The 144179-nt window shown below is 33.7% G+C and overlaps 1 protein-coding gene and 1 pseudogene across 1 annotated transcript in view; both read right to left on the bottom strand.

Annotated features, from left to right (window-relative positions):
- Nucleotides 1–33050: 33050 nt before the first annotated feature.
- On the bottom strand, nucleotides 33051–139635 carry LOC139868138 (shaggy-related protein kinase gamma-like; annotated as a pseudogene).
- Nucleotides 139636–141651: 2016 nt separating this feature from the next.
- Nucleotides 141652–144179, bottom strand: part of LOC139867706 (protein ENHANCER OF LHP1 1) — a 5905-nt gene continuing 3377 nt past the window's right edge. The window contains exons 3-11 of the mRNA XM_071856070.1: nucleotides 144178–144179; nucleotides 143982–144092; nucleotides 143634–143873; nucleotides 143470–143525; nucleotides 143282–143384; nucleotides 143080–143199; nucleotides 142816–142942; nucleotides 142408–142538; nucleotides 141652–142127 (exon numbers count right to left, since the gene is read on the bottom strand). The exon at nucleotides 144178–144179 is cut by the window's right edge and continues 172 nt beyond it. Of these exons, the coding sequence (XP_071712171.1) occupies nucleotides 141669–142127; nucleotides 142408–142538; nucleotides 142816–142942; nucleotides 143080–143199; nucleotides 143282–143384; nucleotides 143470–143525; nucleotides 143634–143873; nucleotides 143982–144092; nucleotides 144178–144179 (1349 nt within the window). The 3' untranslated portion in view covers nucleotides 141652–141668. The remainder of the gene's footprint in view (nucleotides 142128–142407; nucleotides 142539–142815; nucleotides 142943–143079; nucleotides 143200–143281; nucleotides 143385–143469; nucleotides 143526–143633; nucleotides 143874–143981; nucleotides 144093–144177) is intronic.

The raw sequence follows: 144179 nt of genomic DNA, 5'->3' as shown, positions 1-144179 counted from the left end.
TTTAGAATTAACTAAACTATGTTCTAGTGATTACAAGTTTAAACCTTCGAATAAGATAGCTTTATATGTATGAATCGAATGATGTTATGAACATCATTACTACCTTAAGTTCCTTGGATAAACCTACTGGAAAAGAGAAAAATGGATCTAGCTTCAACGGATCCTTGGATGGCTCGAAGTTCTTGAAGCAGAATCATGACACGAAAACAAGTTCAAGTAAGATCATCACTTGAAATAAGATTGTTATAGTTATAGAAATTGAACCAAAGTTTGAATATGATTATTAACTTATATTAGAATGATAACCTACTATAAGAAACAAAGATTTCTTTAGGTTGGATGATCACCTTACAAGATTGGAAGTGAGCTAGCAAACTTGAAAGTATTCTTGATTTTATGTAACTAGAACTTGTAGAATTTATGAAGAACACTTAGAACTTGAATATAAAACTTGAGAGAGATCAATTAGATGAAGAAAATTGAAGAAGGAAAGTGTTTGTAGGTGTTTTTGGTCGTTGGTGTATGGATTAGATATAAAGGATATGTAATTTTGTTTTCATGTAAATAAGTCATGAATGATTACTCATATTTTTGTAATTTTATGAGATATTTCATGCTAGTTGCCAAATGATGGTTCCCACATGTGTTAGGTGACTCACATGGGCTTCTAAGAGCTGATCATTAGAGTATATATACCAATAGTACATACATCTAAAAGCTGTGTATTGTACGAGTACGAATACGGGTGCATACGAGTAGAATTGTTGATGAAACTGAACGAGGATGTAATTGTAAGCATTTTTGTTAAGTAGAAGTATTTTGATAAGTGTATTGAAGTCTTTCAAAAGTGTATAAATACATATTAAAACACTACATGTATATACATTTTAACTGAGTCGTTAAGTCATCGTTAGTCGTTACATGTAAGTGTTGTTTTGAAACCTTTAGGTTAACGATCTTGTTAAATGTTGTTAACCCAATGTTTATAATATCAAATGAGATTTTAAATTATTATATTATCATGATATTATCATGTATGAATATCTCTTAATATGATATATATACATTAAATGTCTTTACAACGATAATCGTTACATATATGTCTCATTTAAAAATCATTAAGTTAGTAGTCTTGTTTTTACATATGTAGTTCATTGTTAATATACTTAATGATATGTTTACTTATCATAGTATCATGTTAACTATATATATATCCATATATATGTCATCATATAGTTTTTACAAGTTTTAACGTTCGTGAATCACCGGTCAACTTGGGTGGTCAATTGTCTATATGAAACATATTTCAATTAATCAAGTCTTAACAAGTTTGATAGCTTAACATGTTGGAAACATTTAATCATGTAAATATCAATCTCAATTAATATATATAAACATGGAAAAGTTCGGGTCACTACAGTACCTACCCGTTAAATAAATTTCGTCCCGAAATTTTAAGCTGTTGAAGGTGTTGACGAATCTTCTGGAAATAGATGCGGGTATTTCTTCTTCATCTGATCTTCACGCTCCCAGGTGAACTCGGGTCCTCAACGAGCATTCCATCGAACCTTAACAATTGGTATCTTGTTTTGCTTAAGTCTTTTAACCTCACGATCCAGTATTTCGACGGGTTCTTCGATGAATTGAAGTTTTTCGTTGATTTGGATTTCATCTAACGGAATAGTGAGATCTTCTTTAGCAAAACATTTCTTCAAATTCGAGACGTGGAAAGTGTTATGTACAGCCGCGAGTTGTTGAGGTAACTCAAGTCCGTAAGCTACTGGTCCGACACGATCAATAATCTTGAATGGTCCAATATACCTTGGATTTAATTTCCCTCGTTTACCAAATCGAACAACGCCTTTCCAAGGTGCAACTTTAAGCATGACCATCTCTCCAATTTCAAATTCTATATATTTTCTTTTAATGTCAGCGTAGCTCTTTTGTCGACTTTGGGCGGTTTTCAACCGTTGTTGAATTTGGATGATCTTCTCGGTAGTTTCTTGTATAATCTCCGGACCCGTAATCTGTCTATCCCCCACTTCACTCCAACAAATCGGAGACCTGCACTTTCTACCATAAAGTGCTTCAAACGGCGCCATCTCAATGCTTGAATGGTAGCTGTTGTTGTAGGAAAATTCTGCTAACGGTAGATGTCGATCCCAACTGTTTCCGAAATCAATAACACATGCTCGTAGCATGTCTTCAAGCATTTGTATCATCCTTTCGCTCTGCCCATCAGTTTGTGGATGATAGGCAGTACTCATGTCTAGACGAGTTCCTAATGCTTGCTGTAATGTCTACCAGAATCTTGAAATAAATCTACCATCCCTATCAGAGATAATAGAGATTGGTATTCCATGTCTGGAGACGACTTCCTTCAAATACAGTCCTGCTAACTTCTCCATCTTGTCATCTTCTCTTATTGGCAAGAAGTGTGCTGATTTGGTGAGACGATCAACTATTACCCAAATAGTATCAAAACCACTTGCAGTCCTTGGCAATTTAGTGATGAAATCCATGGTAATGTTTTCCCATTTCTATTCCGGGATTTTGGGTTGTTGAAGTAGACCTGATGGTTTCTGATGCTCAGCTTTGACCTTAGAACACGTCAAACATTCTCCTACGTATTTAGCAACATCGGCTTTCATACCCGGCCACCAAAAATGTTTCTTGAGATCCTTGTACATCTTCCCCGTTCCCGGATGTATTGAGTATCTGGTTTTATGAGCTTCTCTAAGTACCATTTCTCTCATATCTCCAAATTTTGGTACCCAAATCCTTTCAGCCCTATACCGGGTTCCGTCTTCCCGAATATTAAGATGCTTCTCCGATCCTTTGGGTATTTCATCCTTTAAATTTCCCTCTTTTAAAACTCCTTGTTGCGCCTCCTTTATTTGAGTAGTAAGGTTATTATGAATCATTATATTCATAGATTTTACTCGAATGGGTTCTCTGTCCTTCCTGCTCAAGGCATCAGCTACCATATTTGCCTTCCCCGGGTGGTAACGAATCTCAAAGTCGTAATCATTCAATAATTCAATCCACCTACGCTGCCTCATATTCAGTTGTTTCTGATTAAATATGTGTTGAAGACTTTTGTGGTCGGTATATATAATACTTTTGACCCCATATAAGTAGTGCCTCCAAGTCTTTAATGCAAAAACAACCGCGCCTAATTCCAAATCATGCGTCGTATAATTTTGTTCGTGAATCTTCAATTGTCTAGACGCATAAGCAATCACCTTCATTTGTTGCATTAATACACAACCGAGACCTTGCTTTGATGCGTCACAATAAATCACAAAATCATCATTCCCTTCAGGCAATGACAATATAGGTGCCGTAGTTAGCTTTTTCTTCAATAACTGAAACGCTTTCTCTTGTTCATCATTCCATTCAAATTTCTTCCCTTTATGCGTTAATGCAGTCAAGGGTTTTTCTATTCTGGAAAAGTCTTGGATGAACCTTCTGTAGTAACCAGCTAGTCCTAAAAACTGGCGTATGTGTTTCGGAGTTTTCGGGGTTTCCCACTTTTCAACAGTTTCTATCTTTGCCGGATCCACCTTAATACCTTCTTTGTTCACTATGTGACCGAGGAATTGAACTTCTTCCAACCAAAATGCACACTTTGAAAACTTAGCGTACAATTCTTCCTTCCTCAATACTTCTAACACCTTTCTCAAATGTTCACCGTGTTCTTGGTCATTCTTTGAGTAAATAAGTATGTCATCAATGAAAACAATGACAAACTTGTCAAGGTATGGTCCACACACTCGATTCATAAGGTCCATGAACACAGCTGGTGCATTAGTTAAACCAAACGGCATGACCATAAACTCGTAATGACCGTAACGTGTTCTGAAAGCAGTCTTTGGAATATCATCTTCTTTCACCCTCATTTGATGATACCCGGAACGTAAGTCAATCTTTGAATAAACAGACGAGCCTTGCAGTTGATCAAATAAGTCGTCGATTCTCGGTAGTGGGTAGCGGTTCTTGATGGTAAGTTTGTTCAACTCTCGGTAGTCGATACACAACCTGAATGTACCATCTTTCTTCTTGACAAACAAAACAGGAGCTCCCCACAGTGATGTGCTTGGTCGAATGAAACCACGCTCTAAAATTTCTTGTAATTGGCTTTGCAGTTCTTTCATCTCGCTGGGTGCGAGTCTGTAAGGAGCACGAGCTATTGGTGCAGCTCCTGGTACAAGATCTATTTGAAATTCAACGGATCGATGTGGGGGTAATCCCGGTAATTCTTTCGGAAATACATCGGGAAATTCTTTTGCAATGGGAACATCATTGATGCTCTTTTCTTCAGTTTGTACTTTCTCGACGTGTGCTAGAACAGCATAGCAACCTTTTCTTATTAGTTTTTGTGCCTTCAAATTACTAATAAGATGTAGCTTCGTGTTGCCCTTTTCTCCGTACACCATTAAGGGTTTTCCTTTTTCTCGTATAATGCGAATTGCATTTTTGTAACAAACGATCTCTGCTTTCACTTCTTTCAACCAGTCCATACCGATTATCACATCAAAACTCCCTAACTCTACTGGTATCAAATCAATCTTAAATGTTTCGCTAACCAGTTTAATTTCTCGATTCCGACATATATTATCTGCTGAAATTAATTTACCATTTGCTAATTCGAGTAAAAATTTACTATCCAAAGGCGTCAATGGACAACTTAATTTAGCACAAAAATCTCTACTCATATAGCTTCTATCCGCACCCGAATCAAATAAAACGTAAGCAGATTTATTGTCAATAAGAAACGTACCCGTAACAAGCTCCGGGTCTTCCTGTGCCTCTGCAGCATTAATATTGAAAACTCTTCCGCGGCCTTGTCCATTCGTGTTCTCCTGGTTCGGGCAATTTCTAATAATGTGGCCCGGTTTTTCACATTTATAACAAACTACATTGGCATAACTTGCTCCTACACTACTTGCTCCGCCATTACTCATTCCGACACCATTTGTTCCTTTCGTTCTGTTAACACCTGGTCCGTAGACCTCACACTTTGCCGCGCTATGACCATTTCTTTTACACTTGTTGCAAAATTTGGTGCAGAACCCCGAGTGATACTTTTCACACCTTTGGCATAGCTGCTTCTGATTGTTGTTATTGTTGCGGTTATTATTGTTGTTGGGATGATTGTTGTAGTAGTAGTTGTTGTTGTTGTTGTTGTTGTTGGGCCGTTTGTTGTAGTTGCGATTGATGTTGCGATTGTTGGGATAATTGTTGCGATTATTGTTGTAATTGCTGTTGTTGTTGTATTGGTGATTCTTATCACCGTTTTCCTCCCACTTTCTTTTGACTTGCTTCACATTGGCCTCTTCAGCAGTCTGTTCTTTAATTCTTTCCTCAATCTGGTTCACTAGTTTGTGAGCCATTCTACATGCATGTTGTATGGAGGCGGGCTCGTGTGAACTTATATCTTCTTGGATTCTTTCCGGTAATCCTTTCACAAACGCGTCGATCTTCTCTTCCTCATCTTCGAATGCTCCCGGACACAATAGGCACAATTCTGTGAATTGTCTTTCATACGTGGTAATATCAAATCCTTGGGTTCGTAACCCTCTAAGTTCTGTCTTGAGCTTATTGACCTCGGTTCGGGGACGGTATTTCTCGTTCATCAAGTGCTTGAATGCTGACCACGGTAGTGTGTACGCATCGTCTTGTCCCACTTCCTCTAGATAGGTATTCCACCATGTTAACGCAGAACCTGTGAAGGTATGCGTAGCGTACTTTACTTTGTCCTCTTCAGTACACTTACTTATGGCAAACACCGATTCGACCTTCTCGGTCCACCGTTTCAATCCGATGGGTCCTTCGGTTCCATCAAATTCCAAAGGTTTGCAGGCAGTGAATTCTTTGTAGGTGCATCCTACACGATTTCCTGTACTGCTAGATCCAAGGTTATTGTTGGTATGTAGCGCAGCCTGTACTGCGGCTATGTTTGAAGCTAGAAAAGTACGGAATTCCTCTTCATTCATATTCATGGTGTGTCGAGTAGTCGGTGCCATTTCCTTCAAAATAGTCAAATGGAGCAAGTTAATCATACAGAATATTAAGAGTAGTTAATAGTATTTCGTAGCATAATATGAACTCATTTATAAAAGCTTTTTCTTCATATTAGCATTTTATAAGTTTAAATTCGGGTAGTACCTACCCGTTAAGTTCATACTTAGTAGCTAATATACAATTCAACTACTACAATTCTATATGAAAAACTGATTATAATAATATTTCGCGTTCAAACTTTTATACAATATTTTACAAACTTACAATACCGCTTATTTTACATACAGCATGAAATATAGCACACAATAAATTTGATACAAGATGGTTGTGAAGATAATTCTAGCTAGTACACAAGTCGTTCAGCAAAGGCAATAAAGACACGTAATTCATACGTCCAGAAACAAGTCATTCATTCTGGTTTTACTAGGATTACTTCCCATCCTTGGTCTTGTGGAACATAACCATTATGGCCGTTGATAAGACATCGTGTTGTAACGTCGTCAAAGGGACGAGGGTTACGTAATGTCCAACAGTCCCGTAACAATCTAAAAACCTCATTTCTTACCCCAATTACCGACTCCGTCACTTGTGGGAACATTTTGTTTAATAGTTGTAGCCCGATGTTCTTGTTCTCACTTTGGTGAGAAGCGAACATTACTAATCCGTAAGCATAACATGCTTCTTTATGTTGCATGTTAGCCGCTTTTTCTAAATCACGAAGTCCAATATTCGGATATATTGAGTCAAAATAATTTCTTAACCAATTGCATAAAATAGCATTTGGGTTTCCCGCAATATATGCGTCAAAGTAAACACATCGTAACTTATGGATTTCCCAATGTGATATCCCCCATCTTTCGAACGAAAGCCTTTTATAAACCAAGGCATTCTTGGAATGTTCTTCGAATGTCTTACAAACTGATCTCGCCTTAAATAGTTGTGTCGAGGAATTCTGGCCGACTCTAGACAAGATTTCATCAATCATGTCTCCGGGTAGGTCTCTAAAAATATTGGGTTGTCTATCCATTTTGTGTTTTTATACTGTAAAATAGACAAGAGTTAGATTCATAAAAAAAAATACTTATTAATACAAGCAATTTTTACATATATCATAAAGCATAAGCACACTATATTACATATATTACACCACACGAATACAACTACCTTATTCTGACTCGCTCGTTTCTTCTTGTTCGGTTTTGGTTCGTTTTGCCAAGTTTCTAGGGATATATGATGTTCCCCTAATACGAGCCGTCGTTGTCCACATTGGTTTAGAAAAACCTGGTGGTTTAGAGGTTCCCGGGTCATTGTTACAACTTAAGGACTTCGGGGGTTGACGATACATATAAAGTTCATCGGGGTTGGAATTAGATTTCTCTATTTTTATGCCCTTTCCCTTATTATTTTCTTTTGCCTTTCTAAATTCAGTTGGGGTAATTTCTATAACATCATCGGAATTCTCGTCGGAATCCGATTCATCGGAGAATTGGTAATCCTCCCAATATTTTGCTTCCTTGGCGAAAACACCATTGACCATAATTAACCTTGGTCGGTTGGTTGAGGATTTTCTTTTACTTAACCGTTTTATTATTTCCCCCACCGGTTCTATTTCTTCATCCGGTTCCGATTCTTCTTCCGGTTCCGATTCTTCTTCCGGTTCCGACTCTTCTTCCGGTTCCTCTTCGGGAACTTGTGAATCAGTCCACGAATCATTCCAATTTACATTTGACTCTTCATTATTATTAGGTGAGTTAATGGGACTTGTTCTAGAGGTAGACATCTATCACATAATATCAAACGCGTTAAGAGATTAATATATCACATAATATTCACATGTTAAAAATATATAATTTCCAACAAAATTTGTTAAGCAATCATTTTTCAAGTAAACACGGTCGAAGTCCAGACTCACTAAGGCATCCTAACAAACTCGATAAGATACACTAATGCAAAATTCTGGTTCTCAAAGACCAACGCTCGGATACCAACTGAAATGTCCCGTTCTTATTGATTAAAAACGTTCCATATTAATTGATTTCGTTGCGAGGTTTTGACCTCTATATGAGACGTTTTTCAAAGACTGCATTCATTTTAAAACAAACCATAACCTTTATTTCATCAATAAAGGTTTAAAAAGCTTTACGTAGATTATCAAATAATGATAATCTAAAATATCCTGTTTACACACGACCATTACCTAATGGTTTACAATACAAATATGTTACAACAAAATAAGTTTCTTGAATGCAGTTTTTACACAATATCATACAAGCATGGACTCCAAATCTCTTCCTTATTTAAGTATGCGACAGCGGAAGCTCTTAATAATCACCTGAGAATAAACATGCTTAAAACGTCAACAAAAATGTTGGTGAGTTATAGGTTTAACCTATATATATCAAATCATAATAATAGACCACAAGATTTCATATTTCAATACACATCCCATACATAGAGATAAAAATCATTCATATGGTGAACACCTGGTAACCGACATTAACAAGATGCATATATAAGAATATCCCCATCATTCCGGGACACCCTTCGGATATGATATAAATTTCGAAGTACTAAAGCATCCGGTACTTTGGATGGGGTTTGTTAGGCCCAATAGATCTATCTTTAGGATTCGCGTCAATTAGGGTGTCTGTTCCCTAATTCTTAGATTACCAGACTTAATAAAAAGGGGCATATTCGATTTCGATAATTCAACCATAGAATGTAGTTTCACGTACTTGTGTCTATTTTGTAAATCATTTATAAAACCTGCATGTATTCTCATCCCAAAAATATTAGATTTTAAAAGTGGGACTATAACTCACTTTCACAGATTTTTACTTCTTCGAGAAGTAAGACTTGGCCACTGTTGATTCACGAACCTATAACAATATATACATGTATATTAAAGTATGTTCAAAATATATTTACAACACTTTTAATATATTTTGATGTTTTAAGTTTATTAAGTCAGCTGTCCTCGTTAGTAACCTACAACTAGTTGTCCACAGTTAGATGTACAGAAATAAATCGATAAATATTATCTTGAATCAATCCATGACCCAGTGTATACGTATCTCAGTATTGATCACAACTCAAACTATATATATTTTGGAATCAACCTCAACCCTGTATAGCTAACTCCAACATTCACATATAGAGTGTCTATGGTTGTTCCGAAATATATATAGATGTGTCGACATGATAGGTCGAAACATTGTATACATGTCTATGGTATCTCAAGATTACATAATATACAATACAAGTTGATTAAGTTATGTTTGGAATAGATTTGTTACCAATTTTCACGTAGCTAAAATGAGAAAAATTATCCAATCTTGTTTTACCCATAACTTCTTCATTTTAAATCCGTTTTGAGTGAATAAAATTGCTATGGTTTCATATTGAACTCTATTTTATGAATCTAAATAGAAAAAGTATAGGTTTATAGTCGGAAAAATAAGTTACAAGTCGTTTTTGTAAAGGTAGTCATTTCAGTCGAAAGAACGACGTCTAGATGACCATTTTAGAAAACATACTTCCACTTTGAGTTTAACCATAATTTTTGGATATAGTTTCATGTTCATAATAAAAATCATTTTCTCAGAATAACAACTTTTAAATCAAAGTTTATCATAGTTTTTAATTAACTAACCCAAAACAGCCCGCGGTGTTACTACGACGGCGTAAATCCGGTTTTACGGTGTTTTTCGTGTTTCCAGGTTTTAAATCATTAAGTTAGCATATCATATAGATATAGAACATGTGTTTAGTTGATTTTAAAAGTCAAGTTAGAAGGATTAACTTTTGTTTGCGAACAAGTTTAGAATTAACTAAACTATGTTCTAGTGATTACAAGTTTAAACCTTCGAATAAGATAGCTTTATATGTATGAATCGAATGATGTTATGAACATCATTACTACCTTAAGTTCCTTGGATGAACCTACTGGAAAAGAGAAAAATGGATCTAGCTTCAATGGATCCTTGGATGGCTCAAAGTTCTTGAAGCAAAATCATGACACGAAAACAAGTTCAAGTAAGATCATCACTTGAAATAAGATTGTTATAGTTATAGAAATTGAACCAAAGTTTGAATATGATTATTACCTTATATTAGAATGATAACCTACTGTAAGAAACAAAGATTTCTTGAGGTTGGATGATCACCTTACAAGATTGGAAGTGAGCTAGCAAACTTGAAAGTATTCTTGATTTTATGTAACTAGAACTTGTAGAATTTATGAAGAACACTTAGAACTTGAAGATAGAACTTGAGAGAGATCAATTAGATGAAGAAAATTGAAGAATGAAAGTGTTTGTAGGTGTTTTTGGTCGTTGGTGTATGGATTAGATATAAAGGATATGTAATTTTGTTTTCATGTAAATAAGTCATGAATGATTACTCATATTTTTGTAATTTTATGAGATATTTCATGCTAGTTGCCAAATGATGGTTCCCACATGTGTTAGGTGACTCACATGGGCTTCTAAGAGCTGATCATTAGAGTATATATACCAATAGTACATACATCTAAAAGCTGTGTATTGTACGAGTACGAATACGGGTGCATACGAGTAGAATTGTTGATGAAACTGAACGAGGATGTAATTGTAAGCATTTTTGTTAAGTAGAAGTATTTTGATAAGTGTATTGAAGTCTTTAAAAAGTGTATAAATACATATTAAAATACTACATGTATATACATTTTAACTGAGTCGTTAAGTCATCGTTAGTCGTTACATGTAAGTGTTGTTTTGAAACCTTTAGGTTAACGATCTTGTTAAATGTTGTTAACCCAATGTTTATAATATCAAATGAGATTTTAAATTATTATATTATCATGTATGAATATCTCTTAATATGATATATATACATTAAATGTCTTTACAACGATAATCGTTACATATATGTCTCATTTAAAAATCATTAAGTTAGTAGTCTTGTTTTTACATATGTAGTTCATTGTTAATATACTTAATGATATGTTTACTTATCATAGTATCATGTTAACTATATATATATCCATATATATGTCATCATATAGTTTTTACAAGTTTTAACGTTCGTGAATCACCGGTCAACTTGGGTGGTCAATTGTCTATATGAAACATATTTTAATTAATCAAGTCTTAACAAGTTTGATAGCTTAACATGTTGGAAACATTTAATCATGTAAATATCAATCTCAATTAATATATATAAACATGAAAAAGTTCGGGTCACTACACCTATCATATTATACACATCGTCAAACGCAAACTCAAGTCGGTCTACCAAACCCTTTCACCATTCTAAGCCATTTTGACCCAATGGTGCAATTTCAACCCATTTGCACCCTTAACCCTAAATTGGGTCAACACACACCAAAACCCTAATCATTCGTCAAGATGGGTTTAAAACACATTTAGGTCACAAGGCTAACTCGTTTTCATAATTGCTAGGCCACTTAGGTCATTAAAGACTCATTTGACCCATTTCAAGGTCAACACACCCATTTGGGTCATCCATACCCAATAACACCCATTTACATATTATTAAAGTGTTCTAGCACTAACTAACTAAATTTAAGACTCGAAAGTCCAATTAACACATTCAAACCCTAGGTTAGTCATCAATGAGCCTTCATAACCCATATTCACCCAAAATCCCCAAAATACTAACAAAATGGGTCTTTGGTTCATCACTAGCCCAAACCCTAACCCTTAAAGCAATTAAAGTAAGAAATTGGGTTTTATAACTTACCAACACAATCACCACGTAGCTATCGACTAGATGAACTACTTTATAACTTGCACCAAGACCCGATTCAACCTCTTTCACCCTTCAATGGAGCTTTCTCTCTCAAGGATTGCACTCTCTCTCTAGTGTTTAATTGGAGAAGATGAGGTTGTTGTGGGAGTAGTAAATGAGCTCCCCAAAACTGATCTAGGATATTAAATTCGGCCCCAAAGTGAAATTACACAATTGCCCTCAAAATATCTCATTAAAACAGCAAAAACCCGGAAAGGGAGCGCGCCGCGCACTAAGCTCAGATTGCTCTCTGACTTCTGTTTAACTGCACAATCATTCCCACACTTTATGTACTCTATATACTCTGCTGTACAATGAAGATTAGGGTCTTACAACTCTCCCCCACTTGAATCAGAGCGCGTCATCGCGATCCAAGCCGCATGACAAGAGGGAAGATAAACCAACACGAATTCTTCGGGCTCCCAAGTAAACTCGGAACCCTTACTACGACGCCATTGAACTTTAAAAGTCCTAACCTCCTTATTTCTCAATTTCTTAACCTTTTCATCAAGTATAGCAACCGGCTCCTCAACATACTCTAACTTATTATTTAGCTCAATCTCGTCTAACGACACCCACGAAGAATCATCCACAAGACACTTACGGAGATGAAAAACATGAAATGTATTATGGATCCCCGCAAGTTCTTCGGGTAATTCCAAACGATAAGCAACTTCGCCAACACGAGCTAAAACTTTGAATGGCCCAATAAACCGAGGAGCTAACTTTCCCCGTTTTCGAAATCGAATAATACCTTTCCATGGCGAAACCTTAAGCATCACCATGTCACCTTCTTGAAATTCGATCGTTCGTCTACGTTTATCGGCATACGACTTTTGTCTATCTTGAGCCTTCTTCAAGTGATCCCGAATAATATCAATCTTGTTGTTCGTCTCCAAAACCAAATCAGTACTCCCAATTTCCTTTTGTCCCACTTCACCCCAACAAATTGGGGTTCGACACCTACGCCCATAAAGCATCTCATATGGCGGCATCCCGATACTAGTATGATAACTATTATTGTACGAGAATTCCACCAAAGGCAAATGCTCATCCCAACTACCACCAAAGTCAATGATGCACGCCCGTAACATATCTTCCAAAGTTTGATTCGTACGTTCGGTTTGACCGTCCGTTTGAGGATGATACGCCGTGCTCAACTTCAATTGCGTACCCATATCTTCATGAAACTTTTCCCAAAACCGAGATGTAAAACGGGTATCTCGATCCGGAATAATAGATATAGGAACCCCATGTCGCGAGACCACTTCCTTGATAAACAACTTAGCCAAGGTCTCCGACGATATCGCTTCTTTAATGGGAAGAAACAAAGCGCTCTTTGTCAATCGGTCAACTATAACCCAAATCGAATCGAATTGGGTTCTCGCCGTTTTAGGTAACTTTGTAATGTAATCCATGGTAATGTGCTCCCATTTCCATTTCGGGATTTCTAACGGTTGCAATTTACCATACGGCTTTTGGTGTTCGGCTTTTACTTGCAAACACGTGACGCATTGCTCAACATACTTCACAACATCACGCTTCATGCCCGGCCACCAATAATCTTTCTTTAAGTCAAGATACATTTTCGTCGCGCCCGGATGAATGGAATATTTTGACTTATGTGCTTCATCAAGTAGCACTCGTCGGTAATCACCCATCTTAGGCACCCACACCCTTCCTTGGAAAGACAACAACCCACGCGGACCCATAGTAATAAACTCCGATTGGCCCACGATTCGCTCCGTATGCTTGTTGTGAACATAAGCCTCTATTTGAATCTCACCAAGTTTTTCAAGAAAATCGTTGGTAATAATCAAACGTAACGATCCAACTCGTATCGCCGGATGTTGACTCTTTCGACTCAACGTATCCGCGACCACATTCATCTTACCCGGATGATAAAGTATTTCACAATCGTAGTCTTTCACCACATCCATCCACCTACGTCGGAGATAATTCAAATCTCGTTGATTAAAGAGATGTTTCAAACTCTTATGATCTGAATAAATCGCACACTTGACACCATACAAGTAATGGCGCCAAATTTTCAACGCATGCACAACCGTCGCCAACTCAAGATCATGAGTCGGATACCTCGTTTCATGTTCCTTTAATTGTCGAGAGGCATAAGCGATGACTTTACCTCTTTGCATTAGAACACACCCGAGACCATTTAAGGAAGCATCACAATAAACCACCATGTCTTCAACACCTTCCGGTAACACTAACACCGGAGCTTGACACAACTTCTCTTTTAACAATTGAAAAGCAATCTCTTGCTCGTTCTCCCAATTAAACCTAGCATTCTTTCTCATCAACTTCGTCAATGGAGAAGCAATCTTAGAAAAGTCTTGGATAAACCGACGATAATAACCGGCCAATCCGAGAAAACTTCGGATTTCCGTAGGCGTAGTCGGTCGTCCCCAACTCTTCACCGTCTCGATCTTCCCCGGATCTACTTGAATACCGTTTTCATTCACAATATGACCAAGGAATTGAACTTCCCTTAGCCAAAATTCACATTTGGAGAACTTTGCATACAACTTCTCCTTTCGTAGCGTCTTCAATACTTCACGCAAATGACGTTCATGCTCGTTCATACTTTTCGAGTAGACTAGTATGTCGTCAATGAACACTATTACCGACTTGTCCAGCATAGGTTGGCACACTCGGTTCATAAGATCCATGAATGCTGCCGGTGCATTCGTAAGACCAAAGGGCATAACTAGAAACTCATAATGCCCGTAACGCGTTCGAAAAGCCGTTTTCTCTATGTCTTCCTCACGGACCCGCATTTGGTGATAGCCGGACCGTAGGTCGATCTTAGAGAAATACGTTGCACCTTGAAGTTAATCAAATAAATCGTCAATCCTAGGTAATGGATAACGATTCTTGATCGTCACTTTATTCAACTCACGGTAATCAATGCACATACGCATACTACCATCTTTCTTCTTCACAAATAACACCGGAGCGCCCCATGGCGAAGCACTCGGTCGAATAAAACCCTTCTCGAGCAACTCTTGGGTTTGATTTAATAACTCATGTATTTCCGTTGGTGCTAAACGATAAGGATTTTTAGCAGTGGGATTAGCTCCCGGAACCAACTCAATACGAAACTCAACTTGTCTTTCCGCCGGAACACCCGGTAATTCGTCCGGAAAAACGTCTTCGAATTCACTAACAACCGGAATTTCACGAATAGGTGGTGGCTCATTGCGTGTATCAACAACATGAGCAAGGAAAGCCATGCCACCGGTAACAACAAAACGACGTGCCCGTGCAAAAGTGCATATCGGCACCGGTCTCCTTCGCTTATCACCATGAATAATTAACTCTCCCCCACTTAGGGTCTTCACACGAATAAACTTATCATGGCATGCAATATCGGCTCTATAACTATCGAGCCAATCCATACCAACGACAATATCAAAGTCGCCCAAGGTCATTGGAATAAGATCAATTTTAAAGGTTTCGGCACCAAAAACAACATCACAATTTTCACACACATCAACCACTAGCACCGTCTTACCGTCCGCTATTTCGACTTCTATCGGACGACTTAACTTAGCTAACGGTCTATTAAGTTTAGGCACAAATTTAGGAGACACAAACGACAAATTTGCACCGCTATCGAAAAGAATCCTTGCCGGATTAGAATTAACCATGTAAGTACCTGAGACAACTTCGTGCGATTGTTTGGCTTCATCATTGGTCATCAAATAGTTGCGACCCCTAGCCGTACCCGCCGCCTTCTCTAACCGCTTCACATTATCATTTCGCAAATCGGGACACTCCGGCTTCTTATGCCCCTCTTTGCCGCAATTAAAACAAGTGATTTTGTTTCCGAAACGTGGTTTCGGACACTCACGAGCCATATGACCCGGTTGCCCACAATTGTAGCACGTATAAGAAAACCCGCCGGTAGTGCCCTTCTTTGCACTATTGACACTTTCGGCCCCCCTCTTGCTCTTGCTCTTCTTGCTTGAGGCGTTAGAGTAACTAAAACCTTCAAATTTTCTTTTGGAAAACATGAAATCACTCTTTCTTGGAACCTCCGGCTCAAAACCCCGAGCCAACTCGAACAATTCATCAAAAGACTTAGCCATACCTCGACTAATCTTCCCCTTGTACTCGTCATTCAAAGTACGGTAGAAATCCTTCATGAGCTTATGATCATCACCAACATATTCCGGGCAAAAACGAGTCTTTGCCAAGAATGTAGACTTAAGAGTAACTAAGTCCATTGAACCTTGTTGCAAATGGTGCAACTCGTCCCGGATTCTATCGAGATCGGAAGAAGTTCGGTATTCCTTGAAAAATTCTTTCTTGAACTCCTCCCATGTCAAGCCCATACATTGTTCTTCACCATACAAGTTGATTTTATCATCCCACCACAACTTAGCTTCTTCGCGTAACATGCTAGAACCATACCTCGTCTTCTTTTCGGGAGGACATTCCGCGGTACGGAAAGCTCCCTCAATATCGGAGATCCAACATGTACTTTTTAAAGGATCCCGCACCCCATTAAACATCGGGGGTTGAGCATCCTTGAAGTTCTTGTAGTGGAAGTCCCGCCTTCCTTCACCTCCTTCACCGCGAGGGTAGATATTCCTAGCGTCAAGGGCCTCTTCGATAGTGGCCTTCATTCGTTCATTAATTAGATCGGTTATTTGCTCATCAACCGAATCTTGAAAGACCTTTCGAACGTCCGCAAGAAAATCCGCTTTTAACTTCTTAAAGACGGCCTCAACCTTGGCCGAAAACTCGGCGTCCTCGCTTGTACTTCCATTATCATGTTCGGGACCGTTTCTCGTCTTCATTCTATAAAACGAATTAGGTTAAACCACAAAACGGAAGGACAGATTACATATATACATACATATACGCCACACTACTCCATCTCGCTCAACAATCGTCGTACATTACTTGTTTGACACGATTTGCACTCGTAGTGATGGTAGCTAGTCATTACTACGCGAGCACGTCGCGTTAACTCGCTAGTACAACGTCCATCTCGCTTGATGATTGCTAAACACAATACAACAAATAGCGCATGATTAGTTCACATAAACCTATGCACTAACCATCCCGATCCGACCCAAAGTCCTACAAGTCCCGCATAAACGCGCACACAAAAAGTCTAAGTCTAGGCGCCTATCTCAAGTCACCTAAATCCCTTAGACCATGCTCTGATACCACTTGTAACAACCCAACCCGTTAACCAACCAAAAACGCGAAATAAGAAAAAATTTAAAACTGATCTGGAGGGTGCGCGGCGCGCACCACTGCCTATGCGCGGCGCGCACAAGGCCTGAGACAGTTCTGACCAAAATGTCCATTTTTCACGAAAAGATCTTCGACTTCCCGACACTTTTAGACCGAACGCTTTTCACAACAAACTTATATATGTAAAACTAACACGAATCAAACATAAAAACGATGTTTTACAAGCGGGGCCCACACGACCCAAAATACAAGTTTAATACAAGTTTAGAGTTTCGACCCCCAAAAAGTTTAAGTTCCAAACTACACAAAGAGCATGACGTTTGGGATTAAACTACCCAACTACCGGTCAAACTCCAAGAGCTACTAGAGCCAAAAGCGTCCCCTAGTATCAAGCGGGATCTCTAGTCCAAAACGATGCCCTTACCCTTGTCTAAAACCGAACCTATAAAATGGTAAACAATGAGAGGGTAAGCAAAGCTTAGTGAATGCAATAATTATACGAATACATATATAATTATACCTACTTGCTTACACTTACACAAACCGCAAACTTGCTAGCAACACAATTAGCTTATCGTCACATTAACAAGCTATAATCTCCAATACCACAAGCTAGCAACAACCGCATAATAATATAACTCGAAATGATATAATATGCTTACAACACAAGTAACCATGGTCGACCAATAGTACAAGGGAACGGCGCTCGAGAAAACTCCATCGGGGTTCATAACATCCATTAGGGCACTTAACACCTCGCACCACTAACCCCTAGGGTGGCACCTTAACACCTCGGCACATCACCCCGAGTGGCATCTTAACACCTCGATGCAACACTCATTATTTTACGGAGTGGTGTCTTAACACCTCGACACTACACTCCTAGGTGGCATCTTAACACCTCGATGCTACACCCGAGTGGCATCTTAACACCTCGATGCTACACTCTTCACGTGAAACGTGGTGTCTTAACACCTCGACACTACACCTTTCATGCTACAACAAATAGATACATTATATACATACGCATATAATTATTCCACTCACCTCAAAGTCTTGTGAAAAGATACCCGAGCTTTCAAGACCTCAAAGTAACGTACCTATCATATTATACACATCATCAAACGCAAACTCAAGTCGGTCTACCAAACACTTTCACCATTCTAAGCCATTTTGACCTAATGGTGCAATTTCAACCCATTTGCACCCTTAACCCTACAGTTGGGTCAACACACACCAAAACCCTAATCATTCGTCAAGATGGGTTTAAAACACATTTAGGTCACAAGGCTAACTCGTTTTCATAATTGCTAGGCCACTTAGGTCATTAAAGACTCATTTGACCCATTTCAAGGTCAACACACCCATTTGGGTCATCCATACCTAATAACACCCATTTACATATTATTAAAGTGTTCTAGCACTAACTAACTAAATTTAAGACTCAAAAGTCCAATTAACACATTCAAACCCTAGGTTAGTCATCAATGAGCCTTCATAACCCATATTCACCCAAAATCCCCAAAATACTAACAAAATGGGTCTTTGGTTCATCACTAGCCCAAACCCTAACCCTTAAAGCAATTAAAGTAAGAAATTGGGTTTTATAACTTACCAACACAATCTCCACGTAGCTATCAACTAGATGAACGACTTTATAACTTGCACCAAGACCCGATTCAACCTCTTTCACCCTTCAATGGAGCTTTCTCTCTCAAGGATTGCACTCTCTCTCTAGTGTTTAATTGGAGAAGATGAGGTTGTTGTGGGAGTAGTAAATGAGCTCCCCAAAACTGATCTAGGATATTAAATTCGGCCCCAAAGTAAAATTACACAATTGCCCTCAAAATATCTCATTAAAACAGCAAAAACCCGGCTACAGTAAGGAGTGCGCGGCGCGCTCCCTTTGGTGTGCGCGGCGCGCACTAAGCTCAGATTGCTCTCTGACTTCTGTTTAACTGCACAATCATTCCCACACTTTATGTACTCTATATACTCTGCTATACAATGAAGATTAGGGTCTTACATAAATACAAGGAATCGATTTTCTGTAATTGTTGATAAAAATTGAAAAGGGTGTGGAATTGTTTAAAGTTAGTGAAGAAGGTAATGAAACAGACTGCAACAGATACTAGATAATTATATAGGGTTCTCATTAAAAATAAGGAAAGCAAGATTGGTAGGAGGGTTAAGTGTGTCTGTGATAAACGAGGGGTCGCGGGTTCAATTCCCGGCCATGGCGTCATATTTTTTTTATTAGAACAGAATCCGATTTGGGCCCTTCACTTGGGCTTGTTAACTATCTTGGACTTAAAATATGTATTGGACTTCCAATTTGATTAAGGTATTATTCTTGCTAGATTATTATCATTAAAATTATTATTATTATTATTATTATTATTATTATTATTATTATTATTATTATTATTATTATTATTATTATTATTATTATTATTATTATTACTACTACTACTAAAAGAACCATTAATTTTAAAATTATCAATTCTATTAAAAGTATCATTTTTATTAAAATTATTAGCATTATCAAAAGTAACATTAAAATTATTATTATTATTATTATTATTATTATTATTATTATTATTATTATTATTATTATTATTATTATTATTATTACTAAAATCTACATTATTTTATTATGATTATTAATTTTACAAACAAAAGATATTTATATATATTTACTACATATATATAATAATATTACATACTATATTTATATATAAAATATATTATCTATAATATTAACCAAGTTACATATAGTATAAAAACATATTTCAACATGTTATAGATAATACTATAAACACATATATAAATATAAGTATTAATAATATAACTAATATATTATAATGAAAGATATATATGAGATACATAATTTATAACACTAATAATTTTATATAAATTTGTTCGATTACAATTATATATATTAATATATATAAATGATATAGGTTCGTGAATCCAAGGCCAACTTTATAATTGATCAATGGTGTTATGTGTATTTTTACTACAAAATACACTATGGTGAGTATATAGTCCCTTTTAAACTCTAAATATTTTGGGATGAGAATACATGCATTTTATGATTTACGTTATGGACACAAGTGATCAAAAATAAATTCTATGTTGAGTTGTACCATGGCATATTTCTTTATACTTGGTAGCTAATATTTACATGAGAAATGTAAACGCGAATCCTGTTGATAGATCTATCGGGCCTGACAACCCCAACCGGGCTGGACGACCAGTTTTCAACGGTTGTACAGCACTTCATTTATGTATACTACACTTGGTACGGTGTAGTGATTATTTAAGAATATGCTGCGATGATTTAAATGTTAAGTATGGTTACCAAGTGCTCAACTATTTTTACATACACTTGCGAGTGTATTATGTTTTAATATATGAAATCTTGTGGTCCATAGTTATAACGCTGCTAGCATCAAACCTATATCTCACCAACTTTATGTTGATGTTTTAAAGCATGTTATTCTCAGGTACGAATTAAGTCTTCCGCTGTGCATTTGCTCATGTTAAGGACACTATTTGGAGTTGATCGTCGTAATGGAACCAAATGTTGATGACTTCATCCAGGAGGATTAGGACGGGTTGTTAAAGTTGGTATCAGAGTGGTGGTCTTAACGAACCAGGTCTGCATTAGTGTGTCTAACTGATAAGTTATTAGGATACATTAGTGAGTCTGGACTTTGACCGTGTCTACATGTCAAAAGTTTTGCTTATCATATCTAATCGGAAATCATCTACTTATCATCCTTAGGGAATTGCCTGCTTATCATTCTTAAGTCTAGACAAGTCTTACTGCATTTAGTGCATCGATAGTGTATAGACAAAATTCATATCTTAGCGTACCTGTTATTATTACTTTTGGCTGACATCTTTTCAAAGATTCTCCGTAATTTATGGGATTTTGGTATTATATATACATATGTAAATTATGTAGTGAAGAATACCAAATCTAACTCCTATAATCTATTCCATACCAAAAATTCATTTCCCCGACTATACAAGATGGATTTCGCATCTAGTTCAAATTCCTCCGACTCCGACAGCTACGCCGATATGGATTTCCATTCGAGCTCCGAAGGCAGCGTCACCGGAATGGATCAACTAATCTCCCATCATCTATTCTGGATGAATTGGGGATGGGTTCGTAATATACTAAATTTTTGGAGACAAGAAGAGGGTGATCCCTTCCATCGACCGAATTTCCCTCTTGGCGATGAACCTGAAGCACTTACCGGCAAACCTATTCGAGAAATCATTTTCTCTCTCATTTCTAGAGTATCTCGTCACGATTATATACTATCCCATATTTCAGATCTTGTTCAGTCGCTCACTCCAACCACCAATCATCCCGGTGTACTAGCAGAAGTTAATGAACTTCGCGCTCGCGTGACGGCTTTGGAGAATATGGTGCGAAGGTTACAAACACCAGCAGCAGCACCAGCAGCATAATCCGTACCACCATCATCAACGCCGACAGTACCCGAGGAATATTTAGATTTCACATTAATAAGTTACACTATACATTCCTCAAATCTGATTCAACAGTCATTTACTATCCTACTTACAACCACCGATATACGTATCCGTTCATCACAAAATAACCATTTCCATTCAAATTACATATTTGGATTTTGATCTATCAAAATTCAACAAGTGGCATAACGAAGAAAACATTGGACAAATAAAATTTGTTAGAAACAAACGGATTAACTAATTGAAATATTGTTAAGATTCCACGCTAACTGTTCCTAGCTAACTGTTCACAGCTAACTGTTAATTCCGTATTACATTTTATTTGTCGAAATTTTATTTCTGTTATTTACTTTTACGCACTTTAAATCGGGACACATGTACACAATACGTCGGATTAATTCTGAGACAATACGTTGTACACGGGTCATGATATATATTTATTTATTTTACGCACTTTAAATAACGGGACACGTATACAAGGTTTCGACTTATCATATCGACCCATCTATATATATTTTGGAACAACCATAGACACTCTATATGTGAATGTGGGAGTTGGCTATACAGGGTTGGAGTTGATTCCAAAATATATATATGGTTTGAGTTGTGATCAATACTGAGACCGGTACACGGGTCACGATACGTATAAATTAATTCGAATATTATATATTTAATTTATATATGAAATTATTGGACCATTGGACAATCGGACTATTGGACTGCTAACTTTGGACAATTAAAATGAATTAAAATGTTGATTATAACATATGAAACTAAACAATTCTTCAAGTTTGCCACTTGATTTCATCCTAAACCTCATTTGTACCTCGACAGTTACAATCCGCGTTCAAATCTTTTCATGATTCTTGAAAACATCTCAATCGAGAGGATGAACCAGCCGCATTTTCTCTACAGAAGAAAGGATTGATGCATATAGTTATGCATCTGAAAAACCCTCAAAAACTGAGTAAACGTTTAACACATAGCTGTGTTAATTACTTTAGTGTTATTATTACCCAAAATAATTGTGCAATCCCTTTCCAAATTAGCTAATTTTGTCACAGCTTCAGCAAATCAACTCCGACTTTTCATCCAAAACAACCTCATTATAATTTTGATATATATGCGTGCTATTTTATTGTTACCGGAGAACCTTTTATATTCCACCATATTACCATCAGCGTTTAATCATCTAAAAACACATTTCTCCTGAAACCATCTCGGTTTGATAACCGATGACCCAGATTCGTTAACTTTGAAAATGCTAACGAAGCAGCATGTTGTGAATGATCTTAATGGCCAAGAGTTTGATGAGAAAGAATGGAGTGATGGAAACATTCAGTAGAAAATGAATTATGTGAAACTAGGAAAGAAGCCGTGGACAAATCACAAAGAATAAGTTTGACTTCAAAGGAACCAAATGATTCAGTGCCTGCTGAAACCGTTAGTAAGAACCCTACTCATTATTCTAAATCTTTCCAGATGATATTTTTCATCATCATCTTATCTTAGATATTATAAGATTTTTTCATATCTTCCGTTATACATATTCTCCATATTTCTGGAGATATTTTCACAACTATTCTTATCTGAGATCATGTATCTCTCCGTAATATCTGCGTCACAATATAAAAGAAACCGTGTTAGTTTCTAAATTCTGAAACCTTCAAATAGGAATGTTTTGAAGTAGTGTTGGGAACTGATGTATGAATTAGTATAATATAATGACACTTGATCAACGTCATTATATTACAGTAAGTCATGTTGAGTTTCTAATGGGATGTGATGATTCACAGTACCATCATCATGTGCCATGTTACACGACTCTTATATTCTACCTAACCTCCAAACATATCGAGAACATATCTTCCTGATAGTTCTATCTTTTCTCCTGAATTCTGGTAATTTGACAAATCAAAATCGTGCCATTACCATTTCTTTCTAAGAGCAATAGCTATATTCATTTCAAATTTCATACCTACGAATTCCGGATCATTGCTCGTTTGACTCGAGGACGGGAAGAAGAAACAAAGGGACAAAGCCCCGAAATAGAAATTGGGGTAAAAATCGCAGCTAATAGGAGAGAGCATTAACTGTGGATGACAATGATTATGGAAGACAAAAGTAGGGACATCGAAGTATAAAGGAAGATATAAAACCCAACAACCACCCAGAATTTACAAACCGTGTATATCGATGTAGATAGCAATATAGAGACACGGGAGAACTAGAAACACTATAAACACAAAGAGTATAATAGAAGTGAATAGATTCCTCTGGCGGTAGATGAAAAAGAAGAATGACAGATGTGAAAATTAATAATATATCAAGGATTAGAATGGGATGGAGCATATTGGCGAATGTCTTAAAGTAGGAATTAAGAAGAAAGAGTAGAAGATGTGAGTTGTGGAAAATAAGGAAACGAAGGAGGTGGATTTATAGTGAAATATCCTACAGAGCAATCGAAACAGATTATCGCATATAATCAAAGAAGATCCTGATTTTCCAAATCACCGAAGAACCAAATCTTATTACGTAAGATTTTCTTTAAATCCCAGAAATCAATAGTAACTACGTCATCGGTTAAAACAAGTATATTTTTACTCATCTCACTCTTTTGCGATAGCCTCATTTATGTTTTTCGTGTAATCGAATCGTTTTATCTACATTACTCAATGATGATAAAACTCCATTATCACCTCGTACTCATCATGAAAACATTCTTATTATTATCCATGACGACCTCTATCAAATTTCGAGGACGAAATTTATTTAACGGGTAGGTACTGTAATAACCCGGAAATTTCTGACCAAATTTAAACTGTAATCTTTATATATTTCCGACACGATAAGCAAAATTTGTAATGTTGAGTCTCGAAACTTTAGAACTATTTACATGGATACAATTAACCTTTGACTATGCTCAACGATTCACGAACCTCTAATTGTAAACGGAAATATATGTATAAATAATCATACATGTAAATAATTATAAATAATAAATTAATTATATTAATAAACTATTATGGGATTTAAGATAACTTAATATAACTAAAACTTGTTACTTTGAATATTTATAGTATATTGAACGTAAGTGATTTTGAACATGATATGTCAACGTTAACATTGCATTAAATGTATAATGTTATACTTTAGGTTTATTTGCTTCAATAGATATATATATAAAGTTTGAAATCTATACTTAATATATGTATACTAATATATAAAACTTTAATACCCAATATAAACTATTATAGAATGTGTTATATGATATTATATAATTACTAAAATACAATACATGTTGTTATATTGTTAGTATTACTTTTAAAATAAATATTAAAGTCAATATTAATATTAATGAATATTATTATTTTTAATTAAAATTATTATTACTTTTATTATTATTCATATTAAAATTAGTTTTATTTTGATTATTTTGATTATTAGTATTATTCTTTTTTCTTTTGCTATTTATTAATAAAATTATCCATATAAATTATTATTATAATTATTAGTTAATAATATTATTTAAAAAAAAAAGAAAAAAAATGTACCAGCTGTTACCTGTCCCAATCTTTCATATATTTATTTCACTTTGTTTGTATATCTTATAGTCGATTCATTTTGACACTAAATTCTCAATACGAACAAAATCGATCACCTCAACATACTGTATCGATTAATCAACTACCCTCTTTATATACAGCAATCCACACCCACAATTAAGGAATAAAAACAGAAAACAGACAGAAAAATATCATATGCTCAACCCTCTGTATTGTTCATTTTTTTTATATTCGAATTCAAAAGAAATTACAAAATCTAAAGATGCTATTGTATTATGAATACTCTGTTGAATCTCTCTGCAAAAATTGAGCTCTCAATTCATCTTAACGAATCCCAATTTTAGAAGTCAAACTTTAAATCAAAAAGTCAAAGTATTTGTTCATATCAAAATTTGTTTTAATTTCAAGATTTTTTTATAAATTGATGATTCAGAAAGATTCTAGGAATGTATTGAAATCTATTTCATGTTTTGTGTTTGGTCTAAAACGATCTTGAAACCAAACTTTAATTTTTTTTCTTCTTTCATTACCGACGGCAGAGGTGTAGAACTTTGCATATATTTATTTTCGTAAAAACCAATTGTTCACTAGTAATTGTTCCTATGTTAGCTATTAAATACAAGGAATCGATTTTCTGTAATTGTTGATAAAAATTGAAAAGGGTGTGGAATTGTTTAAAGTTAGTGAAGAAGGTAATGAAACAGACTGCAACAGATACTAGATAATTATATAAGGTTCTCATTAAAAATAAGGAAAGCAAGATTGGTAGGAGGGTTAAGTGTGTCTGTGATAAACGAGGGGTCGCGGGTTCAATTCCCGGCCATGGCGTCATATTTTTTTATTACAACAGAATCCGATTTGGGCCCTTCACTTGGGCTTGTTAACTATCTTGGACTTAAAATATGTATTGGACTTCCAATTTGATTAAGGTATTATTCTTGCTAGATTATTATCATTAAAATTATTATTATTATTATTATTATTATTATTATTATTATTATTATTATTATTATTATTATTATTATTATTATTATTATTATTATTATTATTATTATTATTATTATTATTATTATTATTACTAAAAGAACCATTAATTTTAAAATTATCAATTTTATTAAAAGTATCATTTTTATTAAAATTATTAGCATTATCAAAAGTAACATTAAAATTATTATTATTATTATTATTATTATTATTATTACTAAAATCTACATTATTTTAATATGATTATTAATTTTACAAACAAAAGATATTTATATATATTTACTACATATATATAATAATATTACATACTATATTTATATATAAAATATATTATCTATAATATTAACCAAGTTACATATAGTATAAAAACATATTTCAACATGTTATAGATAATACTATAAACACATATATAAATATAAGTATTAATAATATAACTAATATATTATAATGAAAGATATATATGAGACACATAATTTATAACACTAATAATTTTATATAAATTTGTTCGATTACAATTATATATATTAATATATATAAATGATATAGGTTCGTGGATCCAAGGCCAACTTTATAATTGATCAATGGTGTTATGTGTATTTATACTACAAAATGCACTATGGTGAGTATATAGTCCCTTTTAAACTCTAAATATTTTGGGATGAGAATACATGCATTTTATGATTTACGTTATAGACACAAGTGATCAAAAATAAATTCTATGTTGAGTTGTACCATGGCATATTTCTTTATACTTGGTGGCTAATATTTACATGAGAAATGTAAACGCGAATCATGTTGATAGATCTATCGGGCCTGACAACCCCAACCGGGCTGGACGACCAGTTTTCAACGGTTGCACAGTACTTCGTTTCTGTATACTACACTTGGTACGGTGTAGTGATTATTTAAGAATATGCTGCGATGATTTAAATGTTAAGTATGGTTACCAAGTGCTCAACTACTTTTACATACACTTGCGAGTGTATTATGTTTAAATATATGAAATCTTGTGGTCCATAGTTATAACGCTGCTAGCATCAAACCTATATCTCACCAACTTTATGTTGACGTTTTAAAGCATGTTATTCTCAGGTACGAATTAAGTCTTCCGTTGTGCATTTGCTCATGTTAAGGACATTATTTGGAGTCGATCGTCGTAATGGAACCAAATGTTGATGACTTCGTCCAGGAGGATTAGGACGGGTTGTTAAATTTTTATACATTTACTTGTTACCGTAATTGACTTTACATGTCCCGACTTGTCTTTGTGACACCCGTACTTTACACGAATAATATTTTGAATATTATTTACGTTCATGATTAATTAGTATTAATTATTTTTAATTAACTAATGCAAGTAGTTAATTACTTGGGCTTTGTTTATTTATTTGTTACATACTTACACATGGACTTTTGTTAATGGTTATGGACTTGGAAGCCCACCCTACTTCTCTTAATGGACTAGTTGTGAGCCCATTTTATTACTAGTAACTTATTAATGATAAACTTAGATTAATTAAGTTAATGATGAGACAAATACTACAAGCATGCAAGAACTCTTTCCCATACACTTAACTTTATTACCATTCTAAGCTTACACCTTTCTCCCATGTTTGAAAGTGAGCACTTGACCTTCCTCTTTGGTCCCTTGAAACCGTCGGCCTCATTTGATGGGAGGGAGAGTTCAAATTTTTTTTTTTTTTTGTTACTTATTCACTTGTCTTCATTTCATTTCACACACACACACACACACACACACACAAAATACTTACACCTTTCTCTCCACTTTTCTCTCCTTTCTTGTAAGTAATATGTTCTAGTTTTCTTCTTCTTTTTCCTTTAACAAAACCGCCACCATCATCATCAATTTACTTGTTCTTTGTTTGTTGTTACTTACTTGTTGTTTGTTGTTGTTTATTACTAGTTGTTAAGAATCAAACTTTCTAGTTTATTCTTCATATTATCTTGTTTATACAAGAACAAACAAGAACCAAGGAGGATTAAGTTTATAGTTTGATTCCTCCATAAAACTTGTTAAAAAGAAAAGTTGATGAGCTTTATAATCATACTTGTGTTCATGTTTTGTAAACTTAAGGTTTACTTTCTTAAAGATCCAAGCCTTGGCTTGAATATTCCTAAGTATGAACAACCATGAACTTATTACTTGTAGATTTAGTTTATCTCTTCATTTAATGTATTTTAAATTCGTGATTATTGTTATTGGTCAAGTATTACTAGTTAATCTTGATCTCATTTTTCTTGGAACAAAAGTTTAAACTTTGTAAGTTCAAGAACATGGAAGTTTAACTTTCTAGTTATAACTTCATACACTTATGTTGGATCTAAGTTTTTATAGCTGATGGTCTTCTAATTTTATTGTAAATAAGAGCTTATAAGCTTACATACATTTTACAAGATGAAAATCTAAGTTTCATAACTTATGGTTTCATTAAAGTGAAGATCCAAGTTCTATAACTTAGGATCTAACTTAAGAACACTAGATTTAGACTTTCTAGTCTAGGATCTTTAAGATATAGCTAAGATCTAATTTCTACAACTTAAGATCTTGTATATTTAGTTTACTTCCAAGTTTATAGCTTAATATTACTATAAGAACTCATGTATGTGTCGGATCTAAGATCTTGATGTAACTTTGGTTCATCAACCTTCATACAACTCTTAAGTGAGTTGTGCTACATATCTTAGACTTACATTAGTGTTATGATGGTCAAAACTTGGTTAAGATGATGTAAACACATCAACGAGTTGTACACTTGAAGCTATAAGCATCAAGGATGAGAACCGTGATAAGCATCAAGCACCAAGAACCCACTGGAGCACCTTACCTACTGTTTTCCGGGTCTGATCATTAACCTGGGCTACTGAAAAAGTTTATTTACAGCTAGTTCGATTCGAGTAAATGATTTTCCGTTTAGACCTCGTCTTAATCCGAGTTACGGTTTAGGATTTATGGCCATCCGAAAGTCACTACACCCTTTTAACGTTGTGCTGAAATTTCAGACCTACTCGCACTTAAACCGTCACCACGGTCAAACGAAGACGATTTTGGTTCTGGAAATTAGTCACCCTCTAGGGGACTCATATACGGAGCCATGGCCACTGGTCTCACCTCATTTCAGTTTTTATAGAGGTCGTGGCGACTGAACGAAGTCAGCCTTTATTTCAAACTCTATTCTCGATTAAAACTTACTTTACACTTTTTGATTAATGATGAATGATGATGATACTTAAGACCTAATTTACATACTTTTAAACCTTTGGGAACGATTTACTGACTTTAGTAACTTTTAACTTAGGTTGAGGACCCTTTGGACAAACTACTTGCTTACTATTCTCGCGTATCGACTTTTGCTACTTTCCACTGTGAGTTATAGCATCCCTTTTTACTTTAACTATTTTGGAACCGAGAATACTTGCGCATTTTATGTTTTACATACTAGGCACGAGTACTTAAACTTTATATATGTGTGGGTTATACAACGGCATAAACTTTCCCCTTAGCTCGGTAACGTTTAGTCATCGGTCTTTGAACCGGTGAACGCGAATCTTAGATATCGATCCATAGGGTTTGACATCCCCACTCGTGCTAGTAGCGCTAGCATTTAACGGGTGTTTAATACTTCGTAAACTTACGCACTCGCCAAGTGTACTTTTAGGGGGTGTTATTTACATTAAGTTAGTTACCAAGTGCCCACGGTTATACATATACTTTTCATACTGTTTTGAAATACTGAAATCTCGTGGCCTACCTTACATTACTGTTATACTTAAACTATAGCTCACCAACCTTTGTGTTGACGTTTTTAAGCATGTTTTTCTCAGGTGCTTAAGGTTTGATTGCTTCCGCTGTAGTTGCCATGCTTTGTAGACTCCCGCTGCGCTTATTAGAGATGTCTTCGCATAAAATATTTATTTTGCATTCAAACTTTGTTACTTTTGAAACGATGTATTTGTAACGACCTATGGGTCACGTACTATTATTATTGCCTTCTATTCATAGAAGCACACTATCGGTTGTAAAACTTTTAATGTCGGTTAAGACGTCACTCCGTTTTATGAATGCAAACTTAATTTAAAACAACATATAGTGTTTGACCTTGTAATGATCCTGTTGTTGATGATCCGTACACGTTGATTTTGTACGGGGCATCACACTAAATCTAAACCCAAAACTCTAAACCTAAACTTTAAACCCTACACCCTAATTCTAAACCCTAAATCCTAACATAAACTCTAAAAACGCTAAACCCTAAGCCCTAAAATATAAACCCTAAGCCGTAGACTCCAAACTCTAAACCTAAGCCTTAAACCTAAAACCCTAAATCTAAACCCAAAACCCTACACCCTAGAATCTAAACCCTAAACCCTAAATCTAAACCTAAAACCCTAAACATGAACTCTAAACCCTAAACCCTAAATCAAAACCCTAAACCCTAACCTAAACTCTAAATCTAAGCCCAAAACCCTAAACTTAAACTATAAACCCTACAACCTAAATCTAAACCCTAAACCCTAAACTTAAACTATAAACCCTACAACCTAAATCTAAACCCTAAACCTTCTAAACTCTAAACCCTAACCCTAAACCCTAAGCCCTAAAATATAAACCTTAAACCTTAGAATCTAAACCCTACACCCTACAATAACCCTAAATTTAAACCCAAAATCCTACACCCTAGAATCTAAACCTTAAACCTAAACTCCAAATCCTAAAATCTAAACCCTAAACTCTAACCTAAACCCTAAATCTAAACTCAAAACTCTAAATCTTACACCCTAAATCTAAACCCTAACCTAAACCCTAAAAACTCTAAACCCTAAGCATAAGCCCTAAAATATAAATCTTAGAATCTAAACCTTAAACCCTAAACCCTAAACCCTAAACCTAAAACCTAAACCCTAAATCTAAACTCAAAACCCTAAACCCTAGAAATACAAATAAACCCATGGTTTCAAATAATTAATAAATAATGAAAAGCTAATTGTATAATGTGACTTACATTATGTATAAGGGATGATGTTACCAAGCACGCCTCCATAATCAGTTGCCGCGGGGAGCGGGGTTGCCATGTTCGGTTTTCATGTCTCTTATGAATTCCCGTTTATATATAAAGATTTTATATATTAAATTTGTATTATTTCAAGTTATAGGGACAGATTTACTCAATAATGATCGTAAACAATTATTGTTACTTTTCTTCAATTTGTGATAAAATAAATCGTAACTTACTTTTAAGCCAATTAATATCATTGTTCACTTCTATTACACCTATAATATAACTCAACCTTTTTAACATGAAAACTATTATCCAATTATAATCCCCAACTCATTTTACTATTATAATTTAATGTACGTTCAAAATTGCCCATATGAACTAAACAAGATTAATGAGTACGCGCTACGCGACTATAATTTAATGATGTTTATTCTTAATCTTACTAATAACATATATGGCAAATGGCAAATATGAATACAAAATTTCATACTCTCGGTTTTATATTAGCAGTAACAAAACTATAAACGTGATAATGATGTTACATTACATGGATGCCATTTTAAGTTTACATCCATAAACACTATATTTATTTATCTAGAAACAACATGAAAACATAAACTCCATAATGTAAGCAATAATCACCAATCATTCAATAAATCTCAAATATAAACACGTTTTCATCATATATAAGTAACAAACAAAATATGTTATAAATTTAAAATCATTACCCTTCCATATGCATTAACATCAAGTACATTAGCAAGTAATTTTTACGCGTACAGTTAGTACATTATGTACCAAAAAGGACTTAAAATAGTATTGTTTACATAATATCCTTAGATTCCATGGCATAAGTGGTTCAGCAATATTAAGGGCATTCAGTAGTAGAGTAGGGGTGTTCATCGGTTCAGTTTTCGGTTTATTCGGTTCGGTTTTTTCGGTTTTGAAATTCTAAAAATTAAAACCAAAAACCAAACCGAAATCAAATTCAAATATCAAAACCAAAACCAAAACCGAACCGAAAACCAAATTTGAATTCGGTTCGGTTTCGGTTAAAACCAAATTAACTTCTACATCGATTTTTTTTATACTTTTTTCTCACGATATAAATAAACATTATATTATTAGCTTTGTAAGTATCGTACTAAAATAATATATATAATCGAACATATATACAAATTTTAGAAAATAAAATAAGCTTATATAATATCATAATACAATACATTTTATATCAAAAAATAAACAAAACCAATACCAATAACAAAACTAAAACTTTCTTTGTTTTAGTCACGGTGTATACTTTCTAATAATAAACTGTTGTAAAGCATTGTATATAAATTTGATTGATTCAACTTGCACACACACATAAATTGAACTGAATAGCAAATCGACTTGAAATGATTACAGTTTCAAAAATGTGGAGTTAAAAGAAAAATTATGAAATTAAAGATAAAAATAGGATTTCAATCCAAGTAAACCGAATTTGATTTGAAGAGTTAAAATATCTATTCAAAATCGTTTGTAGTACATGTATACAATAATATAAATAACTTAAAATATTTATTTAATATTATATAAATTGAATTCGGCTTTATATTCGGTTTTCGGTTAACCAAATTAAAAATTTTCAAAACCGAAAACCGAACCGAAAAACCGAATTAAAATTCGGTTTCTGTTTTTCTCGATCCGAAAACCATTTTTCAAATTCGGTTTGATTTTTTTCGATTTGGTTTCGATTCGATATTCGGTTTAAATGGTTTCAAACCAAATGGTGCACACCCCTACAGTCGAGAACTCTAAGATGAGCCACTTTAACCAGTGCCGTTTCATACACTTCCAATTAAGCAATTCTTGCTACACATAATAGAACAAAAACAAAGAAACTGCAATATGATTTGAAAGTCTAGGAATTTCCGTTAAACTAAAGAAACTGCAAAAACAAATAGAAAAACTCAAACCACAACTGAAAGGGACTGAAATGCATATCAACCTTTTTACTGCCAATTTGAAATTAGAAACAAACATAACTATTTAAAGAATATAACAAATACACTAAAAGGAGTTAGTTAAAAGGATTTAGTTAGAGAACACAAAATAGTTATTTCCCTACCTGTCCAAGAAGCAATTCTGCCAAAACACATCCACCAGACCATATATCAATAGCAGTGATGTATTCAGTGGCTCCAAATATTAGTTCAGGTGCACGATAGTATCCTGAACAAATGTACGAAATGTTTGCTCTCCTTTCACCTATAAAAAAAATATGAGGCCTTAAAGTAAGACAACGCACCATAATAAAAACATATAAACAGCAGACTATTAAATATAGGTTATCACTTACCAAAACTTTCGCACTTCCAAAGTCACATAGATTGACCTGATGTGGTATGTGGGTTTACCTGAACGTCAAACAAATACTCATCAACACCAATTTAACTGTAAAATGATTGGTCCTTAATCAATCACAGATCAATATAACTATATAATAAGTTGGCAATGATAAAAAAATGTGACCTCACATATGATGCATTTGACTTTTACATATTTGGCCAACCTGCTCTTTAGAAACATCAATCAATATATCGAAAATGCAAAAACACGTAAAGAAGCCAACCAGTAATTTTTGAGGCTTGATATATCTGTGACACACTCCAATACTACCATGAATGTAGGCTAAGGCTCTAAAAATCTGCAGCATAACCAACCATCGTGAAATTCTCTCTAAAATAAAGTGACAATAAAAGATAAAGGAATCTTACAGGAATATATTCTACCTGGTAACTGTAAAGTTTTACATAAATCATAGGCATCCTTTGATTCATCTTGCTGTAGTGTTTAATAAACGATGAACAGTCTCGGGAACATACACTAACACAAGGTTGAGATACAGTTCGTCCTTTTCTGTTGTTGAAAAGAAACAATGCTTCAAGGCAACTGTAGTGACCCGAACTTTTCCATGTTTATATATATTAAATGAAATTGTTATTTACATGATTAAGTGTTTCCAACATGTTAACTAATCAAACTTGTTAAGACTTGATTAATTTAAATAGGTTTCATATAGACAATTGACCACCCAAGTTGACTGGGGATTCACGAACGTTAAAACTTGTAAAGACTATATGATGACATATATATGATTATATATATAGTTAACATGATATTATGATAAGTAAGTATCTTATTAGGTATTTTAACAATGAGTTATATACATAAAATTGAGTTTATTGAATTAAAAAACTCGAAACGATATATATATAACGATTATCGTTATAACAACGTCTTACTAAATACATATGAATCATATTAAGATATTGATACACTATGTTTAATCATGATAAATGATAAGTAAACATGTCATTAAGTGTATTAACAATGAAGTACATATGTAAAAACAAGACTACTAACTTAATGATTTCGAAACGAGACATATATGTAACGATTATCGTTGTAACAACATTTAACTGTATATATATCATACTAAGATATGTTAATATATCATAATATCATGATAATGTAATAATTTAACATCTCTATAGATATAATAAACAATGGGTTAACAACATTTAACAATATCGTTAACCTAAAGGTTTCAAAACAACATTTACATGTAACGACTAACGATGACTTAACGACTCAGTTAAAATGTATATACATGTAGTGTTTTAATATGTATTCATACACTTTTGAAAGACTTCAAGACACTTATCAAAATACTTCTACTTAACAAAAATGCTTACAATTGCATCCTCGTTCAGTTTCATCAACAATTCTACTCGTATGCACCCGTATTCGTACTCGTACAATACACAGCTTTTAGATGTATGTACTATTGGTATATACACTCCAATGATCAGCTCTTAGCAGCCCATGTGAGTCACCTAACACATGTGGGAACCATCATTTGGCAACTAGCATGAAATATCTCATAAAATTACAAAAATATTAGTAATCAATCATGACTTATTTACATGTAAACAAAATTACACATCCTTTATATCTAATCCATATACCAACGACCAAAAACACCTACAAACACTTTCATTCTTCAATTTTCTTCATCAATTAATCTCTCTCAAGTTCTATCTTCAAGTTCTAAGTGTTCTTCATAAATTCTATAAGTTCTAGTTTCATAAAATCAAGAATACTTCCAAGTTTGCTAGCTTACTTCCAATCATGTAAAGTGATCATCCAACCTCAAGAAATCTTTCTTATTTACAGTAAGATATCTTTCTAATACAAGGTAATACTCATATTCAAACTTTGATTCAATTTCTATAACTATAACAATCTTATTTAGAGTGGAAATCTTACTTGAACTTGTTTTCATGTCATGATTCTGCTTCAAGAACTTTCAAGCCATCCAAGGATCCTTTGAAGCTAGATCTATTTTCTCATTTCCAGTAGGTTTATCCACAAAACCCGAGGTAGTAATGATGTTCATAACATCATTCGATTCATATATATAAAACTACCTTATTCGAAGGTTTAAACTTGAAATTACTAGAACATAGTTTAGTTAATTTTAAACTTGTTCGCAAACAAAGGTTAATCCTTCTAACTTGACATTTAAAATCAAATAGACACATGTTCTATATCTATATGATATGCTAACTTAATGATTTAAAACCCGAAAACACGAAAAACACCGTAAAACTGGATATACGCCGTCGTAGTAACACCGCGGGCTGTTTTGGGTTAGTTAATTAAAAACTATGATAAACTTTGATTTAAAAGTTGTTCTTCTGGGAAAATGATTTTTCTTATGAACATGAAACTATATCCAAAAATCATGATTAAACTCAAAGTGGAAGTATGTTTTCCAAAATGGTCATCTAGACGTCGTTATTTCGACTGAAATGACTACCTTTACAAAAACGACTTGTAACCTGTATTTCCGATTATAAACTTATACTTTTTCTGTATAGATTCATAGTTAAATATGAAACCATAGCAATTGGATTCACTCAAAACGGATTTAAAACGAAGAAGTTATGGGTAAAACAAGATTGGATATTTTTACTTATTGTAGCTACGTGAAAATTGGTAACAAATCTATATTAATCATATCCTAGCTAACTTATATTGTATAATACATATATTCTAATATATTATGTAATCTTGGAATACCATAGACACGTATGCAAATGTTTTGACATATCATATCGACCCATCTATATATATTATTTGGAACAACCAAAGACACTCTATATGCAGTAATGTTGGAGTTAGCTATACAGGGTTGAGGTTGATTCCAAAAATATATATACTTTGAGTTGGGATCTAGCCTGAGATGTGTATACACTGGGTCGTGGATTGGGTCAAGATAATATATATCAATTTATTTTTGTACATCTAGCTATGGACAACTAGTTGTAGGTTACTAACGAGGACATCTGACTTAATAAACTTAAAACATTAAAACGTATTAGAAATGTTGTAAATATATTTTGAACATACTTTGATATATATATATACATATTTGTTATAGGTTCGTGAATCGACCAGTGGCCAAGTCTTACTTCCCGACGAAGTAAAAATCTGTGAAAGTGAGTTATAGTCTCACTTTTAAAATCTAATATTTCTGGGATGAGAATACATGCAACTTTATAAATGTTTTACAAAATAGACACAAGTACATGAAACTACTTTCTATGGTTGAACAATCGAAGCTGAATATGCCCCTTTTACTTGGTAACCTAAGAATTAGTAAACCAGTCTACTAATTGACGCGAATCCTAAAGATAGATCTATTGGGCCCAACAAACCCCATCCGTTGTAGCGGATGCTTTAGTACTTCGAGTTTTTATATCATGTCCGATGGATGTCTCGGAATGATGGGGATATTCTTATATGCATCTTGTTAATGTCGGTTACCAGGTGTTCATTGTATGAATGATTTTTATCTCTATGTATGGGATGTATTGAAATATGAAATCTTGTGGTCTATTATTATGATTTGATAGTATATAGGTTAAACCTATAACTCACCAACATTTTTGTTGACGTTTTAAGCATGTTTATTCTCGGGTGATTATTAAGAGCTTCCGCTGTTGCATTCTAAAATAAGGACAAAATTTGGAGTCCATGCTTGTATGATATTATGTAAAACTGCATTCAAGAAACTTATTTTTGATGTAATATATTCATATTGTAAACCATTATGTAATGGTCGTGTGTAAACGGTATATTTTAGATTATCATTATTTGATAATCTACGTAATGCTTTTTAAACCTTTATCGATAAAATAAAGGTTATGGTTGTTTTAAAAATGAATGCAGTCTTTGAAAAACGTCTCATATAGAGGTCAAAACCTCGCGACGAAATCAATTAATATGGAACGTTTATAATCAATATGAACGGGACATTTCAGTTGGTATCCGAGCGTTGGTCTTAGAGAACCAGAAATTTGCATTAGTGTGTCTTATCGAGTTTGTTAGGATACATTAGTGAGTCTGGACTTCGACCGTGTTTTATTTAAAAATGATTGCTTAACACTTTTGTTGAAAACTATATATTATTAACATGTAAATATTATGTGATATATTAACCTCTTAATGTGTTTGATATTGTGTAATAGATGTCTACCACTAGTACAAATCCCATCGATTCACCTAATAATAATGAAGAGTCGAATATATTTTGGGAAGATTCACAAATTCCCGAAGAGGAACCGGAAGAAGAGGAACCGGAAGAGGAGGAACCAGAAGAAGAAGAGGTTCCGGAGGAAGAAATATTGATACCTATAGTAAATCGATTAAATAAAAGAAAATCCTCAACCAACGAACCAAAGTTAATAATGGTCAATGGTGTTTCCGCCGAGGAAGCAAAATATTGGGAAGATTATCAATTTTTCGATGAATCGGATCCCGATGAGGATTCCGATTGAAATGTCCCGTTCTTATTGATTAAAAACGTTCCATATTAATTGATTTCGTTGCGAGGTTTTGACCTCTATATGAGACGTTTTTCAAAGACTGCATTCATTTTTAAACAAACCATAACCTTTATTTCATCAATAAAGGTTTAAAAAGCTTTACGTAGATTATCAAATAATGATAATCTAAAATATCCTGTTTACACACGACCATTACATAATGGTTTACAATACAAATATGTTACAACAAAATAAGTTTCTTGAATGCAGTTTTTACACAATATCATACAAGCATGGACTCCAAATCTTGTCCTTATTTAAGTATGCGACAGCGGAAGCTCTTAATAATCACCTGAGAATAAACATGCTTAAAACGTCAACAAAAATGTTGGTGAGTTATAGGTTTAACCTATATATATCAAATCGTAACAATAGACCACAAGACTTCATATTTCAATACACATCCCATACATAGAGATAAAAATCATTCATATGGTGAACATCTGGTAACCGACAATAACAAGATGCATATATAAGAATATCCCCATCATTCCGGGACACCCTTCGGATATGATATAAATTTCGAAGTACTAAAGCATCCGGTACTTTGGATGGGGTTTGTTAGGCCCAATAGATCTATCTTTAGGATTCGCGTCAATTAGGGTGTCTGTTCCCTAATTCTTAGATTACCAGACTTAATAAAAAGGGGCATATTCGATTTCGATAATTCAACCATAGAATGTAGTTTCACGTACTTGTGTCTATTTTGTAAATCATTTATAAAACCTGCATGTATTCTCATCCCAAAAATATTAGATTTTAAAAGTGGGACTATAACTCACTTTCACAGATTTTTACTTCGTCGGGAAGTAAGACTTGGCCACTGGTTGATTCACGAACCTATAACAATATATACATATATATCAAAGTATGTTCAAAATATATTTACAACACTTTTAATATATTTTGATGTTTTAAGTTTATTAAGTCAGCTGTCCTCGTTAGTAACCTACAACTAGTTGTCCACAGTTAGATGTACAGAAATAAATCGATAAATATTATCTTGAATCAATCCACGACCCAGTGTATACGTATCTCAGTATTGATCACAACTCAAACTATATATATTTTGGAATCAACCTCAACCCTGTATAGCTAACTCCAACATTCACATATAGAGTGTCTATGGTTGTTCCGAAATATATATAGATGTGTCGACATGATAGGTCGAAACATTGTATACGTGTCTATGGTATCTCAAGATTACATAATATACAATACAAGTTGATTAAGTTATGGTTGGAATAGATTTGTTACCAATTTTCACGTAGCTAAAATGAGAAAAATTATCCAATCTTGTTTTACCCATAACTTCTTCATTTTAAATCCGTTTTGAGTGAATCAAATTGCTATGGTTTCATATTGAACTCTATTTTATGAATCTAAACAGAAAAAGTATAGGTTTATAGTCGGAAAAATAAGTTACAAGTCGTTTTTGTAAAGGTAGTCATTTCAGTCGAAAGAACGACGTCTAGATGACCATTTTAGAAAACATACTTCCACTTTGAGTTTAACCATAATTTTTGGATATAGTTTCATGTTCATAATAAAAATCATTTTCTCAGAATAACAACTTTTAAATCAAAGTTTATCATAGTTTTTAATTAACTAACCCAAAACAGCCCGCGGTGTTACTACGACGGCGTAAATCCGGTTTTACGGTGTTTTTCGTGTTTCCAGGTTTTAAATCATTAAGTTAGCATATCATATAGATATAGAACATGTGTTTAGTTGATTTTAAAAGTCAAGTTAGAAGGATTAACTTTTGTTTGCGAACAAGTTTAGAATTAACTAAACTATGTTCTAGTGATTACAAGTTTAAACCTTCGAATAAGATAGCTTTATATGTATGAATCGAATGATGTTATGAACATCATTACTACCTTAAGTTCCTTGGATGAACCTACTGGAAAAGAGAAAAATGGATCTAGCTTCAATGGATCCTTGGATGGCTCAAAGTTCTTGAAGCAAAATCATGACACGAAAACAAGTTCAAGTAAGATCATCACTTGAAATAAGATTGTTATAGTTATAGAAATTGAACCAAAGTTTGAATATGATTATTACCTTGTATTAGAATGATAACCTACTGTAAGAAACAAAGATTTCTTGAGGTTGGATGATCACCTTACAAGATTGGAAGTGAGCTAGCAAACTTGAAAGTATTCTTGATTTTATGAAACTAGAACTTTTAGAATTTATGAAGAACACTTAGAACTTGAAGATAGAACTTGAGAGAGTTCAATTAGATGAAGAAAATTGAAGAATGAAAGTGTTTGTAGGTGTTTTTGGTCGTTGGTGTATGGATTAGATATAAAGGATATGTAATTTTGTTTTCATGTAAATAAGTCATGAATGATTACTCATATTTTTGTAATCTTATGAGATATTTCATGCTAGTTGCCAAATGATGGTTCCCACATGTGTTAGGTGACTCACATGGGCTGCTAAGAGCTGATCATTGGAGTGTATATACCAATAGTACATACATCTAAAAGCTGTGTATTGTACGAGTACGAATACGGGTGCATACGAGTAGAATTGTTGATGAAACTGAATGAGGATGTAATTGTAAGCATTTTTGTTAAGTAGAAGTATTTTGATAAGTGTCTTGAAGTCTTTCAAAAGTGTATGAATACATATTAAAACACTACATGTATATACATTTTAACTGAGTCGTTAAGTCATCGTTAGTCGTTACATGTAAATGTTGTTTTGAAACCTTTAGGTTAACGATCTTGTTAAATGTTGTTAACCCAATGTTTATAATATCAAAAGAGATTTTAAATTATTATATTATCATGATATTATGATGTACGAATATCTCTTAATATGATATATATACATTAAATGTCGTTACAACGATAATCGTTACATATATGTCTCGTTTCAAAATCATTAAGTTAGTAGTCTTGTTTTTACATATGTAGTTCATTGTTAATATACTTAATGATATGTTTACATATCATAATATCATGTTAACTATATATATAACCATATATATGTCATCATATAGTTTTTACAAGTTTTAACGTTCGTGAATCACCGGTCAACTTGGGTGGTCAATTGTCTATATGAAACCTATTTCAATTAATCAAGTCTTAACAAGTTTGATTGCTTAACATGTTGGAAACATTTAATCATGTAAATATCAATCTCAATTAATATATATAAACATGGAAAAGTTCGGGTCACTACAGTACCTACCCGTTAAATAAATTTCGTCCCGAAATTTTAAGCTGTTGAAGGTGTTGACGAATCTTCTGGAAATAGATGCGGGTATTTCTTCTTCATCTGATCTTCACGCTCCCAGGTGAACTCGGGTCCTCTACGAGCATTCCATCGAACCTTAACAATTGGTATCTTGTTTTGCTTAAGTCTTTTAACCTCACGATCCATTATTTCGACGGGTTCTTCGATGAATTGAAGTTTTTCGTTGATTTGGATTTCATCTAACGGAATAGTGAGATCTTCTTTAGCAAAACATTTCTTCAAATTCGAGACGTGGAAAGTGTTATGTACAGCCGCGAGTTGTTGAGGTAACTCAAGTCGGTAAGCTACTGGTCCGACACGATCAATAATCTTGAATGGTCCAATATACCTTGGATTTAATTTCCCTCGTTTACCAAATCGAACAACGCCTTTCCAAGGTGCAACTTTAAGCATGACCATCTCTCCAATTTCAAATTCTATATCTTTTCTTTTAATGTCAGCGTAGCTCTTTTGTCGACTTTGGGCGGTTTTCAACCGTTGTTGAATTTGGATGATCTTCTCGGTAGTTTCTTGTATAATCTCCGGACCCGTAATCTGTCTATCCCCCACTTCACTCCAACAAATCGGAGACCTGCACTTTCTACCATAAAGTGCTTCAAACGGCGCCATCTCAATGCTTGAATGGTAGCTGTTGTTGTAGGAAAATTCTGCTAACGGTAGATGTCGATCCCAACTGTTTCCGAAATCAATAACACATGCTCGTAGCATGTCTTCAAGCGTTTGTATCGTCCTTTCGCTCTGCCCATCAGTTTGTGGATGATAGGCAGTACTCATGTCTAGACGAGTTCCTAATGCTTGCTGTAATGTCTGCCAGAATCTTGAAATAAATCTGCCATCCCTATCAGAGATAATAGAGATTGGTATTCCATGTCTGGAGATGACTTCCTTCAAATACAGTCGTGCTAACTTCTCCATCTTGTCATCTTCTCTTATTGGCAGGAAGTGTGCTGATTTGGTGAGACGATCAACTATTACCCAAATAGTATCAAAACCACTTGCAGTCCTTGGCAATTTAGTGATGAAATCCATGGTAATGTTTTCCCATTTCCATTCTGGGATTTCGGGTTGTTGAAGTAGACCTGATGGTTTCTGATGCTCAGCTTTGACTTTAGAACACGTCAAACATTCTCCTACGTATTTAGCAACATCGGCTTTCATACCCGGCCACCAAAAATGTTTCTTGAGATCCTTGTACATCTTCCCCGTTCCAGGATGTATTGAGTATCTGGTTTTATGAGCTTCTCTAAGTACCATTTCTCTCATATCTCCAAATTTTGGTACCCAAATCCTTTCAGCCCTATACCGGGTTCCGTCTTCTCGAATATTAAGATGCTTCTCCGATCCTTTGGGTATTTCATCCTTTAAATTTCCCTCTTTTAAAACTCCTTGTTGCGCCTCCTTTATTTGAGTAGTAATGTTATTATGAATCATTATATTCATAGATTTTACTCGAATGGGTTCTCTGTCCTTCCTGCTCAAGGCATCGGCTACCACATTTGCCTTCCCCGGGTGGTAACGAATCTCAAAGTCGTAATCATTCAATAATTCAATCCACCTACGCTGCCTCATATTCAGTTGTTTCTGATTAAATATGTGTTGAAGACTTTTGTGGTCGGTATATATAATACTTTTGACCCCATATAAGTAATGCCTCCAAGTCTTTAATGCAAAAACAACCGCGCCTAATTCCAAATCATGCGTCGTATAATTTTGTTCGTGAATCTTCAATTGTCTAGACGCATAAGCAATCACCTTCGTTCGTTGCATTAATACACAACCGAGACCTTGCTTTGATGCATCACAATAAATCACAAAATCATCATTCCCTTCAGGCAATGACAATATAGGTGCCGTAGTTAGCTTTTTCTTCAATAACTGAAACGCTTTCTCTTGTTCATCATTCCATTCAAATTTCTTCCCTTTATGCGTTAATGCAGTCAAGGGTTTTGCTATTCTGGAAAAGTCTTGGATGAACCTTCTGTAGTAACCAGCTAGTCCTAAAAACTGGCGTATGTGTTTCGGAGTTTTCGGGGTTTCCCACCTTTCAACAGTTTCTATCTTTGCCGGATCCACCTTAATACCTTCTTTGTTCACTATGTGACCGAGGAATTGAACTTCTTCCAACCAAAATGCACACTTTGAAAACTTAGCGTACAATTCTTCCTTCCTCAATACTTCTAACACCTTTCTCAAATGTTCACCGTGTTCTTGGTCATTCTTTGAGTAAATAAGTATGTCATCAATGAAAACAATGACAAACTTGTCAAGGTATGGTCCACACACTCGGTTCATAAGGTCCATGAACACAGCTGGTGCATTAGTTAAACCAAACGGCATGACCATAAACTCGTAATGACCGTAACGTGTTCTGAAAGCAGTCTTTGGAATATCATCTTCTTTCACCCGCATTTGATGATACCCGGAACGTAAGTCAATCTTTGAATAAACAGACGAGCCTTGTAGTTGATCAAATAAGTCGTCGATTCTCGGTAGTGGGTAGCGGTTCTTGATGGTAAGTTTGTTCAACTCTCGGTAGTCGATACACAACCTGAATGTACCATCTTTCTTCTTGACAAACAAAACAGGAGCTCCCCACGGTGATGTGCTTGGTCGAATGAAACCACGCTCTAAAAGTTCTTGTAATTGGCTTTGCAGTTCTTTCATCTCGCTGGGTGCGAGTCTGTAAGGAGCACGAGCTATTGGTGCAGCTCCTGGTACAAGATCTATTTGAAATTCAACGGATCGATGTGGGGGTAATCCCGGTAATTCTTTCGGAAATACATCGGGAAATTCTTTTGCAATGGGAACATCATTGATGCTCTTTTCTTCAGTTTGTACTTTCTCGACGTGTGCTAGAACAGCATAGCAACCTTTTCTTATTAGTTTTTGTGCCTTCAAATTACTAATAAGATGTAGCTTCGTGTTGCCCTTTTCTCCGTACACCATTAAGGGTTTTCCTTTTTCTCGTATAATGCGAATTGCATTTTTGTAACAAACGATCTCCGCTTTCACTTCTTTCAACCAGTCCATACCGATTATCACATCAAAACTCCCTAACTCTACTGGTATCAAATCAATCTTAAATGTTTCGCTAACCAGTTTAATTTCTCGATTCCGACATATATTATCTGCTGAAATTAATTTACCATTTGCTAATTCGAGTAAAAATTTACTATCCAAAGGCGTCAATGGACAACTTAATTTAGCACAAAAATCTCTACTCATATAGCTTCTATCCGCACCCGAATCAAATAAAACGTAAGCAGATTTATTGTCAATAAGAAACGTACCCGTAACAAGCTCCGGGTCTTCCTGTGCCTCTACCGCATTAATATTGAAAACTCTTCCACGGCCTTGTCCATTCGTGTTCTCCTGGTTCGGGCAATTTCTAATAATGTGGCCTGGTTTTCCACATTTATAACAAACTACATTGGCATAACTTGCTCCGACACTACTTGCTCCGCCATTACTCGTTCCGACACCATTTGTTCCTTTCGTTCTATTAACCCCTGGTCCGTAGACCTCACACTTCGCCGCGCTATGACCATTTCTTTTACACTTGTTGCAAAATTTGGTGCAGAACCCCGAGTGATTCTTTTCACACCTTTGACATAGTTGCTTCTGATTGTTGTTGTTGTTGCGGTTATTATTGTTGTTGGGATGATTGTTGTAGTTGCTGTTGTTGTTGTTGTTGTTGTTGGGCCGTTTGTTGTAGTTGCGATTGATGTTGCGATTGTTGGGATAATTGTTGCGATTATTGTTGTAATTGCTGTTGTTGTTGTATTGGTGATTCTTATCACCGTTTTCCTCCCACTTTCTTTTGACTTGCTTCACATTGGCCTCTTCAGCAGTCTGTTCTTTAATTCTTTCTTCAATCTGGTTCACTAGTTTGTGAGCCATTCTACATGCCTGTTGTATGGAGGCGGGCTCGTGTGAACTTATATCTTCTTGGATTCTTTCCGGTAATCCTTTCACAAACGCGTCGATCTTCTCTTCCTCATCTTCGAATGCTCCCGGACACAATAGGCACAATTCTGTGAATCGTCTTTCGTACGTGGTAATATCAAATCCTTGGGTTCGTAACCCTCTAAGTTCTGTCTTGAGCTTATTGACCTCGGTTCTGGGACGGTACTTCTCGTTCATCAAGTGCTTGAATGCTGACCACGGTAGTGCGTACGCATCATCTTGTCCCACTTGCTCTAGATAGGTATTCCACCATGTTAACGCAGAACCTGTGAAGGTATGCGTAGCGTACTTCACTTTGTCCTCTTCAGTACACTTACTTATGGCAAACACCGATTCAACCTTCTCGGTCCACCGTTTCAATCCGATCGGTCCTTCGGTTCCATCAAATTCCAAAGGTTTGCAGGCAGTGAATTCTTTGTAGGTGCATCCTACACGATTTCCTGTACTGATAGATCCAAGGTTATTGTTGGTATGTAGCGCAGCCTGTACTGCGGCTATGTTTGAAGCTAGAAAAGTACGGAATTCCTCTTCATTCATATTCACGGTGTGTCGAGTAGTCGGTGCCATTTCCTTCAAAATAGTTAAATGGAACAAGTCAATCATACAGAATATTAAGAGTAGTTAATAGTATTTCGTAGCATAATATGAACTCATTTATAAAAGCTTTTTCTTCATATTAGCGTTTTATAAGTTTAAATTCGGGTAGTACCTACCCGTTAAGTTCATACTTAGTAGCTAATATACAATTCAACTACTACAATTCTATATGAGAAACAGATTGTAATAATATTTCGCGTTCAAACTTTTATACAATATTTTACAAACTTACAATACCGCTTATTTTACATAAAGCATGAAATATAGCACACAATAACTTTGATACAAGATAGTTGTGAAGACAATTCTAGCTAGTACACAAGTCGTTCGGCAAAGGCAATAAAGACACGTAATTCATACGTCCAGAAACAAGTCATGCATTCTGGTTTTACTAGGACTACTTCCCATCCTTGGTCTTGTGCAACATAACCGTTATGGCCGTTGATAAGACAGCGTGTTGTAACGTCATCAAAGGGACGAGGGTTACGTAATGTCCAACAGTCCCGTAATAATCTAAAAACCTCATTTCTTACCCCAATTACCGACTCCGTCACTTGTGGAAACGTTTTGTTTAATAGTTGTAGCCCGATGTTCTTGTTCTCACTTTGGTGAGAAGCGAACATTACTAATCCGTAAGCATAACATGCTTCTTTATGTTGCATGTTAGCCTCTTTTTCTAAATCACGAAGTCCAATATTCGGATATATTGAGTCAAAATAATTTCTTAACCCGTTGCGTAAAATAGCATTTGGGTTCCCCGCAATATATGCATCAAAGTAAACACATCGTAACTTATGGGTTTCCCAATGTGATATCCCCCATCTTTCAAACGAAAGTCTCTTATAAACCAAGACATTCTTGGAACGTTCTTCGAATGTCTTACAAACTGATCTCGCCTTAAATAGTTGTGCCGAGGAATTCTGGCCGACTCTAGACAAGATTTCATCAATCATGTCTCCGGGTAGGTCTCTTAAAATATTGGGTTGTCTATCCATTTTGTGTTTTTAAACTGTAAAATAGACAAGAGTTAGATTCATAAAAAAAAAATACCTATTAATACAAGCAATTTTTACATATATCATAAAGCATAAGCACACTATATTACATATATTACACCACACGAATACAACTATCTTATTCCGACTCGCTCGTTTCTTCTTGTTGGGTTTTGGTTCGTTTTGCCAAGTTTCTAGGGATATATGATGTTCCCCTAATACGAGCCGTCGTTGTCCACATTGGTTTAGAAAAACCTGGTGGTTTAGAGGTTCCCGGGTCATTGTTACAACTTAAGGACTTCGGGGGTTGACGATACATATAAAGTTCATCGGGGTTGGAATTAGATTTCTCTATTTTTATGCCCTTTCCCTTATTATTTTCTTTTGCCTTTTTAAATTCAGTTGGGGTTATTTCTATAACATCATCGGAATTCTCGTCGGAATCCGATTCATCGGAGAATTGGTAATCCTCCCAATATTTTGCTTCCTTGGCGGAAACACCATTGACCATAATTAACCTTGGTCGGTTGGTTGAGGATTCTCTTTTACTTAACCGTTTTATTATTTCCCCCACCGGTTCTATTTCTTCTTCCGGTTCCGATTCTTCTTCCGGTTCCGACTCTTCTTCCGGTTCCTCTTCGGGAACTTGTGAATCAGTCCACGAATCATTCCAATTTACATTTGACTCTTCATTATTATTAGGTGAGTCAATGGGACTTGTTCTAGAGGTAGACATCTATCACATAATATCAAACACGTTAAGAGATTAATATATCACATAATATTCATATGTTAAAAATATATAGTTTCCAACAAAAATGTTAAGCAATCATTTTTAAAGAAAACACGGTCGAAGTCCAGACTCACTAATGCATCCTAACAAACTCGATAAGACACACTAATGCAATTTTCTGGTTCTCTAAGACCAACGCTCGGATACCAACTGAAATGTCCCGTTCTTATTGATTAAAAACGTTCCATATTAATTGATTTCGTTGCGAGGTTTTGACCTCTATATGAGACGTTTTTCAAAGACTGCATTCATTTTTAAACAAACCATAACCTTTATTTCATCAATAAAGGTTTAAAAAGCTTTACGTAGATTATCAAATAATGATAATCTAAAATATCCTGTTTACACACGACCATTACATAATGGTTTACAATACAAATATGTTACAACAAAATAAGTTTCTTGAATGCAGTTTTTACACAATATCATACAAGCATGGACTCCAAATCTTGTCCTTATTTAAGTATGCGACAGCGGAAGCTCTTAATAATCACCTGAGAATAAACATGCTTAAAACGTCAACAAAAATGTTGGTGAGTTATAGGTTTAACCTATATATATCAAATCGTAACAATAGACCACAAGACTTCATATTTCAATACACATCCCATACATAGAGATAAAAATCATTCATATGGTGAACATCTGGTAACCGACAATAACAAGATGCATATATAAGAATATCCCCATCATTCCGGGACACCCTTCGGATATGATATAAATTTCGAAGTACTAAAGCATCCGGTACTTTGGATGGGGTTTGTTAGGCCCAATAGATCTATCTTTAGGATTCGCGTCAATTAGGGTGTCTGTTCCCTAATTCTTAGATTACCAGACTTAATAAAAAGGGGCATATTCGATTTCGATAATTCAACCATAGAATGTAGTTTCACGTACTTGTGTCTATTTTGTAAATCATTTATAAAACCTGCATGTATTCTCATCCCAAAAATATTAGATTTTAAAAGTGGGACTATAACTCACTTTCACAGATTTTTACTTCGTCGGGAAGTAAGACTTGGCCACTGGTTGATTCACGAACCTATAACAATATATACATATATATCAAAGTATGTTCAAAATATATTTACAACACTTTTAATATATTTTGATGTTTTAAGTTTATTAAGTCAGCTGTCCTCGTTAGTAACCTACAACTAGTTGTCCACAGTTAGATGTACAGAAATAAATCGATAAATATTATCTTGAATCAATCCACGACCCAGTGTATACGTATCTCAGTATTGATCACAACTCAAACTATATATATTTTGGAATCAACCTCAACCCTGTATAGCTAACTCCAACATTCACATATAGAGTGTCTATGGTTGTTCCGAAATATATATAGATGTGTCGACATGATAGGTCGAAACATTGTATACGTGTCTATGGTATCTCAAGATTACATAATATACAATACAAGTTGATTAAGTTATGGTTGGAATAGATTTGTTACCAATTTTCACGTAGCTAAAATGAGAAAAATTATCCAATCTTGTTTTACCCATAACTTCTTCATTTTAAATCCGTTTTGAGTGAATCAAATTGCTATGGTTTCATATTGAACTCTATTTTATGAATCTAAACAGAAAAAGTATAGGTTTATAGTCGGAAAAATAAGTTACAAGTCGTTTTTGTAAAGGTAGTCATTTCAGTCGAAAGAACGACGTCTAGATGACCATTTTAGAAAACATACTTCCACTTTGAGTTTAACCATAATTTTTGGATATAGTTTCATGTTCATAATAAAAATCATTTTCTCAGAATAACAACTTTTAAATCAAAGTTTATCATAGTTTTTAATTAACTAACCCAAAACAGCCCGCGGTGTTACTACGACGGCGTAAATCCGGTTTTACGGTGTTTTTCGTGTTTCCAGGTTTTAAATCATTAAGTTAGCATATCATATAGATATAGAACATGTGTTTAGTTGATTTTAAAAGTCAAGTTAGAAGGATTAACTTTTGTTTGCGAACAAGTTTAGAATTAACTAAACTATGTTCTAGTGATTACAAGTTTAAACCTTCGAATAAGATAGCTTTATATGTATGAATCGAATGATGTTATGAACATCATTACTACCTTAAGTTCCTTGGATGAACCTACTGGAAAAGAGAAAAATGGATCTAGCTTCAATGGATCCTTGGATGGCTCAAAGTTCTTGAAGCAAAATCATGACACGAAAACAAGTTCAAGTAAGATCATCACTTGAAATAAGATTGTTATAGTTATAGAAATTGAACCAAAGTTTGAATATGATTATTACCTTGTATTAGAATGATAACCTACTGTAAGAAACAAAGATTTCTTGAGGTTGGATGATCACCTTACAAGATTGGAAGTGAGCTAGCAAACTTGAAAGTATTCTTGATTTTATGAAACTAGAACTTTTAGAATTTATGAAGAACACTTAGAACTTGAAGATAGAACTTGAGAGAGTTCAATTAGATGAAGAAAATTGAAGAATGAAAGTGTTTGTAGGTGTTTTTGGTCGTTGGTGTATGGATTAGATATAAAGGATATGTAATTTTGTTTTCATGTAAATAAGTCATGAATGATTACTCATATTTTTGTAATCTTATGAGATATTTCATGCTAGTTGCCAAATGATGGTTCCCACATGTGTTAGGTGACTCACATGGGCTGCTAAGAGCTGATCATTGGAGTGTATATACCAATAGTACATACATCTAAAAGCTGTGTATTGTACGAGTACGAATACGGGTGCATACGAGTAGAATTGTTGATGAAACTGAACGAGGATGTAATTGTAAGCATTTTTGTTAAGTAGAAGTATTTTGATAAGTGTCTTGAAGTCTTTCAAAAGTGTATGAATACATATTAAAACACTACATGTATATACATTTTAACTGAGTCGTTAAGTCATCGTTAGTCGTTACATGTAAATGTTGTTTTGAAACCTTTAGGTTAACGATCTTGTTAAATGTTGTTAACCCAATGTTTATAATATCAAAAGAGATTTTAAATTATTATATTATCATGATATTATGATGTACGAATATCTCTTAATATGATATATATACATTAAATGTCGTTACAACGATAATCGTTACATATATGTCTCGTTTCAAAATCATTAAGTTAGTAGTCTTGTTTTTACATATGTAGTTCATTGTTAATATACTTAATGATATGTTTACATATCATAATATCATGTTAACTATATATATAACCATATATATGTCATCATATAGTTTTTACAAGTTTTAACGTTCGTGAATCACCGGTCAACTTGGGTGGTCAATTGTCTATATGAAACCTATTTCAATTAATCAAGTCTTAACAAGTTTGATTGCTTAACATGTTGGAAACATTTAATCATGTAAATATCAATCTCAATTAATATATATAAACATGGAAAATTTCGGGTCACTACACCGATGATGTTATAGAAATTACCTCGACCCAATTTAATAAAGCGAAAGAAAATAATAAGGGAAAAGGTATAAAAATAGAGAAACCCGATTCCAACCTCGATGAACTTTATATGTATCGGCAACATCCGTATTTCCTAAAATATAACAATGACCCGGGAACCTCTAAACCACCAGGTTTTTCTAAACCATTGTGGAAAACGACATCTCGTATTAGAGGAACACCATATATTCCTAGAAAATTAGGAAAACGAACCAAGTCCGAAGAAGAAGAAACCAGTGATTCAGATTAGAGGGTTGTAATCATGTTGTGTATTATATGTATTGTAGTGTGCTTGTACTTTTATGTTCTATGTAAAAATTGCTTGTATTGTTTGTTAATTATCTTTTACGAATCTAGTCCTTGTCTATTTTACAGTATAAAAACAAAATGGACGTTAAGGGTAGACAACCGAATATTTTAGAAGACCTACCAGAGGATATGATTGAGGAAATCTTGTCTAGAGTCGGTCAGAATTCATCAGCACATTTAGTTATGGCGAAATTAACTTGTCAAACATTTGAAAGACTTTCCAGAAATGCCTTAGTTTATAAAAGGCTTTCCTTTGATAGGTGGGGTATATCACATTGGGGAGACCGTAAGTTATGCCGTGTTTTCTTTAAAGCGTTAAATGCGGGGAACCCAAATGCAATTTTACGCTACGGGTTAAGAACCTATTTTGACTCAACATATCCCAACATAGGATTTCGTGAATTAGAAAGAGCTTCTAACATGCAACATAAAGAAGCATGTTATGCTTACGTGTTAGTGATGTTCGCTTCTTACCAAAGTGAGAAAAAGAACATCGGATTGCAGCTTTTAAATAAAACCTTCCCACAAGTGACGGATTCAGTAGTTGGGATGAGAAACAAGGTTTTTAGATTATTACGGGGCTGTTGGACATTACGAAACCCTCGTCCATTTAACGACATTACAACATGCTGCCTAGCCAATGGTCATAACGGTTATTTTCCACAAGATCAAGGATGGAAAGTTGTCTTAGTAAAACCTGAATGCGTGACTTGTTTCTGGACTTATGAATTACGTGTCTTTATTTCTTTTGCTGAACAACTTGCGTATTAACTAGAATTGCCTTCATAGCTGCCGAGTAGCAAAGTTATTATGTGCTATATTTCATCCTATATGTATTATAGCGGTATTGTAAGTTTGTAAAATATTGCATAAAGTTTGAACGCGAAATATTATTGTAATAAGTTTTTCATATAGAATCGTAGTAGTTGAATTGTATAATAGCTGCTAAGTATGAACTTAACGGGTATGTACTACCCGAATTAAAACTATAAAATGCTAATATGAAGAAAAAGCTTTTATAAATAAGTTCATATTATGCTATGAAATACTATTGACTACTCTTAAATTCTATATGATTAACTCAATTTTTTGGCTATTTTGAAGGAAATAGCACCGGCGACTCGTCAGAACTTGAACATGAGTGAGGAAGACTTTCGTGTTTTCCTTGCTGCGAACATAGCCGCAGTGCAGGCTACAATGCTAAATAACAATAACTCTGGATCTAGCAGTGGAACTAATTCCGCAAGAAATCGTGTAGGGTGCTCCTACAAAGAATTCACTGCCTGCAAACCTTTGGAATTTGATGGAACCGAAGGACCAATTGGATTGAAACGGTGGACCGAGAAGGTCGAATCGGTATTTGTCATAAGTAAGTGTACTGAAGAGGACAAAGTTAAGTACGCTACGCATACCTTCACAGGTACGGCGTTAACGTGGTGGAATACCTATCTCGAGCAGGTAGGACAAGATGCTGCCTACGCACTACCATGGTCAGCATTCAAGCAATTGATGAACGAGCAATATCGTCCTAGGAACGAGGTCAATAAGCTCAAGGTAGAGCTTAGAGGATTACGAACGCAAGGTTTTGATATCACCACGTACGAACGACGATTCACAGAATTGTGCCTATTGTGTCCCAGAACGTTTGAAGACGAAGAAGAGAAGATCGACGCATTTGTAAAAGGGTTACCGGAAAGAATTCAAGAAGATGTGAGTTCACACGAACCCGCCTCCATACAAAAGGCAAGTCGAATGGCTCACAAATTAGTGAACCAGATCGAAGGAAGGATTAAAGAGCAGGCGACCGAAGAGGCTAACATGAAACAAGTCAAGAGAAAGTGGGAAGAAACCAATGACAAGAGTCACCAATACAACAACAACAATCACAACCAAAATCGCAACAACTATCCCAATAACCGCAACATCAATCGCAACAACAACTTCAACAAACGTCCCAACAACAACTACAATAACCGGCCCAACAACAATAACAACAACAACAGCAACAATAACAATCCCAACAACAATCTCAATAACAACAATGGCAACAAAAACCAAAAACAGCCATGACAAAGATGTGAAGAGCATCACCTGGGGTTCTGCACGAAATTTTGCAACAGGTGTAAAAGAAATGGTCATAGCGCGAAGAAGTGCGAAATCTACGGACCAATGCATAACAGAACTAAAGGAACAAATAATGTCGGAACAAATAATACCGCCATAGTTTGTTTTGGATGTGGAAAACCAGGCCACTTTAGTAGAAATTGCCCAAATCAGGGGAATACTAATGGCAGGGCCGCGGAAGAGTTTTCAATATTAATACGGCAGAGCGCAGGAAGACCCGAAGCTTGTTACGGGTACGTTTCTCATTGACAATAAATCTGCTTATGTTTTATTTGATTCGGGTGCGGATAGAAGCTATATGAGTAGAGATTTTTATGCTAAACTAAGTTGTTCACCGACGCCCTTGGATAATAAATTTTTACTCGAATTAGCAAACGGTAAATTAATTACAGCAGATAATATATGTCGGAATCGAGAAATTAAACTGGTTAGCGAAACATTTAAGATTGACTTGATACCAATAGAGTTAGGGAGTTTTGATGTGATAATCGGTATGGACTGGTTGAAAGAAGTAAAAGCAGAGATCATTTGTTACAAAAATGCAATTCGCATTATACGAGAAAAAGGAAAACCCTTAATGGTGTACGGAGAAAAGAGCAACGCGAAGTTAAATATTATTAGTAACCTGAAGGCACAAAAACTAATAAGAAAAGGTTGCTATGCTGTGCTAGCACACGTCGAGAAAGTCAATTCTGAATAAAAGAACATTAATGATGTTCCAGTCGCAAAAGAATTTCCCGATATATTTTCGAAAGAATTACCGGGACTACCTCCACACCGATCCGTTGAATTTCAAATAGACCTTGTACCGGGAGCTGCACCAATAGCTCGTGCTCCATACAGACTCGCACCTAGCGAAATGAAGGAACTTCAGAGCCAATTACAAGAACTTTTAGAGCGTGGTTTCATTCGACCAAGCACATCACCGTGGGGAGCTCCTGTTTTGTTTGTCAAGAAGAAGGATGGTACATTTAGGTTGTGTATCGACTACCGAGATTTGAACAAACTTACCATCAAGAACCGCTACCCACTACCGAGAATCGACGACTTATTTGATCAACTACAAGGCTCGTCAGTTTATTCGAAGATTGATTTACGTTCTGGGTATCATCAAATGCGGGTGAAGGAGGATGATATTCCAAAGACTGCTTTTAGGACGCGTTACGGTCATTACGAGTTTATGGTTATGCCGTTTGGATTGACGAACACACCAGCTGTGTTCATGGACCTCATGAACCGAGTGTGTGGGCCATATCTTGACAAGTTTGTCATTGTTTTCATCTAAATGACATACTTATTTACTCGAAGAATGATCAAGAGCATGAAGAACATTTAAGAAAAGTGCTAGAGTTGCTGAAAAAAGAAAAACTGTACGGTAAGTTTTCAAAGTGTGCATTTTGGTTGAAAGAAGTTCAATTCCTCGGTCACATAGTGAACAAAGAAGGTATTCAGGTGGATCTAGCAAAGATTGAAACCGTTGAAAAATGGGAAACCCCGAAAACTCCGAAGCATATACGCCAATTTTTAGGACTAGCTGGTTACTACTGAAGGTTCATCCAAGATTTTTCCAGAATAGCAAAACCCTTGACTGCATTAACGCATAAAGGGAGGAAATTTGAATGGAAGGATGAACAAGAGAAAGCGTTTCAATTGTTAAAGAAAAAGTTAACTACGACACCTATATTGTCATTACCTGAAGGGAATGATGATTTTGTGATATATTGTGACGCTTCAAAGCAAGGTCTCAGTTGTGTATTAATGCAACGAACGAAGGTAATTGCTTATGCGTCTAGACAATTGAAGATTCGCGAGCAGAATTATACGACGCATGATTTGAAATTAGGCGCGGTTGTTTTTGCATTAAAGACTTGGAGGCACTACTTATATGGGGTCAAAAGTATTATATATACCGACCACAAAAGTTGAGAAGGTGTGAGTTGTAAGAAAACAAATGAGGTGGATTTATAGTGAAATATCCGACAGAGAAATCAAAATGGATTATCGCATTAATTCGAAGAGGATCATAATTTCCTTAATCGCCGAATAATCAAATCCAATATAGATTACAAAGATTTTCTTTTCGAAGATCAATCGTGATGACGTCAAAAGATACGACGAATCACTATTATCTTATTTCATTCATTTACGATAACTTCACTCACACGCTTCGAGTAATTGAATTATTTTATCCATTCTTCTTGAACATGATAAAACTCTATAATCGTTATAATAACATTCTCATTGTTAGTCATGACGACCTCTATCAAATTTCGGGGACGAAATTTCTTTAACGGGTAGGTACTGTGACGACCCGGAAATTTCTGACCAAATTTAAACTTTAATCTTTATATTATTCCGACACGATAAGAAAAGTTTGTTAAGTTAAATCTCAAGAATTTTAAACTGTGTTCATACATTCATTATAACCTCGACCAAATTCCGACGATTCATGAACCGTTATATATAAATAGATATGTATATGTATATATATATATATATATATATATATATTATAACTTGAGAATATTGATAAAGTATTAAACGTATAATACTTTACACGAACGTATTTGTTTCAATATGATTTTTGACGAAATTAAAAAAAATATATTAAATGATTGAATTATCAGAAACATTGAATTATGATTACAAGTCTCTGTTGAGAGGTCCACTATGATTTGAGAAAATCTATTCCTCTTAACGATATTCAGAATAATTTGTAAAGCTATTTATAAATAAAAACAAAAAGTGTCATTTACGAAAGTTAGACAAAGTTATTGGAGAATTGGTTTCCATAATATTCTATTAATCTATTTTCAAACGTACAAAGACGTTTTCAGTTTAAAAAAGAACTTTATTATTAAAACGTATATAACTTTTATAAATATCTAGAATCACTTTTGACAACTCATTACTTAACCAGTATAATAAATATAACGATATTTATATTTTATTTCATTAAATATATATAACGATTTAAATTAATATTATATATATTTATACGCGTATTATACATACATAGTTTTTATACTTTTACTACTTTAACTTTACCTTTACTTTACTTTTACTTTACTTTAACTTTAATAATTCACTTTAATAATTCATACTTTAATAATTCACTTTAATAATTCATACTTTAATAATTCACTTTAATAATTCATACTTTAATAATTCACTTTAATAATTCATACTTTAATAATTCACTTTAATAATTCATACTTTAATAATTCATACTTTAATAATTCACTTTAATAATTCATAATTTAATAATTCACTTTAATAATTCATACTTTAATAATTCACTTTAATAATTCATACTTCAATAATTCACTTTAATAATTCATACTTTAATAATTCACTTTAATAATTCATACTTTAATAATTCACTTTAATAATTCAAAAATCTATTATAAATAGAATTCAATAGGTTTCATTATTTCATAGAAACTTGAAAATATATTACTCTAAACTCTCTCAATCGATTATATATATATATATATATATATATATATATATATATATATATATATATATATATATATATATATATATATATATATATATATATATTCTCTGTATTATTTCAAGATATTATTAGTATATATAAAATATTACAACGGAGTGCTGTCCGAGTGATTTCAAAATAGTTTTTTTGAATGAGTCGAAGCTAAAAAAATTATGGGTTATAGCTATGGAGGTGATGGGTATGGTTCATGGGTATGCTCGTGAGGTCAATCTAGTGTTTATCATCTCCGTTGCGTCTACGTACTTTCCTGCAATATTGAATCTCAATATTGATACGTTCGTGAATCCGAGGCCAACCTTGCACTTGTTAAATGACGTTATATGTATTTTTACTACGAAATACAGTATTGTGAGTTTCATTTGCTCCCTTTTATATATATTTTTGGGACTGAGAATACATGCGCTGTTTTTATAAATGTTTTATGAAATAGGCACAAGTACTAAAACTAATTCTACGTGGGTTTAAACCAGAAATATACCATTAGCTTGGTAACATTAAACTACTTGTCTATGTACAGTAGGCGCGAATCCTAAAGATAGATCTATTGGGCCTGACAAACCCCATCCTGACTATGGGATGCTTTAGTACTTCGAGGTTATTTTAAACACACCTGATCTGGTGTACTTCAGAGGGTAAAACATGAACGTTAAGGCTTGTTACCGGGTGCCTATAAAATGTCCCGTTCTTATTGATTAAAAACGTTCCATATTAATTGATTTCTTTGCGAGGTTTTGACCTCTATATGAGACGTTTTTCAAAGACTGCATTCATTTTAAAACAAACCATAGCCTTTATTTCATCAATAAAGGTTTAAAAAGCTTTACGTAGATTATCAAATAATGATAATCTAAAATATCCTGTTTACACAAGACCATTACATGATGGTTTACAATACAAATATGTTACAACAAAATAAGTTTCTTGAATGCAGTTTTTACACAATATCATACAAGCATGGACTCCAAATCTCGTCCTTATTTAAGTATGCGACAGCGGAAGCTCTTAATAATCACCTGAGAATAAACATGCTTAAAACGTCAACAAAAATGTTGGTGAGTTATAGGTTTAACCTATATATATCAAATCATAATAATAGACCACAAGATTTCATATTTCAATACACATCCCATACATAGAGATAAAAATCATTCATATGGTGAACACCTGGTAACCGACATTAACAAGATGCATATATAAGAATATCCCCATCATTCCGGGATACCCTTCGGATATGATATAAATTTCGAAGTACTAAAGCATCCGGTACTTTGGATGGGGTTTGTTAGACCCAATAGATTTATCTTTAGGATTCGCGTCAATTAGGGTGTCTGTTCCCTAATTCGGATATGATATAAATAGAATGTAGTTTCACGTACTTGTGTCTATTTTGTAAATCATTTATAAAACCTGCATGTATTCTCATCCCAAAAATATTAGATTTTAAAAGTGGGACTATAACTCACTTTCACAGATTTTTACTTCGTCGGGAAGTAAGACTTGGCCACTGGTTGATTCACGAACCTATAACAATATATACATATATATCAAAGTATGTTCAAAATATATTTACAACACTTTTAATATATTTTGATGTTTTAAGTTTATTAAGTCAGCTGTCCTCGTTAGTAACCTACAACTAGTTGTCCACAGTTAGATGTACAGAAATAAATCAATAAATATTATCTTGAATCAATCCACGACCCAGTGTATACGTATCTCAGTATTGATCACAACTCAAACTATATATATTTTGGAATCAACCTCAACCCTGTATAACTAACTCCAACATTCACATATAGAGTGTCTATGGTTGTTCCGAAATATATATAGATGTGTCGACATGATAGGTCGAAACATTGTATACGTGTCTATGGTATCTCAAGATTACATAATATACAATACAAGTTGATTAAGTTATGGTTGGAATAGATTTGTTACCAATTCTCACATAGCTAAAATGAGAAAAATTATCCAATCTTGTTTTACCCATAACTTCTTCATTTTAAATCCGTTTTGAGTGAATCAAATTGCTATGGTTTCATATTGAACTCTATTTTATGAATATAAACAGAAAAGTATAGGTTTATAGTCGGAAAAATAAGTTACAAGTCATTTTTGTAAAGGTAGTCATTTCAGTCGAAAGAACGACGTCTAGATGACCATTTTAGAAAACATACTTCCACTTTGAGTTTAACCATAATTTTTGGATATAGTTTCATGTTCATAATAAAAATCATTTTCTCAGAATAATAATTTTTAAATCAAAGTTTATCATAGTTTTTAATTAACTAACCCAAAACAGCCCGCGGTGTTACTACGACGGCGTAAATCCGGTTTTAAGATGTTTTTCGTGTTTCCAGGTTTTAAATCATTAAGTTAGCATATCATATAGATATAGAACATGTGTTTAGTTGATTTTAAAAGTCAAGTTAGAAGGATTAACTTTTGTTTGCGAACAAGTTTAGAATTAACTAACTATGTTCTAGTGATTACAAGTTTACCACTTCGAATATGATAGCTTTTTATGTATGAATCGAATGATGTTATGAAAATCATTACTACCTTAAGTTCCTTGGATAAACCTACTGGAAAAGAGAAAAATGGATCTAGCTTCAACGGATCCTTGGATGGCTCAAAGTTCTTGAAGCAGAATCATGACACGAAAACAAGTTCAAGTAAGATCATCACTTGAAATAAGATTGTTATAGTTATAGAAATTGAACCAAAGTTTGAATATGATTATTAACTTGTATTAGAATGATAACCTACTGTAAGAAACAAAGATTTCTTGAGGTTGGATGATCACCTTACAAGATTGGAAGTGAGCTAGCAAACTTGAAAGTATTCTTGATTTTATGTAACTAGAACTTGTAGAATATATGAAGAACACTTAGAACTTGAAGATAGAACTTGAGAGAGATCAATTAGATGAAGAAAATTGAAGAATGAAAGTGTTTGTAGGTGTTTTTGGTCGTTGGTGTATGGATTAGATATAAAGGATATGTAATTTTGTTTTCATGTAAATAAGTCATGAATGATTACTCATATTTTTGTAATTTTATGAGATATTTCATGCTAGTTGCCAAATGATGGTTCCCACATGTGTTAGGTGACTCACATGGTCTGCTAAGAGCTGATAATTGGAGTGTATATACCAATAGTACATACGTCTAAAAGCTGTGTATTGTACGAGTACGAATACGGGTGCATACGAGTAGAATTATTGATGAAACTGAACGAGGATGTAATTGTAAGCATTTTTGTTAAGTAGAAGTATTTTGATAAGTGTATTGAAGTCTTTCAAAAGTGTATAAATACATATTAAAACACTACATGTATATACATTTTAACTGAGTCGTTAAGTCATCGTTAGTCGTTACATGTAAGTGTTGTTTTGAAACCTTTAGGTTAACGATCTTGTTAAATGTTGTTAACCCAATGTTTATAATATCAAATGAGATTTTAAATTATTATATTATTATGATATTATCATGTATGAATATCTCTTAATATGATATGTATACATTAAATGTCTTTACAACGATAATCGTTACATATATGTCTCGTTTAAAAATCATTAAGTTAATAGTCTTGTTTTTACATATGTAGTTCATTGTTAATATACTTAATGATATGTTTACTTATCATAGTATCATGTTAACTATATATATATCCATATATATGTCATCATATAGTTTTTACAAGTTTTAACGTTCGTGAATCACCGGTCAACTTGGGTGGTCAATTGTCTATATGAAACATATTTCAATTAATCAAGTCTTAACAAGTTTGATTGCTTAACATGTTGGAAACATTTAATCATGTAAATATCAATCTCAATTAATATATATAAACATGGAAAAGTTCGGGTCACTACAGCCTACAACTTATAGAATACTTTTATACACTTGCGAGTGTACATATATTTATAAACGGAAATCTTGTGGTCTATTAATATATTAAAATGATTGTTATGATAAACCTATGAACTCACCAACCTTTTGGTTGACACTTTAAAGCATGTTTATTCTCAGGTATTAAAGAAATCTTCCGCTGTGCATTAGCTCATTTTAAGGATATTACTTGGAGTCATTCATGGCATATTTTGAAAGACGTTGCATTCGAGTCATTGAGTTCATCAAGATTATTATTAAGCCAATTATAGTTGGATGTATTATGAAATGGTGTGCATGCCGTCAACTTTCGTTGTAAAGAAAGTTTGTCTTTTAAAAACGAATGCAATGTTTGTAAAATGTATCATATAGAGGTCAAATACCTCGCGATGTAATCAACTATTGTGAATAGTTTATAATGTATATGAACGGGTCCTTTCAGTTGGTATCAGAGCGGTGGTTTTAGCGAACCAGGTCTGCATTAGTGTGTCTAACTGATAGTCGTTAGGATGCATTAGTGAGTCTGGACTTCGACCGTGTCTGCATGTCAAAAGTTTTGCTCATCATTTTTGTCGGAAATTACCTGCTTATCATTCTTAGTCTAGACACATCTTATTGCAATGATTGCATGAATAGTGTATAGACAAAATTCATATCTTAGCGTATCTGTTACTGTAAACTTTGCCTGACGTATTCCGTAAATTCCACCGTAATCTACGAAACCTTTTTCTCTATATAATTAGAATACCACCCGATAGCTGAAAAATCATTTCATATCGAAAAATTCTTTATTCAATCGTACGAAATGGAATTTGTCATTAGTTCAAGTCCCTCGGATTCCGAAATGGAATCCCACTCAAGTTCCGAAAGCAGTGTGACCGGATGGATCAACCAATTAGTCATCATCTATTCTGGATGAATTGGGGATGGGTTCGTAGCCTCGTTAATCATTGGATACAAGAAGAAGGTGATCCCTTCCATCCACCACATTGTCCTCTTGGCGAAGAACCTGAAGCACTTACCGGCGAACCTATCCGAAACACCATTTTCTCTCTTATTTCTAGAGTATCTCGTCACGATTACATACTACACCAAATTCTAGATTTTATTTATCCGCTCGTCCAAACCGACAATCACCTCGGTGTAATAGAAGAAGTCAACGAGCTTCGCGCTCGGGTAGTGGCTTTGGAGAATATGGTACAAAGGTTACAAACACCAGCAGCAGCACCAGCAACATAAACAGTACCACCATCAGCAACACCAACAGTACCATCACCACCACCAACAACAACATCCACATCCCATACCGCAATATCACAATCTGTATCTCAAACATCAACGTCATACGCCCTGTAAATATCCAGGAATATCAACAACAACAAACAATGAAGTATTAATTCATAAACTTCATTGAAGAGATATCTCTGCGACAGTTATGTAATCTCCAAAATCTTAGAGATTATTTAATTCTGACCGTAAATCGAATGAGTGAACGGAGATGGTAGAGTAGAAACTTTGATCGAAAATGGTGTACGATTTACAAGCTAGAATTGTTTTATCAACAGCATCAACAGGACCGTAGCATCATCAACACAGTCAGTGCCGTCAGTATCGTCAGAATCAACAGCACCTTAACATCACAAACTCTGTCAGTTCAAGAATCATTGTGGACATCATTACAAATCAACAACAAATATATTGTATCAACGAGTTATGAAGTATTAACTCATTTCCAATCGAAAGATTTATATGTATATTTTATATGTATAAATTTTTAAACCATAATAAATCTTCTCGTACTAAGCTATTATGTGTGAATCTTAACTACTCAGTTAATTCATATTACAAATATGCAATGATGTACGTCCTTCGTCCGCAACTTAACCATCGTTAATTACAATCTCTGTCTCAATTCAATAAAAATCCAATTCATAATTAATCAAGTGTATTATTCGAATATATGTTTGATTTTACACTTTCATCATCGATGTACTCGAAACTTTTCAAATAACATCATTCGTACCTTGCGAAGTTCACAAGAATTTCACGAAAACCAACAAATAACAAAGTAATGATTCATAATTTCAATATTATTGAAGAAATACTTATGCAATTTATAAAGTTTTAGGGATTACTCAATTCTAGTTCCAACCATAAAACAAATGAGTTTAATTTAATATTAACTCATTAAATCTATATTACATCTAAAGAAAATATACACATATATTTTCATAAAGACTGTAATAAACTTCTTTTGTACAAAATATTAATTGTGAAAATTTTTTAACGGGTAGGTAATATCCGAGAGATATATAAATTCACAATTAATATATTACATTTTTCGAAACTGATTAAGCAATCATCAACTATACTCCCTACTTTCACAACAATATCCATTCTTTCATATAAATCAAAACAATCATACTCATTCAAATTCAATTACATATTCTGATTTTGAAATCGCACAATTCAATTCGAAATATAACCAGTATCATCACTCTTAGATTCCTATATCTTTTAAAGCTATACTTTGACTTCAAAACTGTGTTAGAACATCATATGTATTAACGATTACAATATGTGCTCAAACCCTTCGAAATTCCTGAAGACACTTCAACTAAGGAACAATCGAGATGATGATCCAACCACATGTTACCCACAGTTATACACCTGAAAAACTCTCAAAACCCAAGTCATAGTTCGACACGTATCCGTGTTAGACCCTTTGGCATTTACTAGCTAAAATAACTTTTCAATTCTGTTTCAAAATAGACAGTTTTGTCACAGCTCCAGCAAGTCAACTTCGACTTCTCAATCAAAACAGTCTTATTATAACCTCGGTAGATACGTTGCCCTTTCGCCAACGTTACCGGGGAATCGTTTATATTCACCACATTAGCAATAAACTTACCAACAACTTCACTGATCTTTGACTTTCCAAAAAAAAAAAATCATTATAATTATCGAAACCCTATCATATACTTATTCGTACCTTATAACAAGAATTGCCATACCAATTATTAAGAATCAGCAATCAGTATTTTGAAACCTCGCAGCATGTCTACATCAACAATTACATATGCACACAACGTCTACCTCCAAGACTTACATTCTTTGAATGAGAAATTTCTGAAAAACACCCTAAACTGCGAACCAGTTCTCGAAATTTTGAAAAATGCTGATGAAGCAGCAAAAACTGTAAACGACCTTAACAGTAAAAAGTTGGATGATAAAAGATAGTATATTGGCAAAGCTCAGAAAAAGAGAAGCTTTGGAACTGGAAAACGGATTGAGCAAAGTATAAAGGAGACTGTAGACAAATCACAAAGGCTGAACCTGCCTTCAAAGAATCCAAATGATTCAGTACTTGCTGAAGTCATTAACCAATACCTTGCTCCTGACTCTAAACCCCTGCGGACAATATCCTTCATCATCCTTTGATATTAGACATTCTAAGATATTTTTATAATTATTCTTATCTGAAATCATTTACCTCTTCGCGCTATCTGTATTATATCATAAAAGAAACTATTTTAGTTTCTAAATTCTGAAACATTCGAGTTTAAAATAGGAATATTCTTGAAAAAGTGTTGGGAGCTGAAGCATGAGTTAGTATAATATAATGACACTTGATCAACGTGATTATATTACAGTAATTCATGCTGAGTTTCTAAATGGAACATGATGATTCACAGATCATAACGTCATCATGTGCTATGTTACACGACTCTTATATTCTCTTTGATCTCTAAATATCAAGAAAATGTTTCTTGATGATTCGGCCTTTTTCGAGGTATTCTGGTAATTTGACAAGTCAAGATCGTGCCATTACAATTTCCTTCCTAGAACATTAACAATGTTCATTCTGAAATTTATATCTGCGAATTCTGGACCATTACAAGCTGTGCTTAATCGCAAGAAGAAGAAACGAAAGGACAAAGCTCCGAACTAGAAATGGGAGTATAAATCATAGCAAATAGAAGAGAGCATTAACTGTGGATGACAATGATTATAGAAGAAGCAAAGACTTTAAAATATAAGGGAAGATATAAAACCCAACAACAACCCAGAAATCACAAACTGCATATATCAATGCATATAGCAATATAAAGACACGTGAGAACTAAAAACACTATAAAACCAAGAGTATAGTAGAAGTAAATAGATTCTTCCTGAGGCAGATGAAAAAGAAGAGCGACATATATGAAAGTGAGGAGTATATCAAGAATCAGCACTGGATGAAGCATATTGACAAATACTTTAAAATATGAGTTGAGAAGGTGTGAGTTGTAAGAAAACAAATGAGGTGGATTTATAGTGAAATATCTGACAGAGAAATCAAAATGGATTATCGCATTAATTCGAAGAGGATCATAATTTCCTTAATTGCCGAATAATCAAATCCAATATAGATTACAAAGATTTTCTTTTCGAAGATCAATCGTGATGACGTCAAAAGATACGACGAATCACTATTATCTTATTTCATTCATTTACGATAACTTCACTCACACGCTTCGAGTAATCGAATTATTTTATCCATTCTTCTTGAACATGATAAAACTCTATAATCGTTATAATAACATTCTCATTGTTAGTCATGACGACCTCTATCAAATTTCGGGGACGAAATTTCTTTAACGGGTAGGTACTGTGACGACCCGGAAATTTCTGACCAAATTTAAACTTTAATCTTTATATTATTCCGACACGATAAGAAAAGTTTGTTAAGTTAAATCTCAAGAATTTTAAACTGTGTTCATACATTCATTATAACCTCGACCAAATTCCGACGATTCATGAACCGTTATATATAAATAGATATGTATATGTATATATATATATATATTATAACTTGAGAATATTAATAAAGTATTAAACGTATAATACTTTACACGAACGTATTTGTTTCAATATGATTTTTGACGAAATTAAAAAAAATATATTAAATGATTGAATTATCAGAAACATTGAATTATGATTACAAGTCTCTGTTGAGAGGTCCACTATGATTTGAGAAAATCTATTCCTCTTAACGATATTCAGAATAATTTGTAAAGCTATTTATAAATTAAAACAAAAAGTGTCATTTACGAAAGTTAGACAAAAATTAGTGGAGAATTGGTTTCCATAATATTCTATTAATCTATTTTCAAATGTACAAAGACGTTTTCAGTTTAAAAAAGAACTTTATTATTAAAACATATATAACTTTTATAAATATCTAGAATCACTTTTGACAACTCATTACTTAACCAGTATAATAAATATAATGATATTTATATTTTATTTCATTAAATATATATAACGATTTAAATTAATATTATATATATTTATACGTGTATTATACATACATAGTTTTTATACTTTTACTATACTTTAACTTTACCTTTACTTTACTTTTACTTTACTTTAACTTTAATAATTCACTTTAATAATTCATACTTTAATAATTCACTTTAATAATTCATACTTTAATAATTCACTTTAATAATTCATACTTTAATAATTCACTTTAATAATTCATACTTTAATAATTCACTTGAATAATTCATACTTTAATAATTCATACTTTAATAATTCACTTTAATAATTCATACTTTAATAATTCACTTTAATAATTCATACTTTAATAATTCACTTTAATAATTCATACTTTAATAATTCACTTTAATAATTCATACTTTAATAATTCATACTTTAATAATTCACTTTAATAATTCAAAAATCTATTATAAATAGAATTCAATAGGTTTCATTATTTCATAGAAACTTGAAAATATATTTCTCTAAACTCTCTCAATCGATTTATATATATATATATATATATATATATATATATATATATATATATATTTTCTCTGTATTATTTCAAGATATTATTAGTATATATAAAATATTACGACGGAGTGCTGTCCGAGTGATTTCAAAATAGTTTTTTTGAATGAGTCGAAGCTAAGAAAATTATGGGTTATAGCTATGGAGGTGATGGGTATGGTTCATGGGTATGCTCGTGAGGTCAATCTAGTGTTTATCATCTCTGTTGCGTCTACGTACTTTCCTGCAATATTGAATCTCAATGTTGATACGTTCGTGAATCCAAGGCCAACCTTGCACTTGTTAAATGACGTTATATGTATTTTTACTACAAAATACAGTATTGTGAGTTTCATTTGCTCCCTTTTATATATATTTTTGGGACTGAGAATACATGCGCTGTTTTTATAAATGTTTTATGAAATAGGCACAAGTACTAAAACTAATTCTACGTGGGTTTAAACCAGAAATATACCATTAGCTTGGTAACATTAAACTACTTGTCTATGTACGGTAGGCGCGAATCCTAAAGATAGATCTATTGGGCCTGACAAACCCCATCCTGACTATGGGATGCTTTAGTACTTCGAGGTTATTTTAAACACACCTAATCTGGTGTACTTCAGAGGGTAAAACATGAACGTTAAGGCTTGTTACCGGGTGCCTACAACTTATAGAATACTTTTATACACTTGCGAGTGTACATATATTTATAAACGGAAATCTTGTGGTCTATTAATATATTAAAATGATTGTTATGATAAACCTATGAACTCACCAACCTTTTGGTTGACACTTTAAAGCATGTTTATTCTCAGGTATTAAAGAAATATTCCGCTGTGCATTAGCTCATTTTAAGGATATTACTTGGAGTCATTCATGGCATATTTTGAAAGACGTTGCATTCGAGTCATTGAGTTCATCAAGATTATTATTAAGCCAATTATAGTTGGATGTATTATGAAATGGTGTGCATGCCGTCAACTTTTGTTGTAAAGAAAGTTTGTCTTTTAAAAACGAATACAATGTTTGTAAAATGTATCATATAGAGGTCAAATACCTCGCGATGTAATCAACTATTGTGAATCGTTTATAATGTATATGAACGGGTCCTTTCAGAAACCATCAGGTCTACTTCAACAACCCGAAATCCCAGAATGGAAATGGAAAAATATTACCATGGATTTCATCACTAAATTGCCAAGGACTGCAAGTGGTTTTGATACTATTTGGGTAATAGTTGATCGTCTCACCAAATCAGCACATTTCCTGCCAATAAGAGAAGATGACAAGATGGAGAAGTTAGCACGACTGTATTTGAAGGAAGTCGTCTCCAGACATGGAATACCAATCTCTATTATCTCTGATAGGGATGGTAGATTTATTTCAAGATTCTGGCAGACATTACAGCAAGCATTAGGAACTCGTCTAGACATGAGTACTGCCTATCATCCACAAACTGATGGGCAAAGCGAAAGGATGATACAAACGCTTGAAGACATACTACGAGCATGTGTTATTGATTTCGGAAACAGTTGGGATCGACATCTACCGTTAGCAGAATTTTCCTACAACAACAGCTACCATTCAAGCATTGAGATGGCGCCGTTTGAAGCACTTTATGGTAGAAAGTGCAGGTCTCCGATTTGTGGGAGTGAAGTGGGGGATAGACAGATTACGGGTTCGGAGATAATACAAGAAACTATCGAGAAGATTATCCAAATTCAACAACGGTTGAAAACCGCCCAAAGTCAACAAAAGAGCTACGCCGACATTAAAAGAAAAGATATAAAATTTGAAATTGGAGAGATGGTCATGCTTAAGGTTGCACCTTGGAAAGGCGTTGTTCGATTTGGTAAACGAGAGAAATTAAATCCAAGGTATATAGGACCATTCAAGATTATTGATCGTGTCGGACCAGTAGCTTACCGACTTGAATTACCACAACAACTCGCTCCTGTACATAACACTTTCCATGAAATGTCCCGTTCTTATTGATTAAAAACGTTCCATATTAATTGATTTCGTTGCGAGGTTTTGACCTCTATATGAGATGTTTTTCAAAGACTGCATTCATTTTAAAACAAACCATAACCTTTATTTCATCAATAAAGGTTTAAAAAGCTTTACGTAGATTATCAAATAATGATAATCTAAAATATCCTGTTTACACACGACCATTACATAATGGTTTACAATACAAATATGTTACAACAAAATAAGTTTCTTGAATGCAGTTTTTACACAATATCATACAAGCATGGACTCCAAATCTCGTCCTTATTTAAGTATGAGACATCGGAAGCTCTTAATAATCACCTGAGAATAAACATGCTTAAAACGTCAACAAAAATGTTGGTGAGTTATAGGTTTAACCTATATATATCAAATCATAATAATAGACCACAAGATTTCATATTTCAATACACATCCCATACATAGAGATAAAAATCATTCATATGGTGAACACCTGGTAACCGACATTAACAAGATGCATATATAAGAATATCCCCATCATTCCGGGACACCCTTCGGATATGATATAAATTTTGAAGTACTAAAGCATCCGGTACTTTGGATGGGGTTTGTTAGGCCCAATAGATCTATCTTTAGGATTCGCGTCAATTAGGGTGTCTGTTCCCTAATTCTTAGATTATCAGACTTAATAAAAAGGGGCATATTCGATTTCGATAATTCAACCATAGAATGTAGTTTCACGTATTTGTGTCTATTTTGTAAATCATTTATAAAACCTGCATGTATTCTCATCCCAAAAATATTAGATTTTAAAAGTGGGACTATAACTCACTTTCACAGATTTTTACTTCGTCGGGAAGTAAGACTTGGCCGCTGGTTGATTCACGAACCTATAACAATATATACATATATATCAAAGTATGTTCAAAATATATTTACAACACTTGTAATATATTTTGATATTTTAAGTTTATTAAGTCAGCTGTCCACGTTAGTAACCTACAACTAGTTGTCCACAGTTAGATGTACAAAAATTAATCGATAAATATTATCTTGAATCAATCCACGACCCAGTGTATACGTATCTCAGTATTGATCACAACTCAAACTATATATATTTTGGAATCAACCTCAACCCTGTATAGCTAACTCCAACATTCACATATAGAGTGTCTATGGTTGTTCCGAAATATATATAGATGTGTCGACATGATAGGTCGAAACATTGTATACGTGTCTATGGTATCTCAAGATTACATAATATACAATACAAGTTGATTAAGTTGTGGTTGGAATAGATTTGTTACCAATTTTCACGTAGCTAAAATGAGAAAAATTATCCAATCTTGTTTTACCCATAACTTCTTCATTTTAAATCCGTTTTGAGTGAATCAAATTGCTATGGTTTCATATTGAACTCTATTTTATGAATCTAAACATAAAAGGTATAGGTTTATAGTCGGAAAAATAAGTTACAAGTCGTTTTTGTAAAGGTAGTCATTTCAGTCGAAAGAACGACGTCTAGATGACCATTTTAGAAAACATACTTCCACTTTGAGTTTAACCATAATTTTTGGATATAGTTTCATGTTCATAATAAAAATCATTTTCTCAGAATAACAATTTTTAAATCAAAGTTTATCATAGTTTTTAATTAACTAACCCAAAACAGCCCGCGGTGTTACTACGACGGCGTAAATCCTGTTTTACGGTGTTTTTCGTGTTTCCAGGTTTTAAATCATTAAGTTAGCATATCATATAGATATAGAACATGTGTTTAGTTGATTTTAAAAGTCAAGTTAGAAGGATTAACTTTTGTTTGCGAACAAGTTTAGAATTAACTAAACTATGTTCTAGTGATTACAAGTTTAAACCTTCGAATAAGATAGCTTTATATGTATGAATCAAATGATGTTATGAACATCATTACTACCTTAAGTTCCTTGGATAAACCTACTAGAAAAGAGAAAAATGGATCTAGCTTCAACGGATCCTTGGATGGCTCGAAGTTCTTGAAGCAGAATCATGACACGAAAACAAGTTCAAGTAAGATCATCACTTGAAATAAGATTGTTATAGTTATAGAAATTGAACCAAAGTTTGAATATGATTATTACCTTGTATTAGAATGATAACCTACTATGAGAAACAAAGATTTCTTGAGGTTGGATGATCACCTTACAAGATTGGAAGTGAGCTAGCAAACTTGAAAGTATTCTTGATTTTATGTAACTAGAACTTGTAGAATATATGAAGAACACTTAGAACTTGAAGATAGAACTTGAGAGAGATCAATTAGATGAAGAAAATTGAAGAATGAAAGTGTTTGTAGGTGTTTTTGGTCGTTGGTGTATGGATTAGATATAAAGGATATGTAATTTTGTTTTCATGTAAATAAGTCATGAATGATTACTCATATTTTTGTAATTTTATGAGATATTTCATGCTAGTTGCCAAATGATGGTTCCCACATGTGTTAGGTGACTCACATGGGCTGCTAAGAGCTGATCATTGGAGTGTATATACCAATAGTACATACATCTAAAAGCTGTGTATTGTACGAGTACGAATACGGGTGCATACGAGTAGAATTGTTGATGAAACTGAACGAGGATGTAATTGTAAGAATTTTTGTTAAGTAGAAGTATTTTGATAAGTGTATTGAAGTCTTTCAAAAGTGTATAAATACATATTAAAACACTACAAGTATATACATTTTAACTGAGTCGTTAAGTCATCGTTAGTCGTTACATGTAAGTGTTGTTTTGAAACCTTTAGGTTAACGATCTTGTTAAATGTTGTTAACCCAATGTTTATAATATCAAATGAGATTTTAAATTATTATATTATCATGATATTATCATGTATGAATATCTCTTCATATGATATATATACATTAAATGTCTTTACAACGATAATCGTTACATATATGTCTTTAAAAATCATTAAGTTAGTAGTCTTGTTTTTACATATGTAGTTCATTGTTAATATACTTAATGATATGTTTACTTATCATAGTATCATGTTAACTATATATATATCCATATATATGTCATCATATAGTTTTTACAAGTTTTAACGTTCGTGAATCACCGGTCAACTTGGGTGGTCAATTGTCTATATGAAACATATTTCAGTTAATCAAGTCTTAACAAGTTTGATTGCTTAACATGTTGGAAACATTTAATCATGTAAATATCAATCTCAATTAATATATATAAACATGGAAAAGTTCGGGTCACTACAGTACCTACCCGTTAAATAAATTTCGTCCCGAAATTTTAAGCTGTTGAAGGTGTTGACGAATCTTCTGGAAATAGATGCGGGTATTTCTTCTTCATCTGATCTTCACGCTCCTAGGTGAACTCGGGTCCTCTACGAGCATTCCATCGAACCTTAACAATTGGTATCTTGTTTTGCTTAAGTCTTTTAACCTCACGATCCATTATTTCGACGGGTTCTTCGATGAATTGAAGTTTTTCGTTGATTTGGATTTCATCTAACGGAATAGTGAGATCTTCTTTAGCAAAACATTTCTTCAAATTCGAGACGTGGAAAGTGTTATGTACAGCCGCGAGTTGTTGAGGTAACTCAAGTCGGTAAGCTACTGGTCCGACACGATCAATAATCTTGAATGGTCCAATTGATAAGGCTAAAAAGGAACATATATTTCATAGTAATATCCCTCCTAAATAATAGATTTTTATATGTAATTGTATTATATTTTCATTGTAATTGTTTAAATAAATAAATGTGAAGACGAAGCACGAATATTAAAGAATTGAAGAAAAAGTGCCACTAAAGCCTGAAAAGTGCCACTAAAGCCATAGTACACTTAAAAGTGCCACTAAAAAGTGAGTAAAAGACTCGCACGGATTTTGAAATTTAAGGAGAACAATTTTTGTGCAAATTACAAATCGCGAAACGTAAAGTGCACGATATAAAATAGTACGAAAGGACGTTTGAAAATCCGGAACCAGGACATGAGTCAACTCTCAACGCTCGACGCAACGGACTAAAAATTACGAGTCAACTATGCACGAGAATATAATATAATATTTAAATAATTATATTAATTATTTAAATATTATAATTATATAAATAATATGTCGGCAAAGCAAAGTTCCAAACTTGGATGAGCTGTATTCACGATCTCCGCGACTCGCGGAGATCCCAGCCTTTTTCTATCGCGACTCGCGGAGCACAAGATTTCAGAAATGCCTATAAAAGGCTCGAGCATTTGGCCGAGTAAAAGAACATAATAATAATAATACTCTATAATAAATAAATAAATAAATACATATAATATATATAGTATAGGGTAGTTTTATATTAGATTAGTTCGGGTTATGTAAAGGTTATTTTACGGGTTTTTGAAGTCGAAATTCTGTCCGTGTACTACTACGCGATAAATAATCAATGTAAGCTATGTTCTCCTTTTTAAATTAATGTCTCGTACTTAAGTTATTATTATGCTTATTTGAGCCGAAGTAATCATGATGTTGAGCTAAATATTAAAGACGGGGTAATTGGGTTTTGTACCATAATTGGGGTTTGGACAAAAGAACGATACTTGTGGAAATTAGACTATGGGCTATTAATGGGCTTTATATTAAATTAACGATACCTCATTAATTTAATATAAATGTTATGATTGACGTATCTATATATAACCACATACGCTTAATCGGACACGTTGGGCGGGATATTTATAAGTACGAATTATTGTTCATTTGACCGGACACGGGGATGGATTAATAGTCAATGGACTCATTAAAACAGGGGTGGATTATATTCAAGGGTAATTGGTGTAATTGTTAACAAAGTATTAAAACCTTGGTTTACACACAGTCGATAACCTGGTGTATTCATTAAGCAAAGTATTAAAACCTTGTTACAGTTCGAATCCCCAGTTAGTTGGAATATTTGACTTCGGGTATAAGGTTAAATTTGCCGAGCAGTTTATAATTATGACCGATGAACTATTATGGAAAAAAACCAGATAGGTTTCAAATACATCCAGGACAAAGGACAATTAACCCAGGACAATAGATTAAAATCAAAAAATCAAACATCATGGTTACGGAAGTTTAAATAAGCATAATATATTTTATTTCATATTTCCTCGTACTTTTATTTATTGTTATTTTAATTATTGTTATTTATTTTATATTGTTATTTAAATATCGTCATTTACTATACGCTTCGCTTAAAATATAAATCGACAAACCGGTCATTAAACGGTAAACCCCCTTTTATATATTATTATATATAATTATATATATTTTGTACAAATATAGTTGTTTAAAAATATAGTGTGCAATAAGCCCGCTCCCTGTGGAACGAACCGGACTTCCTAAAAACTATACTACTCTACGATTAGGTACACTGCCTATAGTGTTGTAGCAAGGTTTAGGTATATCCCATTTGTAAATAAATAATTAAAACTTGTGTAAAATTGTAGCATATTTAATAGTATTTCCTAGTAAAAATATAAACTATTTCGTACCCCTTAGCTTTAACATCAAGTTTTTGGCGCCGCTGCCGGAGAAATCGGCGAAACGCTATGTTTTTAATTTATTTTTGTATAAATATATTTTTAGAAAAATATTATAAAATTGAAAAGAAAAAAAAAACGTTTTACATCCTCCGCGACTTGCGGAGTTGTAAGGCAAGTGGAATCGCGACTCGCGGAGCCGCCCTGTCTGACGCGCCTGAAACCCTAAACCAGCATTTATTACGGTATATTATTATTTATTATTATTAATAAACCCTAAATTAGTTAATTAATTTATTAATTAGTTTTAGTTTTATTATTATTTTGTTTATTTAGTTTAATTAGTTTTATTAAATTATAAAATTAATAGTTTTATTAAATAAATAATATAAAAGTAATATTTTTATAAAAATTGTACTTTTTACGGATTTTAGTATATTTTTATATTTTGTCCCTTTTTATTTATTTTTAGCGTAATATTTGTATGTTTTTCGCTCGTATTTAGTTTTAATCCATAGTTTTTGCCATAGTTATTTTTACTTTTTTGATTTTTAGGCTTTGCCGTAAAATCCCTTAAGTGCTATTTCTTTAGACTAAGATTTAGGTGCTTTAGAATTTTGCGACGATTTTAAAATTTTAGTGCCTTTTAAGTCACGACGCGCTATATTCTTATTTTTATTTTTCGACCTTTTTTTTTTACGCGCATTCTTTTTCTTTCTTATTTCTCGACGCTTTAGTTTTTAGGACTTAGAAATTTTCTCTATTTCTTATCTAATATCTCAAACGGAAAGAAAAATTATTTGAGTGGTTAAATTAATGGACGTTGACAATTTTCTGCTTCGTAGTAATAGTTGGATTTGTTAGTGGCTGAGTTGTGAGCTTCCGATTTAAAGGGTTCTGGCTCCCTGCTGCATCTTTTGGCTATTCGAAACGTGGGCAAAAGCAGAAAAGTCTATTAATTGGACAACTTATATAAGTTTTTCTATTTTTATAACTAATAGGATAATTAGTAAATGCACCACATTGTAGCTAAAATTTGGCCATCGCAATAAAATGGAAAATTTTGAAAACAAGGCTATGGAAACTCTTTTTGATATCCAAAATCAATTAAATCAATACTCTCAAATGGGTGTTGATGACAATTCGTTCGGTCAATCTTGGATCACGAATGACGAAGCAATAACTGGTTGTGAAATCTGCGGAGATTATCACTCAACATGGGAATGTTATTATTACGTTCCTATGGAAAATTACGCACCCACGAAACCTGAATGGAATGATTATGAAGAATACAATTCAAATTGGGATTATTCCCAAGAATATTTCCAAACTCAACAACCAGTAGACGAGGAAAATTACGTGTCTGAAAATTTATTAGACAATATGAAAATCAAACTCGAAGAACTCAATGCTCAAAATGAACAAATGAGAAAGTTTGTAAACCGGCAAGCTGAAACTCTATCAGACTACACACCTGTTGATCTGAGGAGTATTGTGCAAAAAAATCTCATATCATCGAATTTTGATGAATTCGAGAGCTCCGAAATCACCAACTATCCCGATGATACTTTTTATTCAGCTTTACCAAATTCACAACATATCGACACATTAGCCTCTACCGACGAAATCAACGATCCATCAATGGATGAAGAAGAAGTAAGGGTGACAAATTGGTACTCATGGAAAAACGATAACGTTGAAAATTTTACCCCCGAGACCAAAAGGGTGGGACCGATTAATGAAGAAGAATTTGCTTCGATCCCGAAATTCACTATTCAACAACCTTCCAACCCAATATTCTCAATAGACGAGTCATCTACCGAAGATGAACTACGAGCTTTAATAAATAATGACACCTCGGATTTCACCCAAATGGGTAATAGAGGTGAAAACTTTGATCCTGAGAATAAACGGAAGGAAATGTTAGGAATTGTCCACCCTATAGTATGTATGTCGGTGTATATCAATCCATTTGACCAAGAACCAGAAAAGAGACATATCCATTTACTAAAAGCTACACTTAAAAAAGAATTAAGTAGTGACAATCGGGCGAGTCTAAACTTTAAACCCATTGATATATTATACACCACCCGAGATGTAAATTGTCACGACCCGGAAAATTTCGACTAATTTTAAACCAAACTCTCAACACGATGTAATATTTTTGACACGATAAGTAAAGTCTGTTAGGTTGAGTTTCAAAATTTTTGAACTGTTTTAATATTATCATTCAACCTGTGACTATTTCTGACGATTCACGAACACTTAATTGTTTGTAAATAGGAGTATATATAACTATATGTATATATATAAATGTGTGGCTGCAAGAATATATTTTATTATTATTGAATTTGCACGATTTGAATTACATTACTGTTTCTTACTTTAAATTTCTTTTGTTTCGTAGTCTTGCCGTAACCCCACCTCCAACTCAATTTGTCCACTGATTGTTAAGAGCCAACTTATCATATCATCTTTATTACTGTTCTTAATTTTATTTATCATCCAAGTATTATATATTATATACACATACAATGCAAATGCTTACACTACCTTTCCTTCTTTCTTTCTTTATTTCTTTCTTTTCTTCTTCATGTTGTCAAGACCAAACCACTATGACCATGAACACAAACCTCTCTATTACTATCACCGGTTACCTTGTTCTACGATTATCAACCCATTTGATTACGTGTACCGTACTATCATTATTCTGTTTAACCCACAACATAATTGAACCCTACCTTTGATCTATTGTTTTTCTTGTTTGATTGACATTCACCACCACCCTATAAACCGCCACAAACCAAACACCATCCTCATCATTCAACTACAAACCATCACTATATATTAACGGCTGCAACTACTTTTCTTCTGTCCTAAACCCACGACACAACAAGCCATCCCTGTTGCTGCATACTATCTGTTTCTGATCAGCTAGAATCCACCACCATCGCCTTTTAAACCAACAAGCTACTGCAACTATTACATCTTCCTTTTCTGTTTTTGGTTTTGATTCAAACGTGAACACCACACGACATCTTTTTCTTCATAACCACAACCATGAAACCACCACCATACAACATCCTTGGGTTCTCTTTTGTTTTTGTGTAAAACACGAAATCATTCCCCACTTCAACCACCATTAGAGATCATCATCAAACCCATGTACAACCCTCGAGAATCTCTGCTACGCTGCTAAGAGTTTCTGTTTCTGTTATTCGAAGTCACCTCCTAAAATTGCTCACGACTTAATTCATAAACACGTAACCTGGTACGGGGTTTTGGGTTCCATGGTCAGTTCAAGCTATCAACACCTACTCCTGCTTGTTTTCTTACGTGGCCTCACCAGAAAAATAATACTATTACTGTTATTGTTATTTTCTGTTTCGATCTTCAACCAGTACCCAACCTCCTTTTACTATGGTTTCTTTGATATATTTTTCTTTCCTCCATGGTGGCCGACAAGCATAATTCACATAAACCCCACATCCACTCATTATGTGTGTCGTTTCTAATTGTATTAACCTTACAAACCCCACGAAATTTATATTGGATAAGGGACAGTTTAAATAATTGAAAACACATGTACAGCTGCCTCTTCTTTTCCTAATCTAAATGAATCGAGCATCTTTATTTTTGTTTTGGACCACGAGTTAGACTGAGATCCAACTTATGTTGGGCCGAGACATAGTTGTTGTTGGGCCAAAAGAAAGACTGAAGTATTTAACTACTTGGGCCGATTATTGTTACTTGTTGTTGGGCCGAAAACCCATCACACATACATACTTGTTACAGATTAGACGATATGGAGATGATAATGAAATTAGTATGATTTTGATAGTTGAAGACTAAAAGATAATAGATTTGGTAATCATGATGATAACGATGATTAGGTTATGGCGATGTAGGGATTATGATCATATGTTATGAGAATAATGAGGTTAGATAATGTGGAAAACATTGATGATAATTCGATGGGATTAATAAATATGTTCATGGCTCGATGAACTATTAACAAAAACTTAGTGATGATTACGTGGTGATGAGATAAAATGAAAACGAGAACGATAATAATAACTAAGATGATACGGGTTAAATATAGTAGGCCGTAATATTAATCAGAGAAACAAGGCAAAGGGGATGGTTAAAAGTGTTACGGGTTAGCGGGACGTCGTGGGTTCAAACCCGGACTTGGGCATTTTTCTTAAGGGCTACTCCTTTGAGGTAGTATTACTATTACCATTATTAGTATTATTAGTATTATCATTAAAATTATCATTTTTAAAATTATTATTATTAACAAAAGTATTTTTATTAAAGTTATCATTCTCATTATTATTATAAGTATTATCATTCTTATTATCATTATTATTACTAATATCATTGTTATTATTACAACTATATTAATATTTTTATAAATTATTTATTTAAAATATACAAAATAAATATAGAAAACCTATAATTTAAGATATAAAATGGTAAATATAATATATATACTTTAATTAAGATTTAGTATAAATTTTATATATAATTACAACACTAAAATATAAATATTATATAATTAATAGATAGAAATATTGGATTCTATGAATTAATATATATATATATATATATATATATATATATATATATATATATATATATATATATATATATATATATATATATATATATATATATATATATATATATAATTGACATAGGTTCGTGAATCCGAGGCCAACCCTGCATTGTTCAGTACCATCGTATGCATATTTTTACTACAAAATATCGTATGGTGAGTTTCATTTGCTCCCTTTTTAATTGCTTTTGCAATATATATTTTTGGGCTGAGAATACATGCGCTGCTTTTATAAATGTTTAAGAAATAGACACAAGTACTTAAAAATATATTCTACGTTGAGTTGTACCACTGGCATATTTCCCTGTAGCTTGGTAACTACTATTTACATGGGTATTGTAAACGCGAATCCTGTTGATAGATCTATCGGGCCTGACAACCCCAACCGGACTGGACGACCAGTATTCAACGGTTGCACAGTACTTCGTTTTGTAGGCTACACTTGGTACAGTGTAGTGAGATTTCATAATAAAGGGAATATGCGACGTTGATTAATAGTTAAGTATGGTTACCAAGTGCTCAACCACTTAGAATGCTTTACATACACTTGCGAGTGTATTATGTTTATGATTATGAAATCTTGTGGTCTATTAAGATATTGAAATGATTATTATGATAAACCTATGAACTCACCAACCTTTTGGTTGACACTTTAAAGCATGTTTATTCTCAGGTACGAATTAAGTCTTCCGCTGTGCATTTGCTCAATTTAAGGACAATACTTGGAGTTGATCATCGCAATGGGACCAAATGTTGATGACTTCTTCCAGGTGGATAAGGACGGGTTGTTACATAAATAACTGGCTCACTACTCTAATTCGTGGAACTTATTCTACCGACTTCACATGTCGTCAGCTAAGAGTGGGGAAGTTTAACCCCACTTAACGTTAAATTAGGGGTTCGGGTTAGTGCATAACTCGTTAATAAAAATGCACGGTTAGGGTAAAAGACGCATTTTCAAAAATTATCAAACAGTTCAGAAAAGCAACCGTTTTTGAAGAAAAACATGTGTGATAAAACAAGAAGGAATGAACGATGAGGTGCACCATCTATCATCCTGCAATTTTATGGTATCTTTAACTACTTTCTACACTAATCACCCTCATGAATTTATAATTATAGTCTGATTTCATGCAAATAAGGGCATTGCATGATCTTAAGTGTGGGGAAGGGTTATAAATTCTCTCGGGTTTACACTTGGTTTTATTTGCCAAATTTTGTGAAAATTTTAAAAAAAAATTCAACTAAATGAATTTAAAATCATGTTTATATATATTTATGAACGGTGAAAACTAGGTGTTAATACTGAAATTATCATTACCTCGGAAAGGACATAAATTGAGAAACACCCTAAAACGATTGAATTCATTTAAAATGGAATAAAGGAGAATAAAAAGGCAAAGAAAGAAACTAAGTGTGGGGAGAATGTACCAAGTTATTCAATTAAAAACTATATATCACATGTTTCTGTAAAGTTATTGCAGGTGCTTTTGTTTTGGACTAAATTAACTGTTTTACTCGATTTACTGTAATATATTTGAAAGAAAAGATGGATCTACACGATGAATCAATTCCATCATTAAAAGGAAGTAAAGTCTTCCGAAAAAGACACGCGCTTCTTGATTTAGGTCATGAAGTTGTCGTCCAGACCAGCTGTAGGTTGACGAAAAATCTAGAAAAGTCATCTCTAAAATCAGCAGAAAATCCACGGACCTCAGCATCAAACAGGGTCGCCAAGTGGTCAGATTTATCCTAACTATGAGAAGGATTTATCTCGTACAATGGGGGGGGCACCGTGTAAATTAGCTTGATAAGACTAATGAATCAGATTCCCAGAAAGGATAATCTCCTTAAAGATCAAAAATCAGCTTTTAAGCCTGATATTACTCAATCCTTGAGATTGACCTTAAAGATTGAGAATTACAAACTCATGGAATTCAATGATATCTAAACTCGAGCTTGAACGAGAAAATATTTTGATCAAAAATAAAACCGATTTGTTTTCTGAAAACCCATTTTCAATGCGTTCATTACCTTTGAACGTAAAATCCTAGGAATTCACCTGGAATTCATTAGGTCACCTGAACCAAATCGGGTGTCAACCGTAAGAACGGTGGTTGCATAGTATGGTCGGAGACAGGACCTTGTGCCAGACTGAAAAATCATAGGATGATCTTTACTATTGCTCCTACAAAGGATAGTAATAGCATCCGACACGTTTATAGACCATAATCAAAAGCAAGTCACGGGACATTGCCTTAACAGTTTCTTGTTCATCGCTTTCCTTTACAACCGGACGGTAGTTTACCGAAAGGTAATATACGGAGCAAGTATACTGGACATGTTGCTTTCCCAATACAAGGTTAGCAAGTGGGTAACACAAAACCACAAGTGTTGAGCTAAAATTTTCAAATCTGAAACCCACACAACCCACAAAAATAATTTGCAAACACCGGTGAAGGGTTATTCCGGAAAACTTATCTAGGGTAAAAACTAGATTGAATTTTCAAAAGATCAAATGTTTTCATAAAGATCCAATTTCCTTACGGATCTAAATTTTCATAGTCATGTGGGACTGTAAACCGCCTTTCAAATGTGCACTTTGCTTTGGAAACCGAAAGTAAATCGGCTATTTGATTGCAAGTGTCGTTGACCTAAACCCGAGGTAACTGTGGATGACACACCCACCTTTAACCATGGTTCTATCGTTACTATCATTGTTTATACCACCATATCAAAATCACTAATGTACAAAGTGTGATGAATAAAAAACTGATTCATGTATGTTTTTATTTCAAGTTCTGTATTGCTTGAGGACAAGCAATGCTCAAGTGTGGGGATATTTGATAAGGCTAAAAAGGAACATATATTTCATAGCAATATCCCTCCTAAATAATAGATTTTTATATGTAATTGTATTATATTTTCATTGTAATTGTTTAAATAAATAAATGTGAAGACGAAGCACGAAAATTAAAGAATTGAAGAAAAAGTGCCACTAAAGCCTGAAAAGTGCCACTAAAGCCATAGTACACTTAAAAGTGCCACTAAAAAGTGAGTAAAAGACTCGCACGGATTTTGAAATTTAAGGAGAACAATTTTTGTGCAAATTACAAATCGCGAAACGTAAAGTGCACGATATAAAATAGTACGAAAGGATGTTTGAAAATCCGGAACCAGGACATGAGTAAACTCTCAACGCTCGACGCAACGGACTAAAAATTACGAGTCAACTATGCACGAGAATATAATATAATATTTAAATAATTATATTAATTATTTAAATATTATAATTATATAAATAATATGTCGGCAAAGCAAAGTTCCAAACTTGGATGAGCTGTATTCACGGTCTCCGCAACTCGCGGAGATCCCAGCCTTTTTCTATCGCGACTCGCGGAGCACAAGATTTCAGAAATGCCTATAAAAGGCTCGAGCATTTGGCCGAGTAAAAGAACATAATAATAATAATACTCTATAATAAATAAATAAATAAATATATATAATATATATAGTATAGGGTAGTTTTATATTAGATTAGTTCGGGTTATGTAAAGGTTATTTTACGAGTTTTTGAAGTCGAAATTCTGTCCGTGTACTACTACGCGATAAATAATCAATGTAAGCTATGTTCTCCTTTTTAAATTAATGTCTCGTACTTAAGTTATTATTATGCTTATTTGAGCCGAAGTAATCATGATGTTGAGCTAAATATTAAAGACGGGGTAATTGGGTTTTGTACCATAATTGGGGTTTGGACAAAAGAACGACACTTGTGGAAATTAGACTATGGGCTATTAATGGGCTTTATATTAAATTAACGATACCTCATTAATTTAATATAAAGGTTATGATTGACGTATCTATATATAACCACATACGCTTAATCGGACACGATGGGCGGGATATTTATAAGTACGAATTATTGTTCATTTGACCGGACACGGGGATGGATTAATAGTCAATGGACTCATTAAAACAGGGGTGGATTACATTCAAGGGTAATTGGTGTAATTGTTAACAAAGTATTAAAACCTTGGTTTACACACAGTCGATAACCTGGTGTATTCATTAAGCAAAGTATTAAAACCTTGTTACAGTTCGAATCCCCAGTTAGTTGGAATATTTGACTTCGGGTATAAGGTTAAATTTGCCGAGCAGTTTATAATTATGACCGATGAACTATTATGGACAAAAACCAGATAGGTTTCAAATACATCCAGGACAAAGGACAATTAACCCAGGACAATAGATTAAAATCAAAACATCAAACATCATGGTTACGGAAGTTTAAATAAGCATAATATATTTTATTTCATATTTCCTCGTACTTTTATTTATTGTTATTTTAATTAGTGTTATTTATTTTATATTGTTATTTAAATATCGTCATTTACTATACGCTTCGCTTAAAATATAAATCGACAAACCGGTCATTAAACGGTAAACCCCCTTTTATATATTATTATATATAATTATATATATTTTGTACAAATATAGTTGTTTAAAAATATAGTGTGCAATAAGCCCGCTCCCTGTGGAACGAACCGGACTTCCTAAAAACTATACTACTATACGATTAGGTACACTGCCTATAGTGTTGTAGCAAGGTTTAGGTATATCCCATTTGTAAATAAATAATTAAAACTTGTGTAAAATTGTAGCATATTTAATAGTATTTCCTAGTGTATTAACAACGTCTTACCAAATACATATGAATCATATTAAGATATTGATACACTATATTTAATCATGATAAATGATAAGTAAACATGTCATTAAGTGTATTAACAATGAACTACATATGTAAAAACAAGACTACTAACTTAATGATTTCGAAACGAGACATATATGTAACGATTATCGTTGTAACAACATTTAACTGTATATATATCATACTAAGATATGTTAATATATCATAATATCATGATAATGTAATAATTTAACATCTCTTTAGATATAATAAACATTGGGTTAACAACATTTAACAAGATCGTTAACCTAAAGGTTTCAAAACAACACTTACATGTAACGACTAACGATGACTTAACGACTCAGTTAAAATGTATATACATGTAGTGTTTTAATATGTATTTATAAACTTTTGAAAGACTTCAATACACTTATCAAAATACTTCTACTTAACAAAAATGCTTACAATTACATCCTCGTTCAGTTTCATCAACAATTCTACTCGTATGCACCCGTATTCGTACTCGTACAATACACAGCTTTTAGATGTATGTACTATTGGTACATACACTCCAATGATCAGCTCTTAGCAGCCCATGTGAGTCACCTAATACATGTGGGAACCATCATTTGGCAACTAGCATGAAATATCTCATAAAATTACAAAAATATGAGTAATCATTCATGACTTATTTACATGAAAACAAAATAACATATCCTTTATATCTAATCCATACACCAACGACCAAAAACACCTACAAACACTTTCATTCTTCAATTTTCTTCATCTAATTGATCTCTCTCAAGTTCTATCTTCAAGTTCTAAGTGTTCTTCATAAATTCCAAAAGTTCTAGTTTCATAAAATCAAGAATACTTTCAAGTTTGCTAGCTCACTTCCAATCTTGTAAGGTGATCATCCAACCTCAAGAAATCTTTGTTTCTTACAGTAGGTTATCATTCTAATACAAGGTAATAATCATATTCAAACTTTGGTTCAATTTCTATAACTATAACAATCTTATTTCAAGTGATGATCTTACTTGAACTTGTTTTCGTGTCATGATTCTGCTTCAAGAACTTCGAGCCATCCAAGGATCCATTGAAGCTAGATCCATTTTTCTCTTTTCCAGTAGGTTTATCCAAGGAACTTAAGGTAGTAATGATGTTCATAACATCATTCGATTCATACATATAAAGCTATCTTATTTGAAGGTTTAAACTTGTAATCACTAGAACATAGTTTAGTTAATTCTAAACTTGTTCGCAAACAAAAGTTAATCCTTCTAACTTGACTTTTAAAATCAACTAAACACATGTTCTATATCTATATGATATGCTAACTTAATGATTTAAAACCTGGAAACACGAAAAACACCGTAAAACCGGATTTACGCCGTCGTAGTAACACCGCGGGCTGTTTTGGGTTAGTTAATTAAAAACTATGATAAACTTTGATTTTAAAGTTGTTATTCTGAGAAAATGATTTTTATTATGAACATGAAACTATATCCAAAAATTATGATTAAACTCAAAGTGGAAGTATGTTTTCTAAAATGGTCATCTAGACGTCGTTCTTTCGACTGAAATGACTACCTTTACAAAAACGACTTGTAACTTATTTTTCCGACTATAAACCTATACTTTTCTGTTTAGATTCATAAAATAGAGTTCAATATGAAACCATAGCAATTTGATTCACTCAAAACGGATTTAAAATGAAGAAGTTATGGGTAAAACAAGATTGGATAATTTTTCTCATTTTAGCTACGTGAAAATTGGTAACAAATCTATTCCAACCAAAACTTAATCAACTTGTATTGTATATTATGTAATCTTGAGATACCATAGACACGTATACAATATTTCGACCTATCATGTCGACACATCTATATATATTTCGGAACAACCATAGACACTCTATATGTGAATGTTGGAGTTAGCTATACAGAGTTGAGGTTGATTCCAAAATATATATAGTTTGAGTTGTGATCAATACTGAGATACGTATACACTGGGTCGTGGATTGATTCAAGATAATATTTATCGATTTATTTCTGTACATCTAACTGTGGACAACTAGTTGTAGGTTACTAACGAGGACAGCTGACTTAATAAACTTAAAACATCAAAATATATTAAAAGTGTTGTAAATATATTTTGAACATACTTTGATATATATGTATATATTGTTATAGGTTCGTGAATCAACCAGTGGCCAAGTCTTACTTCCTGACGAAGTAAAAATCTGTGAAAGTGAGTTATAGTCCCACTTTTAAAATCTAATATTTTTGGGATGAGAATACATGCAGGTTTTATAAATGATTTACAAAATAGACACAAGTACGTGAAACTACATTCTATGGTTGAATTATCAAAATCGAATATGCCCCTTTTTATTAAGTCTGGTAATCTAAGAATTAGGGAACAGACACCCTAATTGACGCGAATCCTAAAGATAGATCTATTGGGCCTAACAAACTCCATCCAAAGTACCGGATGCTTTAGTACTTCGAAATTTATATCATATCCGAAGGGTGTCCCGGAATGATGGGGATATTCTTATATATGCATCTTGTTAATGTCGGTTACCAGGTGTTCACCATATGAATGATTTTTATCTCTATGTATGGGATGTGTATTGAAATATGAAATCTTGTGGTCTATTATTATGATTTGATATATATAGGTTAAACCTATAACTCACCAACATTTTTGTTGACGTTTTAAGCATGTTTATTCTCAGGTGATTATTAAGAGCTTCCGCTGTCGCATACTTAAATAAGGACGAGATTTGGAGTCCATGCTTGTATAATATTGTGTAAAAACTGCATTCAAGAAACTTATTTTGTTGTAACATATTTGTATTGTAAACCATTATGTAATGGTCGTGTGTAAACAGGATATTTTAGATTATCATTATTTGATAATCTACGTAAAGCTTTTTAAAACCTTTATCTATGAAATAAAGGTTATGGTTTGTTTTAAAAATGAATGCAGTCTTTGAAAAACATCTCATATAGAGGTCAAAACCTCGCAACGAAATCAATTAATATGGAACGTTTTTAATCAATAAGAACGGGACATTTCAGTTGGTATCCGAGCGTTGGTCTTAGAGAACCAGAATTTTGCATTAGTGTGTCTTATCGAGTTTGTTAGGATGCATTAGTAAGTCTGGACTTCGACCGTGTTTACTTGAAAAATGATTGTTTAACAAATTTTGTTGGAAACTATATATTTTTAACATGTGAATATTATGTGATATATTAATCTCTTAACGCGTTTGATATTATGTGATAGATGTCTACCTCTAGAACAAGTCCCATTGACTCACCTAATAATAATGAAGAGTCAAATGTAAATTGGAATGATTCGTGGACTGATTCACAAGTTCCCGAAGAGGAACCGGAAGAAGAGTCGGAACCGGAAGAAGAATCGGAACCGGAAGAAGAATCGGAACCGGATGAAGAAGTAGAACCGGTGGGGGAAATAATAAAACGGTTAAGTAAAAGAAAATACTCAACCAACCAACCAAGGTTAATTATGGTCAATGGTGTTTCCGCCAAGGAAGCAAAATATTGGGAGGATTACCAATTCTCCGATGAATCGGATTCCGACGAGAATTCCAATGATGTTATAGAAATTACCCCAACTGAATTTAAAAAGGCAAAAGAAAATAATAAGGGAAAGGGCATAAAAATAGAGAAATCTAATTCCAACCCCGATGAACTTTATATGTATCGTCAACGCCCGAAGTCCTTAAGTTGTAACAATGACCCGGGAACCTCTAAACCACCAGGTTTTTCTAAACCAATGTGGACAACGACGGCTCGTATTAGGGGAACATCATATATCCCTAGAAACTTGGCAAAACGAACCAAAACCGAAGAAGAAGAAACGAGCGAGTCGGAATAAGATAGTTGTATTCGTGTGGTGTAATATATGTAATATATTGTTCTTATGCTTTATGATATATGTAAAAATTGCTTGTATTAATAAGTATTTTTTTATGAATCTAACTCTTGTCTATTTTACAGTTTAAAAACACAAAATGGATAGACAATCCAATATTTTAAGAGACCTACCCGGAGACATGATTGATGAAATCTTGTCTAGAGTCGGCCAGAATTCCTCGGCACAACTATTTAAGGCGAGATCAGTTTGTAAGACATTCAAAGAACGTTCCAAGAATGTCTTGGTTTATAAGAGACTTTCGTTTGAAAGATGGGGGATATCACATTGGGAAACCCATAAGTTACGATGTGTTTACTTTGACGCATATATTGCGGGGAACCCAAATGCTATTTTACGCAACGGGTTAAGAAATTATTTTGACTCAATATATTCGAATATTGGACTTCGTGATTTAGAAAAAGCGGCTAACATGCAACATAAAGAAGCATGTTATGCTTACGGATTAGTAATGTTCGCTTCTCACCAAAGTGAGAACAAGAACATCGGGCTACAACTATTAAACAAAACATTTCCACAAGTGACGGAGTCGGTAATTGGGGTAAGAAATGAGGTTTTTAGATTATTACGGGACTGTTGGACATTACGTAACCCTCGTCCCTTTGACGACGTTACAACACGCTGTCTTATCAATGGCCATAACGGTTATGTTCCACAAGACCAAGGATGGGAAGTAGTCCTAGTAAAACCAGAATGCATGACTTGTTTCTGGACGTATGAATTACGTGTCTTTATTGCCTTTGCTGAACGACTTGTGTACTAGCTAGAATTATCTTCACAACTATCTTGTATCAAAGTTATTGTGTGCTATATTTCATGCTTTATGTAAAATAAGCGGTATTGTAAGTTTGTAAAATATTGTATAAAAGTTTGAACGCGAAATATTATTATAATCAGTTTTTCATATAGAATTGTAGTAGTTGAATTGTATATTAGCTACTAAGTATGAACTTAACGGGTAGGTACTACCCGAATTTAAACTTATAAAACGCTAATATGAAGAAAAAGCTTTTATAAATGAGTTCATATTATGCTACGAAATACTATTAACTACTCTTAATATTCTGTATGATTAACTTGTTCCATTTAACTATTTTGAAGGAAATGGCACCGACTACTCGACACACCGTGAATATGAATGAAGAGGAATTCCGTACTTTTCTAGCTTCAAACATAGCCGCAGTACAGGCTGTGCTACATACCAACAATAACCTTGGATCTAGAAGTACAGGAAATCATGTAGGATGCACCTACAAAGAATTCACTGCCTGCAAACCTTTGGAATTTGATGGAACCGAAGGGCCGATCGGATTGAAACGGTGGACCGAGAAGGTCGAATCGGTGTTTGCCATAAGTAAGTGTACTGAAGAGGACAAAGTAAAGTACGCTACGCATACCTTCACAGGTTCTGCGTTAACATGGTGGAATACCTATCTAGAGCAAGTGGGACAAGACGATGCGTACGCACTACCGTGGTCAGCATTCAAGCACTTGATGAACGAGAAGTACCGTCCCAGAACCGAGGTCAATAAGCTCAAGACAGAACTTAGAGGGTTACAAACCCAAGGATTTGATATTACCACGTACGAAAGACGATTCACAGAATTGTGCCTATTGTGTCCGGGAGCATTCGAAGATGAGGAAGAGAAGATCGACGCGTTTGTGAAAGGATTACCGGAAAGAATCCAAGAAGATATAAGTTCACACGAGCCCACCTCCATACAACAGGCATGTAGAATGGCTCACAAACTCGTGAACCAAATTGAAGAAAGAATTAAAGAACAGACTGCTGAAGAGGCCAATGTGAAGCAAGTCAAAAGAAAGTGGGAGGAAAACGGTGATAAGAATCACCAATACAACAACAACAGCAATTACAACAATAATCGCAACAATTATCCCAACAATCGCAACATCAATCGCAACTACAACAAACGGCCCAACAACAACAACAACAACAGCAACTACAACAATCATCCCAACAACAATAATAACCGCAACAACAACAACAATCAGAAGCAGCTATGCCAAAGGTGTGAAAAGAATCACTCGGGGTTCTGCACCAAATTTTGAAACAAGTGTAAAAGAAATGGTCATAGCGCGGCGAAGTGTGAGGTCTACGGACCAGGGGTTAATAGAACGAAAGGAATAAATGGTGTCGGAACGAGTAATGGCAGAGCAAGTAGTGTCGGAGCAAGTTATGCCAATGTAGTTTGTTATAAATGTGGAAAACCGGGCCACATTATTAGAAATTGCCCGAACCAGGAGAACACGAATGGACAAGGCCGTGGAAGAGTTTTCAATATTAATGCGGCAGAGGCACAGGAAGACCCGGAGCTTGTTACGGGTACGTTTCTTATTGACAATAAATCTGCTTACGTTTTATTTGATTCGGGTGCGGATAGAAGCTATATGAGTAGAGATTTTTGTGCTAAATTAAGTTGTCCATTGACGCCTTTGGATAGTAAATTTTACTCGAATTAGCAAATGGTAAATTAATTTCAGCAGATAATATATGTCGGAATCGAGAAATTAAACTGGTTAGCGAAACATTTAAGATTGATTTGATACCAGTAGAGTTAGGGAGTTTTGATGTGATAATCGGTATGGACTGGCTGAAAGAAGTGAAAGCGGAGATCGTTTGTTACAAAAATGCAATTCGCATTATACGAGAAAAAGGAAAACCCTTAATGGTGTACGGAGAAAAGGGCAACACGAAGCTACATCTTATTAGTAATTTGAAGGCACAAAAACTAATAAGAAAAGGTTGCTATGCTGTTCTAGCACACGTCGAGAAAGTACAAACTGAAGAAAAGAGCATCAATGATGTTCCCATTGCAAAAGAATTTCCCGATGTATTTCCGAAAGAATTACCGGGATTACCCCCACATCGATCCGTTGAATTTCAAATAGATCTTGTACCAGGAGCTGCACCAATAGCTCGTGCTCCTTACAGACTCGCACCCAGCGAGATGAAAGAACTGCAAAGCCAATTACAAGAACTTTTAGAGCGTGGTTTCATTCGACCAAGCACATCACCGTGGGGAGCTCCTGTTTTGTTTGTCAAGAAGAAAGATGGTACATTCAGGTTGTGTATCGACTACCGAGAGTTGAACAAACTTACCATCAAGAACCGCTACCCACTACCGAGAATCGACGACTTATTTGATCAACTACAAGGCTCGTCTGTTTATTCAAAGATTGACTTACGTTCCGGGTATCATCAAATGCGGGTGAAAGAAGATGATATTCCAAAGACTGCTTTCAGAACACGTTACGGTCATTACGAGTTTATGGTCATGCCGTTTGGTTTAACTAATGCACCAGCTGTGTTCATGGACCTTATGAACCGAGTGTGTGGACCATACCTTGACAAGTTTGTCATTGTTTTCATTGATGACATACTTATTTACTCAAAGAATGACCAAGAACACGATGAACATTTGAGAAAGGTGTTAGAAGTATTGAGGAAGGAAGAATTGTACGCTAAGTTTTCAAAGTGTGCATTTTGGTTGGAAGAAGTTCAATTCCTCGGTCACATAGTGAACAAAGAAGGTATTAAGGTGGATCCGGCAAAGATAGAAACTGTTGAAAAGTGGGAAACCCCGAAAACTCCGAAATACATACGCCAGTTTTTAGGACTAGCTGGTTACTACAGAAGGTTCATCCAAGACTTTTCCAGAATAGCAAAACCCTTGACTGCATTAACGCATAAAGGGAAGAAATTTGAATGGAAGGATGAACAAGAGAAAGCGTTTCAGTTATTAAAGAAAAAGCTAACTACGGCACCTATATTGTCATTGCCTGAAGGGAATGATGATTTTGTGATTTATTGTGACGCATCAAAGCAAGGTCTCGGTTGTGTATTAATGCAACGAACGAAGGTGATTGCTTATGCATCTAGACAATTGAAGATTCACGAGCAAAATTATACGACGCATGATTTGGAATTAGGCGCGGTTGTTTTTGCATTAAAGACTTGGAGGCACTACTTATATGGGGTCAAAAGTATTATATATACTGACCACAAAAGTCTTCAACACATATTTAATCAGAAACAACTGAATATGAGGCAGCGTAGGTGGATTGAATTGTTGAATGATTACGACTTTGAGATTCGTTACCACCCGGGGAAGGCAAATGTGGTAGCCGATGCCTTGAGCAGGAAGGACAGAGAACCCATTCGAGTAAAATCTATGAATATAATGATTCATAATAACATTACTACTCAAATAAAGGAGGCGCAACAAGGAGTTTTAAAAGAGGAAAATTTAAAGGATGAAATACCCAAAGGATCGGAGAAGCATCTTAATATTCAGGAAGACGGAACCCGGTATAGGGCTGAAAGGATTTGGGTACCAAAATTTGGAGATATGAGAGAAATGGTACTTAGAGAAGCTCATAAAACCAGATACTTAATACATCCTGGAACGGGGAAGATGTACAAGGATCTCAAGAAACATTTTTGGTGGCCGGGTATGAAAGCCGATGTTGCTAAATACGTAGGAGAATGTTTGACGTGTTCTAAGGTCAAAGCTGAGCATCAGAAACCATCAGGTCTACTTCAACAACCCAAAATCCCGGAATGGAAATGGGAAAACATTACAATGGATTTCATCACTAAATTGCCAAGGACTGCAAGTGGTTTTGATACTATTTGGGTAATAGTTGATCGTCTCACCAAATCAGCACACTTCCTACCAATAAGAGAAGATGACAAGATGGAGAAGTTAGCACGACTGTATTTGAAGGAAGTCATCTCCAGACATGGAATACCAATCTCTATTATCTCTGATAGGGATGGCAGATTTATTTCAAGATTCTGGCAGACATTACAGCAAGCATTAGGAACTCGTCTAGACATGAGTACTGCCTATCATCCACAAACTGATGGGCAGAGCGAAAGGACAATACAAACGCTTGAAGACATGCTACGAGCATGTGTTATTGATTTCGGAAACAGTTGGGATCGACATCTACCGTTAGCAGAATTTTCCTACAACAACAGCTACCATTCAAGCATTGAGATGGCGCCGTTTGAAGCACTTTATGGTAGAAAGTGCAGGTCTCCGATTTGTTGGAGTGAAGTGGGGGATAGACAGATTACGGGTCCGGAGATTATACAAGAAACTACCGAGAAGATCATCCAAATTCAACAACGGTTGAAAACCGTCCAAAGTCGACAAAAGAGCTACGCTGACATTAAAAGAAAAGATATAGAATTTGAAATTGGAGAGATGGTCATGCTTAAAGTTGCACCTTGGAGAGGTGTTGTTCGATTTGGTAAACGAGGGAAATTAAATCCAAGGTATATTGGACCATTCAAGATTATTGATCGTGTCGGACCAGTAGCTTACCGACTTGAGTTACCTCAACAACTCGCGGCTGTACATAACACTTTCCACGTCTCGAATTTGAAGAAATGTTTTGCTAAAGAAGATCTCACTATTCCGTTAGATGAAATCCAAATCAACAAAAAACTCCAATTCATCGAAGAACCCGTCGAAATAATGGATCGTGAGGTTAAAAGACTTAAGGAAAACAAGATACCAATTGTTAAGGTTCGATGGAATGCTCGTAGAGGACCCGAGTTCACCTGGGAGCGTGAAGATCAGATGAAGAAGAAATACCCGCATCTATTTCCAGAAGATTCGTCAACACCTTCAACAGCTTAAAATTTCGGGACGAAATTTATTTAACGGGTAGGTACTGTAGTGACCCGAACTTTTCCATGTTTATATATATTAATTGAGATTGATATTTACATGATTAAATATTTCCAACATGTTAAGCAATCAAACTTGTTAAGACTTGATTAATTGAAATATGTTTCATATAGACAATTGACCACCCAAGTTGACCGGTGATTCACGAACGTTAAAACTTGTAAAAACTATATGATGACATATATATGGATATATATATATAGTTAACATGATACTATGATAAGTAAACATATCATTAAGTATATTAACAATGAACTACATATGTAAAAACAAGACTACTAACTTAATGATTTTTAAACGAGACATATATGTAACGATTATCGTTGTAAAGACATTTAATGTATATATATCATATTAAGAGATATTCATACATGATAATATCATGATAATATAATAATTTAAAATCTCATTTGATATTATAAACATTGGGTTAACAACATTTAACAAGATCGTTAACCTAAAGGTTTCAAAACAACACTTACATGTAACGACTAACGATGACTTAACGACTCAGTTAAAATGTATATACATGTAGTGTTTTAATATGTATTTATACACTTTTGAAAGACTTCAATACACTTATCAAAATACTTCTACTTAACAAAAATGCTTACAATTACATCCTCGTTCAGTTTCATCAACAATTCTACTCGTATGCACCCGTATTCGTACTCGTACAATACACAGCTTTTAGATGTATGTACTATTGGTATATACACTCCAATGATCAGCTCTTAGCAGCCCATGTGAGTCACCTAACACATGTGGGAACCATCATTTGGCAACTAGCATGAAATATCTCATAAAATTACAAAAATATGAGTAATCATTCATGACTTATTTACATGAAAACAAAATAACATATCCTTTATATCTAATCCATACACCAACGACCAAAAACACCTACAAACACTTTCATTCTTTAATTTTCTTCATCTAATTGATCTCTCTCAAGTTCTATCTTCAAGTTCTAAGTGTTCTTCATAAATTCCAAAAGTTCTAGTTTCATAAAATCAAGAATACTTTCAAGTTTGCTAGCTCACTTCCAATCTTGTAAGGTGATCATCCAACCTCAAGAAATCTTTGTTTCTTACAGTAGGTTATCATTCTAATACAAGGTAATAATCATATTCAAACTTTGTTTCAATTTCTATAACTATAACAATCTTATTTCTAGTGATGATCTTACTTGAACTTGTTTTCGTGTCATGATTCTGCTTCAAGAACTTCGAGCCATCCAAGGATCCATTGAAGCTAGATCCATTTTTCTCTTTTCCAGTAGGTTTATCCAAGGAACTTAAGGTAGTAATGATGTTCATAACATCATTCGATTCATACATATAAAGCTATCTTATTCGAAGGTTTAAACTTGTAATCACTAGAACATAGTTTAGTTAATTCTAAACTTGTTCGCAAACAAAAGTTAATCCTTCTAACTTGACTTTTAAAATCAACTAAACACATGTTCTATATCTATATGATATTCTAACTTAATGATTTAAAACCTGGAAACACGAAAAACACCGTAAAACCGGATTTACGCCGTCGTAGTAACACCGCGGGCTGTTTTGGGTTAGTTAATTAAAAACTATGATAAACTTTGATTTTAAAGTTGTTATTCTGAGAAAATGATTTTTATTATGAACATGAAACTATATCCAAAAATTATGATTAAACTCAAAGTGGAAGTATGTTTTCTAAAATGGTCATCTAGACGTCGTTCTTTCGACTGAAATGACTACCTTTACAAAAACGACTTGTAACTTATTTTTCCGACTATAAACCTATACTTTTCTGTTTAGATTCATAAAATAGAGTTCAATATGAAACCATAGCAATTTGATTCACTCAAAACGGATTTAAAATGAAGAAGTTATGGGTAAAACAAGATTGGATAATTTTTCTCATTTTAGCTACGTGAAAATTGGTAACAAATCTATTCCAACCAAAACTTAATCAACTTGTATTGTATATTATGTAATCTTGAGATACCATAGACACGTATACAATGTTTCGACCTATCATGTCGACACATCTATATATATTTCGGAACAACCATAGACACTCTATATGTGAATGTTGGAGTTAGCTATACAGAGTTGAGGTTGATTCCAAAATATATATAGTTTGAGTTGTGATCAATACTGAGATACGTATACACTGGGTCGTGGATTGATTCAAGATAATATTTATCGATTTATTTCTGTACATCTAACTGTGGACAACTAGTTGTAGGTTACTAACGAGGACAGCTGACTTAATAAACTTAAAACATCAAAATATATTAAAAGTGTTGTAAATATATTTTGAACATACTTTGATATATATGTATATATTGTTATAGGTTCGTGAATCAACCAGTGGCCAAGTCTTACTTCCTGACGAAGTAAAAATCTGTGAAAGTGAGTTATAGTCCCACTTTTAAAATCTAATATTTTTGGGATGAGAATACATGCAGGTTTTATAAATGATTTACAAAATAGACACAAGTACGTGAAACTACATTCTATGGTTGAATTATCAAAATCGAATATGCCCCTTTTTATTAAGTCTGGTAATCTAAGAATTAGGGAACAGACACCCTAATTGACGCGAATCCTAAAGATAGATCTATTGGGCCTAACAAACCCCATCCAAAGTACCGGATGCTTTAGTACTTCGAAATTTATATCATATCCGAAGGGTGTCCCGGAATGATGGGGATATTCTTATATATGCATCTTGTTAATGTCGGTTACCAGGTGTTCACCATATGAATGATTTTTATCTCTATGTATGGGATGTGTATTGAAATATGAAATCTTGTGGTCTATTATTATGATTTGATATATATAGGTTAAACCTATAACTCACCAACATTTTTGTTGACGTTTTAAGCATGTTTATTCTCAGGTGATTATTAAGAGCTTCCGCTGTCGCATACTTAAATAAGGACGAGATTTGGAGTCCATGCTTGTATAATATTGTGTAAAAACTGCATTCAAGAAACTTATTTTGTTGTAACATATTTGTATTGTAAACCATTATGTAATGGTCGTGTGTAAACAGGATATTTTAGATTATCATTATTTGATAATCTACGTAAAGCTTTTTAAAACCTTTATCTATGAAATAAAGGTTATGGTTTGTTTTAAAAATGAATGCAGTCTTTCAAAAACGTCTCATATAGAGGTCAAAACCTCGCAACGAAATCAATTAATATGGAACGTTTTTAATCAATAAGAACGGGACATTTCATATAGTATATAGTAGCATGTTATATTATGACTGCCATGCTTGTTAGATATACTTATTGTTGTGGATAGTTGGTACATTGTGATGACTGCATGTTGGTTGATGCTTGTCTGCTGGAGCCCAGTGCGTCCCTATTGTGTGGAGGCCTCGGTAGGAGAGATCAACCTGCGGGTTGGGTTCCTCATGTGGTGGCCTAGACAGCCGTGGTGTATATATATGTGAATGACGCGTCCGTCGCGTGTGGATTATGTATATACATACGGTGGTGGAGGAACTTCTGGTAAGCCCCAGTCCGATCAGCTGGTGGTTAATGGTTTGGCCGAGCCACCAGAGTCTCTGAAGACGGCACTTGGGTGATGTTTGTGTGTTAGACTAAGTGACATGATTAGTATAACACTTATGTATACTATGGCCTGTGGTTAGTCGTACTCACTTAGCTTCGTGCTAATTCCCCTCCATCTCCTCCCTGCAGGTTGTTAGTGTAACGACCCGGAAATTTCCGACCAAATTTAAACTCTAATCTCTATATGGTTCCGACACGATAAGCAAAAACCCTAAAGTTGACCCGCATTTTTTTTCGATCGTTCTATACTTATAAGATTAATATTTACATAAATTAAAACTTACCAACATGATAAGTAATCCAAATTGTCGAGATTTATATTTCCGAAAAGAGTTTTACACAACCTTTGACCGTCTAGTTTGACCGACGATATCACGAACTATACAATATATGATAATTATACGTTTGCGTATATGTATGTATATATACATATTTAACATGATTAATGAATGTTTTAATATCTTATTTTGTATCAAAAACTATAAGTTATAAGTATATTTTGAAACTACTAACTTAAGTTTTCAAAACGATAACTATACGTAACGTTATTTGACATAAATACTTAAGACTTATAATGTTTATACATATATCGTATAAGTAATGTATTTACTCACTTTTAAGACTTAAATACATAAAATCATATAAGTGTATTCACAAAAGATAGCTATATTTGAATCCTCATTCCATTTTTCACAAAATTTCTATACGTATATCTAGAGTATTTGTACTCGTATCATACCTAGCTTCTATACGTATTTACTATTGGTATATACACATCAAATCACCACCTAACCAGCCCTTGTTACTACCCTAGGTATAAGGTAATTGCTTTTGTATTATTGTTTGACAAATACATAAGATTACAAACTAAAATTTTGTCATGTTATCCTTAAAGATCACATTTTTAGGAGTATATATGTATCATCATTTTGATTCATTTACTACTTCAATCTCCTAGCTAAAACACACACACTTATAACCCTTAAACACCTTCAACAATTCAGTAAAGTTCTAAGAAGATCTAGCTTCAAAAACCTTACATAAACACCATAAGAAAACCATACAAAAACACTTCAAGAAAACCTTCCAAGAACACCAACTTACTTCCAATCTTTCATCCACTTCTATCACCCTTTTGATTCTAGCTTCTTACTCCTCTTTTACAGCAAACTTATCCAAGGAACTTGAGGTAGAATCTATGTTCATAACCTTGTTCGATTCATATATATATAGCTATCTTATTTTGTGGTACAAAAGTTTAACAACAAGAACATAGTTTGAATGTTTTCAAACTTGTTTGCAAACTAAATAGATCCTTCTAACTTAACTTTTAAAATACTTCAAGACCTGTAATATAACTTAAATATATGCTAATTTAATAAGGTAAAACTTGGTTTTTCAAAGTATAAGTATTTTTAGAAAAATGGTCATTAAATGATTTTTTTTTGTAACAAAATGTTTAACTTCATATGTTTCACTAATGTTTCACTTATGCCGTATGATTTTGAATACAAACCAAGGTATTTACAGTTCATAGTCTTAAAGAAGAACTCGATCCAAGAAGATGGCAATTTGAATCAACGAAAACGGACTTGTAACGAAGAAACTATGACCGAAACAAAATTGGTTATCCTAGATCATTTCAACTACGGGATCAATTGGAAAAAAAGATATAAATCACATATTTCTAAGATAACATGATATTTTATATATATGTACTCATAATTCAATTTCATATGGTTCAGGATCACCCGTAAACAACACGAGAAGATTAATCATAAGATCCCATGATTGTACGCAACACGTCATTTGACAACACCGGTACTTTATGTACGCAACACGTCATTTGACAACACCGGTACCATGGGTCAAGATTAATCTCGACCAACACATATACGATGGGGTTTTATGGGAGTTTTATTTATTTCGTTGGGGGTTTATTTATTGCGGGTATATTAAACATCTAAAAATGAACCATTAAAATTGAATTACTAACATCGAAACGCTAACTACGGACTAAGGAATTATTCAAAGTATTAAAAGTATTATAAATATATATACGAGATGTTTGTTTAAAATGAAAATATATTGATATATTATATATGGATAGGTTCGTGATATCAACCGGAAGACCAAGTCAAAAATATATATATCTTCGAGACAACAGTGAGTATATAGTCCCACTTTTAAACTCTAAATATTTCGGGATGAGAATACATGTATTTTATGTTTTACGATATGGACACAAGTAACTGAAAAATATGTTCTACGTTGAGTTGTACCACTGGCATACTTCCCTGTAGCTTGGTAACTAATATTTACAGCGGTATTGTAAACGTGAATCCTGTTGATAGATCTATCGGGCCTGACAACCCCAACCGGACTGGACGACCAGTATTCAACGGTTGCACAGTACTTCGTTTTGCGACTACACCTTGGTACGGTGTAGTAAGATTTCATATTAAAGGGAATATGCGACGTGATTAAATGTTAAGTATGGTTACCAAGTGCTCAACCACTTAGAATATTTTTATTGAAATGATTATATACGAAATCTTGTGGTCCATTGTTATGACGCTGCTAGCATCAAACCTATATATCTCACCAACTTTATGTTGACGTTTTAAAGCATGTTATTCTCAGGTACGAATTAAGTCTTCCGCTGTGCATTAGCTCATGTTAAGGATACTACTTGGGACCATTTAAGCTATGATACAAGGACGTTGCATTCGAGTCATTGAAGTTCATTAAAGACTATTGTTATGAAAATGGCAGATTAGATCATTCGATTGTTATAAAATGTTAGGCTAATATTTCAACTCTCGATGTAATAATAGATTGCCTTTAAGAAATAAATGCAACGTTTGTAAAATGTATCATATAGAGGTCAAGTACCTCGCGATGTTATCAACTATTGTAATTCGTTTTTAATCTATATGGACGATGTCCGGATGATTAGTTTCGGATCCTTTCAGTTGGTATCAGAGCGTTGGTCTTAGCGAACCAGGCCTTGCATTAGTGTGTCTAACTAGTAGTTGTTAGGATACATTAAGTGAGTCTGGACTTTGACCGTGTCTGCCTGTCAAAAGTTTTGCTTATCAATCCTAGTCGGAAATCATCTGCTTATCATCCTTAGGGAACTGCCTGCTTATCATTCTTAAGTCTAGACACGTCTTACTGCATTTAGTGCATCGATAGTGTATAGACAAAATTCATATCTTAGCGTATCTGTTACTATAGACATTGCCTGACGTATTTCAAAGATTCTCCGTAATTCATGGGATTTTGATATTATATATACATATGTAAATTATGTATTGAAGAGTACCAAACCCAACTCCTATAATCTATTCCAAACCAAAAATTCACTTCTCCGACTATACAAGATGGATTCTTCATCCAGTTCGAATTCCTCCGACTTCGATAGCTACGCCGATATGGATTTCCATTCGAGCTCCGAGAACAGCGTCACCGGAATGGATCAACCAATTTCCCATCATCTATTTTGGATGAATTGGGGATGGGTTCGTAATATACTAAATCTCTGGAGGCAAGAAGAAGGTGATCCATTCCATCCACCAAATTGTCCTCTTAACGATGAACTTGAAGCACTTACCGGTGAACCTATTCGAAACACCATTTTCTCGCTCATTTCTAGAGTATCTCGTCATGATTACATACTATCCCATATTTCGAATCTTGTTCATTCGCTCGTTCCAACCGTCAATCATCCCGGTATAATAGAAGAAGTCAACGAGCTTCGCGCTCGGGTAGTGGCTTTAGAAAATACGGTGCGAAGGTTACAAACACCAGCAGCAGCACCAGCAGCATAATCTATACCACCATCATCAACGCCGACAGTACTCTTGTCACCCCCAAAATCTCAACATCACAATCTGTATCTCGAATATCAACATCACACGACTCAATATCTGTACTTCGAGTATGATCTTCGTTCTATATATCGTTCTACATCGATTATCTTCGCTTTACGTATCGTATGACGATTATGTAATTTCTAAAGTCTTAGAGATTATGTAATCTAGAATTAACGATAAATCAAATGAGTTTATTATCTTATTGACTCATTAAATCTATGATTATCTCTGAAGAAAATATATATGCAAGTATATTTTCATAAAGATAGTAATTAAAAATTCCTTCGTACAAACTAATAATGATGAAAATATTTTAACGGGTGGGTAGTACCCGAGGAATATTTAGAATTCACATTAATAAGTTATATTGTACATTCTTGAATCTGATTCAACGGTCATTTGTTATTTTACTTACAACCATCGATATACGTATCCGTTCACCCCAGAATAACCATTTCCATTTAAATTTCATATTTGAATTTTTTTTACCTATCCAAATCCAACAAGTGGCATAAAGAAGAAACATTGGACAATTAAAATGAAATAAAATGTTGATTATAACATATGAAACTAAACAATTCTTCAATTTTGCCACTTGATTTCATCCTAAACCTCATTTGTACTTCGACAATTATAATCCTCATTCAAATCTTTTCATGATTCTTGAAAACACCTCGATCGAGAAGTTGAACCAGCCGCACCTCGTTTACGGAAGAAAGATTTATGCATACAGTGATGCACCTGAAAAATTTTCGAAACCGAAGTTATAGTTAAAACGTATCCGCGTCGAATTCCTTATCATTCATTATCAAAAACAATCATACGATTCCTTTTCAAGAAGCTAATTTTGTCACAGCTCCACTTCGACTTCTCAGTGAGACTACTCCTATTATAATCTCGATATTTATACTTTGTCCTTTCGACGTTGTTACCGGAGAACCTTTTTCACAACATCATCAGCAGACGTACCAGCAACTCGTTATCTCTTTGGCGAAACCCGCAATCAGTATTTTGAAAATCTCGTAGAAATTCTCCCAGTTATACCGAGAACGACTATCCCTAAGAATTACATTTTTCGAATGTGAAGTTCTGAAAAACATCCTGGACTATGAAGTAGTTCTTGAAATGCTGAAGAAGCAGAAAAAAAAAAAAAAAAAAAAAAAAAAAAAAAAAAAAACTGTAAACGACTTTAACAGTCAAAAGTTTAATGATGAAGTACATTGTATTGGTAAAGCTTAGAAAAAGAGGAGAGTTGGAACTGGAAAACGGATTGAGCAAAGTATGAAGGAGGATGTAGATAAATCACAAGAACTGAATCTGCTTTCAAAGGATTCAAACGATTCAGTGCTTGCTGAAACCATTAGTAAAAAAAAAAAACTACCCCTTATCCTAAACCTTTCCCGATGATATTCTTCATCATCATCTTATCTTAGATATTATAAGATATCTTCATATCTTTTGTTATACATATCCTCCATATTTCTGGAGATATTCTCACAACTGTTCTTATCCAAAATCATGTATTTCTCCGTAATATCTGCGTTACAATATAAAAGAAACTGTGTTAGTTTCTAAGTTCTAAAACCTTCAAGTTTAAAATAGGAATGTTTTGAAGTAGTGTTGGGAACTGATACATGAATTAGTATAATATAATGAAACTTGATCAACTTCATTATATTACAGTAAGTCATGTTAAGTTTCTAATGGAATGTGATGATTCACAGTACCGTCATCATGTGCCATGTTACACGGCTCTTACATTCTATCAAGTCTCCAAACATATTAGAACGTATCACCTTGATAGTTCTATTTTTCCGGAATATTCGAGTAATTTAACGAATCAAGATCGTGCCATTACAATTTTATTCTAAAACCAATAGCTAGGTTCATTCCAAATTTTATACCTACGAATTCCGAACTATTGATCGCTTGACTCAAGGACGGGAAGAAGAAACGAAGGGACAAAGTCCCAAAATAGAAATTGGGGTATAGATCACAGCAAATAGGAGAGAATATTAACTATGGATGACAATGATTATGGAAAACAGAAGCAGGAGCATCGAAGTATAAGGAAAGATATCAAACCCAACAACCACCCAGAAACTACAAACCATGTATATCAATACGTATGGCGACGTAAAGACACGGGAGAATTAGAAACATTATAATTCCAAGAAAATCATAAAAGTGAATAGATTCTTCTGGCGGTAGATGGAAGAGAAGAATGAAAGATATAAAAGTTAGAAGTATAACAAAAATCAGAACGGGATGAAGCATTTCAAAGGATACCTTAAAGTAGGAATTAAGGAGAAAGAGTAGAAGATGCGAGTTGTGAAAAATAAGGAAACGAAGGGGTGGATTTATAGTGAAATATCCGACAGAGAAATCGAAACAGATTACCGCATTAAATCAAAGAAGATTCTGATCGCCGAATAACCAAATCTTATTACGTAAGATTTTTCCTAAATCCCTTAAATCCCGGAAATCAATTCTAAACCACGTCATCGATTAAAAACGATTCCATATTTACTCATTTCATTTTTTTTTTGTGATAGCTTCGCTCGTGCGTCTCACATAACCAAATCGTTTTATCTAAATCTTTCAATAATGATAAAATTTCATTATTACCTCATATTCGTCATGAAAACATTCCTATGGTTATTTATGACAACCTCTACCAAATTTCGAGGACGAAATTTCTTTAACGGATGGGTACTGTAACGACCCGGAAATTTCCGACCAAATTTAAACTCTAATCTCTATATGGTTCCGACACGATAAGCAAAAACCCTAAAGTTGACCCGCATTTTTTTTCGATCGTTCTATACTTATAAGATTAATATTTACATAAATTAAAACTTACCAACATGATAAGTAATCCAAATTGTCGAGATTTATATTTCCGAAAAGAGTTTTACACAACCTTTGACCGTCTAGTTTGACCGACGATATCACGAACTATACAATATATGATAATTATACGTTTGCGTATATGTATGTATATATACATATTTAACATGATTAATGAATGTTTTAATATCTTATTTTGTATCAAAAACTATAAGTTATAAGTATATTTTGAAACTACTAACTTAAGTTTTCAAAACGATAACTATACGTAACGTTATTTGACATAAATACTTAAGACTTATAATGTTTATACATATATCGTATAAGTAATGTATTTACTCACTTTTAAGACTTAAATACATAAAATCATATAAGTGTATTCACAAAAGATAGCTATATTTGAATCCTCATTCCATTTTTCACAAAATTTCTATACGTATATCTAGAGTATTTGTACTCGTATCATACCTAGCTTCTATACGTATTTACTATTGGTATATACACATCAAATCACCACCTAACCAGCCCTTGTTACTACCCTAGGTATAAGGTAATTGCTTTTGTATTATTGTTTGACAAATACATAAGATTACAAACTAAAATTTTGTCATGTTATCCTTAAAGATCACATTTTTAGGAGTATATATGTATCATCATTTTGATTCATTTACTACTTCAATCTCCTAGCTAAAACACACACACTTATAACCCTTAAACACCTTCAACAATTCAGTAAAGTTCTAAGAAGATCTAGCTTCAAAAACCTTACATAAACACCATAAGAAAACCATACAAAAACACTTCAAGAACACCAACTTACTTCCAATCTTTCATCCACTTCTATCACCCTTTTGATTCTAGCTTCTTACTCCTCTTTTACAGCAAACTTATCCAAGGAACTTGAGGTAGAATCTATGTTCATAACCTTGTTCGATTCATATATATATAGCTATCTTATTTTGTGGTACAAAAGTTTAACAACAAGAACATAGTTTGAATGTTTTCAAACTTGTTTGCAAACTAAATAGATCCTTCTAACTTAACTTTTAAAATACTTCAAGACCTGTAATATAACTTAAATATATGCTAATTTAATAAGGTAAAACTTGGTTTTTCAAAGTATAAGTATTTTTAGAAAAATGGTCATTAAATGATTTTTTTTTGTAACAAAATGTTTAACTTCATATGTTTCACTAATGTTTCACTTATGCCGTATGATTTTGAATACAAACCAAGGTATTTACAGTTCATAGTCTTAAAGAAGAACTCGATCCAAGAAGATGGCAATTTGAATCAACGAAAACGGACTTGTAACGAAGAAACTATGACCGAAACAAAATTGGTTATCCTAGATCATTTCAACTACGGGATCAATTGGAAAAAAAGATATAAATCACATATTTCTAAGATAACATGATATTTTATATATATGTACTCATAATTCAATTTCATATGGTTCAGGATCACCCGTAAACAACACGAGAAGATTAATCATAAGATCCCATGATTGTACGCAACACGTCATTTGACAACACCGGTACTTTATGTACGCAACACGTCATTTGACAACACCGGTACCATGGGTCAAGATTAATCTCGACCAACACATATACGATGGGGTTTTATGGGAGTTTTATTTATTTCGTTGGGGGTTTATTTATTGCGGGTATATTAAACATCTAAAAATGAACCATTAAAATTGAATTACTAACATCGAAACGCTAACTACGGACTAAGGAATTATTCAAAGTATTAAAAGTATTATAAATATATATACGAGATGATTGTTTAAAATGAAAATATATTGATATATTATATATGGATAGGTTCGTGATATCAACCGGAAGACCAAGTCAAAAATATATATATCTTCGAGACAACAGTGAGTATATAGTCCCACTTTTAAACTCTAAATATTTCGGGATGAGAATACATGTATTTTATGTTTTACGATATGGACACAAGTAACTGAAAAATATGTTCTACGTTGAGTTGTACCACTGGCATACTTCCCTGTAGCTTGGTAACTAATATTTACAGCGGTATTGTAAACGTGAATCCTGTTGATAGATCTATCGGGCCTGACAACCCCAACCGGACTGGACGACCAGTATTCAACGGTTGCACAGTACTTCGTTTTGCGACTACACCTTGGTACGGTGTAGTAAGATTTCATATTAAAGGGAATATGCGACGTGATTAAATGTTAAGTATGGTTACCAAGTGCTCAACCACTTAGAATATTTTTATTGAAATGATTATATACGAAATCTTGTGGTCCATTGTTATGACGCTGCTAGCATCAAACCTATATATCTCACCAACTTTATGTTGACGTTTTAAAGCATGTTATTCTCAGGTACGAATTAAGTCTTCCGCTGTGCATTAGCTCATGTTAAGGATACTACTTGGGACCATTTAAGCTATGATACAAGGACGTTGCATTCGAGTCATTGAAGTTCATTAAAGACTATTGTTATGAAAATGGCAGATTAGATCATTCGATTGTTATAAAATGTTAGGCTAATATTTCAACTCTCGATGTAATAATAGATTGCCTTTAAGAAATAAATGCAACGTTTGTAAAATGTATCATATAGAGGTCAAGTACCTCGCGATGTTATCAACTATTGTAATTCGTTTTTAATCTATATGGACGATGTCCGGATGATTAGTTTCGGATCCTTTCAGTTAGCTTTTGTAGATAGTGCTTTTGGGAGAAGACGGGCATGATGATGTTATGTTTGACAGGGTTAACTCTGATGTGGTCTTTTAGAATTTGAACCGTGTACCTTTGAAAACAGAATGTATTTACGTCTCTTCCTATTAATATGTAAATTGTTTTAATGACACGTGACATCGGTTTGTACAAATGTTGATATCGTAATTAATTAATATTATGCTTCCGCCACGTATAAAAAAAAATAGCGATGTCACAATATACGCAATATTTATATTTATAATTTATATTTTAATTTTAATTTTAGTTTTAATCCTAATAATAAGGGTATGTTAGCGAATGTTGTAAGGGTGTAAGTCAAAATTCTGTCCGTGTAACGCTACGCTATTTTTAATCATTGTAAGTTATGTTCAACCTTTTTAATTTAATGTCTCGTAGCTAAGTTATTATTATGCTTATTTAAAATGAAGTAATCATGATGTTGGGCTAATTACTAAAATTGGGTAATTGGGCTTTGTACCATAATTGGGGTTTGGATAAAAGAACGACACTTGTGGAAATTAGACTATGGGCTATTAATGGGTTTTATATTAACTAAACAATACCTTGTTAATTTAATATACAAACTTATAATTCGACGTATTTATATATAACCACATACGCTTGACTGGGTACGGTGGGCGGGATATCTATAAATACCAATAATTATTCATTTTACCGGACACGGAACTGGATTAATAGTTAATAGACTTGTTGAAACAGGGGTGAATTACATTCAAGGGTAATTGGTGTAATTGTTAACAAAGTAGTAAAACCTTGGTTTACACGCAGTCGATAACCTGGTGTATTCATTAAACAAAGTATTAAAACCTTGTTACAATTCGAATCCCCAATTAGTTGGAATATTTGACTTCGGGAATAAGAATAATTTGACGAAGGCTTTCGCTCTTTGTATTTATGACTGATGGACTATTATGGACAAATTCGTATGGACATATTAAATAATCCAGGACAAAGAACAATTAACCCATGGGCATAAAACTAAAATCAACACGTCAAACATCATGATTACGGAAGTTTAAATAAGCATAATTCTTTTATTTCATATTTAATTTCCTTTATTTTATATTTAATTGCACTTCTAATTATCGCACTTTTATTTTTATTGTATTTAATTGCACTTTTTAATTATCGTAAGTTTATTTTATCGCACTTTTGTTATTCGCAATTTCATTATCGTTATTTACTTTACGCTTTAAATTAAGTCATTTATTTATTTAATATTTTACATTTGGTTTTAACTGCGACTAAAGTTTTAAAATCGACAAACCGGTCATTAAACGGTAAAAACCCCCCTTTATAATAATAATATTACTTATATATATATTTGTATTTTTATAAAATAAAACTAATATAGCGTTAAGCTTTGTTTAAAAGATTCTCCGTGGACCGAACCGGACTTACTAAAAACTACACTACTGTACGATTAGGTACACAGCCTATAAGTGTTGTAGCAAGGTTTAAGTATATCCATTCAATAAATAAATAAATATCTTGTGTAAAATTGTATCGTATTTAATAGTATTTCCTAGTAAAATTTAAAGTTATTTTATATACACCTCGCATAACATCAAGTTATTTTTGGCGCCGCTGCCGGGGACTCTTAAACACCGAAAGCGCAACGCTAAATATTTAAAAAAAAAATATTTTTATTTTTAGTTTACTTTTATAAAAATACGTTTTTGTAAAAATACATTTTAAATATTCGAAAACATAGAAAAGAAAAACAAAAATATAGATATTTTTAATAATTTATTAAATATTTAAGTTTTATAAAGTTTTTTTTTATTTTTATTTTATAAAAATATAAGTTTTATTTAAATATTTTGTGTTTATTTAGAACATAAAATTAAAAACCGAAAAGAAAAAAAAACGCGTCGAATTTTAATCAACCTGTCATCTGAAAATTGGAACCCCGCGACTCGCGGAGTTTGCAGCTTCGAATACCGCGACTCGCGGAGACACTCTGACACGCCGACAGAAACCCTAATCAGCATTAATTACGGAGTAATTATTATTTATTTATTATTATTAACCCTAATTACTTATTTATTATTATAATTAGTTTTAAGTTTTTAAATTAAATTGTATTTTAGTTAAATTAGTTTAATTAAAATATAAAATTAATAGTTTAATAAAATAAATAATATAAAAATAATATTTTTATAAAAATTGTACTTTTTACAACTTTTTGTATATTTTTATATTTTGTCCCTTTTTAATTATTTTAGCGTAATATTTGTATTTTTCGCTCGTATTTAGTTTTAAGATATAGTTTTTGCCATAGTTATATTTTTATTTCTAGATTTTTAGACTTTGCCGTAAAATTCCTTAAGTGCTTTTTCTTTAGACTAAGATTTAGGTGCTTTAGAATTTTTCGACGCCTTTTTAAGTTTTAGTACCTTTTTAAGATATTGCCATTTAGGATATAGTTTTACTTGTAAGCTTTAATATTTTTAGACACCTTTTACTATGTATCAATTATCATTCCAATTAGTAATCTCAATTTGCGATTATAATTTTAAGTTAGTGATAGTAATAAGGTTGGGTTAGTCTAGTGTTTTTAAGTTCTATAAGTCACTCTTTTTCTTTCTTATTTTTATTTTTCGATCCTTTTTCGACACACTCTTTTTCTTTCTTATTTCTCGCTATTCTAGTTTTTAGGACATAGATTTTTTATTCTACTTCTTATCTAAATTTCTTAAAATTACGAAAATTTATTTTAAGTGGTTAAATTGATAGACATCAAAATTTTCTGGTTCGTAGTAATAGTTGGATTTGTACGTGGACCGGGTTATTGGAGCCAAACAATCCTCAATTATATTGAGACCAAACGAATCCTGCCCCTCTGCTGCATCTTTTGGCTATTCGAAACGTAGGCAAAATCAGAAAAGTCTATTAATTGGATAACTTATATAATTTTTCTTTCCTTTTTAAAAACTAATAGGATATTCAGTGAATGCACCGAGCAAGACGTTCACCACCTTTTGTACGTTCACCACCTGTAACTAGATCAAGACATTTAGCAAATATTACCGCCGTTGATTTTTCTTTAGAATCGTCATCCAGTCGACCAAGTACTCCAGTTCAAATTTTCGATAATCCATTTTTTGAACCCGACCTCACAATTGAGAATCCGGAGAATATTCAGGGACGATTCATAGATCCTGAACCACTAAATTTTCCTCCGGAACCACCAATCATTCAAACAGAGATTGTTGAGGAACGAACTATTAAATCAGAATCCTCTAGTGATTCCGATTCAACAAATTCAATTATGGAGAATCTGGAACCTTTAAGTATGGAAGACCGAATGAGAGCTAAACGCACTGGCCAAGGTCACGCAATTACTCATCCAGACATTAATGCGCCAGATTATGAAATCAAAGAACAAATTTTACACATGGTGACTAATCAATGCCAATTTAGTGGTGCGCCAAAGGAAGATCCAAATGAACATCTTCGTACCTTTAATAGAATCTGCACTCTATTTAAAATCCGAGAAGTGGAGGATGAACAGATATATCTCATGTTATTTCCCTGGACTTTAAAGGGAGAAGCCAAAGATTGGTTGGAATCGTTACCTGAAGGGGCGATTGATACTTGGGACGTTTTAGTTGAAAAATTTCTTAAACAATTCTTTCCTGCATCTAAAGCCGTAAGACTTCAAGGAGAAATTGTTACGTTCACACAGAAGCCAAATGAAACTCTATATGTCCGCAACATGGTTTAGACACCTGTCAAATAGTACAAATATTCTACCAAGGATGCAACATCACTACAAGAAAAGACATCGATATAGCAGCTGGTGGTTCTATTATAAAAAAACAGAAACTGATGCTTATAAAATTATTGATAACACCGCTTCCCACTCACATGAGTGGCACCAAGAAAAAGATATCGTTAGATCATCTAAAGCAGCTAGAGCCGATTCTAGCCATGACTTAGATTCTATTTCCGCAAAGATAGATGCTGTGGAGAGACGAATGGAAAAGATGACTAAGGATATTCACTCAATACGAATTAGTTGTGAGCAGTGTGGAGGACCACATTTGACAAAAGATTGTCTTAGTATTGAATTAACAATGGAACAAAGAGAGAATATTTCATACATAAACCAAAGGCCTGGAAATAATTATCAGAATAATTATCAACCGCCAAGACCGATCTACAATCAAAACCAGAATTATAATCGAAATATTCCATACAACAACCAACAAGGTCCTAGCAATCAACAAGTATCCAACAATACTTACAATCAGCAAAGACCTAATTTTCAAAACAAACCACCACAACCCGATGATAAAAAGCCGAATTTAGAAGATATGATGATGAAGCTAGTTGAAACTCAAACGCAGTTTTTCACATCTCAAAAACAAACTAATGAACAAAATGCTCAAGCATTTAGAAATCAACAAGCTTCTATTCAAAACTTGGAACAAGAAGTAAGTAACCTAGCAAGGTTAATAGGTGAAAGAAAACCGGGAAGTTTACCTAGTGATACAAATGCTAACCCCCGGAATGAAACAGCTAAAGCCATTACCACAAGAAGTGGTACAACACTTAAACCACCTGAAATACCTGTAACTTCTGATGAAACTATTCCTACTCCACAAGAACCACAACCTGAACAAGATAAGGAAAAAGAACCGGTAGTTGAGAAGGTTAATGAAGATAACACAGCTAAGGATAAACCTTATGTTAAACCATACCAACCACCACTTCCTTACCCGAGTAAAATGAAGAAAGAGAAACTTGAAGTCGAGCAATCCAAATTCTTGGATATGTTTAAACAGATAAATGTAAATCTTCCTTTCATTGATGTGATTTCAGGAATGCCTAGATATGCTAAATTCTTGAAAGATCTAATCTCAAATAGAAAGAAAATGGAAGAACTATCGGTTGTTACTATGAACGCTAATTGTTCAGCAGTGTTGTTGAATAAGATACCAGAAAAACTATCTAATCCAGGAAGTTTCACAATTCCATGTTTTCTGGGTAGTCTTAATTCAATAGAAGCATTGGCAGACTTAGGTGCTAGTATAAATCTAATGCCGTATTCACTATACGCTAAACTAGACCATGGAGAATTGAAACCAACAAGAATAAGCATACAACTAGTCGATCGATCAATAAAATATCCTAGAGGGATAATGGAGAACATGCTAGTTAAAATTGGTACTTTAGTATTTCCAGTAGATTTTGTTGTTCTGGACATGGAAGAAGATTCTCAAGTTCCTCTCATATTAGGAAGACCATTCTTAAACACGGCTAAAGCAATGATAGACGTGTTCGGTAAGAAACTGACCCTAAGTATAGAGGACGAGAGTGTTACCTTTTCAGTTGATAGAGCAATACAACAACCGCAATCTGCAGATGATACATGCTATTATATTCAAACTATAGATTCACATGCAGAATTATTAGAAGAATTTCCAGAATTACAAGGAACAGGAGAATGTTCTTTAGGAGAAGGTAATGAACCAATAGATGAAGCTGAAATGTTAGCTACACTTATAGCTAATGGATATGAACCAACAACAGAAGAAATTCAAATGCTAAAAGAAGAAGACAGATATCGATACAAATCATCGATAGAAGAACCACCGAAATTAGAGTTAAAGCCACTTCCAAACCATTTGGAATACGCTTATTTACATGGTGAATCTGAATTACCTGTAATAATATCGTCTTCTCTTACTGAAAATGAGAAATCACAACTCATTTCTGTGTTGAAAGCTCATAAACCAGCCATTGCATGGAAAATTCATGATATTAAAGGAATAAGTCCTTCGTATTGCACACATAAAATCCTTATGGAAGAAGGTCATAAAACGTATATGCAACGCCAACGAAGACTAAATCCTAATATGCAAGATGTAGTTAAGAAAGAAATTATTAAACTACTAGATGCAGGTTTGATATATCTAATTTCTGATAGTCCATGGGTAAGCCCAGTTCAATGCGTACCTAAGAAGGGTGGCATGACTGTCATTACAAATGAGAAAAATGAGCTTATTCCTACTAGGACTGTAACAGGATGGCGTGTATGTATTGATTATAGAAAATTAAATGACGCCACCAGAAAAGATCACTTTCCCTTACCTTTCATTGATCAAATGTTGGAAAGGCTAGCCGGAAATAGTTACTATTGTTTTCTTGATGGATTTTCCGGATATTTTCAAATTCCAATAGCACCCGAAGATCAAGAGAAAACCACGTTCACGTGCCCTTATGGTACTTTTGCTTACAAACGCATGCCATTTGGACTTTGCAACGCCCCTGCAACCTTTCAAAGGTGTATGATGGCGATTTTTCACGACATGATAGAAGAATGCATGGAAGTTTTCATGGATGACTTTTCAGTCTTCGGTGATACATTTGAATCATGTCTAGCTAATCTTGAACGAATGCTGATTAGATGCGAACAATCAAATCTAGTACTTAATTGGGAGAAATGCCATTTCATGGATAAAGAAGGCATCGTTCTTGGACATAAAATCTCAAAGGAAGGAATTGAAGTGGATAGAGCTAAAGTAGATGTAATTGCTAAACTTCCACATCCCACCAATGTTAGAGGAGTTAGGAGTTTTCTAGGGCATGCCGGTTTTTACCGACGTTTCATAAAATATTTTTCTAAAATTGCCACTCCTATGAATAAACTCCTAGAAAAGGATGCTCCATTCATCTTTTCAGATGAATGTATCAAATTTTTAATATTCTTAAAGAAAAACTCACTAATGCGCCGATCATGATAACACCAAATTGGAATCTACCATTTGAACTAATGTGCGATGCAAGTGATTTTGCAATGGGAGCCGTTTTAGGACAAAGGATTGAAAAACGATTTCAACCTATATATTATGCTAGTAAGACGTTACAAGGAGCACAAACAAATTACACAACTACTGAAAAAGAACTCCTTGCTATTGTCTTTGCTTTTGACAAATTTCGTTCATATCTCGTTCTAGCTAAAACGGTGGTCTATACCGACCATTCTGCTCTTAGATACCTATTTTTGAAACAAGATGCCAAACCAAGATTAATCCGTTGGATCTTACTCTTACAAGAGTTCGATATTGAAATCCGAGATAAAAGAGGAGCAGAAAATCTCGCCGCTGATCATCTTTCTCGTCTTGAAAATCCCGAATTAGAAGTTCTAAATGAATCGGCCATACAAGACAACTTTCCTGATGAATATCTATTGAAGATAGATTATAATGAAATTCCATGGTTTGCAGACTATGCAATTTACTTAGTTTGTGGATTCCTTGAGAAAGGATTGTCGTACCAAAAACGAAAGAAATTCTTCAGTGATATAAAACACTATTTCTGGGAAGATCCACATCTGTTTAAAAGTTATCCAGATGGAATAATACGCCGATGTGTATTCGGAGATGAAGCTAGTAAAATTTTAAACCATTGTCACACAGGACCAACAGGAGGGCATTATGGGCCTCAACTAACAGCAAGGAAAGTTTACGATGCTGGATTCTATTGGCCTACAATTTACAAAGACGCACACCTTCTTTGCAAATCCTGTGATGCTTGTCAAAGGGCCGGAAAAATAAGTCAACGTGATGAAATGCCACAAAATGTCATTCAAGTATGTGAAGTATTTGACATTTGGGGTATTGACTTTATGGGTCCATTTCCAAAATCTCATAATAATCTATATATTCTCGTAGCCATTGATTATGTATCTAAATGGGCGGAAGCACAAGCTCTCCCAACTAACGATGCACGAGTTGTAGTCAACTTTTTAAAACGTCTTTTTGCAAGGTTTGGAACACCGAAAGCTTTAATAAGTGATCGGGGTACTCATTTCTGTAATAATCAACTTGAGAAAGTTCTTAAAAGATATGGAGTAACTCATAAAATTTCCACCGCATATCATCCACAAACAAGTGGACAAGTTGAAAATACCAACCGAGCTTTAAAACGTATTCTAGAGAAAACCGTAGGATCAAATCCGAAGGAATGGTCCATTAAGTTGGAGGATGCACTCTGGGCTTTTAGAACAGCCTACAAAACTTCAATTGGAACCACACCTTTTAGACTTGTTTATGGAAAAGCATGTCATCTTCCAGTAGAAATTGAACACAAAGCATTTTGGGCTTTGAAAACATGTAATCTTGATTTACATGAAGCTAGACGTCTACGATTAAGTCAACTAAACTAATTAGAAGAATTAAGACATGAAGCATACGAAAATTCGTTAATCTATAAAGAAAGAACGAAGAAATGGCATGATAAAAGAATCAGAAGTTCAAAAGAATTTAAAGAAGGAGACAGAGTTCTTCTTTTCAATTCACGATTCAAGTTATTTCCTGGAAAATTGAAATCAAGATGGTCTGGACCATTCATAGTCAAAAGAGTTTTCCCATACGGAACGATAGAATTAATAAATTCAAATGGAATTGAATTTAAAGTTAATGGTCACAGAGTTAAACATTACATACATGGTCCGATGGAAGTTGACAATGAAGTTAATCATAATTTCACCACCCAAGAAAACCTTCAAAATGAAAACATAAATATGTTATCAACAACATATGAAAAATCAAAATTAGAATATAAGGAGGATTCAAATTTGAGTGATGAAGAAGAATTCTTATACAAACCTCCCATTCCAAGAAACGAAGAAAAATATGAACAAGAAATTCAAATAGAAGTGAAAGAACCAAGGAAAGAACACCCGAAAAAGGTTTACAAACCAACTCGACTTACTAAAGCAGGAGACCCGGGTGAATTTATCATTTCTTGCTTACTTAATGATGGTGCTGTATATAATGGACTCGCAGATTTAGGAGCAAGTGCAAATATTATGCCTCTTTCCTTATACAAAAGATTAGGCATGGGTAAATTAAAACCAATCAAAATAGGTGTTCAATCATTTGACCAAACCATTAAACACCCGGTTGGAATAGCAAATAATTTACTTGTTAACGTGGGAAGTTTGACCTTTGTTGCAAACTTCATAGTGATTAATATGGAGGAAAACCTTGATATTCCTCTAATTCTAGGTCGCCCATTTTTAGCAACCACCGAGGCATTCATTGATGTAAGAAAAGGTAGAATGACACTTAGGGATGGTGATACATCGATCACCTTTGTGAACCGAAAGTTTAGATCTCCACAAACCAAAACTGTTAGACCAATAAAAACGCATAAGTGTGGGGAAGATGAAGAAACACTTAATGATGATCCAATCACAAAGAATGCCGTTGATGATACGAAATTAGATGAACCCATTTTTAACAGTTCAACGAAGAAACTTTATAAACGGATTCACGATGCTAAGATTAAAGGAAAATTTAAGTTATATAACCGATTAATATCCAATTTATCGTCAAAAGAAAAGGCAATGTTAGTTGAATTTGTGAAAGTTACGGAGGAAATCAACAAATGGATTGAAGTAAAAGTCAAAGATATACAAGTTGTTGATGATTCAATTGAAAATAATGTTAATCACAATTTCAACTAAGTATAGGGGGTTTATGTATTTCTGTTAGAGTTAGATTTTCTGTTTTCGTGTAGTTCTCGAAAATGGAACTCGAATGGTCTTTCCCTAGCAGACCCTAAAGAACTAGTCTTCTCCCCCCATTCTGAATTTTTATTTTTTTTAAGTTTTTACGAAATGAAGACTGCCTGTGAACTAAACCATGGTCTAATGCTACACGCTTTGATCACTAAACGTAATAATGACACACTTCCGAGTGAAATAGTATCAGTAATCAGAGAAAGATTGGACGGAGTAAGAAAAGAATCCAGATGCGAAGATAATAAGTTACAATTTGGTAAAGGAAAATCAAAATCCGCAGCGAAAAGAAGAGCACGACACCTAGAAAGATGTCACAAATGCGGAAAATGGTCACATGGAGGTAAATGTTCAAATAATCAAACATATTCAAATACCGAATTTGTTACTTTATGCAGAGACGGACCGTTCATATGTTTAGAAGAAAAGACACTGAATGCTCGAGGTTACGCCTATGTAGCTATGGAAAACCAGTTAAACCGACTATCTTATGAATGGGATAGATCATATAACTAAGAATACTATCTCACAGGTAAGTCTGTACAGTTTTTATTTTTATTTTTAACCTTTTGATAATAAACGCTAATTTGTTCGCTATAAAGTATTAAATTGGTATTGAATAAAATTAGGTTTGGCGACCGAAATTATTGATATCATTCAAAAATTTATTACATCACTGCGAAATTTAACGTTTATTCTTAAGGTATAAATATCTTTAATCAATCAACCCAAAATATTTCAAAAATTCGTCATGAGTTAAATTAGGTCTTGGAACCGAAATTACTTTACCGAAAAGAGGGGCGCATATTTTTGATAATATTTGATTGATTAAAGTGGGATAAAAGCCAAAAAGATTTTTAATTTTATTTTTACCATGTTTTTAAAATTAATATATAAATTTTAAATTAATATTATAAACTTTGTAAAATTAATATATTTAAAATTATAAATATTTGAAAAATTAATATAAGTTTGGTGTGAATTTATAATATGAATTTTTAAATTAAGTTTTGTGTGAATTTTTAATTTTTAAAATATGAATTTTTAATTTTATGCATTTCAAATTTTAAGTTTGGTGTGAATTTTTAATATTAATTTTGAATTTTATGTTTTTTTAATTTAAGTTGGTGTGAATTTAAAAACAAAAATTTACTTTATCTCATTAAGTTAAAAATATGATTTTTAAAATTCGTCGTAAGTTGAAGACTAGGTCTTTGAACCGAAATTGCTTTACCCGAGTGAGGGACGAGAACTTTTATTATCATTATTTTTAATCTTATTGAATTAAAGTATGCCAAAAACATTAAAAAAAAAAACCCAAAAATCTTAGCTTTTAAAACAATCGCTACAAAAAGACAAATTTTAAAATTTTGTCAAAGGACGGACTAGGACATCGATCCGAAACGACCTCGTCCTAAATAACAAGGGAAACAAAATTTTAAAATTAATTACTTAATTGTTTTAATTAGTATAAGATATATATATAAAAAATACAAACTCCGTGACTCGTGGAGTTTGAAGGGTCAAACACCGCGACTCGTGGAGGGACCAAAACCCAGAAAAAAATAAAAACGTAAAGAACAGCTCAGTTGCACACCACAACACAAAAATACTGCGAAAATACTGCGAAAAAACCCGAAAAAGACCTCCCAAATTCACAATTTTTCACCGTTAATCATCAAATCTTTTACTAAAATCATGTTAAGAAGGATGCTATCAAGGAATTACTCAAGAAAAACGGTAAATTTCTACACCTAAACACCATTTAATCCGAAAATTGGTGTTCTTGAGCAATTTTATACCCAATTTGATTTTGATGCTTTTTAGTGTAATTATGCTTAAATTGTTTATGTATTATGCTTGTATAACCTAGATTGATGCTATTTAACATGATTAGAAACCTTAAACTTCAAATTTTGAGTAATCTAGGGTTTGTGTTCTTGAGCAATTTGGGGCTTTTTGATATAAACAGGTTATGGCCGATTTTTGTCATGAATTGTTGCTAAATTAAGTAGTGTAACATGTTTAGGTAGTTAAATGATCCAAACTTTGAGCCTAAATATGATTTTGAGAATTAAAGTGGACTTTTTCAAGTCAAAAATTCATGAACTTGATTTTTGAGAGATAATGCCATTTGAAACTTGTTTAATTACTAGTAATGATTATTTTGACATGTTATTTGAGTTGAATGCTTTTTAACTTGGCGAACATTTTCGTATATGCTTATTTGAAAAAGTGTAGATTTGATGAAAATATGTAAAGGAGCTTAAGTTTGATATAAATTGATCATGTCATTGTAATTATTTTGATTGATGATTTTGCTGACACTAATGCATATTTGGATGCACAAAAATTGTGTTTGATGTGTTTTGCAGACTGAAAGGGGTGAATCTTCATCCCAAGCTCGCAATGCTCCTGCTGAGAATGCGGAACAACAGGAGGTGGATAACTACTACAAACAAGAAATACCTCATCCAGTCATGACATTTTCTGATATGCACTTGGAAGATTTGCACCCGAACCTGAGATTTGACAGACTTTGGATAGATTATCCAAAATACCAAAGGGGTTTGCATACTCTTCATTCTAAAGCTGTTGAAGTACCTAGGGTCATAGAATGGAGACCATTAGAAGCTGTAGAATTGGTCGGGCCAATTAGGGAATTACTTGCACAGAGGTATGGTAATTCTACTTTTAACGATTGGGTACGGTTATTCAACATGCGTAGACCTGTATATAAAGTATGGTGTGAAGAATTGTTGTGTAGTATAGAATTAAATGATCGGGTAGCTAGTTTAACTGATCGATCTTTTATTAGATTTTTGTTAGGAGGTTCGATGCATCACATGTCTTTACTAGACATGGCTCAGGCTTTACGTATATATACGCCTGAGGAGCTAGCATCTGCCGATTGTAGAGGGTTGATACTAAATGGTAGAAAGATAGACGAAAATTTTGATACGCATGGTGTATGGAGTCAAATGACTAGCCATCACCGATTTAAAGGGGGAAATTACTCTTATTTGGATATAGATAGAGCTGAATTAAGAGTAATTCATAGGTTTTTAGCCAATTCGATTACACAACGAGGTAAGAACAAGGAAAAGGTAAATGAACAGGATTTGTTTTACCACATGTGTATTCGAGACCCACAAAGCGCTGTAAGTATACCTTATTGTGTGGGTTATTATTTATCAGCTATGGTTAGGGGGATGAGACCGCATAGCATAATAGGAGGTGGTATATTTATTACTTTGATTGCTGAATATCTCAGTGTGGATATAAGTCAGGGGGAATTATTAGTCGAAGAACCAGAACCCCGCGATACAATAGGTTTAAATGTATACCATGGTGCGAAGGTTTTGAAGAGGCGAAATAACGCCGCAGTACAATACCATGATAGACATCCACAGGTTGAGAGAAACGAACAGCCAGGTAATGTGGGAGGAGGAAATGAAATGACAGAAATGCAAAGGTTTATAGCTTCACAAGAGTATGAAAATGCTAGACATCGAGCATTTGAAGATTGGCAAGTTCATCAAAACCAAATCATAGCTCATTGTCAATATGTAGGTAGAAACTATATTCCTACTCCATCGCCCGTATTTCCTCCCTGGTCTATAGAGATCCAACCACCGTATCCTACGTATAACCCAGCCGAAGCATTTTATAACACATATGGTTATGCATGGAACCCCTACTGGTATCAGTATCATCCCTAGTCTACTTAGTTTTATTTATTTTATAATTTGTAATGTTGATACATTTAATACTTATGTTGGAATTGTATTAGTTTTTATAATTTACTAATTTTTATTTTTAGATTTTAATAATGTTTGAATGTGGGGTAATATACCAAACTTCAAAAATATGTATATATGTTTGCAGTTTATCTTATGTACACAACAGGATAAAACAACGCATTTTCAAAGGCTGGCATTAAGTTCAGCAAAAGCAACTAATTTTGACGACAAGATGCAAAATATATGTGAAATAACAACAAGACGGAATGAACAAATGATATGCACCATTTATCATTCAGCAAATAAACACAAATATGTTTGGAAACTTTGGTAAAATTTAATCATTTTCACACAAATCACCCTCAATAATTTAAATTGTTACTGATTTCTTGCAAATGAGGGCATTGCAAGATCTTAAGTGTGGGAAGGGGTTAAATCCTTTCGGATTTTAAAAATTTTTACTTTATACACTTGGTTACCATTAGAAATACTAGTAAAGTAGTAGTTGTATTAGAATCTAGTGCTCTCTGATAATAAAGAACAGCCCTAGTCTTATATACTGACTACCCAATTCTAGTAAAAATTTTAAAAAAAAATTTCAACTAAATGAACTCAAAATCATGTTTATACATATTTATGAACGATAAAACTAGGTGTTAACACCGAAATTATTGTTACCTCGGAAAGGACATAAATTGAGAAACAAACCAAAATGTTAAAATTCATTTAAAATGGAATAGAGGACAATAAAAAGGAAAATAAAAGCCAAATGTGGAAAAATTCTCCAAGTTATTCAAAACATATGTCACATATTTTTGTACAAATAACTGAAAATACTTTTGCTTTGGACAAAACTAAAAAGTTTTACCTGATTTACTGTAAGAAAGATGGATCTACACGATGAATCAATTCCATCATTAAAAGGAAGTAAAGTCTTCCGAAAAAGAAACGCGCTTCTTGATTTAGGTCAAGAAGTTGTCGTCCAGACCAGCTGTAGGTTGACGAAAAATCTAGAAAAGTCATCACTAAAATCAGCAGGAAATCCACGGACCTCAGCATTAAACAGGGTGGCCAAGTGGTCAGATTTATCCTAACCATGAGAAGGATCTATCTCGTACAATGGGGGGGGCACCGTGCAAATTAGCTGGATAAGACTAATGAATCAGATCCCCAGAAAGGATAATCTCCTTAAAAGATCAAAAATCAGCTTTTAAGCCTGATATTACTCAATCCTTGAGATTGACCTTAAAGATTGAGAATTACAAACTCATGGAATTCAATGATATCTAAACTCGAGCCTGAACGAGAAAATATTTTGATCAAAATTACAAACCGATTTGTTTTCTAAAAACCCATTTTCAATGCGTTCATTACCATTGAACGTAAAATCCTAGGAATTCACCTGGAATTCATTAGGTCACCTGAACCAAATCGGGTGTCAACCGTAAGAACGGTAGTTGCATAGCATGGTTAAAGACAGGACCTTGTGCCAGATCGAAAAATCATAAGGGTGAGCTTTACTATTGCTCCTACCAAGGATAGTAATTGCGTCCGACACGTTATAGACCATAATTAAAAGCATGTCAGGGGACATTGCCTTAACAGTTGCTTGTTCAACGCTTTCCTTTACAACCGGACGGTAGTTTACCGAAAGGTAATATACGGAGCAAGTATACTGGACGTGTTGCTTTCCTAATACAAGGTTAGTAAGTGGGTGACACAAAACCATAAGTTTTGAGCTAAAATTTTCAAATATGAAACCCACCAAACCCACAAAAATAATTTGCAAACACCGGTGAAGGGTTATTCCGGAAAACTTATCTAGGGTAAAAACTAGATTTAATTTTCAAAAGATCAAATGTTTTCATAAAGATCCAATTTCCTTAATGGATCTAAATTTTTATAGTCATGTGGGACTGTAAACCATATCGTTACTACCATTGTTTATACCTCCGTATAGAAATCACTGATGTACAAAGTGTGAAGAATAAAGAAGTGATTCTAGTATTTCATGTTGGGATTTAACAAGTTCATAATGTACTTAAACCATTTTAAGAATTAAGAAAGCGGAAGCATGTTAATTACCAATTTAAGACTTGTTAAACTTTAACCAATTAAAGTTAAATCCCAATTAGGATCAAGTTGTGATATATACTTACAAACTACAAGCAAGTAAAGAGATTATACCTACTCCAAGCTTGCTAGTAAATGATGAAGATGATGATGATGAATGGAGCTCCAAAAGTGTGAAACCTCAAGTTGTTATACCCCAAACTTTGCACCAACACCCTAGCTTTTGGTTAGGATTTATTAGACACTTAAAATGAACTTGCAAAACTTGAAAATGAACTCCCTTTGAGCCTTGAAAGCCCACGGCAGCAGCACCTTCTTGGAGCAGATTTTTTTTTTGCTTGATGTGTTTTTTTGCAAGTGTGTGTCTCTAGGAGTCAAGATGCTTGCATGTATATGGAAAAGGGAATTGTCTTTGACCAAGAAGGAATCAAAGAGCATGTGTACTCTAACTCCCATGTCACTCCCATTATATTTTATAAAGAATAGTTTTTATAAAATTTGAATTTTATAAAACTAGTTTTATAAAACTTCCATATTATTATATACATTTTATTATATAAAACCAATTTATATATAAAATGTAACATAAATTAATTATTTAACCTATAAATAATTAAATCCATAATATATAAATTATTCCATAATTTATATAATACACATCAAGTAATATTTAAGAAAACCATTTTTCTTAAAGTTCAAGTGTCGCGTATTTGATCAATGAACCAATCGTTAAAATCAAATACAAATAAGGTGTCGGTAAGTTTGTTATTGGGTATGACCCGACTTGGATCATAACACGTCAGCCACATTAATTTAATATGTCTCTCGGGCATACGAAATACCTTCAATCTCCCACTTGCACGAGAAACATAAGAAATTAATGCAAGTGATGGATACAGCCTAACACACCGTCCATCACCCCTAATATGTTATGACTTTGTGCCATTCAATAACATCATCCCTTTCGAGTTCCCATCTCGAATATGATTAGGTGAATCTTTCATTATTTCCTTTCGTCCTAGATGTCATGTTAAATCCAAGAGATACAGAGTGATCACTCTCTTATAGATTTAACTTTTCAGGCCTTAGACATCTGACTCTCAACGAATAAGAGGGACAAATTCCATCTTGACTACATACGTCCTAGATATACACTTTGTAATATACCTGAGTTCTTCCTTATGTACTACCATGTTTCAGAATAGCGAAGGAAAGAATCAAGGCACAGTACTTGGTGAATATCCGAACCCAATATGTATCTCAGGTCAGAGGATACAATGATATTCGCCTTTACTCAAGATTACATGTGATCAACCACAAAGGCTCTATACAGTAATTCTTGAGAGCGGGTCTTCCAATATTTGTTTCCCACAAATATCTATGAACCTTGGTTGCAACCTTGCCCCACATTCAACCTATGAATGTATACCAATCCGAGTTCATAATAGTCTAAACCTCACACTTGTTCCCATAAATGTGATCAACTACGGAATTTAGAATAATAGTTTATTCATGGATGAAATATGCTAAATTGGAACATGACTCATAATTAAATTAATACCATAATTATATTAATGAGTTTGAACTAATTCGTTCCGTTACAATACATAAAGTAGATCAATTCCAATCACTAGAATATCGAAGCCCTAACGCACAAACATGTCCCTCATGTTTTGGCCCATGTAAAAGCTTCGTGAGTGGATCCGCAACATTATGATCTGTGTGAACTTTGTGAATACATATCTTTCCCTTTTCAACCTCATCCCTGATGTAGTTGAATCTCCGCTCAATGTGACGAGTCTTTTGATGAGCACGAGGTTCCTTGATTTGAGCAATCGCACCCTCGTTGTCACAAAAGATCTCAAGAGGGTCCTGAATGGAAGGGACCACTCCTAAGTCGTCGATGAATTTCTTCATCCATGCAGCTTCCTGAGCTGCCAGTGAGGCGGCAATGTACTCCGACTCTGTAGTGGATAACGCAACAACCTCCTGTTTCGAACTCTTCCAAGAGACCGCACCACCATTTAACATGAAGACATAACCGGATTGTGATCGAGAGTCATCTCGATCAGTTTGGAAACTCGCGTCCACGTAACCTTTTACGGCGAGTTCCTCCTCACCAGACCCGTATATTAGAAACATATCCTTAGTCCTCCTAAGGTATTTCAGTATACTTTTAACAGCAATCCAATGACTGTTTCCTGGGTTATTCTGGTATCTACTTGTCAAGCTTAGAGCGCATGACACATCCGGTCTAGTACATATCATCGCATACATGATAGACCCAATTGCAGATGCGTATGGGACTTTCTTCATTCTATCTTGTTCATCTTTCGTGGTAGGACACTGAGATGAACTGAGAACGGTTCCTCTTTGAATAGGTACCAAACCTTTCTTAGAGTTTTCCATCTTGAACCTTTTCAAGATTTTATCAATGTATGTACTTTGACTTAAACCTATCAATCTCTTAGATCTATTCCTATAGATCCCTATCCCCAATATGTATTGTGCATCTCCAAGATCCTTAATGGAGAAGCAACTCTTTAGCCAAGTTTTGACTCCTTGCATTGTGGTAATATCATTCCCAAATAATAATATATCATCCACATATAGTACAAGGAACATGATAGTGCTCCCACTAGCTTTCTTATATACACAAGCTTCATCACCATTTTTAATGAAGCCAAATTTCTCGGCTTCCTCATTAAAACGATGATTCCACATTCTAGATGCTTGTTTCAATCCGTAGATTGACTTCTTTAACTTGCATACCTTTTTAGGATATTTTGGATCAACAAAACCTTCAGGCTGGACCATATAGACATCTTCCATAAGATATCCATTTAGGAAAGCGGTTTTGACATCCATTTGCCATATTTCATAGTCGTAGTGAGCAGCAATGGCAAATAATATCCTAATAGACTTTAGCATTGCCACTGGCGAGAAAGTTTCATCATAATCAACCCCTTGAGTTTGAGTGAAACCTTTTGCTACAAGTCTAGCTTTGTATGTATCCAAGTTTCCATGTATGTCGGTTTTCTTCTTGAAAAGCCATTTGCAATCAACTAGCTTGGAGCTAGGAGGTTGCACAACAAGTTCCCAAACTTGGTTTTCATACATGGATTGCATCTCGGCGTTCATGGCTTCCTGCCATTTATCTTTATCAATTCTTGATAAAACATCTTTGTAGTTTGTCGGTTCATCCAAATCAACCGTATAGCAACCTTCCACGAGAAACCCATATCTCTCGGGAGGATTACTAATCCTACTAGATTTTCGAACGTCTTGTGTACCTTGATCATCCACTTGATCATTTTCAACATCCTCATGTTGAGTACTAGTGCCAACCAATTGTGTATCATCGGCTTGATCTTGTACCTCTACAAGATCTATCTTCCTTTCACCATCACCTTCCATAAGGAATTTGGTTTCAAGGAATTCCGCTTTCCGAGCAACAAATACGGTTTGCTCGGATGGATCATAGAAGTAATATCCCATGTCATCTTTGGGATATCCTATGAAGATACACTTTGTGGATCGAGCATGTAGCTTATTTGCTACATAACGCTTAGGATAAGCTTCACATCCCCATACTTTCAAGTATGAAAGAGAAGGAGGTTTTCCAAACCACATCTCATGAGGAGTTCGTTCCACCTTCTTGGTTGGGGCCATATTTAAAATACGAGCCGCGGAGCTTAGACAATAACCCCAAAATGATAGAGGCAACGAGCTTCTTGCCATCATAGATCGAACCATATCCATTAGGGTTCGGTTCCTCCTTTCGGAAACTCCATTAAGTTGGGGTGTTCCGGGTGGAGTAAGTTGTGAGATAATCCCACAACTCCTAAGATGATCTTGGAAGGCATCGCTTAGGTATTCACCTCCTCTATCGGTACGTAGTACCTTAATTGTCTTATTGAGTTGATTTTGTACTTCGTTTTGATATTCTTTGAATGCTTCAAACGTTTCGTCCTTGTGTCTTAATAAGTAGACATATCCGAAACGACTAAAGTCATCAATGAAAGTAACAAAGTATCTTTCACCTTTCCTAGTCATGGGTTTAAAGGGTCCACATACATCCGAATGTATTAATCCCAATAAATCTTTAGCCCTTTCATAGGTCCCTTTGAAAGGTGCTTTAGTCATCTTGCCTTGTAAACAAGATTCACATACTTCAAACGAATCCATTTCATTTGATTTCAAAAGTCCATTCTTTTGAAGTGTATGTATTCGGTTCTTGTTTATGTGACCAAGGCGACAATGCCATAAGTAGGAATCACTCAAATCCCTTTTGAGTTTCTTGGTGCTTGTATGGTACATTGAGCTACTAGATGATGTGTCATCATGAACCAATTCATAAATTCCATTTGAAGGCGAAGCCTTGAAATAGAATACATTATCTTTAGAAACATGAATATCATCATCAATAAAATTAACAACGTAACCACATTGTTTTAAGCGAGAAATAGAAATAATGTTTCTACACAAATCCGGAGCATACAAAACATTTTCTAAAATAAGTTCCAATCCGCTTGGAAGCTTCAAAATAAAATCTCCTTGAGCTTTAACATGCACCTTTGCACCATTGCCCATATAGAGACTTGATGTTCCCGCCTTATGATCACTTCTTTTGAACCCCTGCAAAGAATTGCAAATATGAGTTCCACATCCAGTGTCTAATACCCATGTATTAGAAGAAGTAATACTTAGCTCTATATATACCATATATATATTACCTGAGGTTTGCCCTGCATCCCTCTTGTCCTTCAACTCCTTAAGGTAGACTGGACAGTTTCGTTTCCAATGACCCATCTCACCGCAACCGAAACATGGGTCTTCCTTGGGGTTTGCCTTCTCGGTGACCTTTTGCTTCTTGGCCTTGTTGATGGTTGGGGTAACCATCTTCCCCTTCCCTTTGCCTTGATAGGCGGGTCCTTTTCTCTTAGCCACCTTTGGCTTAGAGGTGTTACCTTTGGACCCACCTTGATCGATTGCTAACACGGGTAAAGCCCTTTTACCCATGCTAGTTTCCGCCGTTCTAAGCATACCGTGAAGCTCACCTATGCTCTTATCCATCCCATTCATATTGTAATTAATTACAAATTGATCAAACCTTTTTTATAGGGAATTAAGGATAAGATCGGTGGCTAACTCATTTGATATGTTTAGGTTAAGACGGTTAGCACGATCAATAAGGCTCTTCATTTTGAGGACATAAGAGGAGACGGATTGGGTGTCATCCATACGACATGCATGTAGCGCTCGAACCGTTTTGAAGCGCTCGACACGTGCTTGTTGAAGGAACATCTCCTTCAATTGCGTAATCATGTCATATGCACTATGATGTTCGAAATCCTTTTGGAGTTCGGGTATCATAGTCCCAAGCATTAGACAAGCGACTTGCACCGAATCGGCGCAATACTTGTCATAATAAGCCATGCCCTCTATATCTTCCTCATCCGGTTGGTCGGGAATAGGGTCCTCCAACACATACGCTTTGTCCTCAAGTTTGAGGACAATCCTAAGATTACGGAACCAATCCATAAAGTTCGTATGGTTGAGTTTGTCTTTCTCGAGGAGAGACCTTAATGATAGGTTGTTTAGGTTAAGTGGTGCATTTTGCATGTTGTTGTTATTTGCGGCCATCTACAAAATTTAACAAAAGTCCTTTTAAGTATCGATTTTAAATTTAATAAACAATACCCTTTTATTTTTAATTGTTTTATTAAATCTTAGAATCCAACGGTAAATCAAATTTCGGTTAGGTGACCTTTATTCCGTTATTTGATTTAGCTAGGTAGTCATTTATGTGACAATTGCAATCCTTTTGCAACTTCTAAGTTATGGGATCATGCAATCCTTTTGCATGGCATATTTATCCCATCAACGCCTATTTGTTCCTCATGCTTCGGTGACCCTAAGTTCATGATTCCTAAATCAAGTCGTCCTACTTGTGTAAACATGTAGACTTAACATACAAGTGGTTAGGTGACCTTTATCCCACATGTATGCGAAGTGTACCTTATTCATATTAGTTCACTCATGACGGTTAGGTGACCTTTATCCCATCAAGAGATTCCTAATATGTCTAAGTGTTTCCACAAAAGGATGGCGTTTAACTTGTTTACCTTGTTTTAGTAAAGGGATTTTAAGTTTTCATAAATTCTAGTTTAAGAAAACATTTGCCATACACCAACATGCATTTGGTGTATAGTTCATTATGAAAAGCCAATTTCATGTCTATAAACCATTTTATATATATGATCCTAATCATGATCTTAATAACCGTTTATTAATGTCCTTTTAGCCATTTTTAATTTAACCATTTAAATTGACGTTTTGCATGTCGTTAATTAATGTATAATTTAACCAATTAAATTGCCATTTTGCTTGTTGTTAACTTGTGTGATTAACTTGTAGCATACAACCATACAATCCACAATCATACAATAAACAACCATGCATGCAAAACAAATATGTTCACAATCAAGCCATTTTGGTAGACATTTGTTTAGCCGAAAACAAATGCCACCGGATAAGGGGTTATAACACAAAGTAGGAGATTTCAAATCTCCCACTTAACCTTGCATCCAAATGCTTCTTCATGTGTTCTTCAAGTCTTCATCATTCTTCATCATTTTACAAAATATATCCTAATACATTTTGTCTAAAAAATGAAATTACAACCTAATCTATTTTACATACCAAATATAAAATAAATTACATAACCAAATGAATTATTACATGTCAAATGAATAAATATTATTACAAACCAATTGAATAAATATTAATCAACCATGCATGCAACCAAACACAAGGTCAAGGCTTAGATTGTGAACATCATCAACATAAGTGATAGGCAATACAGAATCACAAGTGATTGGAAACACAGAATCACAAGTGATCTGCAACACAGAATCACAAGTGATTGGCAATACAGAATCACAAGTGATCGGCAACACAGAATCACAAGTGATTGGCAGTACAGAATCACAAGTGATTGGCAGTACAGAATCACAAGTGATTGGCAGTACAGAATGCAGAATCACAAGTGATTTTGGCCAAAATGACAACCACCCAAAACCCAAAATTTTACATTCTACTTCATGCATGTTCATAGAATGCAAGATTATAGTGGGTTTAATAACCATCTCGAAGCATATTTCAACAACTTCGGCTCTAGATACCATTGTTTGGATTTAACAAGTTCATAATGTACTTAAACCATTTTAAGAATTAAGAAAGCGGAAGCATGATAATTACCAATTTAAGACTTGTTAAACTTTAACCAATTAAAGTTAAATCCTAATTAGGATCAAGTTGTGATATATACTTACAAACTACAAGCAAGTAAAGAGATTATACCTACTCCAAGCTTGCTAGTAAATGATGAAGATGATGATGATGAATGGAGCTCCAAAAGTGTGAAACCTCAAGTTGTTATACCCCAAACTTTGCACCAACACCCTAGCTTTTGGTTAGGATTTATTAGACACTTAAAATGAACTTGCAAAACTTGAAAATGAACTCCCTTTGAGCCTTGAAAGCCCACGGCAGCAGCACCTTCTTGGAGCAGATTTTTTTTTTGCTTGATGTGTTTTTTTGCAAGTGTGTGTCTCTAGGAGTCAAGATGCTTGCATGTATATGGAAAAGGGAATTGTCTTTGACCAAGAAGGAATCAAAGAGCATGTGTACTCTAACTCCCATGTCACTCCCATTATATTTTATAAAGAATAGTTTTTATAAAATTTGAATTTTATAAAACTAGTTTTATAAAACTTCCATATTATTATATACATTTTATTATATAAAACCAATTTATATATAAAATGTAACATAAATTAATTATTTAACCTATAAATAATTAAATCCATAATATATAAATTATTCCATAATTTATATAATACACATCAAGTAATATTTAAGAAAACCATTTTTCTTAAAGTTCAAGTGTCGCGTATTTGATCAATGAACCAATCGTTAAAATCAAATACAAATAAGGTGTCGGTAAGTTTGTTATTGGGTATGACCCGACTTGGATCATAACACGTCAGCCACATTAATTTAATATGTCTCTCGGGCATACGAAATACCTTCATTTCAAGACTATATTGCTTGAGGACAAGCAACGCTCAAGTGTGGGAATATTTGATAATGCTAAAAACGAACATATATTTCATAGCATTATTCCCCAAGAAAGACAAGCTTTTAGTTGCAATTGTTCTATTTACAAGTGATATTCGTTTAAATATTAAAAGGTGAAGACAAAAGACAGATTCGACGAATTGAAGACGCAAATGACCAAAAAGCTCAAAAGTACAAAATACAATCAAAGAGGTTCCAATTATTGATAAGAAACGTCTCGAAATTACAAGAGTACAAGATTCAAAACGCAAAGTACAAGATATTAAATTGTACGCAAGGACGTTCGAAAATCCGGAACCGGGACCAGAGTCAACTCTCAACGCTCAACGCAACGGACTAAAAATTACAAGTCAACTATGCACATGAATATAATCTAATATATAAATAATTCTTAAAAATTATATATATATATTATATTATTATTTAAAATCGTCGGCAAACAAAGAGCCAAGGCTGAATGAGCTGTAAAAACGAACTCCGCGACTTGCGGAGTTCGAAGGTTAAAAGTACCGCGACTCGCGGAGACCCCCTGAACTCAATTCCCTATAAAAGCAAACGAATTCTGATCATTTTATATCATATATATCAATCTCTCTATCTATATACGTAATATTTATATTTATAATTTTAATTTTAATTTTAATTTTAATTTTAATTTTAATTTTAATTTTAATTTTAATTTTAATCCTAATAATAAGGGTATGTTAGCGAATGTTGTAAGGGTGTAAGTCGAAATTCTATCCGTGTAACGCTACGCTATTTTTAATCATTGTAAGTTATGTTCAACCTTTTTAATTTAATGTCTCGTAGCTAAGTTATTATTATGCTTATTTAAAATGAAGTAATCATGATGTTGGGCTAATTACTAAAATTGGGTAATTGGGCTTTGTACCATAATTGGGGTTTGGATAAAAGAACGACACTTGTGGAAATTAGACTATGGGCTATTAATGGGTTTTATATTAACTAAACAATACCTTGTTAATTTAATATACAAACTTATAATTCGACGTATTTATATATAACCACATACGCTTGACTGGGTACGGTGGGCGGGATATCTATAAATACCAATAATTATTCATTTTACCGGACACGGAACTGGATTAATAGTTAATAGACTTGTTGAAACAGGGGTGAATTACATTCAAGGGTAATTGGTGTAATTGTTAGCAAAGTAGTAAAACCTTGGTTTACACGCAGTCGATAACCTGGTGTATTCATTAAACAAAGTATTAAAACCTTGTTACAATTTGAATCCCCAATTAGTTGAAATATTTGACTTCGAAAATAAGAATAATTTGACGAAGGCTTTCGCTCTTTGTATTTATGACTGATGGACTATTATGGACAAATCCGTATGGACATATTAAATAATCCAGGACAAAGAACAATTAACCCATGGGCATAAAACTAAAATCAACACGTCAAACATCATGATTACGGAAGTTTAAATAAGCATAATTCTTTTATTTCATATTTAATTTCCTTTATTTTATATTTAATTGCACTTCTAATTATCGCACTTTTATTTTTATTGTATTTAATTGCACTTTTTAATTATCGCAAGTTTATTTTATCGCACTTTTATTATTCGCAATTTCATTATCGTTATTTACTTTACGCTTTAAATTAAGTCTTTTATTTATTTAATATTTTACATTTGATTTTAACTGCGACTAAAGTTTTAAAATCGACAAACCGGTCATTAAACGGTAAAAACCCCCTTTATAATAATAATATTACTTATATATATATTTGTATTTTTATAAAATAAAACTAATATAGCGTTAAGCTTTGTTTAAAAGATTCCCTGTGGATCGAACCGGACTTACTAAAAACTACACTACTGTACGATTAGGTACACTGCCTATAAGTGTTGTAGCAAGGTCTAAGTATATCCATTCAATAAATAAATAAATATCTTGTGTAAAATTGTATCGTATTTAATAGTATTTCCTAGTAAAATTTAAAGTTATTTTATATACGCCTCGCATAACATCAATGTACTATTGGTATATACACTCCAATGATCAGCTCTTAGCAGCCCATGTGAGTCACCTAACACATGTGGGAACCATCATTTGGCAACTAGCATGAAATATCTCATAAAATTACAAAAATATTAGTAATCATTCATGACTTATTTACATGTAAACAAAATTACACATCCTTTATATCTAATCCATATACCAACGACCAAAAACACCTACAAACACTTTCATTCTTCAATTTTCTTCATCAAATTGATCTCTCTCAAGTTCTATCTTCAAGTTCTAAGTGTTCTTCATAAATTCTATAAGTTCTAGTTTCATAAAATCAAGAATACTTCCAAGTTTGCTAGCTTACTTCCAATCTTGTAAAGTGATCATCCAACCTCAAGAAATCTTTCTTATTTACAGTAAGATATCTTTCTAATACAAGGTAATACTCGTATTCAAATTTTGATTCAATTTCTATAACTATAACAATCTTATTTCGAGTGGAAATCTTACTTGAACTTGTTTTCGTGTCATGATTCTGCTTCAAGAACTTTCAAGCCATCCAAGGATCCTTTGAAGCTAGATCTATTTTTCTCATTTCCAGTAGGTTTATCCACAAAACCTGAGGTAGTAATGATGTTCATAACATCATTCGATTCATATATATAAAACTACCTTATTCGAAGGTTTAAACTTGAAATCACTAGAACATAGTTTAGTTAATTCTAAACTTGTTCGCAAACAAAAGTTAATCCTTCTAACTTGACTTTTAAAATCAACTAGACACATGTTCTATATCTATATGATATGCTAACTTAATGATTTAAAACCTGAAAACACGAAAAACACCGTAAAACTGGATATACGCCGTCGTAGTAACACCGCGGGCTGTTTTGGGTTAGTTAATTAAAAACTATGATAAACTTTGATTTAAAAGTTGTTCTTCTGGGAAAATGATTTTTCTTATGAACATGAAACTATATTCAAAAATAATGATTAAACTCAAAGTGGAAGTATGTTTTCCAAAATGGTCATCTAGACGTCGTTCTTTCGACTGAAATGACTACCTTTACAAAAACGACTTGTAACCTGTATTTCCGACTATAAACTTATACTTTTTCTGTATAGATTCATAAATTTAAGTTCAATATGAAACCATAGCAATTGGATTCACTCAAAACGGATTTAAAACGAAGAAGTTATGGGTAAAACAAGATTGGATATTTTTACTTCTTGTAGCTACGTGAAAATTGGTAACAAATCTATATTAATCATATCCTAGCTAACTTATATTGTATAATACATATATTCTAATATATTATGTAATCTTGGGATACCATACACACGTATGCAAATGTTTTGACATATCATATCGACCCATCTATATATATTATTTGGAACAACCATAGACACTCTATATGCAGTAATGTTGGAGTTAACTATACAGGGTTGAGGTTGATTCCAAAAATATATATACTTTGAGTTGTGATCTAGCCTGAGACGTGTATACACTGGGTCGTGAATTGGGTCAAGATAATATATATCAATTTATTTTTGTACATCTAACTATGGACAACTAGTTGTAGGTTACTAACGAGGACAGCTGACTTAATAAACTTAAAACATTAAAACGTATTAGAAATGTTGTAAATATATTTTAAACATAATTTGATATATATGTACATATTTGTTATAGGTTCGTGAATCGACCAGTGGCCAAGTCTTACTTCCCGACGAAGTAAAAATCTGTGAAAGTGAGTTATAGTCCCACTTTTAAAATTTAATATTTCTGGGATGAGAATACATGTAGCTTTATAAATGTTTTACAAAATAAACACAAGTACATGAAACTACTTTCTATAGTTGAACGATCGAAGCCGAATATGCCCCTTTTACTTGGTAACCTAAGAATTAGTAAACCAATCTACTAATTGACGCGAATCCTAAAGATAGATCTATTGGACCCAACAAACCCCATCTATTGTAGCGGATGCTTTAGTACTTCGAGTTTTTATATAATGTCCGATGGATGTCCCGGAATGATGGGGATATTCTTATATGCATCTTGTTAATTTCGGTTACCAGGTGTTCACCGTATGAATTATTTTTATCTCTATGTATGGGATGTATTGAAATATGAAATCTTGTGGTCTATTATTATGATTTGATAATATATAGGTTAAACCTATAACTCACCAACATTTTTGTTGACATTTTAAGCATGTTTATTCTCAAGTGATTATTAAGAGCTTTCACTGTTGCATACTAAAATAAGGACAAAATTTGAAGTCCATGCTTGTATGATATTATGTAAAACTGCATTCAAGAAACTTATTTTTGATGTAATATATTTATATTGTAAACCATTATGTAATGGTCGTGTGTAAACAGTATATTTTAGATTATCATTATTTGATAATCTACGTAATGCTTTTTAAACCTTTATCGATAAAATAAAGGTTATGGTTGTTTTAAAAATAAATGCAGTCTTTGAAAAACGTCTCATATAGAGGTCAAAACCTCGCGACGAAATCAATTAATATGGAACGTTTATAATCAATATGAACGGGACATTTCAGCAACAACGTTTGGGTATTCCAATACACGCATCGTTTGTAGTTCTCGGTTCTTGTATCTCTTGTCTTGGAGAACCTTTTTGACGGCGGCGCTCTCCGGTTTCTAAGCACTTGGCTTGGAATACTACACCAAATGATCCATGTCCAACAACACGCTCAGCCATGTAACTAATAGTCTGAAGCAAAACAAACACAATCGCATCACTACCAATGCACATATATTAAAATATCAATCCAGGAAAAGAATCTGCAAAATCAAATATACCTGTTTCGGCTGCCCATTTCTACCACCAATGGTTGTCACAATTATATGCCCTGTCTCTGCCCCATTGCCATCAACTATAGCAGGCTCCACTTCTTATACGTATGAAACAAAAAACATTGTGTTTAATAGTTGCAATAAAGATTATGACATAAATATGATTAGGTTACTTATTCACTAACCCTCTCACCACTAATTTTCATGTCATTTAACTCATCAGGCAACCTTTCAGCAGCAACTGTATTTCCATTAGGTTCTCTCACTGTACTGGTGCAGGTATCACACTTACCGAAGCCATCGGTGTGGTAAATCGTCAAAGAAGTCGTCCTTTTTTTGTAACTTTATATTCTTATCTGCAAAATAAACAAGGCAAGACTTTGTCAAAAATCAAATCTCATAAATTCAACATAGTCAAGTGCATAATAACATCTAACTATGCAACTACAGGTTTCCTCCACAAATTAAACTAATTTTTTTTTTGTAAGCGGTTTTAAAATTGGGAAAAAGTAAAAGCCTTAATTTCTTTTTACAACAGATTACCCAATCAATACTTTGGATCAGATTACATCGATTTGATAAAAATGGACAAATCAAACCCTAAATAACTCAATTTTGTATATTCAAATTGACAGATCCATAACCGGAAACTAATTGGCATCCATCCAAGTTAACATAAGATATAAGACCTGGACAGATTTTGATCACCTGACCTGGTCAAACCTACTGTATGCCCATTTCACCACCTGGCTACATCTAACACTTCAAATAGCATGGCCTTCCAACCTACAATACAGCCTATTTTTTCAACTTAGTAACATATAGTCAGACTATATTTCAAAATATATTATAATAACAAAACAAACTTATAGCATATAATAGATTTAAATCCATGGCATATACAAATCGAACACATAAAACTCTTTATACCAATTTAATATAAACTCCAAAATAAACATACTTTTGAACTTAAAAATATAAAATGTATATACCTCAAATGAAAGATGGTTATTCTGTAGAAGCTTCGCAACTTTTGGAGGAAGAACAACATGCCTATCAATCGCATAACTTAAAACTTAGGAGTGTATGGATAAACTCTGCCATTATTTTTGAAGCAAAAGGAGAGGATTTACATGTGAAGCTGGAAGAGATTTGCAAAACTTCAGCTCAAAGTCATGTTGGTAGGTCTTTAGCATTCCAGCTCAGTATGATCCTGCATGTTCTACGACTTGTGACTTTGTGGGTTTGTAAAGCAGTAACTGAAATTTCTGAAGACTAAACATATAAGAGCATACCATTAAATGCCTTCTTTGGGTTATGACACATAGAACTGTGAATGTGGTTGTAAGAGATATATAAGTCCATATATCAAATAAACCTGCAACAGCCAAATTCACGAACTATCAGTTAATGTGGATTATAGAGTGGTCAACTACAAAAATATAAAAATAAAAATATACATATAATTACCTGAAACAATTGGAATAAGGGCTTCCTTGTCTGCTTGGGTCCTGTGAATGACGATTGGTACGCGACAAGAAATTGAAGTCCAAGAGTTGGAAGAATTTGAGAAAAACCATACGTCTCAACTGTTAGATGGATGGCTTATGGTGTAATGTTAAATTCGTCAAACCTGATACATAAAAAAATAAAAATAAAAAAAGAAAATAAAAAAAATAATAATTGTTTCAAAGGAGAACAACAAAAGAGATTTAAAGCCAATGATGCTTTCAACTTTTAAAGACAGTTTTGACTACTAACTTAGAAATTTTTTAAAGGTTAACAATGAAGAAGAACTGCACTAACCCGATGAATGCAGCAGCATACCGAAGGCCATCAAAAGCACACCTGCATACAATCGTAATAAATATTCATATATACGAGATTGTGATCGTCACCTTCCACCATGTAAGGTGTTTCTATTACTTAAAGGTGGCAAGATGGGCAAGTTAGCATGAATACGGGGTTAGGTTTACACCTTTTTAGTACTTTTCAAATGGATGTGTTGGGTTAATTGACACTTTTAGAAACAGTTAATGTGTTGGAAGTAATTACAAAAACTATGTTAATAATCTGATATTTGAAACTTCATTATTTACTACAGATATTGAAGCATAAGTACTTCAAATTTATCCAATACCTGCATTGCATCACAAGTTTCTTTTATCTTATCAAAACAGGCTCGGTCTAGATGAAAAAATCTCATTGCTCAAAGACATACAATCAACAATTTAAGTTGAAAGACCGAAGTATTTTATACCTTGTAAGTTTACATGACCTGTACATATCATGTTACATTGGAAGTTACATTGAAATGTTAATAAGTCACTGAAGCCATGTTCCTTAATGGTAATAGAAATTCGTGATATTCTTTCCTGTTTATAGATATCAAAGTATAGTTAGCACATTATATACGATATATAAGCCAGTGCCTTACTAACTTAATATTAAACTTCAAAGAAACATAAGCCGGTTTTACTTGGAATTCAAAGAGACAATATAACCAAAACTAACACCACATGATCGTGTCGATAGTGTGTGTATAGATCGGATGCTCTTACCGCCTAAGATATTTCAAATGATAAGCAATGGAAAATTTGTGCATTAACCCATATCATCAAGTCAATAACAAAACAACATCTTGTCAAACCCTAAAATGACAATATGAAATCAAAACTTAAAGATTAAAATTGAAAATCAATATCTAAAACTACAATACAGGTGGAGATTAGACCACCGTCAATTTGAACATTAAATCAATTGGTGAAGTACAAAACAAAACCTAAAATAATATAAAATCAGTAAACAATTTCTAAAATTACAATACATATCTAGTAATACAATGCTTCTCAGCTATTATTTTATTGGACTTACAATTCATGATGATGTCTATAATTAACCTCCAATTCTCCAAATTATCCAAAATATACTTCTTAGCTATTTTTCTTGGACTTACAATTATGTAGCAATAATATAATCCCAATTCTAAAAATTTTGTTTTTATATTGGTCCATTAGGCTATATCCATCTCTATTAGTGATTAGGCAAGTATAAATAACCTTTATACTGACCAACCCATCTAGCCACCCCTGCTCATGATCTATATTCACAAATAAAAAGCTTCTGTAATTTTCAATATATTGGACAAAAAAAGATTTTTGGTCCATCCCATCAGACACATTTCAAACAGTACAAAATTACACATTTTGACCCAAACACAATTTGACATGTACCATATGCCCACTGCCCCATGTTTCCACTTCTAACAAACAAAATGGGTTAACTTCTTGGAGTTTAAAATGCAAACTTGTAACCACAGAGAGAGAGAGAGAGAGAGAGAGAGAGAGAGAGAGAGAGATATGTTAGACCTAAAGTTCATGAAGCTTGGACACGCTTTTCACTTGATTTTCAAGCCTCTTTGCTTTATCTGACCTTCGACAACCATCCAATGGCGTCGGCTTTTGATTTCAGTTTGTATTTTGCTGCACAAATGTATTGTGTTAAGTACGACGCTCCCACTCATCAGTCTTTATTGTTTTAGGTTTTGTTTACCCGTTTAGGATTATTAATATCCTAAATCGACCCATAAATAAATGGGTCAAAAAAGCCATCACTACGATGACTTAAGAACTGTAGGGACTTCTCATGATAGAGCTGCACAAATAAGGATGGTCAGAGATTGAAGATAAACTGAGGAAAATAACATAAACTTGGATTTAAGGCAAATGAGGATGAATCATCTTTTTCGTAGTCAGCAGATATTAAAAATAGACTAATAAGATCTATGTCTAACCATATTGTTGCATCAAATGTTTCCTGAATTTCTCTCAGTTAAATATCTAAGCTGTTTTCTAGCTTGATTATACAACATGAACTACAAAAGCGTAATTAGATCAGCCTTATCAAATACATGAATCTGTGACGCATTTTAGAAGTTGTCTTTACTCACTTACATTTGAAGTTTGTAAAGATGGATGATGATTACTCAAGATCTTATCTCACATAACACTTGGAATTTAAAACCTTTTGTCATATATCAATGGATGCAGTCTGCATATACAATTGATTAATCATAATTATATATAATATATAATAGCATATTGAAATTACTATTTATAATAATCATTAATATTGGCACGCTGTCATATATCACTGGATGGAGTATGCAGACACATAAATTCTAGTTCTCTAATTAATATTATAATCAAAAAATGGGGGGAAAAGATGTATACCAAGTGACACCAGTCATTTAACCTTAGATGCTGTCTTTCACCATCTAACATAGCGTATGTGTGTAGGTGCAGTTCATGCAGTCTGCATAATGATATAGTAGTGATTGATTAATCGAATATAAACTTGGGGACAAAAGTTCTAAAGTAATTGAGACCATCCATCTTACCAGGAAGAACCCTTCCAGGCTTTCCTTCCTTCTTTACATTATCAACTACTTTAAAATAAACAAATAATTAGTACATAATGAAAGAATGGCTAACAAACTACAGAATACATAAATTTACAACCTGTTAGCATTTTGTATAAAAATGAACGAATACCTAGCAAACTACGTATTACCTTCTTCGGTTGTCACACCAGCTTCTACATGACCATTTTCAATCAATGGCTCATCGACAACTTCACCCACCTTCGATAATTCTTTAGAATCCAACAATTTTTTATCAACGTACACATGAAACGGACTGTTAATTCGCAAAACATAACCTGAAAAACAATGACAATACATTAATTTTAAGCAAACCCAATTTCCAATTCATTGCATTAGACAATATATATGTATATCGTCTGAAACATGGATACATCGTTACAGATCTTCAATCGATATTTGGATCGAATTTGAGAGTAACGATTTCGATCGAATACGTCCGCGTGTATCTTCAATCGCTATGTTTGTGTGTATAGTGGGGGATAAAACCCTAATCAAATTGATTCTGGGTTTAATTGCACAATCGTTAAAAAAAGACCCTTTATTTATACTTACAAATTATCTGGATCCAAATCGTTTCTTGATTGATGATGATTTGGATGATTTGATTAGGAGAGGAAGTTAGGGTTTTGTTGAATGAACGTAACCCCACCCCTTCTTTGTTAAGGAGTATTTTTCTCCCGTGTTTTTTTTTTTTTTTTAATTATTAGATTAAAAGAGGGTATTTTAGGAATGAGTGTTTTAACGATTGATTTATTAGCTAATATTTTTAGTGGATGATTAAGAACCGTTGGATCAAGGAGTATTATAATGTAATTTTCTAATCTAATGGTAACTAAGGGGGTTTTAAAAATATTTATTAGCTAATCGAGACTCTTTTAATGTATATATATATATATATATATATATATATATATATATATATATATATATATATAATTATTATATTATAATTTAATATGCCTTTAAAAAAAATATATTATAATTTAATATCTAATTGTACGCTTTCATTGTAGTTTTTTTTTTTTTCTCGAAAAAACGGAAATTAAATAGAAAGTAATCTCATCAAAATGATGAAATCACCATAAATTATAATGGGAGACCAACACGGGAAACCATATTGCCGTTTGCAACAGAAAAACATACAACATTTGTAAGCCAAAAGCATGAAACAAGAACAATACATAAAATCTAATACTACACCATTTGAAGGTCTACACGCGATCGACAAGGAACCAAGGGGTGCACTCCCAAACTTGAAATTGATGACTAAAGCACAATCTTGAAGACGAGACCCATTGAAAAGCTTTGAGTTTTATGCGTCGAATAGAGATGCCCAACACGAAAATTCTTGATTAAAATATGTCTTGTTCCTTGCGATCCAAATAACCCAAATTGTAGCGGATCTAATAAGCCGCCAAAACTTCGAAGCTTTAATACCCATGCCAAAATACCAATCGGTTGAGAAAAGTGATAAGCTTGAAGGGACAATCCACCTTATATTCCACCATTCGAACAAAGACGTCCAAATTTTATGAGACCAACCACAATGTAACAAAACGTGTTCAACTGATTCTTCTACATTCCTACAACAAATACATAAAGAGTCTTGTTGTCTATGAATAATTTGCCTAGCCCGAAAAACGCCCTTAACCAGAATGCTACCTTGGATTGCCAACCAATGAAATATGGCTATTTTGGACGGGACGAGGTTATTCCAAACAAACCGAGCCCAATCTGGAGACGACACAATGTGCAGAAGACACTCTTGGGTGGTTGAAATTCAAGGGTAAATGGGTAACCTTGTGTGCAATGTTGCACCCCACAGGAGTCGAACTTCTGACTTTTCGTTAAGAGAAGCAGACCACTACCACATGAGTACAACACAAGGTTTCTAAATAATTCTGGATAACTTTCTTTTAGCAAAATATTGTTGAACCATTTGTCCAACCAAAATCCCAGTTATAACTATTTAGATATTGCTATTTGTCTCTAAAAATGCTTCATTTTTATTTTTTATTTTGTTGGCAAAGAAAAGAACTATATAGATGAGATATAAGATCAAAAGATGAAGATCTTAATCGGATAATATGAAACCGGATGGACTCGAAACTAGTAAACGCTACAAGTCGACGCTAACTCCAACTGAACCAACCGAACCCAACTTTGACAACCAAATCAAAAACTACTCATCCAAGGCGAATCAGAAGGGTTTGTAAACATTTAGATTATGAGTGTAATACTTATGATATGTAAACAAAAGATAAATGACACGTTACTCGCCTCCCAAAATCGTAGTTCTAGATTATATTATCCTTTTCGCCCCAAGAAAAAAAAAATCGAACTTCCACCCTGATCCAACTTAAAAGACATCCACAGGTATCAAAAATGAAATCACAAGCTATAACAAACCTCCACATTATAACTACCAACAACACAATGTGTCTTAAACCTTAATCATTAAAAGACATCACATAGTTTATGCAAAATGTTAATACCAATTGTGAAAATCATTAGAACAGCTCAAGTTCTTTATACATATAAAAAGTTGCAAAACCTGCAGTTCTTGCTCCATGTCTAACTTATCACTTGGAATCTTTCTTAGTTAACTTTTTAAGCGAATCAAACAACGAGCTTTTTTCTTGCTTCGTTGAGGATTTTGCAAAAGGATTAGTTCCTGCCTTCAATTCTCCTACACCCTTCTTAACTGTCCCTTTATTTTCTGATTTTGCAGTCTCTTTCGGTTCTAACACCTTATCCGCGTTAACAGGCTCTTCTATCGTCTTTTTCTTCACAAACGAAGATGACGTTAGTGGCACAGATTTTAATTCTTTCACGGATTCTTGGGTGTTTTTCTTTACAAAAGAAGGTGATGAGAGTTGTTCGGGTTCTAGATCTATTGCAGGTTTTGGAGCCATGCGTATTTCTGGTAATGTAAATGTTTTGTTTGTGTCAACATTTGTTTTATGTTCTGTAGCTGCTTTAGGCTTTGGCTCTGTGGCTTCTTTAAGCATCGTCTCTCTGGCTTCTTTTAGTAATAGTTCCTGTATATTTTAACAAATGGTACATGCTCGTTAGACATAACGGGGTGTGTGGGCCCCATTTCATTGGGGCAAAAAGCAAACGAAGAAAATGAAAGGAAATTTGGAGGGAAAAAAAAAATTGAGAATGTGAAATTACTAAAATACCCCTGCGTGAATGTTACTGTTCAAGGGCCATTTTAGTAACTCGACGTGGTGCACAAATTAGTATAGTGGGTAATGTTGAAATGTGTGTGTGTGTGTGTGTGTGTGTGTGTGTGTGTGTGATGTAGTAGCTAATTACCTCCAAGATGGTGTTGAACCTTTCTTCCAATTGTGGTTTCTCAAGTTTTTTCGCTAGCTTTATTGCGCCTCTAACAGATTTCTCATATGAAAGAAGCTTAACAAGTTCAACTGCCCTCACTAGTTTATCCCCTAATATAAACATCACGAAAAAAAATCATTACATTTCATATGTTGTATAAGTTAAAGTTAACTTACTTTCATGTCTTAATAATTATGGAGAATGACATATATACACAATATACATATACATGTAATTGCCCCATACAATGATTAATAACTATTCTGATTCCTAATAAATGAAGAAGAAAAAACGTAGCTTTTTCGTTTGTTATCATATTTTATAATCAATAATTAATAGTTGATAATGAAATATATTGAAAGGAGGGAATAGAAGTATAGAACGAACCATCGCAGCAAGATGCAATAATCTTCAATATACATCTATCCAAAGCTGCTTCAAATTCAGGCAACTTATAATCCAATGATGTGGTATCCTGACCCAGTTCCTTCGTTTCTTGAATCTTTTTTTGGATCTGCAAGAGATAGTAAATAAATTTATAACCAACATCATACGATTTAGTAACAAAATTTATTTACCCGTGTTAGCAAACACTTAATGCATCTCAAAGAAATTTTTTGGGTACTGGCATTTATAACACAATTTACTTACATTGGAGAGATTCATGTTGCAAACGATGAACTCATTTTCAAGAATATCTGCTGCTTTCAGATCAGATGATGCAAGAGGGATTGAAAGATCTAATAGGGTGAGGAATGGTTTAGGGACAACCTGAACAATTAACAAAACAATATTAGTTTCAAACAGTAATTAACAGTACAAATGTAACTTTCATGTTGTAAATGCATACAACCTGTGGGAATTTATCAGGGGATTTGCAAACAACACAAAACAGTTTGCTTGAGTTTAATCCAACCACCCAATAATGTTCGTCTTTCTTCTCTAATTTACTAGCACTGCATCCAATAATATGAATAAACCATATGTAACAGCTTTAAACAAACAAAAAAAACATTTTTTATTTGATGCAAGTATGTGCACCTAAATCGTGGGACCCAGCTGCCACCAAACTGATTATTGAATACACGAAGAACGCCCTGGCCATAGAAAATTGTAAATAAATCAAGTTTCATTTGATTATAATTAACATTCACATTATTAATATCTTATAACAATAAAAAGTCTTGAACTTGATTGAGGCATACCATGGAATCATATGAACTTAGTTGACCCTCTTCACTAAAACCGAACCATGTTAAACACGAACCAGGTGTCAATGGCAACCCACCTCGAATCGGTTGGGTCCCATTAGCAATATTATAAACTCTGAACTCTAACATCTGCTGGTTCGAAGGTAGTGAAGGGGAACAATGTGTGACAGCCGCAAGTTCATCACCAAACCCTGTTGCAGTCACTACGGGTCCATCAAGAGATATAACATACCTCTGCAAAAAAAACAACCATTTTACCATGTAATTTCAACACAGTAAACAAACCAGTAGTAAAATCATGTTTTATATTTGAATATTTGATTATATAAAGAGAGACATTACCTGCAAACCGCCCTCGGTAAAAATGCGAAGAAAATTTTTGCTTGTAACAGCAGCAACCCAACCATTGCCAAGTGCTACAGCTTTTACTTCTTCTTCAAATCGCATAGTCCACTAAATATATTCATGATGTAAGATGAGTAAAATTATGGATCACAGTTGATGTGTTTAATACAAGTAATAATTAAAATTAACAAACCT

Source organism: Rutidosis leptorrhynchoides, chromosome 9 (genome assembly GCF_046630445.1).
Source record: "Rutidosis leptorrhynchoides isolate AG116_Rl617_1_P2 chromosome 9, CSIRO_AGI_Rlap_v1, whole genome shotgun sequence".
Classification (NCBI taxonomy): Eukaryota; Viridiplantae; Streptophyta; class Magnoliopsida; order Asterales; family Asteraceae; genus Rutidosis; species Rutidosis leptorrhynchoides.
Note: the sequence above shows the minus strand (reverse complement) of the source record. Positions and strands in the feature narration are given on the sequence as shown.